This window comes from Hyla sarda, chromosome 1 (assembly GCF_029499605.1).
Source record: "Hyla sarda isolate aHylSar1 chromosome 1, aHylSar1.hap1, whole genome shotgun sequence".
Classification (NCBI taxonomy): domain Eukaryota; kingdom Metazoa; phylum Chordata; class Amphibia; order Anura; family Hylidae; genus Hyla; species Hyla sarda.
In genome coordinates this window covers 213250427-213389438 of record NC_079189.1, presented here as the reverse complement: position 1 = coordinate 213389438, position 139012 = coordinate 213250427, and the positions used below count along the sequence as shown (strand labels likewise).

Genomic DNA, 139012 nt, shown 5'->3' with positions numbered 1-139012 from the left:
TTTTAACACCTAAAACAATATCTATCATAAAAACATGGATTGTATTGGTAGGGATAAAAATAAAAATAAACTGTGTTTACATTACAAGTGAAATATGCCATAAGATCTGTTCACATTATTAGTATCCACCTTCCTTCGTAAGTTTCCAGTATTTTTAATGGTAAGAATAGTATAGTCAGCACTTTTCTTGCCATCAAAAGTACTAGATCAATCCAGATTCGTTGAGATTCATTCCAAAAGGCTATAAAAGAATGGAGGACATGAAGCTAGTATAAAAAGAGCCTTAAATCACTAACAATAAATATTATGTGAAACTATAAAGTAATGTAAAACTTCACAAGATATTGATACATTCTTATAGATACAAACAGAAATTTCAGGTGCATCTGTAGAATATACTGGAATGGATGCAGGATGAATAAATATGTTTCTTGACATAACGTTGCACAATAGATATTTTAATAAGTGATTTTAATTAGTAGCCAAGGGAACTGTGGAAATATGTAATAAAGGTCAGTAATGTATGGTCAGGCATTATTTATATGAATGATGGATTTCAATTACAAAGGAAATTCTAAACTGTGTATAGAGTTTTCGCACCATATTTTATCAGGAATCCATGGAAGTTAAATACAGATTTGGCTGCACATTTATAATTGATAAAATCAGCAGAGAGTAGTGGATGCATGGAATAGCCTTCCTGCAGAAGTGGTCAATGCAAATACAGTGAAGGAGTTTAAACATGCATGGGATAAGCATAAGGCTATCCTTCATATAAGATAGGGCCAGGGTCTATTGATAGGATTCAGATTATTGGGCAGACTAGATGGGCCAAATGGTTCTTATCTGCCGACACATTCTACGTTTTCTATGTTCTTCTATGTTCTAAAACATACCTCATTTACCAGTATTGTACTGTAATTTCTTTTATCGAATTTTCGAGCGAAACCTGCACTGAACATCTATTAGTTATCTCCTATGTCTAAACCTAAACTTATTGGTTTGACTTTTTATATCACTTATTCTCTCAGATGTTTTACTTGATAGCAAATACACATAGCACATGAGCCTACTCTTACTCCGCTCCCACAGAAATCCTGCCAGTTAATGGGCTGGGAAATCCAGCCAAGTCTACTGAGTCAGGAGATTATAATGTGTTGTTTTGGGAGAAAAGGAGGAGCGGGGGGGGGGGGCTTGTCAGTTGTTATATTAGAATGGATTATTAAACGTATTGATGAAGGAAATTAAACAGGGAGTGTGGCAAAAGATGTTGGTTGTTTCCTACAAATATATTATAGTGCAAAGATTATAAAAGGAAAACATACCGGTAGACCATGGAAGACAGCATCAAGATCAAAAGCACAAAGTAAAATGCCTTGAAAATTGAAATGGTACAGCAAATCAAATAAAAACAAAAAGGCAGATATAGGGGTTAATACTTGCGACAAACTTTTGTCCGGTGGCATTTTAATAAACCCTAAAAAGCCAATGCCTGAAGAAGACGATAACAGTTCCTCAGCCATTAATGATATGGGGTTACATATCTGGTAAAGGACCAGGGGAGATGGCAGTCATCAGCTCAATACTCAATGCATAGGTAGACAAACACTTTTTTCATTCCATACATAGAAAATAGGTTTGATTATGATGTAGCTATTTTTCATAATAATTATTAATCTAATTGTACATTATGGTGTAAATAAATTGCTCATGACAAAAAGATAGTGCCAAAAGTTAGTAAAGTCCATGCCTTAAAGTATTCAGATTGCCTCCAAAGACCAATAAAGTAAAAAATTCATAATTGGGATATATATATATATTTTTTTTTGGTTGATTAAGAATTTTTTCTCTGAACACTAAGTGATTCCATAACGTATTCCTCTACTTGATCTATAAAACATATACTAACACTGTTTACTTATATTGGCTTGAGGTATGTTTCTCAAAGCCAGATTTTTCATCTAATAAATATTGCTTTTTGTCATATTTGTCATTTGTGTATTTGCTATGAAGTAAATAAGCTGGATGACTATCCTCTATGTGTGGTGATTGATTCTACAATTTTTGCCAGGGGTTGTATATACATTTTAAAACTAATGTATATATAAAAATTAAATAAAAACATTATTTCAATTTTTTCTGTAACTGATGCTTAGATCAAAGAGCGGCTGAGCTGCAGACATCATTGGATAGCTGTAAAAAAGCAAACAGTACCTTTCCTGAAGCTGAGAGTGGTTGCCAAACTTATAAAATCGCCTTTTTTAATTCTCAACCAAGTATAAAGGGGGTGGGGCAGAGCGGCTAAAGTGCTAAAGCATGGCATGCATCCATGTTTACATCACATCCCAGTCTTAGTTACCGTATATACTCAAGTATAAGCCAACCCGAATATAAGCCCCCTATTTTCACCCCAAAAACCAAGGAAAAGTTATTGACTCGAGTATAAGCCTAGGGTGGGAAATACATCATCATCACCTGTCATCATTCCCCCCTTCATCATTACCCTGTCATCATCCCACATTCATCATTACCCTGTCATCATCCCCCCTTCATCATTACCCTGTCATCATCCCCCCTTCATCATTACCCCTTGATGGAACGACTATCCCTCCCCACCGGACGGTCCTGCAGCTCAGATGGCCCAGACCAGCTCACCCGAACGTCCTGCCGAGCGGAGGTGAGTACAAAACCAAAGGGGGGGAAGGGGGGCTGGATGATGACGAAGGCCCGGGCAGTGGTCTTCAACCTGCAGACCTCCAGATGTTTCAAAACTACAACTCCCAGAATGCCTGGACAGCCGATGGCTGTCCGGGCTTGCTGGGAGTTGTAGTTTTGAAACAGCTGGAGGTCCGCAGGTTGAAGACCACTGAGGGCAGAGAGTTCACTCGAGTATAAGCCGAGGGGGGTGTTTTCAGCATGAAAAATCGTATATACTAATTATACTCGAGTATATACGGTAGTTGGATGAGAAATAAAAAAGGCAATTTTATCAGTTTAGCAACCACCATTATCTCCAGGAAAGGTACCAATTGCTTTTATTGCCTAATAGCTATCCAATGGTGTCTTAGCAGCAAATAGAGCCCAAAAATATGCTTTAAGCCTAGTCTAATTTATTGACATATGGTGTGACAGGTTTATGCATGTGCCCTAATTGATAAATCTGTCCCAACATACATCATATAAAAGCACAAATTCCTCCACTGTAGTGACGGGATTGAGAGGCGCTGGACACACAGATTGAAAGGGATCTTAAGTTTATTCACCCATGATGCAATGCGTTTCACAGTAAGACTGCTTCAGCATGCCTGATGAAGCAATCTTACTGTGAAACACGTTGCATCATGGGTGAATAGGGTGAATAAACTTAAGATCCCTTTCAATCTGTGTGTCCAGCGCCTCTCAATCCCGTCACTACGGTGGAGGAATTTGTAATTTTATATTTGAAGTTGACGTGGAGCGGCTGCAGGCACCTTTAACATCACTCTTTACCATAGTTACACTTGGTTGAGTGTAACTCCATGTGGTAATCGCCACTTGTATTTTATCTATTCTGGTCTCCTAAACGGTATCACACTACGGAGCGCTGACTGTGTCTTGTTTTAACATACATCATAAGCATTGACTTTGCAGTGGCTAACATCACAGCACGTCTGTGACAGGGTCTATGGGGAGGATTCATTAAAGCGGTACTCCAGTGGAAAAAACAAGTTATACAGATTTGTAAATTACTTCTATTTAAAAATCTTTATCCTTCCAGTACTTATCAGCTGCTGTATGCCCAACAGGAAGTTATTTTCTATTTTGATTTCTTTTCAGTCTGACCACAGTGCTCTCTTCTGACACCTCTGTCCATTTCTGGAACTGTCCAGAACAGGACAAAAACTCCATAGCAAACCTATCCTGCTCTGGACAGTTGTTAAATTGAACAGAGGTGTCAGCAGAGAGCACTGTGGTCAGACAGAAAAGAAGTCCAAAAAGAAAAGAACTTCCTGTGGAGCATACAGCAGCTGAATAGAAGTAATTTAAAAATCTGTTTAACTTTCTGGCAGCAGTTGATAAAAAAAAAAATTCCACTGGAATACCCCTTTAAGACTAAAACTTCATATACCAGTGTATACTTGCAATTTTTAGATGCTGAAGTTTTATGATAGAAAATACTTTGTAGGTACACCCCTACATAATTGTGACATCTATTGTCACATCATGGCTACTAGCCCCAATCTTCAAAACATTTATACTGTAGATAAAAATGGAGGCTGCAAAAAATAAAAATGGAAAAGTTGGTTGTAGGCTTCATTTTTTGTTGTATATAAGTTTGTAGGTGTACAATACACCAAATTTAAAAATATATTCATGATAAATTTAGCATACCTTGGATTGTTCTACAGAAAGAAAATAACACAGCTATGGTTTTCTATCCTTAGAAATGATACATTTGTGGGGAAATGCTCCAATTCCACCATGGTAATCCCACGTGCACCATAATTAGTGAATTTTTTGCACCAAAATATTGGCACAAATAAATTTATACATTCTCCCAATGTATACTATAGAAACAACTTTTGTTTCTCAATTTTGACTTTTTTTAAATTACTTTTTAAAAAGCTGAATTTAATTCTTATGTCTAAACTAGTGGCCAAGCAGCAAGACATGCCAAATTTTTATTCCCCTGGTACTACAAAAAAGCGTCCCCACCCCCAAACTATTTTATTTTTTGCTTAAACCGTCTTACTACCTGTGCTTTGATTGTAGATACTCTGCTGGATGACAGTATGAAAGAAGGAACATTGACCATGTGTGTCTGCTATAATCTTACTGTAAACAAAATGTTGGTGGAATATGGACAGTTCATATATATTGGACAAATATAGCCCCGTTAATGCAGTTAAGAATTAAATATCTATCACAACAAAATTCTTTAAGTTAAAAGGCACAGTTAAGATATTTGACTATTCTTGAAAAGAAAGCTCTTCCAGTGCTTTGTGGGTTCTTTCTAATAGAAATTAGACTGTTTTGAGGTATAATTATGGATACACCAATGCATACCTAGCTTATATTTCTTCCACTGTCTTGTCTTGCAGGGAAAGATTCATAACGTTAATCTGACTGTACTATACTCTACAATATTGTGATGTAACAGAACGTCTAGATCTTAAAGACAACTTATATATATCAGAGGGTGGCATTTTATCTTCCAGTTCCATTTACCAGACACATCCTTTTTAAGCAGAAACTGGTTATATGTTAAATAAGCTAGGTTTCAACTGGTTATGTTCCTGGGTCTAATATCCATCTTGGCAGTCATTATCATTCCCAATGGCTTTCCGTTGATAGACACCAAACATTAACCTTCTGCTATAAAATTCAGAACTTGAAGAATCTTTACTGACATCTTCAGACTCACTGGACTCACTATTCGGCCTCACCTCAATGGATTCTTTAGTTTCTCTAGATGAGCTTTCATTGTCTTCTGCTGATATGCTCTCTTGGTCGTCATTGTCCGATGAGTCATGATCTTCTACAGTGCTCTCTTTGGAAACTGTGTTGACCTCTGCTGACTTACTGGAAGATTTGCTGTCATCTAAAGAACTATTTCCTAACACAACGGACATCAGTCTGAAGGAATTATTGACTTCTGTTGACTCACTGCTTCTGTCTTGCTCTATTTTGGTGGCAATGCCATCTAATTTCCTATCATTTTCTGCTGAGTCTGTATCTTCAGAATCTTCTTTGGAGATTTCTTTACCATCAACATCTTCTATGGATTCACTTTTATCTTGTGTAGACCTGAACTTATCCTGATCTTCCACAGATGAACTTTTACTCTTGTTTTCCATTGCTTTTTCTTTTTGTTTTATTTGCAGCATATCTTTGGTATTACTATGGCTGCCATGCTCTTTTGACTTATTTTCAACGTCTTCTGATTGACTATCTTCTTGCGATTGAATTATTTCTTCAGGCGATTCCTTAGACTTGGTTGTATCCTCATTTGCAGCATTGTAATGTTTGCTGCTAGTTAAATGTGTATCTTCACGTGAATGAGTATACTCCCTTGACTGTACGTCTTTGGGAGAGCTTTCTATTGAGTCCTCTTGTGACTGACTATCTTCTTGTGAATGGATATCTTCTGGGGATTGAATGTCTTCTGCAGGGGGAACATCCTCTTTTGAGTGACTATCTTCTTGTGAATGGATATCTTCTGGGGATTGAATGTCTTCTGCAGAGGGAACATCCTCTTTTGAGTGACTGTCTTCTTGGGAATCAGTATCTTCTGGGGATTGCTTGTCTTTTGCAGGGGAAACATCCTCTTTTGAGTGACTGTCTTCTTGTGAATCAGTATCTTCTGGGGATTGAATGTCTTCTGCTGAGGGAACATCCTCTTTTGAGTGACTGTCTTCTTGTGAATGAGTATCTTCTGGGGATTGAATGTCTTCTGCAGGGGGAACATCCTCTTTTGAGTGACTGTCTTCTTGGGAATTAGTATCTTCTGGGGATTGAATGTCTTCTGCAGAGGGAACATCCTCTTTTAAGTGAATGTCTTCCTTTGAATGGCTATTTTCTTTTGAGACAGGTTCTTCTTTAGAATTAATATCTTCAGTTGATTCACTATCCAATATTTTTGATTCATCATGTTTGCTATCCAATACATTTCCAGCAGTATCCAATACTTCAGAATTTGGTGTTTTGGCAGTTTTATAACCACTTAACATTAGGTTTTGCCCGTTGTATTTATTGTTTCTGCTGTTATTTTTTGTTGAAACATCTCCTTTTCTGACAGTAATCTGCTTGTCTGTCTTCACTTTTTTGCTTCTTTCGGAGATCACACTTATGGTAATATCCCTGTTTACACTGGATTCACTGTTATGATTTAATGATACATTTGAATCATCATTTTGCATTTCTTCACTGTCTGTTTCCAAGCTATGCTCCTGACTTTTTTTTTGTTTGCTTTTGATATCATAATTATTTTCTTTACTGTTTCCACAGTCCTGATTATCCTCCTTACTGTTTCCAGCTTTGATGGTTACATTGTCTTCATAGTCACCATCCTCATCTTTGTCATCATCATCATCATCATCAGTGTCTACATGATCATTGTCATTGAATTCATTAACATCATTTCCTATGTTATCTTCATGAGATGACTCCCTTTGAATCTTTCCATCTTGGTCATTTTCAGCATCTTCTCTGCTTTTCTTTATTGCCTCATTTGAGAGTTTCCATGATCCTCTATGTTTTTCAGGGGCAGTATCTGAGTGATCCTCACTTTTTGGAACTTCCTGTATGAGATAACAGAATAAAGTTATCTAAAGCCATCCGCATTCATTTGTTTTAAAGTTATTTCAACACAGAATTTATGTAATTGTTCCAGTTTGCCAATAATGGCGTATCTGGCTATAACTCAAAGTTCCTTAACCAAATAACCACTTCTCAAAAAAAAAAATACATTAAAGTACCCCAAGTCTACTAATAGGACAGTACCTGTCAGAGTTTTAGTGTGTACTCCCTAGAGTAAATGTTCCTAGGCTGTAGATCAGTGTTCCTCAATGTTAATCAGCTAAGAACCTTCACTTAAATTTTTTTTATAAAAATACCCCAAGGCTATCACTAGAGATGAGTGAAGTTACAGTACTTCGATTCTGCCCGAACCTCGCGGCTCGGCGGTTGCTGACTTTAGCCTGCATAAATTAGTTCAGCTTTCAAGTGGGCTGGAAAAGGTGGATACAGTCCTAGGACACTCTATCCACCTATCTATCCTAGACTGTATCCACCTTTTCCAGCCCACCAAAGCACCTGAAAGCTGAACTAATTTATGCAGGCTAAAGTCAGCAACTGCCGAGCCGCGAGGTTTGTGCAGAATCGAAGTACTGTAACTTTGCTCATCTCTAGCTATCACCACACCCTATGCTGCTAACTGCTACAAACATGTCATGGCACAGTGTAAGAGTGTAAGTACCAATTTAGAGACATGGTTTGCAAAAAAGTTGGGAAAAGTTGAAAAGGATAAGGCATCTTGTCTCATCTTGAAACCTAACATACCCAATCCCTCTTTCTTTCATCAGGGACAATCAAAACACTCCCATACACCTATGATTGCCTTTTCTCTCACGTGTAACATTATGAGTTTAAAGTTGTTTACTACATTTCTTCCCCATACAAATTTAATCAATAAACCACCCAAAATACATTGACAAAATTATTTTGTATATCTTTAGCAAAATTAATTAAAAATAAAATCTTTAGAAATTCTGTGAATCATTGTCACGATTCGGCTAGCTGGATTTGGATCCTCTGTGTCAGCGAGGGATTGGCGTGGACCGTGTCGGTGGACCGGTTCTAAGATGCTACTGGTATTCACCAGAGCCCGCCGCAAAGTGGGATGGTCTTGCTGCGGCAGTAGCAACCAGGTCGTATCCACCGGCAACAGCTCAACCTCGCTGACTGCTGAGAAGGCGTGGGACAGAAGGACTAGGCAGAGGCAAGGTCAGACGTAGCAGAAGGTCGGGGCAGGCGGCAAGGTTCGTAGTCAATATGGATAGCAGAAGATCTGGAAACACATGCTTTGGACAACACTAAACGCTTTCACTGGCACAAGGCAACAAGATCCGGCAAGGAAGTGCAGGGGAAGTGAGGTAATATAGCCAGGGAGCAGGTGGAAGCTAATTAGGCTAATTGGGCCAGGCACCAATCATTGGTGCACTGGCCCTTTAAATCTTAGAGAGCTGGCGCGCGCGCGCCCTAAGGAGCGGAGCCGCGCGTGCCAGGGCATGACAGCCGGGGGCCGGGACAGGTAAGTGACTTGGGATGCAATTCGCGAGCGGGCGCGTCCCGCTATGCGAATCGCATCCCCGCCGGCAATGTCAGTGCAGCGCTCCCGGTCAGCGGGTCTGACCGGGGCGCTGCAGAGAGAGGAACGCCGCAAGCGCTCCGGGGAGGAGCAGGGACCCGGAGCGCTCGGCGTAACAGTACCCCCCCTTAGGTCTCCCCCTTTTTTTGTCCGGCAATTGCTTCACATGGGACGAGGACACTGGGAGCGATTGTAAGGTTTCCTCAAAGGCAGGCAGTTCAGCAGGAGTGGGAATGGGGAGGGAGGGCAGAGGGTGAAGCTTGGCACGGGGCAGGGTGTCATCAGGACGGGGGCTATGAGGAGGCACGGCACAGTCCTGATAGGCCTTGGGGAGACTAGGCACAGGAGGAGAAACTGAGGCCCGACAGACGGGACTGGGAGCAGAGGTGAGGCATCTCTTATGGCAAGCAGGGCCCCAATTCTTGATCTCCCCGGTGGTCCAGTCAAGGGTGGGAGAATGATGCTGGAGCCATGGCAGACCGAGGAGGACTTCAGAGGTACAGTTGGGAAGGACGAACAATTCGATCTTTTCGTGATGGGGTCCAATGCACATTAAGAGAGGTTCTGTGCGGTAATGCACAGTACAGTCCAACTTCACTCCGTTGACGGAAGAAATGTAGAGCGGCTTGACGAGACGGGTCACTGGGATGCAGAACTTATTCACCAAAGAGTCCAGAATAAAATTTCCAGAAGCACCAGAGTCCAAGCAGGCCACGGCTGAGAGGGAGGAGTTGGCAGAAAAAGAAATCCGCACGGGCACAGAGAGACGTGGAGAAGCAGATTTCGTACCAAGAGACGCCACACCCACGTGAGCTGGGTGTGTGCGTGCGTTTCCCAGACGTGGAGGACGAATAGGGCAATCCACCAAGAAGTGTTCGGTACTGGCGCAGCACAGACATAAATTGTTATCCCTACGGCGAGTCCTTTCTTCGTGGGTCAGACGAGACCAATCCACTTGCATAGCCTCCTCGGCGGGAGGCACAGGGGTAGATTGCAGAGGATACTGTGAGAGAGGTGCCCAGAGATCAAGGTCTTTTTCCTGGCGGAGCTCCTGGTGTCTCTCAGAAAAACGCATGTCAATGCGGGTGGCCAAATGGATAAGTTCTTGCAGGTTGGCAGGAATCTCTCGTGCGGCCAGCACATCCTTGTGGTTACTGGATAGGCCTTTTTTAAAGGTCGCGCAGAGAGCCTCGTTATTCCAAGATAATTCGGAAGCGAGAGTACGAAATCGGATGGCGTACTCGCCTACTGAAAAATTACCCTGGACCAGGTTCAGCAGGGCAGTCTCGGCAGAAGAAGCTCGGGCTGGTTCCTTGAAGACACTACGGACTTCAGCGAAGAAGGACTGGACTGTGGCAGGATCATTGCGGTCCCAGAGCGGTGTGGCCCAAGACAAGGCCTTTCCAGAAAGAAGGCTCACTACGAACGCCACCTTAGACCGTTCTGTAGGAAATTGGTCCGACAACATCTCCATATGCAGGGAACATTGAGATAAGAATCCACGGCAGAGTCTAGAGTCCCCATCAAATTTGTCCGGCAGGGACAAGCGGAGGCTAGGAGCGGCCACTTGCTGCGGAGGAGGTGCAGGAGCTGGCGGAGGAGATGGTTGCTGCTGTAGCAGTGGCAGAAGTTGCTGTAACGTGGCGGTCAACTGCGACAGCTGCTGTCCTTGTTGGGAAATTTGCTGCGATTGCTGAGCGACCACCGTGGTGAGGTCAGCGAGACTCGGCAGCGACACCTCAGCGGGATCCATGGCCGGATCTACTGTCACGATTCGGCTAGCTGGATGTGGATCCTCTGTGTCAGCGAGGGATTGGCGTGGACCGTGTCGGTGGACCGGTTCTAAGATGCTACTGGTATTCACCAGAGCCCGCCGCAAAGCGGGACGGCCTTGCTGCGGCGGTAGCAACCAGGTCGTATCCACCAGCAACAGCTCAACCTCGCTGACTGCTGAGAAGGCGTGGGACAGAAGGACTAGGCAGAGGCAAGGTCAGACGTAGCAGAAGATCGGGGCAGGCGGCAAGGTTCGTAGTCAATATGGATAGCAGAAGATCTGGAAACACAGGCTTTGGACAACACTAAACGCTTTCACTGGCACAAGGCAACAAGATCCGGCAAGGAAGTGCAGGGGAAGTGAGGTAATATAGCCAGGGAGCAGGTGGAAGCTAATTAGGCTAATTGGGCCAGGCACCAATCATTGGTGCACTGGCCCTTTAAATCTTAGAGAGCTGGCGCGCGCGCGCCCTAAGGAGCGGAGCCGCGTGCGCCAGGACATGACAGCCGGGGGCCGGGACAGGTAAGTGACTTGGGATGCGATTCGCGAGCGGGCGCGTCCCGCTATGCGAATCGCATCCCCACCGGCAATGTCAGTGCAGCGCTCCCGGTCAGCGGGTCTGACCGGGGCGCTGCAGAGAGAGGAACGCCGCAAGCGCTCCGGGGAGGAGCAGGGACCCGGAGCGGTCGGCGTAACAATCATTTAGCTCAGTGGGGATAAAAATAGCTAGTAGGTATATGCTCTAGTCTATAGAGCAGGAATATGCAAAGTATCTCATCACATTCCCTGGACATCAACTTTAGCTCCAGTTACGGAATCTCAGAAACGGATCCGGATTTAATGCCAAGCCAGACTTCTCCCCAGAAGGGAAGAGGACCCATCTGAAGACCCATTCTGGCCTGGCTGGTGAGAGGACTGTTGACTAGACAAAAGGGATAAGTATTCCTCATAGAGAGAGGCAAATCTTGGAGTCACTGGAGTATCCAGAGGTTAAAACGGGCAAAAAACGGGTTTTCCAAGGGGCATGCACCACACTGGTAACCGGGACAAACCGCGGACAACGTGATTAAAATAAAAAAGGTTTTATTAAGACGCTTACAACACGTTTCAGGAGCATGTGCCCCCTTTTTCAAGTCTATATGAATACAAGTCTTAGAGAGGCACCACTTGGATGGGACCTGTCCGATAATAGGAATAGGTCCCACTGACTGTATGGACACTGGGGGGTTAACATGTGCCGAACAAGGTTGGGGCCCTCCCACAGGTCGGGGTGGGAACTGGGTGTATAGTTACGCCCATAAGGGATATAGGAGACTCTCCTGCTTCCTCCCCTCCTCTTACCTCACCAGCAACGAGAGACGTCCCGCCCTCCCTCCCCTTTTGGTTTGTTATGATTTGTAATGTTTTCTTGTATTTATGTCTATTTAGGCCCGCGCTCCGATTGTTCGGCGTGTGGGCTTGCTTGTTCACCCCTTTTATATAAAAAAAAAAAAAAAAATTGGAAATATTAAAAAAAAAAAAAAAAAAGGTGATTTACGTTTTAGTGGCCGTAATGAAGGCTTGTCTACTCCCGTGGTGTTTACGATTTTTCTGCTTCTTGTACTTATTTCTGTATTGTGTTTTTCTTGTTCTGTTTGTCTTCCTTTTAGTCACAGCTGGCATGGAATGGTATGACCTTAGAAGATGGAAGATGCCGTGGGCAGTCATGCCCGTCGGGGATCCAACGGTTGGCATTCCTCTACGGCTGTGGAACAGGTCAATATCACCGTTTTTTGTTATATGGTTGCTGCTATGCAGTGTTGATTTAGAGTTGCACGCTATAGTGCTGTTTATCACTTAATAAATTGGAGCTGTGACCACCACCTCAGCCCACTAAAAGAGAAAATACGGTGTCTGTTGTTATTTACTGAGCGGGGGGAGGGCAAAAGGTTTTGTAGAGGGAAGGTGTGTTCAATGCAGTCTCTGTTGTATGGAGATTCAAAAAAGGCCATTAGCACTCCACAGGCTTTCTGAGAAAGGGAAGATGCAAAGAATCTGAGATTCCGTAACTGGAGCTAAAGCTGATGACCAGGGAATGTGATGACCTGCTTTGCATATTCCCTTTCCCAGAAAGCCTGTGGAGTGCTAATGGCCTTTTTTGAATCTCCATACACCAGAAGTGGTGCCTCTCTCTAAGAGAAATACTTATTCATTTTCTCTATAGAGAACACATTTTTGGTAATTGAAAAATAATAAATAGGAACTTAATGTGCAACTTCCTGGCTTTTAACCGTATTTGGACCTTACTTCAAGTTAGAAGTTTTAAACATTAGTTTTAGAAAACTTTTTTTTACATGTTTAGCAAATAGGCATGAAGGCCATTTTCAGTTGTGAGCTTTAAAAAAATATATGCAAGTCGGGATGTAGATTGCTATTACCGTAAATGCTTGCTAATTTCTATTATATCAAGAGCCGAATGATTATAAAGTATAAATGAATAAATCACCAGTAAGTGAAATATCAAATACTTTGTTTATCTGAGCCTTAATAAGTAAGGTTCCTGAGGATTCACTTAAAGGGGTACTACGGTGGTCAACATGTTTTTCCGTTTTTGACTTACCCTATTTGTTTTGTTTCATTTCTATTCTTGTTGTTTAGCCTTCTCTATTTCCGCTCTTTGTTGTCTTTTTATTCTCAGCTTTGTTTTCCTATCTTTGCTTCCATTTCCTGTTTCTTGCTGTGCTGAAAACTACAAATCCCAGCATGCCACATGCCTTGCTGCTTTGGGACGGCTCCTTTTTTTTTTGTTCCGCCCTTTACCCACCCTACTTTTTTCCCGGGTCGGCCCCCTTTATACACAGCACACTAATATAATCAGCCTTGGTTGGGATACACTGGCATACACACACAAAAGGGACTATAACTCCCAGCATGTGTCATTCAGAAGTCTTCAGTCTGTGGTATAACACCAGCATGCTGCCTCTGTAGTCTCCTGGGGGTTGTAGTTCACCACACCTCTACAGGACATACACCAGTGTTTCCCAACCAGGGTGCCTCCAGGTGTTGCAAAACTACTACTACCAGCATGCCCGAACAGCCAAAAGCTGTCCGGGCATGCTGGGAGTTGTAGTTTTGATACAGCTGAAGACACCCTGGTTGGGAAACAATGCACTTTGTTTGTAATATACTGAATAGGCTAGGCCAGTGTTTCCCAATCAGTGTGCCTCCAGCTGTTGCAAAACTACAACTCCCAGCATGCCCAAAGTCTGTCCAGGCATGCCGGGAGTTGTAGTTTTGATACAGCTGGAGGCAGACTGGTTTGTAAACACTAGCATACACACACATAACAGGGACTACAACTCCCAGCATGTGTCATTCAGGAGTCCCGTCCCCCCTTCACACACAGAAATCATCCCCAGTCCGAGATTTATTCCCCTGCAGTCCATACATCCCCAGCCCGTGCACCTTGTTATCCCTTCACATACATCTTCTCTGTCTTCTTTCAGTGCAGACCTGCGTCCTCAGAAGACAAAGCAGGGGGAGGGGAGATGAGGCGCTGTGTAGGAGCTTCTTGCTCTCATGCACACCTGTGACCACCTGGAGGGGGAGATGAGGGGGCGGGGCTTATCTTTCATGCAGTTTTGAAAGAACAGAGAAAAAAAAAAAACATGACATCTTGTCCACAGCCTAATCCTAACCTGTGGACAACAGTCAGAGATCCAACACAAAACTACAGAACTTCCTGGCCCACAAACAGGTAAGAAAAAAGACACATGCTACACAAATATATAATACATGTCAATTGCAAAAAACATGAACAGTAAAAGAAGATGCAATATAGCCAAAAATCTTAACCCCCGGAGTACCCTTTAATGTTTACTTACAGGAGACTTGTCAAACTTGTTCTCATGGCTTCCAGATTCATCATCATCATGTTCATCATCTTCTTCACTACCATTAGGATGTTCCCTGCTTTCCTTTAATACCTCTTCCACGTTTTCCTCCTCTAGGACAGCAGATACAGCACTGTCATCTTCATGCTTATCTCCATCATCCACACTTAGTAGTTGCTCCTCAACATCTATGCTATCAATAGCACCTAGAAGGGGATGTTGATCACCATTATCTTCATGTTGTCCTCCGCTAACCTCTTCATTGTGATGATGAGCAACTTCTTCGCTTGAATCATGCTAAAAAATGCAATAAAACATTTTAGGAACACAAACATTATAGCTCTGCACAACATAAAGAGTAGAGATGAGCGAATTTTTGAAAAATTTTTTTTTGCAAATCGCAAATTTATAGCAAATCGCTATTAAAAATGGCTATTTCCGGGCTTCAGAGAGCCTCAATAGGGGTATATAACACTTTGTCTCATCATAACACGCATATGGAGTGTGCTGTGTTAGTGAAATAATACTGTCATTCAGTATGACATGCAGATTACAGGCATCTCTATTAGAATCACTGCTGCAGAGCGTCTGGCTGTGGCAGCAGGGAGACCATATAGCGTCACAATTGAAGAGATTAAAGAGATTTTATAATGTAATTTTTTTTATTTAATTTGAATTTATTTGAATTTTTTGAGTACCCATTCTGGAGAGCATCGAGCAGTCCACCACGAGGCGAGCTACCACCTCTTCCAGCCCCTGCCTGCCAGCTACTGTCTTACTCACTCACCCCGACTGTGTGGAACAGCAAATGTTTCATTTAATCAGTTATGGTTCATTGTTATCGCTCCAACCTATTTTATTGGATTCTTGTGGTAATTCCAGAGGTAATATATGACAACGACTAGAGAGGAGTGAACTTTAAAAAAATGTGATTTGTCCGATTTGATTCGCTCATCTCTATTGAGGCTTCCGTTTCTACGCAGTGCATTTTTTGGTAAAAATTACATCTTTTCTTTATTTTATAGGTGCATACTATTAAAATGATACTCTGATTATATAGGTTTGATTTTGTCTTCTGGAAAAAATCTGAACTACATGCATGAAAATGAATATGTTTAAAATTGTCATCTTTGGACCCTATAACTTTTTATTTTTCCATGTACGGGGCGATATGAGGGTTTATTTTTTGCACATTTTTTTTTTACTGATCGGACTTTTTGATCGGTTTTTATTCATTTTTTCATGATATAAAAAGTGACCAAAAATACGCTATTTTATAATTTTTTTGTGCATACGACATTGACTGTGCAGTTTAATTAATGATAAATCTTTATAGTTTGGACATTTCTGCACGCCGCGATACCCCATATGTTTATTTTTATTTACATCGGTTTTTTTTTAAATGGGAAAAAGGGGAATGATTTTTACTTTTATTAGAGTAGGGGTTATATGATCTTCATTAACTTTTTTTCACACTTTTTTTTTTGCAATGTTATAGCCCCCTCTAGTGGCTATAACACTGCACACACTGATCTTCTACACAGATCACTGCCATGCATTAACATGGCAATGATCAGTGTTATCAGTGGTCGATTGCTCAAGCCTGGATTTCAGGCTTGGAGCAATCAATTGCCGATCGGACACATCGGAGGTAGGTAACGGACCTTCCGCTTGCATTCTAGCTGATCGGGACATCGCAATTTCACCGCAATGGTCCCGATCAGCCCGACTGAGCTGCCGGGAGTGTATTTTTGTTACTTTAGACTAAAGGTTTAATAGTGGAGGCACAACGATCGATGCCACATGCTATTAGCCCAGGGTCCCGGCTTTCACTAGCCACCAGGACCGACCCACTCTGAAGCGGGGTCAGGACATGACCCCGCGTTATAGACCGGGACCGGGCGCAAGGTGTACAGGTATGCCCTGCATCCTTAAGAGGTTAATGTCCTGGGTGCTCAAAGCGTTTACTTTGAACTAATACTGTATGACCACAAAATCCAATATAACAAGGAGTCACATGGTAGCTCAATGACAGAACCTAGAGGTGGCAGCAGCCCAACGATACCATAAGGCCTCACAATAGAAAAGATTAAAGATATTTTTGAAAATTTAAATTGAAGATTTTAGATGGATTAACATTTAATTTAAGGTGCCAACCGCATAAGGAGACCATGTGGCGGCACAACGACACAGCCTGGAGGTGGCAGCAGCATGAGGAGACCATAATCTGGCAGAATGACACAGCCTGGAATTGGCAGTAGCAAGAGGTGACCATATAGTGGAAGAACAACCCAGCCTGGAGGTGGCAATAGCCTGACGAGACCATAAGGCCTCACAATTGAAAGGATTAAAGATATTTTGGAAAATTTGAATTTAAGCTTTTAAAAAGATTAAGATTAGGTTTCATTTAATGTGCCAGTAGCATGAGGAGATCACATGGCCACAGTGTGTCTGGGTCCTCTGTCTCGTCTTCCTCATCATCCTGTAACTCCACAGCTTGCTCCTGCTCCTCCTCTCCTGTCAGATGACTATAAAAACCACCCATTTCGCAAAACTTTGCCTGTGCTCCACTGTTCCCTTCCCTCCAGTTCAGCCCCACAGGGCTCATGTGGCCGTGAGATGTAGGCGCCATGTCTTCAGTGCCCTGACCAGCCATCGTTTCCAACACGTGTTGAGGATATGAAGCAGTGGAATGACGTACTTCATCATGTAATCCTGGCAACTGACTAATAATGCAGCTTCATCAAAGGGCCTGAGCAAACGGAAGGTGTCAAGTATGAGCTGACACTGGTTGACATTGAAGTTACACAGGGGAGTCCCTCCTATCCGCTTGGATCATCAAGAAATCGGTGATGGCTTTTCTCTGTTCGTATAGTCGGCCCAACATTTGGAGGGTGGAATTCCAACGTGTGGAAATGTCACAAATCAGACTATGTTGGGGGATGCCGTTCTGATGCTGCAGCTCAAGGAGGGTGTGCATTGCGGTGTATGAGTGGCTGAAGTGCATGCTAAGTTTTCTTCCCATTGTTAGGATGTCTTAAAGATGGGGGTAACACTTCAGGAATTGCTTGACAACCAGATTGAACACATGTGCCATGCAGGGCGCATGGCTCAGGCTTCCTTGAAACAGTGCAGACAAGATGTTCTTCCCATTGTCGGTCACTATGGTTCCCATTTCCAGTTTTTGTGGAGTAAGCCATAATTCGATTTCTTGATGAATTACTTTTAGCAGTTCCTCCCCTGTGTGACTCTGTTCGCCAAGGCAAACCATGGGAAGAACAGCGTGACACCGCCGTGCCCTGCACACATGGTATGCTGGAGGGGCATTTTTATCAAAATTCTTAATTAAAATGAATTCAAATGAAAATTAATTCATTAAACTTAATTAAAATTATTTATTATTTAAACTTTTTATGTAATGTGCCAACAGCATGAGCAGACCACATGGTAGCACAATGACACAGCCTGGAGGTGGCAGGAGCATAAGGAGATCATATAGTGGTAGAATAACCAAGCCTGGAGGTGGCGGCAGCAAGAGGAGGCCATAGGGCTTCACAATTGAAAAGATTAAAGATATATTTTCAAATTTAAATTGTAGATTTTAAATAGATTACCATAAATTTTTTTAGGTAATGTCCCAGCAGCATGAGGAGACCACATGGCAGCACAATGACACAGCCTGGAGGTGGCAGCAGCAAGAGGAGACATATGGTGACAGAATGACACAGCCTGGAGGTGGCAGCAGCCTGACCAGACCAAAGGGCCTCACAATTGAAAAGATTAAAGATATTTTTTTAAATTGCATGTGGCCATGTTAACATACTCTGGATACCTACCGGGCAGGCTGCCGCGAAGCAGATGGTCTACCCCAGGCATGTTTGGCTCCAGACTTCCCACTGCTGCCACCATGCTGACTTACAACCATGCTACCACCTTGCTGGCTACCACCTTGCTGGCTCAACTGCTGCCTCACATGCAACTTGCCACCCTCTTTTCTTTCTGCACCGGCTCCCAAGTGCGATCGGCTTTATCATCATCGAGTCATGTCAGCATGTCACTGATGTCCTCCTCAGGTTCCTCAACAGTGTCTGCTTCAGAACACTCCCAACTCCACCTACCATGCCACTCTCCTCATCACTACTTGCCCACCTAGCAAAGGAAGCGGGGGATGTCTCCTCCACTTCTTGGCTGGGCAGTAGCTGCTGACTGTCCTCTAGTCGATTGTCCTGACTAAAAAGTGGAGCTGATCCCACAGCATTGGATAATTCTATGGGGGAGGGAACAGCATAGGACAGAGGCAATTGGAGGACAGGGACTGCTCCTGGGCAATGCCAACTGATGGTTGTTTCTGAGGAACCCACCAACTGTTGAAGGGGGTGTCAGATGTCACTTGTGATGAAGTGGATGAGTGAGTTAACCAGTCAATGACAGCAGATGGGTTGCTGGTTGAGACACGACCACTTGCTGATACCGGGAGCTCAGGCCTATCGCTGCGACTCCTGCTGCCACTCACCCCTAGTCTGCTGTGACCTCTGCCTGCGCCTGATGAATTTAGGCCTTTGACACTCCGCTGTGCATGTCCTAGCACTTCTCTGCCTGACATGCTTACTGTGTATATAAGGGGAGTACAATACACGCCACTGCGCTTAAAACAGTATTTGTCTAGAACAGCAGCAGGTGAGTACTTTTGCCTGGACTTTCACAGTAACTAGGCCCTTAAGACTTTAACAGGAACAAAATCGTACACCACTTAGATGTACGTATGTGGTATGCACTCATGAGGGGTGTACAATGCACTCCAGTACACTTAAAACAGTATTTGTCTACAACAGCAGCAGGTGTGTACTTTTGGCTGGCCTTTCACATTAACTAGGCCCTTGAGACTTTACCAGGAAGAAAATGGTACACCACTTAGATGTACGTATGTGGTATGCACTTATGAGGGAGTACAATGCACTCCAGTACGCTTAAAACAGTATTTGTCTACAACACCAGCCGGTGTGTACTTTTGCCTTGCCTTTCACAGTAATTAGGCCCTTAAGACTTTAACAGGAACAAAATGGTACACTATGTAGATGTACGTAAATACGATACCGCATGTATCACATATAACACTATAACCGTATGAACTGCATATAACACTATGAGTGTATGTACTGTATACAACACTGTAACTGTAAGCACTGCATATAACACTATGAGCGTATGTACTGTATACCACACTACAACTGTACGCGCTGCATATAACACTATGAGCGTATGTACTGTATACAACACTATAACTGTAGGCACTGCATATAACACTGAGCATATGTACTGTATACAATGCTATAACTGTACGCACTGCATATAACACTATGAGCATATGTACTGTATACAACGCTATAACTGTACACACTGCATATAACAATCTGCATATAACAATCGTATGTACTGTATACAACACTAACTGTATGCACTGCATAGAACACTGAGTGTATGAACTGTATACAACAATATAACTATACGCGCTGCACATAACACGATGAGCGTATGTACTGTATACAACACTAACTGTACGCACTGCATATAACATGATGAGTGTATGTACTGTATACAACACCATAACTGTATGTACTGCATGTAACACTATAAGCATATGTACTGTATACAACACTATAACTGTACATACTGCATATAACACTATGAGCGTATGTACTGTATACAACACTAACTGTATGCACTGCATAGAACACTATGATTGTATGAACTGTATACAACACTATAACTGTTCGCGCTGCATATAAAACTATGAGCGTATGTACTGTATATAACACTATAACTGTACGCACTGCATATAACAGTATGAGTGTATGTACAGTATACAACACTAACTGTACGTACTGCATATAACACTATGAGCGTATGTACTGTATACAGCACTATAACTGTACGCACTGCATATAACACCAGGAGTGTATGTACTGTATACAACACTATAACTGTACCCACTGCATATAACATTATGAGAGTATGAACTGTATACAACACTATAACTGTACGCACGTCATATAACACTGAGTGTATGTACTGTATACACTATAACTGTACGCACTGCATAAAAAACTGAGCATATTTACTGTATAAAATACTATAACTGTACACACTGCATATAACACTATGAGTGTATGAACTGCAAACAACACTATGACTATAACACTATGAGAGTATGAACTGTATACAACACTATAACTGTATGCACTTCATATAACACTATGAGTGTATGTACTGTATACAACACTATAACTGTATGCACTGTATGTAACACTGTAAGCATATGTACTGTGTACAACACTATAACTGTACATACTGCATATAACACTATGAGCGTATGTACTGTATACAACACTAACTGTACGCACTGCATAGAACACTATGAGTGTATGAACTGTATACAACACTATAACTGTACGCGCTGCATATAAAACTATGAGCGTATGTGCTCTATACAACACTATAACGGTGTGTACTGCATATAACACTATGAGCGTATGTATTGTATGCAACACTATAACTGTATGCACTGCATATAACACTTTGATTGTATGTACTGTATACAACACTATAACTGTACACACTGCATTTAGCACTATGAACATATGTACTGTATACAACACTATACCTGTATGCACTGCATATAACACTATGAGTGTATCTACTGTTTACAACACTATAACTGTACACACTGCATTTAACACTATGAATGTATGTACTGTAAACAACACTATAAAACTGTGACCGTATGCACCATATCTAAATACTATGAGTGTTCACTGTGTAAATACTATGACCATATGTAACGAAAACACACTAAAACCACATGCACCTTGCCAAACTACAAGCCCCAACAGACATAGCCGCAGCCACGCCCATACCCCCCTGCCTCAGCTTCCCACGATACCCGAGAGCCAGGCAGCCACGCAGAGCCCCAGGGAAGCTGGCGGGGACACAGACACAATCAGGCATTGTACCCAAACACCTTTTACCGTACTGCGGCCCTTACCACCACAGGTGGCAGCAGCAGAGCATTCCGCCCAGAGACGGCCCCTGATCGCTGACTACACCACCCGTTCTCTGCATGAAATCGAAACTCCGGCTTGAAAAAACTGGCGGGAAATTCAAACTCCAGACCATAACACATCCGCAAAAACATCACGTACGCCCCACCAGTAAGAGCGTTATATACGCCTACCCCCACCCACAACACCTATATGCCCCGCCTAGTAGTTTAGGGGCGGAAATCCTCCAGCCCCTTGCACAAATACAGCCTGATAGGCTTAACACTTAATCGAGGACAATGCACTTTTAGTGCTCTTCTCACCCTAACTGGCTGGCTACTATTAGCTTTTCAATTATTGTACACACCAGTGTTGTAGCACTCAGTCGCTGTGTACTACACCCAAAATGGCACTTTCTCTCTCAATCTCACTCCCTTCTCTCAGTGCTTCTAGGCTGGATCTGGGCTTGAGGGGAATCGCTTCTGTGAAAAAGCTTTTCTGTGCAACACATACTGCTCTCTGTCCCTCTCTCTCTGCAATAGAATGCAAGATGGCTGCCGATTATATAGGGCTGTGACATCACAGGGGTGGCTGCTGATAGGCTGCATGCTGCATGTAATTCAGGGTCATCTCATCTACCCTTGTTCCTGACTTCCCAGGATTCCTTGCCCCATATCCTCACATGTGGATCCGCCCTTTTAGATGCCCTGGAGCCTGGACCGCACTAAATGGAGTTTAATGAAGCGATTTGCGCAATAGAATTGCGGCGATATTCGCATTTGTTGGATTTGTTTGGATTCGTCAGATTCGATTCGCTCATCCCTAATAAAGAGGTATTCTGATTTTAATAGAGACTGCAGTATGCAGCTCTGGTAACACATGAAAGTTACATAAACATCTGAACTCATCGGCTTCCTATAACTCCCATATACTTTAATAGAAAGAGTACTACACAAGCCTTAACCTTTTCTCATCATTTTGAATGATACAGTTGTGTGTGAAGAAACACCGAAGGTTGGAAGCCATCTATCAGATATAAATGCTCGTGCATGGGGCATTGATTTAGTGCTATGTGACTATTGGAATAAACGTTTTTGGAGACTCAGAAAGTTGAAATTCCCTACCATACAAAATGTAGCTGTGTCTTTTTGCTTTGAATGAATGCCTTCCAAGTGAATGTATGTCAGTGCACAGACAGTATGGGGGTCGATGAAAATATTACCACGTCACCGCGGACACAGCACTAGTGACACCGAGCCTCCCGAGTACTGTATATTCTAATGCAGAGCTGTGGGCAAATCAGCAATTGAACAGAGCAAGCAAGTGGGGACCAGGGCATGCACAGCCCTGCAGTTCCCAATATAAATTGGTCGCAGTAGAGAACCCCATGTCAGCTGTTACGTTGTCTACCATACAACAGCCCCGATTTTTACAACCTGTAAAAATAAATTTCATTTTTTTCCCCATTAACCACGTCTGGGTCTCCGGTGTCCCAGAAAATAAGGGGGATCTGGGCTGTCCAAGACACCCCCGATCCACCTGAAGGGATAGGAGTGAAGTGGCAGGGGTGCCACCCCTCCTATCCCTGCTATTGGTCAGTCAGAAGTGGCCGACCAATAGCAGATCGGGGGGCGGGGGGGGGGGTTAAAGTTCGGTTTCCCCCACTCTGCCCATGCACGGTAGTCCGGGCAGAGTGGGGGAACTGTCCTGCAACCGGTGCCGTCGTAGGTCGCTTACCATCAGCGATGGGAGGTCCCAGGTGCGGCGGCAGGTCCCTGGTGGTGCGGCGCCAATGAGATGCGGCGACTATACAGTGGTCTCTAAACTGTAGACCTCCAGATGTTGCAAAACTACAACTCCCACCATGCTCAGACATCTGTTTTCTGTTTGGGCATGCCGCACCACCACGTGTGACCCCATTTTGGAAACTACATCCCTTACGTAATGTAACAAGGGGTATAGTGAGCCTTAACACCCTACAGGCATTTGACAAATTTTCATTGAAATTGGATGGGAAAATGAAAAAAGTGTGTTACCCCAAATTTTTCATTTTCACAAGGGAAAATTGAAAAAAAGCCCCCCGCCCAATAACCCTATTTGTTCTGAGTAAGAACATACCCCATATGTGAATGTAAAGTGCTCAGCGGGCTAACTACAATGCGCCATCAGGTTTTTATGAGAGAAAATTTGTTGAAAGGCAATGTGTGTTTACAAAGCCCCCATGGTGCCAGAACAGAGAAAGCCCCCCCCCCCAAATGTTACCCCATTTTGGAAACTACACCCCTCACGGAATGTAATAAGGGGGGGCAGTGAGCATTCAAATCTCACAGGTGTCTGACAGATTTTTGGAACAGTGGTCCGTGAAAATGAAAAATGTAATTTTTCATTTGCACAGCCCACAGTTCCAAAGATCTGTCAAACGCCAGTGGGGTGTAAATGCTCACTGCACCCCTTATTAAATTCTGTGAGGGGTGTAGTTTTCAAAATGGGATCACATGTGGTGTGGTCCACTGTTCTGGCACCATGGGGGCTTTGTAAACGCACAAGGCCCCCGACTTCTATTCCAACCAAATTCTCTCCCCAAAAGCTCAATGGCGCTCCTCCTCTTCTGAGCATTGTAGTTCGCCAGCAGAGCACTTTGCATCCACATATGGGGTATTTCCATACTCCATACCACAAGAATTGTGGTTACAAGTTTTGGGGGCTTTTTCTCCTATTACCCCTTGTAAAAATGTCGAATTTGGTTGTTAAGGCTCACTGTACCCCTTGTTACGTTTCTTGAGGGGTGTAGTTTCCAAAATAGTATGCCAGGTGTTTTTTTTTTTTTTTTTTTTTCTGTTCTGGCACCATAGGGGCTTCCTAAATGTGACATGCACCCCCAAAAAACATTTCAGCAAAATTTGTTTTCCAAAAGTAAAAATGTGACTCCTTCTCTTCTGATGCTTGTAGTGTGCCAGGAGAGCACTTGATGTCCACATATGGGGAAATTGGAAAATTGCTGCAATAATTTGAAGCCCTCTAATGTCTTCAAAAAGTAAAAAACATCTGCATTGCCCATAGCAATGGACCACAAGTGTAGGATCTGCCCCCCATTAAAAATGCATATCGACATTTGGGGTTAGCATCTCCTAACATGTGAGGCCACACCTTTGTAATTGTTTAAAAATTACTTACTAATGCGCCTCTATCATCACTATAGGTAGCATTAAGGTGCTACTTGGTTGAGGCTTATCGCCTGTCTCCCTCCTCCCATTGTATGTGTATAACCACACTGGAGTTGACCTGGGAGTAGTCTATGAGACGGATCTAATGCTGCTGTAATTGCCCACTGGCCCCTGGTTTTGCTTATCACGCACAGGTAGGTAAGTGTGAGGTCCCGTGCCACTTGAGAAACCTTGGCGTTGGTGTGCGGGCTCAGGTATGTCCTTCATTTAAGGAAATACTGGCTAATGTATAAATTTTTCATCAGTTTTGAGGGATAGCCAATGTCATTGTACATCTACCACAGTTATGCACCTACATTCCGATTTATATTAAAAGTAAAATCATGTCAACTTTATGATGCAAACATTAAGTAGACATATTGTTTATGTATCAATATAGAATTTATTTGGAATTTCTATTTTCCTTACAAGCAGAGACCTTCAAAGTAAAAAAAAAAATGTTAAATTTTCAAATTTTCATCAAATTTGGGAATTTTTCACCAAGAAATGATTCAAGTATCGCCAAAAATGTACCACTAACATAAAGTAGAATATGTCACGAAAAAACAATCTCGGAATCAGAATGAAAAGTAAAAGCATCCCAGAGTTATTAATGCATAAATTGAAAGTGGTCAGAATTGCAAAAAAGGGCTGAGTCCTTACAGGGGTATTCCAGGGGCTGTTAATTTAGTGTAGTTCATAATATAGTGTCTGCAGCTGTGTGTGACGGTTTTCTCACAATTCTTCTGTGATTTTCACTCCAACATTTATTTTTAATAGCATACAAAATGGCTGTTGTCTCAGATTTTTCCCAGGTTGCAATGCGGCCAAGACCTGACTCACTAGTCAGCTGATGACAGGGAGCCTGTCTGCTTCAATGGTTGGAGGGATCGCTTGGTGGGAGAGAGATCAATCTGCAACTAATGTAACAGCTGTAGGCACCCTGATTGAAAGCCACAGGTCTTTTCAAAGGATGCAGCTCATTTATGTTTCAATGGGTGGGATGGCTGATGTGTGGGAGGGAGGAAAATTGAATTGTGGGATTTGTAGTCAAAAAAAGAAAACTGAAACAGGAAATACCAGTTCACAAAAAGCTAGCCACAGTATTATGGTAATCTCACAACATAGCCATTTAGCCCCAAGTCAAGCGGAGATCCTTCCTAAGCATGTCCATTACTGCCTGCCAGGTACGTGCTAAAATCCCCTTATGGTGGAAAACCCCTTTAAGGTGAAAATGGGCTGAGTTCCTAATGAGTTAAGTTTTATTACATGGGTATATAACTTTGTTTCAAATATGTATTAAAGAAAATAAATTCTCCAGAATATTCATTTTTAATCAATTTCATAAATGGCAGAAAGGGCACTAGAACACACAGGTCCAGATGTATCAATCTATCTGAGATTTTAAAAAAAAGGTCTGATTTTGTCCATAGCAACCAATTGCAACTCCGCTTTCATTTTACCAAAGCAATTTAAAAAAATTAAAGCTGAGCTGTGATTGGTCGCTATGGGCTAAGTATGACCCCACTGTTAAGTATTGTTTACATACCTGTTGTTCTGAGCTTTGTAGGCTGGATTCTGATGACTTGCTGTTCCCCTGTAATAGATAGGTGAACATAATAGATTATACTATTATTTTTTACTGTAAAGGAAAGATACATTGGAGACTGATATCAGACAGATGACTTGTAGACAGAAAGATACTGCAATAACATGTAAAATAGTAGAAGAAACATGACTATAAATCGGACAAACTTACTAAGAAAAACATGTCAGAATTGTAATACAAAATAAATGGCATGTACTGCGCCACACATGGTATTTATTTTAGACAATGTTTACACCTCCCTAGACAGTTTTGAAATGAAATCTAGATAAACTTTACTTTTTGGATTCAGATTTTGAAATCTTCTGCACATACATGCCAATTATTCTCACAGCTATAGTTTGAAAAAGTTCTGGCTGCCTCTATTCACCACTAGGGGGAGCTGAGCAGCTTACTTCATACTATTTTATCATTGAGTTGAAAGTAAACAGTGTGTACAGGCACCTCTTTGTGTATGGAGCTTTGAGCTCTGTATCAGAAAAAACAAAGCTCTGAACCTCTTTAGGTGTCTATGTTTATAGTTGGACATTTACCTTAAGAATTGATTATTAAATGAAATATTAATAGAAAATACTAAGAATTTTAAATACTGTTTTGTAACTTTGTTTTTAAAGGAAATTACTCACCTCAACATCTTCTGAGGTATTCGAATCTGAATCTGAAATCTGTTTGGAAAATTTGTGTTTTAATGTTAGTTTATTTTTTTTTTTTTTTGAGAGTTATGCATTGCTTTGTGATTTTTTCAGTATATTTCTACATACCGGATACCCAATGGCCAGACTGAAGAGGCAAACAAATAAAATGATTTTCTTCATTGATGCTGTGTGAACCCGTGTGCACCTACAAAAACATTTTTTAATAATTCAATGTTCTGCTACTAATAATGAATAACAAGGTTGATAACAAAATAAGTACATAAGGCAGAATAATTTTTTTGCCAGTGTTAATCAACTGGTTCTGACTTTGTAGGACTTATAGTGTGATGATTTTGTACAATGATATATGTGTTCGCTATATTGAACCACCATTTAAACATAAACATATTTCTAACTTTTACAAGCCTTATTTTATTGTCTAAATTGCCCTTATGATACCCACAAAATTGTAAAACATTGTAAAATGTTAGATTTTACATTGGGATTCAACTGCAACCAATACTGTAGGGAGGACATTCCAGTTACAATGTCATTTGCTGATAGAATCTGTCCAATAGGATAGTAACTTAAGAGATAATCAATGTATGTAGGAATCCCCTAGCCAAGGCAGATGATCCCCCAAGGGTGAGAAAAACTAAATCTAGTTTATTAAAAAAATCCCTTAGTAAAAAAAATCCCTGTTAGGCTAAGTTCACACTGCACTGACCCGTTCTGAGTTTACCCAAGAAAAAAAACGGGATATGCACTAATTTTTGTCTCAGCTTAACTCCTGTCCTTTCAAAGGACTGGCCGACAGACAATCTTCTCCAGAGCACAACAGCAGTGAGGACAAGCCCTTAGGAAGAGACAGTTTTCAATGGTAATTAGATTTTTTTTAATTTTCCATTTTTTCTTTCTTTAAGGTTTCTGATTGCTCATGCTGAGTAATTAATATACAGTCCCTTCTTATTTGGTTGTCTCTTATAAAATACAAGCTGCGTTTGAAAGCCGGGAAGATATCATTTACCACACCATTCACCATCTAACATACATTTAAAGTAAGAACCTGGTTGTTAAGATTTGGGAGCAATTGTCTTTCATCCTCTCTTTGTGGCACCCACCTAATTGCACAAACACTATCATTAGTGGTTTAAGCTGAATTCTTTTTTTAGGACTGTTTATGTATCTTTATTTATGCAGGACAAAAAGAGCTATGAAGCTATGAAAACTATGCTTTTGTAAAGAACATTCACAGAAGAAGGTAACATTCTCAGTACATTGCGTATCTTCAGATTTATTGGGTGTCTAAAGAAACCAAAAAGTTGTCTGGTATAGAGCAGGGGGAGATCCCGTTAAGGATCATCATATATTTACTACAGCGTCTTTTATTTTGGATCACTGACCTATGTCCTTATTTTACAGACACAACCTATTGATTTCAGCGAGGACTTTGTAATGCTACATTCCGCTGTGGTGGTGTTTCTGGGAATTAAGACTTAAAGGGGTATTCCAGGAAAAAACTTTTTTATATATATCAACTGGCTCGAGAAAGTTAAACCGATTTGTAAATTACTTCTATTAAAAAATCTTAATCCTTTCAGTACTTATGAGCTTCTGAAGTTAGGGTTGTTCTTTTCTGTCTAAGTAATCTCTGATGACACCTGTCTCGGGAACCGCCCAGTTTAGAAGCAAATTCCCATAGCAAACCTCTTCTAAACTGGGCGTTTCCCGAGACAGGTGTCATCAGAGAGCACTTAGACAGAAAAGAACAACCTTAACTTCAGAAGCTCATAAGTACTGAAAGGATTAAGATTTTTTTAATAGAAGTAATTTACAAATCTGTTTAACTTTCTTTAGCCAGTTGATATATAAAAAAAAGTTTTTCCCTGGATAATCCCTTTAAAGCATAACCGTCATTTATAAAAACATTTCATACGTCATGCAGACATGTCTAAATTTTAGGTCAGGGCCTCAATGCTGGAGTCTGTTTCCTACATTGTGTCAGATATAGTGGCGAGCTGGGGGAAAAAATGCAGAGCTGCACGCTTCACCCAGCTGCCACTAGAAATTGGACAGGGTCTAAGCACAGTGACCTTGACAGGGCTAAAGTTTGCACGACATGTCAAATGCCATGTCAAATGCTTTTATACTAGGGCTCCTATCAAAGTCAGGATTTTCTGCCATGTTGCCAGAGCAGTCTTTGCAAATCAATGATATTGAACCTAACATTGAGTCAATTGACTTTAATAGCAGTTAAACATTTAAAAGCACCTGATAGATACTGTGAGGTAGATAAAACACGGAAATAATCTTTAGATATCGTCGGGAGATGCATGCTGTAGGGTGCTTCACTCCCTAGACTGTAAGTATTTGGAGCCCATCCAGTGCTGCTGGGTGGAGATCGCGGATAGCTGGGAAGTGAAGCACACTACCACATGCTACTCCCAATGATATCTAGAGATCAGTCAGGGCCTGCACACTCAGACCCCAAGCAATCAAAACATTTGTCTGACATGTAAAAAAAAATTCTAATTGACATGGGCACTTTAAATTTCTGCTCTATATTTTGAAATATATTACAAACAGGAACATCTATTATATACAGGAACAAAACAGAACATTATTTTTCAAGAGAAAATGAGGCTGTAGGCAACTGTTCTTTAGTTTTTTTTAATATTATTTTTTTTCCTTTACTTTTTATAGATTTTTTCATCATATACAAATAAGCATGCATATTCCATGTACATAAATTCATCACATACTTATATATACTTATACTATACCGTTCCACCCCAATTATATCTATCTCCCACTCCATGGTGCCCCCCTCTGTATCCTTCTCTCTTCTGTTTATTTACATATGTAATCTTTGTAAAAAGTTCAGAACATTAGAGAAATGTTATATTGCACTGTGTCTAAATAATTTTTCTCTTGATCTGTAGTTGTAGCTGAAATTATATTCCAGTTGGAACTTCTAATAGGTTTTGTAATGTTAGAGGTCATCTATTATACAAAGCTCTGCTTTGGGATATATTCTTAGATCTATTGTTGTACAGTACAGTGCTGTAAACACTTTTCATACTAGAAGTCAGTTGACCAGGTTATGGCCTTCACTGACACTGAACAGAGAACAAACTGAGGCATGCCCTAAGTCACCATGTAAGCCAACCTACCTACAAGTTTAATAAACTTTCATCTAGATTCTATATGCAGGACTTATCTATTTAAGAGTTAAAGTTTATATGTTCTTCTGGTATAGAGGGTATACAAAACACCTGCTTTAAAGCCTACACATCAAAGAAATGTTGTTTTTTTTAATTGTTACAAATATACTGAATAAACGGACAGATACTACAAACACAAAGCAGAATGAATGCAGTAATTTTTGGGGAGCCATTTTAATTTTAAGACAAGCCTAGTTTTAGCTGAGCCCAGTTATAATGTAAAAAGGATTACCCAGGATTAGAAATAACAGGCATAGCGCCGCTCTTGTGGTGACTGGCATTGCAGCTCATCACCATTTATAGAGCTGATATCAGCCATTGACTATTGTGGCACTCTAATCCTGGACAACAAGGTAGGACAAAGATTGATCAAATCCTGATAAGATTTTTGATTATATTAGAACAGTATAATTTCTATTTTGATTCAAATTGCTTTGAAGTAATAACATAAATTCTGCTATAGAAAAAGTTTAATAAAAATAATTACCTGATATATATGTTCCAAGAGCTGTGGAATAAGGCGACAATGAGCTGTTGCTGTGATCCCAGTTACGTATGTCTTTGTTATTGTGATTAGAAACATTTCTGAGGGATTTAAACAGTGTATGAAAAATTCCCTAGCCAATCATCTGTCAGAAAAATGTGATCTCACAAGGTGTCTCCGACACTACACCCACACTTCCACCATTCTAAGAGGTGAATATCCGCTATGAAAGCTGTGGTTACAAAATAACTGTTCTGACTTCCTCCTAATTAGATGACCATTGCCAGATCGAGCCTTATTTTGAGTATCTCTGTCCTCTGCACATATTCTCTATGAGAGGAAGAACATTAAACCCCCACATACAGACTACATAACACAGCTGTTTGATACGTAAAATATATATGCTGTGGGTCATGTCTGGGTATCATTTAAATGTCAAGTTACTGAAAAATATAGGTCTAGAAAAAACAACCTTGTCCATTTCCTGCAAATAAGTTCATGTAATATTTTACACAACCATGGGAAATGAAAGTTATGATTAAAACCAAAACTACAAAGGACAAAATTGTTATGAAAATCGAATAGCAAGACTAAAAGCAAAATGATGTACGTAAGTAATGTCTAAATCTCCATCAGAAAAAAAGAAACAAAAAATAGAATATGTGCAGCTCACAACTATATCAACCGAAGCCTCTCTTGATGTTCACCAATACCCGGTGGTGCAAAAAAAGGCAAAAATAGTAAATAGCATAAATCCAGACCTCAAGGTTTTACCAAAACTAACAGTTAAGGTACACAATGAATAAAATATATATGGGAGACCGTGCTTCCTATACAAATGCTATTTATTAAAATAAACATAAAAACATATATAATCATGTCCCATCACAGGGCCCTTGTGAATGGGATAAAAAACATAAAAATTTAAGAGCATATAGCCACACTGTAATAGTACTAATATTAAAATATAGTATAATTTCAATAATGTAATATATTTACTAATAGTAAACAGTTGCCTGCAGATAAACCAAACTCCGCTACTTGTAGATAGAATTTTGTGACTGCACCATCCGGCATCCAGTAATCCGATGAAGCTCTTGCAGATATTGTGCTCTCACAGTTATTAGATGGCCTGTACCAGCGAGACTGTAGGTGAGAGGTACAGTGTACTGTCTGCTGCAATACAGCAAACTATTTGCTGCAACATCTATGCTATCACACATGGAATATTTACTGTTTGTGTTTTCTCTGATACTTTGAACTAGTCAGAGCATCTAATAACTGTGAGAGCACAATATCTGCAAGAGCTTCATCGGATTACTGGATGCCGGATGGTGCAGTCACAAAATTCTATCTACAAGTAGCGGAGTTTGGTTTATCTGCGGGGAACTGTTTATTATTAGTATATATATATATATATATATATATATATATAACATTATTGAACTTATACTATATTTTAATATTAGTACTATTACAGTGTGGCTATCTGCTCTTAAATTTTTATGTATTTTATCCCATTCACAAGGGCTCTGTGATGGGACATGATTACATATGTTTTTATGTTTATTTTAATAAATAACATTTGTATATGAAGCACGGACTCCCATATATATTTTAATAATTGCGTACCTTAACTGTTAGTTTTGGTACAACCTTGAGGTCAAGATTTATTCTATTTACTATTTTCATCTGTAGATTAGCTTTGTAGAACCAGTCAAATAGCAGCAAAATAGCAGTCAGAGACAGGGACACAGAAGGATCTGGGCCCTAAAAGTTCTGTAGGGTGAGAAACCATCTTATGACTCTCGTATTTCACACTAGCTACACAAAATCTTTCCTCTCTATACAGGGGGCTTACTACCCAGCCACCCAACAAAATAGTCCCCAGAAAATGTGTAAGGCTGGGTTCACACTACGTTTTAGCGCATACAGCATGGGGGAGCTAAAACCCTTGCGCTCCCGTATGCCTTCGTATGCGCTCCCGTATGTCATTAATTTCAATGAGCCGGCCGGAGTGAAACGTTCGGTCCGGTCGGCTCATTTTTGCGCCGTATGCGCTTTTACGACCGGACCTCAAACCGTGGTTGACCACAGTTTTAGGTCCGGGGGAAAAGCGCGTACGGCGCAAAAATGAGCCGACCGGACCGAACGTTTCACTCCGGCCGGCTCATTGAAATGAATGACATACGGGAGTGCATACAAAGGCATACGGGAGTGCGAGGTTTTAGCTCCCCCCTGCCGTATGCGCTCCCGTATGGGAGAAAACGTAGTGTGAACCCACCCTAACTCACACAAGGTAAATGGCTGCTTTGAAACTGTATGCTTCAGGACTTCAACTCTCATTAGAGGTACCTCACAGCATCATTTATATACTTACTCTCACCTAGTTTTAAGACCTAGTGAAGAGCTGTCTTCATCATCTGTGCTGATTTGGGCTTGCCTGAAAACCTGGAGTAGCCCAGGAAGGAGATGAAAGACCCCACTACCAAGCCTGCCTTTCATCCCATTAAAATCCAGGCTTGAAAACAGGACTGACCAAAAGTCCTTAGAAAGCTATTTTAACTATTTCCTGGATTCTCCATATATTACCCAGCTTTTTCTGGATGGGATATGGTCTTTCTGTAACCCGGTATTCACATATAATAGGTACCTTCGGTAAATATAGGGGTGTCTGTTTTACAATATTTTTGTATATAATTTACCAGCACATTATCTTTATGTACTGAAGTAACAATATATTTGTCCCTTTTCATTACACAACTGTAACATATCTAATGAATGGATAAGTTATTGTCTTTCAAATATTCTGAGGAAAAGTTCTGATTGGGCAGAGCCTCACCTGACAGGACCTGACCTGATGCAGTAATTGCAGGCACAGTAATGCATTCAATTTCTTTTCAGATGGTACCAGGAGGCTTTTATAATAGTTTGTTTTCCTGAAACAGAGCCATCAATCCCTTATACTGACAAATTAAAAACAACTCTGTATCAAGTAAACTACATTGACTGGAGCACCACAGCCCAAGAAGCTGATTATGAGGGGTGTCTGATGTGGGACCCCTCTGATTAGATATCACAGCATATCCTAAGGAAATTTCTTTACACAGTAACTAATGTTATGATGGTTATACCTTACCAAACTATCAAAGACTAGAGAATGAAATTAGAAAGACCAAAAAATTACTTTATTGAAAATTCATTATAAAAACATATAAAATACATATAAACAATGGCAAAAAAATGGAGGCACAGGAAAGAAATGGGAGGATAAGAGGAACTGTGGGGTGGAGGTGAGAGGTATCCAGGCTAGGTGCATGTTCATTGCTCTTTTAGCTCATCTTATATGCTTGTATGGTGTACCTGTGCATTTATAGCTGCCTTGTATTTTTGGAGTTCCCCATGTGGCTTATTATCCCTTATACCTGGCCCAGTCTAATTGTATTTAATTTGTATGCCTGATTTAATCTGCACGTTTTCTGGATATACAGTTCCTCTTATCCTCCCATTTCTTTCCTGTGCCTCCATATTTTTGCCATTCTTTATATGTATTTTATATGTTTTTATAATGAATTTTCAATAAAGTAATTTTTTTGTCTTTCTAATTTCATTCTCTGGTCTTTGATAGTTTGGTGTGGATATTAGTAAGCGACCAGGGTATTGGTATACTCGTAGTTTACTTTCTTGGTAACCGATGGTTATACCTTGTAATAGTAAAGTGTAATCGGACAAGTGAACGTACAAGTGTTGGATAGAGCAGAAAATAAAGGCAATGAATCAAAAGTAAAAATGGTACATAAAATATGTATAATAAAAAATGTATCTTAGTCTCTCCATAAGAGAGTACTAAAAATGTTTGCTGTATGTAGCTTTTGTATTTCAGGTGCTGAGGGCCTATATCTTTCAGATGTTAAAAGCCTACAATGCATGGCAAAATATCTTACTGTACAGCTGAACAAGAATTTAGTCACATAAGACTCCTAGCCAATAGATGCAGGAGCAAGTTTAAACTCCACCCCCTAGACCTTAGTCTAGTTCTAGTTTGTTACAACTGGCTAATGTCTTGTCCCTCAGGAGGGCCAAAGTTTAGTGAGCCTAGTTACAGCTAATGTCAGGCATACCTCCTATGAATAAGCCACATACCAGTCACTAGTCAAAATTCTGCAACAGTTGTTCCTGAACCCAGTCCCAGTCTCATGGCAAGGTTATAGTATAAATTTCTACTGCAAGAGGGATTAGCAAGGATACAGCTTAACAGTGGCCTTGTTACAGAGCTGGATGTGAATCCTCTAACCTGTGTGACTGATGATTCGGACCATATCAGCGAGCGGAGTCTAAGGTGCTGCTGGTCTTCACCAGAGCCCACGCAAGGCAGGATGGGCTTGCTGTGGAAGGTGACACCCAGTTCGCTACCCCCGACACTGCTCGACCATACAGGTAGCTGGGCAAGACGAGGTACCAAAGGATAGGATAGGAAGGATAAGGCAGTAGCGTAGTCAGAAGTAGCAGAAGGTCAAGGCAGGCGGCAAAGGAGCAAAGTCAAATAATGTAGCGGGAAGGTCTGGATACATGGATAAGGCAATGTGGGATGCTTAATCTCAGGCTAGGGGCACTGGAGATCCAGCAGGGAAGTGGGGGAGGTGCAGGAACTTTATAACGTAGAGACAGGTGTGACAGTAATTATGGGCGTACTAGCCCTTTAAATTTCAGAGCTCTGGCTTCGCCATAGGAGATGGGGATGTTCACGTGCCGGAGCTGAGACACGGAGGAGTAGGCGTCAGCGGAGCATGGTGAGTGACAGGATGGGATTCGCATGCTGGCACGTCCCCCGATGCGAATACCAGCCCCGCCGGCAGACGGGGACACGGGGACTCTGTGCTTATGGTCAGTTCTCGCGGCCGGAGTGCAGAGTGTAACAGCCTTGTTGTGTTTCATCTTATCATTTTATGGCCTCTGTGCCAGCCTGTTTGCCAAGTAAGGGTGGATTTCCCCTAAATACACTTCTCCAAGTGTCGTGTCTCAGATAGCCACAAAAAGTGTGAGTAGAGTCCTTAGGCCCCTTTCACACTATAAAGTTGTTCCGTTAAAAGATCTGTTATAAACATCCATTAGAAAACCCTTAAAAACGGATGTTAAATGTCTGTTACAAAATCCCATTCAAGTCTATGGGATATTTTGATTATCCATTATGACCCGTTGTGGCCTGTCATGAATAGCGGACATTATTTGTGACAGAAGAAAAAACGGCACATGCACCAATTTTTCATCTGTCACAATAAACATGTAAATTAACGGCCGTTATTTTTAACATTGAAGTCTTTGGCAAACGGATGAGCCTTTATGTCATCCGTTTGCACCTGGTTTATAATATCTGTTATTACTTTTGAGCATGCTAAGAAGAGGTGACATCAGCAGATTCCTGCAGTGCTGAGGGACTACTACTACTTCCATCATGGAACAGACTTGTTTTCATGATGGGAGTAGTAATTCCCTGGCTGCGGGAGTCTGCTGGTGGCTGGGAAGGCTAAATTAGTGTTTATACTACTACCCCCATCATGTAACAGAATATGTTCCATGATGGGGGTTGTAGTACAGTGGCTGAGGGATTGATCGCACTGGCTCTCACTTCTGAGACCCCATGCGATCAGAAGTTATTAATCAGGGAGCGGGCGGCATGGTCCTCAATCCTTCGATGTATCGTGTGTTTTTACTTTAATTTTTAAATCCCCCACCGGGAGCCCTGAATGTCCGGCACTGAGGAGCCATTCAGGGCTCCAGCAGGGTTTTTAAAATGAACATTGTGAGTGGAAGTGGGGGCCATATGTATATTAAAAGCACTGTGGGGGGGGGCAAGATATATAGGGCTGCTGGGGGGCAGACATATAGCCTATATATCTATCCCCCCAGTGCATTTATAATATGCCCCCCCGCAGCGCATTAATAAATATATGAACCCCCACTGGCGCATTTATAAATATATACCCCCCGCCGACGCATTTATAATATTATGCCACCTCAGCGCTATATGTGAAAAGTATTTCTATCAGCAGCGCATTGGGCCAGCAGCCGTCCGGGCCAATGATGCTGATACAATACTTTTCATACATTGCGCTGCAGTGGCATATATATTTAGAAGCGCTGGGGAGGCAGACATGTATGAAAAGTATTGTATCAGCATCATCGTGCTGGCCGGCTGCTGGCCCAATATGCTGCTGATAGAAGAACTTTTCACATATAGCACTACAGTGGCAAATATGACAAATGTCATGTGAGGGGCACATTTTAAATGCGCTGGCGGGGTGCGTTTATATTTATAATTGCGCCGCGTCATATCTTTATTTTTGGCTGCGGGGGGCCCATTATAAATGCACCGGCGAGGGGTATATATTTATAAATACGCCGGCGAGGGGTATATATATTTAATAATGCGCTGCTGGGGGCATATTATAAATGCGCTGGGGGACTAGATATATAGGCTATATATGTCTTTCCCCCCCCCTGCAGCACTATATATCTTGCCCCCCACAGCTTTTTTTAATATACATATGGCCCCCGCTGCCACTTCATTTAGAAAACCCCGCCGGGAGCCCTGAATGACTCCTTGGTGTTGGCCATTCAGGGCTCCCTGCGGGGGATTTAAAAATGAAAGTAAAAACACACGATACATCGCAGGGTTGAGACTCTGTGCGATCAATCCCTCAGCCCCTGTACTACAACTCCCATCATGGAACAGACTCTGTTCCATGATGGGGGTAGTAGTACAAACACTAATGTAGCCTCCTCAGCTGTCTGCAGACTTCCGCAGCCAGGGAATTACTACTCTCATCATGGAAACAAGTCTGTTCCATGATGGGAGTAGTAGTAGTCCTGGCTGTGGGAGTCTGTAGGCAGCAGTGTTACGGCCGTACATGACCGATGTTATAACGGGTCTTAACAGATGAATATGCCCGTTATTTTGATTGACATTATTCAGCCGCTAGCACCTGTTATTTCATCCTTTATTAAACATCCTTTTTTACACAGAAAACAGATGTTTAATAACGAGTGAATACTCATTGTGAAAGTAGCCTTAGTTGACACTACACCTCGATCACCTCCCATAAATTACTTGTCCTGTAGTTTCTGTAATTTGATCTGCAAGACTATGTCAAGCTATACTTTGTACTGAATTGCATCAGGAGTTAAGTAAAGTTTCAAGATGTTTACCGGAACGCAGTCCCGTCGCTACCGGACCGGCAAACCAAGCAATTGTTTGGGGCCCCAAGCTGGCTGGGGGGGCCCCGAGCAGAGCTGGTGCTTGTCCATCCTGTAGTTACGGGGCACTTCGGGGGGCCCACACATTTCAAGTAAATTACCTTTTTGTAGGGCGCGGGCCCCTTAAGAAACAAAGCAGGGCCGGCACCGGACAGGTCAGGGGCTGATGGGAGTAGAGACGTCACGTGCCCCGCGCAGGCACGCACGTCTACTCCAATCACCCGACCTGTCCCTGCCTATGTCCCCACGCAAACCTCCAGCATCCTCCCCATGCAGTGACAGGAGCAGCAGCAGACACATGCCGCTGCAACGATCCCCGGCAGGGTAAGTAAACTGGCGCGGGGGGCCGGGGGAATTGTATGGTGGTTAGGGGACTACAATGGTGATGAGAGGTGTGTGTGTGTGGGGGGGAGGGGGGGGTGTTATGGGGGTCATGAGAGGTGCAGGGGTGCTATGGGGGTGATAAGAGGTGCAGGGGGTGTTATGGGGGTGATAAGAGGTGCAGGGGGGTTATGGGGAATGTCATGGGGGTGTTATGGGGGTGATGAGAGGTGCAGGGGTGTTATGGGGGTGCTAAGAGGTGCAGGGGTGTTATGGGGTGATAAGAGGTGCAGGGGTGTTATGGGGGTGATAAGAGGTGCAGGGGGTGTGTGTTATGGGGGTGATAAGAGGTGCAGGGGGTTATGGGGAATGTTATGGGGGTTTTATGGGGGTGATGAGAGGTGCAGGGGTGTTATGGGGGTGATAAGAGGTGCAGGGGGGTGTTATGGGGGTGATAAGAAGTGCAGGGGGGTTATGGGAAATGTTATGGGGTATTATGGGGGTGATGAGAGGTGCAGGGGTGTTATGGGGATGATAAGAGGTGCAGGGGTGTTATGGGGATGATAAGAGGTGCAGGGGTGTTATGGGGTGATAAGCGGTGTAGGGGTGTTATGGGGGTGATAAGAGGTGCATTGGGGTTATGGGGAATGTTATGGGGGTGTCATGGGGGTGATGAGAGGTGCAGGGGTGTTATGGGGGTGATAAGAGGTGTAGGGGTGTTATGGGGAATGTTATGGGGGTGATGAGAGGTGCAGGGGCGAGTGTTATGGGGGTCATGAGAGGTGCAGGGGGGTGTTATGGGGGTGATGAGAGATGCAGGAGGGAGTGTTATGGGGGTTATGAGAGGTGCAAGGGGGTGTTATGGGGGTGATGAGAGGTGCAGGGGGTGTTATGGGGGTGATGAGAGGTGCAGGGGGTGTTATAGGGGTGATAAGAGGTGCAGGGGGGTGTTATGGGGGTGATAAGAGGTGCAGGGGGTGTTATGGGGGTGATGAGAGGTGCAGGGGGGTTATGGGGGTGATAAGAGGTGCAGGGGGGTGTTATGGGGGTGATGAGAGGTGCAGAGGGGTGTTATGGGGGTGATGAGAGGTGCATGGGGGTGTTATGGGGGGTGATGAGAGGTGCAGGGAGGGGGTGTTATGGGGATGATGAGAGGTGCAAGGAGGTGTTATGGGGTGATGAGAGACGCGGGGGGGGGGGGGGGTGTTATGGGGGGTGATAAGAGGTGCAGGGGGGGGTGTTATGGGGTGATGAGAGGTGCCCCCCCTGCACCTCTCCTCATCACCCCCCCATAACCCCCCCTGGTTATAGTAGTGATGAGGAGAGGTGGGGGGGGGAGTTATAGTAATGATGAGGAGAGGTTTGGCAGGGGGTTATGGGCGTGATGAGGACACAGAGGATAAGAGGGGGTGTATATGTATATATGATTTGTATGCATGTGTGGCAGTATTGTATTCAGTGGATACAGTGTGGAGCAGCATTATATTCAGGGTACAGTGTGTGGCAGCATTATATTCAGGGTATAGTGTGTGGCAGAATTATATTTAGTGGGTACAGTGTGTGGCAGAATTATATTTAGTGGGTACAGCATGTGGCAATATTCAGGTTACAATGTGTGGCAGTATTATATTCAGTGGGTACAGTGTGTGGCAGTATTATATTTAGTGGGTACAGTGTGTGGCAGCATTATATTCAGAGGGTACAGTTTGTGGCAGTATGATATTTAGTGGGTACAGTGTGTGGCAGCATTATATTCAGAGGGTACAGTGTGTGGCAGTATTATATTTAGTGGGTACAGTGTATGGCAGTATTATATTTAGTGGGTAGAGTGTGTGGCAGTATTGTATTCAGGGTACAGTGTGGGGCAGTATTATATTTAGTGGGTACAGTGTATAGCAGTATTATATTTAGTGGGTAGAGTGTGTGGCAGTATTATATTCAGGGTACAGTGTGGGGAAGTATTATATTTAGTGGGTACAGTGTGTGGCAGTATTATATTCAGGTTACAGTGTGTGGCAGTATTATATTCAGTGGATACAGTGTGGGGCAGTATTCAGGGGTACAGTGAGTGGCAGTATTATATTTAGTGGATACAGTGTGTGGCAGGATTATATTTAGTGGGTACAGTGTGTGGCAGGATTATATTTAGTGGGTACAGCATGTGGCAGTATTCAGGTTACAGTGTGTGGCAGTATTATATTCAGTGGATACAGTGTGTGGCAGTATTATATTCTGGGTACAGTGTATGGCAGTATTATATTTTGTGGGTACAGTGTATGGCAGTATTATATTTAGTGGGTAGAGTGTGGCAGTAATATATTCCGGGTACAGTGTGTGGCAGTATTATATTTAGTAGGTACAGTGTATGGCAGTATTATATTTAGTGGGTAGAGTGTGTGGCAGTATTATATTCAGGGTACAGTGTGGGGCAGTATTATATTTAGTGGGTACAGTGTATAGCAGTATTTTATTCACGGTACAGTGTATGGCAGTAATATATTCAGGGTACAGTGTGGGGCAGTATTTTATTTAGGGTACAGTGTGGGGCAGTATTTTATTTAGGGTACAGTGTGGGGCAGTATTATATTTAGTGGGTACACTGAATTGCAGTATTATATTTAGTGGGTACAGTGTATAGCAGTATTATATTCAGGGTACAATGTGGGGCAGTATTATATTTAGGGTACAGTGTGGGGCAGTATTTTATTTAGGGTACACTTTCTGGCAGGTTTATAATGATTACTGTCTTCATGCAGAGGATGAGGATCTGCTGACAAAGTGAGGAGCCAATGATGTCTGGATGTCAGACTCTGCAGAGAAGATGGAGCTGGAGGAAGACCTGGTCTCTGGACCAGATGAAGAAGAAAAGATAACAGAGAAGACGTCACTCAGGTCATTGATATAATTGTGTGTTCTCCTGACTGTCCCATCAGAGCTGTAGTCACTTGTAAGTTCTGCAGTGATGATGGGTAAAACTGTGTCCAATCTGTGTCTCTTCAGCTGTTACAAAACTACAACTCCCTTTGCAAGAGGCTCTTCAGACATGATGGGAGTTTTAGCTTTCCAACAGCTGGAGAACCACTTTAACCGAGTTGATCGGTGGGTGTCTCAACAGTCAGACCCTCACCAAAATAAATGGCCTGTGGGGGGGGGGGTTGTCTGGACAGGGGGTATGGGTAGGGAACACTGCTGCACCTAATGTGGGGAGAACTGTGCTGTACATAATGTGGGGGGGGGGTACACTGCCAACCTAATGTGGGGAGAACTATGCTGCACCTAATGTGGGGGGAACACTGCCTACCTAATGGGGGGGGAACTCTGCTGCACCTAATGTGGGGGGAACACTGCTGCACCTAATGTGCGTCGTATCGACGTTCGCTCACGTTGTGCTCCCAGAATTCAAGGACCGGCGTTACTATGTCCTGACGCCGGCCCTAGAGCGTGACGTGTGTGAACATCAAAGGGGAGGGGGGGGGTCCATGTCCATTTTGCTTGGGGCCCCCAAATTCCTTCAAACGGCCCTGCCGGAACGCTGGCTTCAGAGACCCCATTTCTGGGCTTTTGTGCAGGAACAGCTTAATTTAAAGGTGTATGGGAAACAAAGGGACATTGGGTTGATACCACTCAGTTATGAGGACTACTACCCTCATCATCACGTCATTGTTCCCAATGTTCGCCACAAGGGCAGAGCTGATCTACTTTAGTTCCAGAGCCTGGCACACCTCCTCGCTTGCCCTCACCTTCCAGCCCCTCCTTAATTGATTTGCAGGGCCCTGTATGTCAGCCAAAGGCGGGCTAGGAGGTGAGGACAAGCAAAGATATAAGCCAGGCTGTGGCACTTGAGCAGCTCAGCTCCATCTCTTTAACACTTGACTGAGAAACTAAATATTGATTTAAAAAAATTGGAAACCAGCTTCAGGTTAGGTGAAGTTTTATTTTATAACAACTATCCAATGGAGTCTGCAGCTCATAGCAGTGAATAGAACAGATTCCTTTTATCAATCATCAAATAAAATCATTTTTTTCCCCTCCATAACCTATTCTGTCAGCTTGCATACTTTATATGGCAATGTGAATTCAGCTAAGGCTACATTCACACTGCAGGCTGTCTCCGGCATTGTAAAGTCCATTATTTTAGGATCAAGAAAAGCCGGAGAAAAAATAGTGCTTGCACCGTCTTTTTCTCCATCTTTTCTCTCCGAAAATAACGGCGGCTATTGTATACAATGGGGTCCATCAGGATCCGTTGTTTGCCGGTATGCTCCGGCAAAATTACGGACGGCAAACTGAAAAAAAAAAAAGGGGGAGTTTGATGGCCGAATTTGCCGGAGCATACCAGCAGTGTGAAAGGGGCCTAACTGGGACTAGTTATTTGGGGACATCTGGAAAGCAGTAAATGGTAATACTGAGCACATGGCAATTATATGTTTTCCTTACCTACATATAGAAAAAAAATGCATTATTTGCTGTAGCTGCCTATTTTCTGTGTTTTAACACAGGAGTCCCCAGCCAGTGGCTTGAAAACTGAATGCAGTGGCACACCCAAGGAGGGGTCCCAACCAACCCAAAAGCTTAGCAGAATTTTTTATTTTATTTCTTCTATATGCATTTAACCCTTTAAGGACCAAGTATTTTTCTGTTTTTACACTTTCGTTTTTTCCTCCTTACGTTTTAAAAATCATAACCCTTTCAATTTTGGACCTAAAAATCCATATTTTTTGCGCAACCAATTCTAATTTGTAATGACATCAGTCATTTTACACAAACATTTACGGCGAAACGGGAAAAAAAATCATTGTGCGACAAAATTTAAGAAAAAACACCATTTTGTAAATTTTGGGGGCTTCTGTTTCTACATTGTACATTTTTCAGTGGAAATGACACCTTATCTTTATTCTGTTGGTCCATACGATTAAAATGATACCCTACTTATATAGGTTTGTTTTCGTCGTCCCTCTTGAAAAAAATCATAACTACATGCACGAAAATTTATACATTTAAAATTGTCCTCTTCTGACCCCTATAACTTTTTTATTTTTCCGCGTACAGGTTGGTTTCAGGGCTAATTTTTTGTTCCTTAATCTGAAGTTTTAATCGGTACCATTTTTATTTTGATGGGACTTCTTGATCGCTTTTTAATCCTTTTATATGGTATGAAAAGTGACCAAAAATACGCTATTTTGGACTTTGGAATTTTTTTGCGTGTATGCCATTGACCGTGCGGTTTAATTAATGATATATTTGTATTGTTCGGACATTTACACACGTGGCGATACCACATATGTGTATTTTTATTATGATTACATATTTTTAATATGGAATTTGTGAAAAGGGGGGTGATTAAACTTTTAATAAGGAAGGGGTTAATGTGTGTGTTTTTAAACTTTTTTTAAACTTTTTTTTTTTACATTTTTAGTCCCCTTAGGGGACTTTTAGGAGGAATCATTAGATTCCTTATACAGATCATTGTGGTTTCATAAAACCACAATGATCTGTGTGCTCTGCGCTCGATTGATAAAGCCTGGCCCTGCCAGGCTGTATCATTCAGAGCCCCAGAGCCGCCGCAGCAGGAGAGGTAAGCCCTCAGGCTACATCAGTAATGTTTCGCCCCCCCGCGATCGCGCTGCGGGGGGGGCGATCCACCCCACTGGACCACCAGTGATGGGATACAGGCACCTTTAGACACCTCTGTCAACTTTGACAGCGGCGATCTAAAGGGTTAATAGCCGGCCGCGGCCGCATGTCGGCTATTAACGCCGGCCCCCAGCTACAAGAATCAGCTGGTGGCAAGCCGTTATGACACGGGCTCGGGTCGGGAGCCCGCGTCATACCTCGGTAATGGCCATTGGACGAGCATAGACGTCCATGGTCGTTATCGGGTTAAAGGAGTACTTTGCCCCTGGACATGTTATCTCCTATCCAAAGGTGGCTTTTATCAGCATTTTATCAGTATTTTTGTTTTGATGAGACTTTCAGATCACTTTTATAAAAAAAAAATTCTGGTATATAAAGTGACAAAAACATATGCATTTCTGGACTTTAGGATTTATGATATTTTAATAGTTCAGACATTTAAGCACCCGGGGATACCCCAAATGCATATGTATACTTTTGTTCACATTATTTAATTTAAAAAAATGGGTAAAGTGGAGTGATTGAAACTTTTATTAGAGAAAGGGTTTTTCACATTTATTAACTTTTATTTACATTTTATTCACTATTTTTAGGGGACAATTTAGCAATTTTGTTTTTTCCTCCCTACCTTTTAAAAATCATAACCCTTTCAACTTTGCACCTAAAAATCCATATGATGGCTTATTTTTTGTGCCACCAATTCTACTTTGTAATGACATCAGTCATTTTACCCAAAAATCTACGGCAAAGCGAAAAAAAATCATTGTGCGACAAAATTTAAGAAAAAACTAAATTTTGTAACTTTTGGGGGCTTCCGTTTCTACGCAGTACATTTTTCGGTAGAAATTACACCTTATCTTTATTCTGTAGGTCTATACGGTTAAAATGATACCCTACTTATATAGGTTTGATTTTGTTGTACTTCTGGAAAAAATCATAACTACATGCAGGAAAATTAATACGTTTAAAATTGTCATCTTCTCACCCCTATAACTTTTTAAATTTTTCCACGTACGGGGCGGTATGAGGGCTCATTTTTTTGTGCCGTGATCCGAAGTTTGTAGCGGTACCATTTATGTATTGATCAGACTTTTTGATTGCTTTTTATTCATGTTTTCATGGTATTAACCACTTGGGGACCAAGCCCATTTTGACCCTAAGGACCAGAGCATTTTTTGCAATTGTGACCACTGTCACTTTAAGCATTAATAACTCTGGGATGCTTTTACTTATGAATTTGATTCAGAGATAGTTTTTTCGCGACATATTCTACTCTATGTAAGTGGTACATTTTTGTCGATACTTGCATCATTTCTTGGTGAAAAATTCCAAGATTTCATGAAAATTTTTAAAATTTTGCATTTTTATAACTTTGAAGCTCTCTGCTTGTAAGGAAAATAGACATAACCAAATAAATTATATAGTGATTCACATATACAATATGTCTACTTTATGTTTGCATCATAAAGTTGACATGTTTTTACTTTTTGAAGACATAAGAGGGCTTTAATGCTCAGCAGCAATTTTCCAATTTTTCAAGTCAATTTCAAAATCTGAATTTTTCAGGGACCAGTTCAGTTTTGAAGTGAATTTGAGGGTCTTTATGTTAGAAATACCCCATAATGGACCCCATTATGAAAACTGCACCTCTCAACGTATTGAAAATGACATTCAGAAAGTTTTTTTTTAACCCTTTAGGTGTTTCACAGGAATAGCAGTAAAGTGGAGGCAAAAATTCTAAATTCTAAAAAGAGAAAAAGCCCCTAAAATATGTAACCCAATTTCTCTCGAGTAAGGAAATACCTCATATGTGGATCTAAAGTGCTTCGTGGGTGCACTAGAGGGCTCAGAAGAGAAGGAGCGACAATGGGATTTTGGAGAGCAAATTTTGCTGAAATGGTTTTTGGGGGGCATGTCGCATTTAGGAAGCCCCTACGGTGCCAGAACAGCAAAAAACACCCGACATGGCATACTATTTGGGAAACTACACCCTTCAAGAAACGTAACAAGTGGTATTGTGAGCCTTAAAGAGTAGCTCCCACCATCTTTTTTTTTGCCCATCTATCACTAACCCCCTTCCTGCCTTTAATTTTTTTTTTTTACTATATTAAAAATGGCTTTTTGTTTGCCTGGTAGTGTGCTCAATTACCAGGAAGACTTCCCCAGCAGGTGCTACATCACTGATGCCTGCTGGCAGGGCCGAATTTCGCCCTTAGTTCACCTATACAGGGTGCCTCCAGCTGTTTCACCACTACAACTCTCAGCTTGCCCTGACATCTATTGGCTATCAGGGCATGCTGAGAGTTGCAGTGGTGAAACAGCTGGAGGCACCCTGTGTTGAAAACAATAAGTTAGGGCCATGGCTGCGGTGCTACCCCATTCCCCCTCCCTCTGTCTGTGTTGAAAACCCCGAACCCCGCTCCCCCCCCCCGTGTTGAAAACCCCGAATCTTGCTCTCCCCCAACCCTCATGTTGAAAATCCCAAACCCTGCTCTCCCCAAGACATATCCTAGTGAAGAGTAGGGCAGCAGCAGCGGTGTGTAAATGCCGGAAGGTGCAGCCGGCGTGTGAGGACAGGGAGCCAATGCGCTCTCAGCGCTCGCTCCCGCCTGTCTGATTGACAGGCAGGGAGCGAGCGCAGGCTGAATGAATTAGGACCGATTGCCCGGCCGGCATCGGTCCGAATTCAAGTGTAACGTCACGCCAGCCTGCAGCCGGCCACTAGGAGGGAGATCCCTAGTAGCCAGTTTTTAAAATTAAAATAAACTATTTTAATTTAAAAAAAATTTATGGATATATGGATACACCTTAATAAAATGGGAATGGTTGGTGATATTAACTTCCTGTTTGTGGTACATTAGTATATGTGAGGGGGGAAATTTTTCAAGTTGGGTGGTGACCATGGCGGCCATTTTGAAATCGGACATTTTGAATCCAACTTTTGTTTTTTCAATAGGAAGAGGGTCATGTGACACATCAAAATTATTGGGAATTTCACAAGAAAAACAATGATGTGCTTGGTTTTAACTTTATTATTTCATGAGTTATCTACAAGTTTCTGACCCCTCATAAAATGTGTTCAATGTGCTGCCCATTGTGTTGGATTGTCAATGCAACCCTCTTCTCCCTCTCTTCACACACTGATAGCAACACCGCAGGAGAAATGCTAGCACAAGCTTCCAGTATCCGTAGTTTCAGGTGCTGCACATCTCGTATCTTCACAGCATAGACAATTGCCTTCAAATGACCCCAAAGATAAAAGTCTAAGGGGGTCAGATCGGAAGACCTTGGGGGCCATTCAACTGGACCACGACGACCAATCCACTTTCCAGGAAACTGTTCACCTAGGCCTCAAATGTACATGGCGCTCTCTCACTCCTGGGCCATGTTGTGCGCCTCGCAAAGCATTTTACGTACACATATGGGGTATTTCCTTACTTGGCAATAATTGTGCTCAAAATTTTGGGGGTCTTTTTCTTCTTTTACCGTTTATGAAACTAAAATGTATGGGGCAACATCAGCATGTTAGTGTAAAATTTTTAATTTTTTTACACTAACATGCTGGTGTAGACCCCAACTTCACCTTTTCATAAATGGTAAAAGGTGAAAAGGCCCACCAAAATTTGTAGCGCAATTTCTCCCGAGTACAGAGATACCCCATGTGTGGCCCTAAACTGTTGCCTTAAAGGGGTACTCCGGTGCTTAGACATCTTATCCCCTATCCAAAGGATAGGGGATAAGATGCCTGATTGCGGGAGTCCCGCTGCTGGGGACCCCCATGATCTTGCACGCGGCACCCTGTTTGTAATCAGTCCTCGGAGGGTGTTCGCTCCGGCTCTGATTACCGGCGACCACAGGGCCGACGGCGTGTGACATCACGCCTTTGCCCCTGTTTGACGTCACGCTCCGCCCCTCAATGCAAGCCTAGTCCGCCCCTCAATGCAAGTGATAGCTGTCACACCCCCTCCCATAGACTTGCATTGAGGGGCGGAGCGTGAGGTGACACGGGGGCGGAGGCGTGACGTCACACGCCACCGGCCCCGTGATCGACAGTAATCAGACCCAGAGCGAACACGCTCCGGGGACTGATTACAAACAGGATGCTGCGTGCAAGATCACGGGGGACCCCAGCGGCGGGACTCCCGCGATCAGGCATCTTATCCCCTATCCTTTGGATAGGGGATAAGATGTCTAAGCACCGGAGAACCCCTTTAAAATAAGACAGGGCTTTGAAGTGAGAGAGAGCCATGTGCATTTGAAGCCTGAATTAGGGATTTTCATAGCGGTGTACCCATATGCAAACGTTACACTTGCCTCCTCCACCAAAAATACTGTACGTCAGTTTTCCCCAAACAGGGTGCCTTCAGCTGTTGCAAAACTCCCAACATGCCTGGACAGTCAATGGCTGTCCGGCAATACTGGGAGTTGTTATTTTGCAACAGCTGGAAAAACTTATGTACAAGCCGTTTTTTTTTTTATTTGGGGGGGGGGGGCAGTGTAAGGGTGTAGTGTATATGTACTCTTTATTTAGGGTTAGTGTAGTGTTTTTAGGGTATATTCACATGGGCGGAGATTTACAGTCAGTTTCCCGCTGCAGCAGGAAAATTTGACGCATCTCAAACTTGAAGAGGGAAATTTGCTGTAAACCCCCGCCCGTGTGAATGTATCCTGGAGGCACACTTGTTGGGATTGGAAAACACTGAGTTAGGTAACAGACTACCGCAGTGTTTCGGCACCACTGTCTGTTCCCTAACTCAGTGTTTCCCAACCCATGTGCCTCCCGCTGTGGCAAGACTACAACTCCCAGCATTGTAACAGCAGGAGGCACATGGGTTGGGAAACATTGACTTAGGAAACAATGTTTCCCAACCAGTGTGCTTCCAGTTGTTGCAAAACTACATCTCCCAGCATGCTCAGACAGCCGAAGGGCATGTTGGGAGTTGTAGTTATGCAACAACTGGAGGAGAACAATTTGGAGACCACTGTGTAGTGGTCTCCAAACTGTAGCCCTTCAGATTTTGCAAGACTTCAACTCCAAGCATGCCCAGACTGCCCAGGCATGCTGGGAGTTGTAGTTCTTCAACATCTGAAGGGCCAGATGTTGCTGGACTACAACTCCCAGCATGCCTTAACAGTCTCGGCATGCTTTGAATTGACATCTGGAGCACTACAGTTTGGACACCACTGTATAGTGGTCTCCAAACTGTGCCCTTCCAAATGTTGCAAAACTACAACTCCCAGCATGCCGAGACTGTGCAAGCATGCTGGGAGTTGTAGTTCTGCAACATTTGAAGGGCCAGATGTTGCAGAACTACAACTCCCAGTATGCCTGGACAGTCTGGGCATGCTGAGAGTTGTAGTTTTGCAACATCTGGAAGGACAGTGGTCTCCAAACTGTGGCCCTCCAGATGTTGCAATACTACAACTCCCAGCATCTGGGCATACTGGGAGTTGTAGTTTTGAAACTCCTAGATACAGCAGTGAAGATCACTTTACGGAGATCTTCACAGCTGTATCTGGGATTCTGGACTTTGGAATTTTTTGCGCGTACGTCATTGACCGTGTGGTTTAATTAACAATATATTTTTATAATTCGGACATTTCCGCACACGGCGATATCACATATGTTTATTTTTATGTACACTGTTTTTTTATTTTTAAATGGGTAAAGGGGGGTGATTCAAACTTATATTAGGGAAGGGGTTAAATGAGCTTCATTCGCTTTTTTTTCACTTTTTTTTGCAGTGTTATAGCTCCCATAGGAGGCTATAACACTGCACACACTGATTTGTTACATTGATCTTTATTATCCCATAGGATAACATAGATCAATGATTCTGCCACTTGACTGCTCATGCCTTGATCTCAGGTACTGAGCAGTCATTCGACGATCGGACACCAGGAGGCAGGTAAGGGGACCCTCCTCGTGTTCTACAACTTTGAACACCGCGTCTAAAGGGTTAATAGCGCGGCACCGCGATCAGTGCCTTGCGCTATTAGCCACGGGTCCCGGACGTTGCTAGGTGCCTGGCCCGAATCCGCTATGACATGGGGCCATGCCGTGGCCCCTGCGTCATAGTAAGGGAGAGGACTCAGGACGTACCGGTACGTCCTTGGTCCTTAAGGGGTTAAAAAGAAGGTTTACTTACATTTATATACATAGGTACTTGCTGAGTTAGGATTTTTTGCTTTGTTCCTTCCTATTAGAATATCCTATTCTCTGTGTGCTTGCTCATTAATGCCTCATCAATATTCCCTGCATGGTCCACCCACTTGCTTAATATGCAAATGCCTTCATTTTCACATCACTAGGACGTGAGAGCCTGTGTGGAGTGAGCTTTCTGCTCTCTGAGTAGAGCACAGGTGCCTCTTCCAAGCTAGACCCAGTAGACAGTGGCGCCTCAGAGAGCACTCACTCCTTCTGGCAGGCTAGTGACATTTGTATATTCATTAGGGTGGTGGGCCGGGCAGTGAATATTGAGGTGGCAGGGGAGATAGGCGAGCAGGGTCCCTGCCTCCATTGCACAGAGCAGTGCAGTAGGAAGAAGTATAGCAATGACCATAACACAGCAAGTACTTCACCAATAAATGTAACCCCTCTTTTTTAAGCCATTCACCAACTATTATCTAGTATATTGGGATTAATGTAGGTGAACTAGCTGTCAGTTTCTCTTTAAGAGGTCAAAGGGAATATGAGGTAATTGGTGGGATTATACAGTGCCCCTAATACAGGGGGTGTATTAGGCTCACTTGCCTCTCAATATACAACATACACACCCCTTAACTGTATAATTCCACCCATCACCTGATATTCACTCACAATATTAAAATAAGTATGATTCCTTGTATTGTCAGATAAATGGAATGGAATTGAATATCAAGAAATGTTTAAAAGGTGTGTGATATGGGCATCCTAAACTATTTAATTGTAAGATCTGACCTCTAGTGACTGGTAGAAGAAGCTGGGAGGAGAAGGATGACTGATGACTGAGAGGGGTTAAGAGAAGGTATTTTTTTTCAGGATGAGTGGGTCCTATCTAGGGCAGGAAGGGGGGGGGAACTATTTACAGGGGTGTCATACTTACATTGGTAAACTACCTACAAGTGGGCAAACTATCTACTAGGGCAAACTACCTACAAGGGTCCTATCTACAGGGGAGTCCTACCTAAAGGGGACAAATTACTTACATAGGGGCAAACTATATACAAGGGGGAAAACAACCTATACAGGGTTGTACCTAAAAGGGGCAAACTACTTACATGGGGCAAACTACCTATAGGAGATCCTATCTACATGGAGAAAACTACGTATACGCAGAGTGAAAACTACCTACTAGGGCTTCTTTCTATCTACAGTGTTTCCTATCTACAGTGGACATAATTAGAGATGAGTGAATTTTTTTAAAATTCGATTTGGCCGATTCGCAGAATTTTCAGAAAAAATTTGTTCGGTCTCAATTTATTCCCGGCAAATCTGTATTAAAAACTGATATTTCTGGCCTACAGAGAGCCATAAAACAGCAGGTGGCCCTTCTAGACAGTGCCCCCGTCAGATGCAACAAAAAAACATTTTTTTTAAATATATCACTCAGTACCTAATCCTGACCATGTACAACTAATTTCTATGTGTCTAGCACCTTTATTTATTTTTTTCTTACACTTTTAATTTAGCTCACTAGTCTGAATTCCTCTCAAAGGGAGGGGGCGTGGCCTCACTGTGCAGGTCTCAGCCCCCTCCCTCAGTATGCTGTCTGCTCACATCTCCCCTAGCATTAGTAAAACTACAACTCCCAGCTTGTCCTCACTGACAGTAGCGGGACACAAGCTGACAGAGGGAGGATTTTTCCTCCAGCTGTGAGCCCTGCGCTCACAGCTGTCAATCAAGGAAGTGTGTCCATGACATAGGTGATGATGCATGAACACAGCAAGACTAGTATGTATACAAGCAGGCAGGGGGGGCAGTTGTTTGACTGGCTTTTTCAGTATGAAATAGTAAACATTTTCTGATGAAAGCAATTGCAGAACTTATTGGTTTTGCATGCTTTACAACATATCAAAAGTATTTGTATCTGACAGTGCCCAATTAAGATGCTACACATAAAAGAAGTGGCATGGATCATTCAGACTGGATCTATTGGTGAACTTGTCCGGAACAATTGGAACAAACTTAAAGGGGTTGTCCCATTAAAGGGGTATTCCGCCCCTGGCATCTTATCCCCTATCCAAAGGATAGGGGATAAGATGTTAGATCTCCGCGGTTCCGCTGCTGGGGACCCCGGGGATCGCCGCTGCGGCACCCCACCATCATTACTGCATAGAGCGAGTTCGCTATGTGCTTAATGACGGGCGATACAGGGGCCGGAACAGCATGATGTCATGGCTCCGCCCCTCATGACATCACGGCCCGTCCCCTTAATGCAAGTCTATGGCAGGGGGCGTGACGACCGCCACGCCCCCTTCCCATAGACTTGTATTGATGGGGGCGGGCCGTGACATCACGAGGGGTGGAGCCGTGACGTAGCGATGCTCCGGCCCCTGTATTGCCTGTCATTACGTGCAGAGCGATCTCACTCTGCGCAGTAATGATAGCAGGGTGCTGCAGCAGCGATCCCCGGGGTCCCCAGCAGCGGGACCCCGGCGATCTGACATCTTATCCCCTATCCTTTGGATAGGGGATAAGATGTCTGGGGGCGGAGTACCCCTTTAAGAAAAATAGGTCTAAACTGATGCATTATGAGAAAGTAAACATTTCAAATGTACAAGCATTATTGAAAATGTACTGTTTGATAGATATTAGCTCCTAATACTCTATGTGCCTGCATTGTTTTAAAAACGGTTGCCTATGGTTATGCCCACTAAGATTGGGCACACATGCTCAACTGTAGTCTCCTGAAGGAATTGGCATTTGGTCTCCACTGTGCATGGAAGTAAGAAGATTGTGGAAAAGTGTGTGCTCTGTTGCCTGGCAACAACAAGGTCACAGTTCAGAGAGGAAAGTTCCGAGAGTTCAGTTCAGAGAGGAACGTGATCAGATCCATGGGGGAGAAGAACCATGTAGAGGGTTTTGTTTTACTTAAAAACAGTTATTGCCTGTGTGTATCTTCAAGGAGACCAAATACAGAGGAATGTGGGTGGACAAGCAGGGCTCTGTGCATTGAGGGCAAGCAGGGCTCTGTGCACTGAGGACAAGCGGGGCTCTGTGCAGTGAGGACAAGCAGGGCTCTGTGCACTGAAGACAAGCAGGGTTCTATGCACTGAGGACAAGCAGGGATCTGTACACTGAGGACAAGCAGGGCTCTGTACACTGAGGACAGGCAGGGCTATGTGCACTGAGGACCAGCAGGGCTCTGTGCACTGAGGACAAGCAGGGCTCTGTGCAGTGAGGACAAGCAGGGCTCTGTGTACGTAGGACAAGCAGGGCTCTGTGCACTGAGGAGAAGCAGGGCTCTGTATACTGAGGACAAGCAGGGCTCTGGGCACTGAGGACAGGCAGGGCTCTGTGCAGTGAGGACAAGCAAAGCTCTGTACACTTAGGACAAGCAGGGCTCTGTACACTTAGGACAAGAAGGGCTCTGTGCAGTGAGAATAAGCAGGGCTCTATGCAGTGAGGCTCTGTAACATGCCCACGGCTCACGCATCATGTTGATTGACGAACCAATTTACCTGACAGACGCAGATTCAGCAGATACAAGGAAAACTCTTCTGATATCACAGTAGGTTACCTAGGGCTTGAAGCTACAATAACTACATGGTACTTTTTGGGCAAGAACTTCTGTATAGTATATGGCACTAGTTCTTGTGTTCAGAGCAAAATAACACTGGGGGGGGGGGGGGGGGGGAGGGGGCTAGAGACCATCTGCCAGGAGTTCTTCTAAAATTCCTCGTACGTGCTTATTGTACGTGTGCACATGTGGTAATTTTGCTGTGCATACGTGTATGTAATGAGCACATATGTCTGCTTATATGTAGCCCATGTGTGTACAGTAAGTAATAAATGTGTGTTTAGAAATGCTTGCATTGTACAAGTATATGTAAGTACAAGGGAAGGCTGTCCTTTCTGCTGTCATTAGTCAGGCATCAGGGATTTTATTCCAGACCTGGATGAGCCATATTTACAAATGACTACCACAGTGCTTGTGCTCCACATATAATGCATCCATGCTGTGGCTAGTTATTGGCTGCAGTGGCCTCTGCATTATGACCACTTGCCCAGGCTCGATCAGGGCTTGAATGACCTGAACCATCATGGTGATCTATAATGTCTAAAGCACATCATTCTTGAAGCAGTGTAAACAGAAAATATCTGGACTATGAAAAAGGACTATGAAACCAGTTGTGCAAGAGAGATGGAAATTTAAGATGTGAGCGTTGGGGTATTTACTGTATCTGTTAGTTTAGCAAATAAGCAGCTTCTAGAAGAAAAATGTGATCCCCCAAAAAAGCTTTTTAAGCAAACAATTACATATTTACTGAAGGTGAAACGGTTAATAAATATGCCCACCTACAAACCAAGAGAGACTCAGGAGCAAACACAACCAATGCATATACAAAAAACACTTTTTGATACATTTATAGCTTTGCTTTTTTAATACGTCAGCTTACGGGCATTGGGAAAACTGGAAGGATGTCCTTATTTGGTATTTGTGTCAAACTTCCACGTAAGAATTTCCATGAACACAACTGTTATTTCTTCATGTTTTGTAAGGCAAAAAACCACAACGTGCGAGTATCAATTATCTCTGGAATCAAAGCAGACAGTAGTATTTGTATGGATATTATACATATGAAGGGAGTCCATATTTCTGAGAATTCTGATTATAACATAGCTGTATAGCTTCTGTAGATTAATGTTTTTATGTTGAGCGAGGATGACAAGCTTTTATTTGAGGTTCCTGGTGGAGGAGCTGCGTGTACATGTTGGCTCATAATTGCTGTATTTTCCACTGCATCGTGTAATTGAGAATGCCAAAAACGGTAATAGGTGTTTACCACTGGTGGGGCAATGGGACAAAGGAAATGGAACATTAGAAGACAGAATGTATTGTTACTTTATAAACACATTAACCAGTAAATGATTTACACACAGTAAAGCAGCAAGTCTCTCCCTCAAATACTATATGGAAAGTATGGAAATTGGTATATCTGGTTATCTAGAACACAATATTGGGATTTGAACCAGATTTGAACTACAATTTAGACCTGTGAACCTACTGTTTGGTTAATAAGAGAAAATGTGCCTTGTTATTTCCATGAGTGCCAGAGAGGACAGTGGAAGCAACTACACCTCCTGGAGTAAAATAAGGTAGCATGAGAGAAAACTGAGATCACAATGTTCCTAGAGCAGGAGATGGACAAATGTGACATTTAGTACCACCATTGACATTATATAATACCTGATTAGGTGGTGCTGAGGTGGCAATGAGACTAATAAATTGTTAAGCCTAAAGTGAGGCCTTCTGTGACTATGTAACATGACCCAATGGCACTAGATCTCCTATTTAACTTAAACATTAAACCAATATTAAATTATTATTAAAACCATTAAAGGGGTATTCCAGCATTTTTGCTACTGTGACAGAAAACCCTTATACTTACTTAGCCCTGGTCCTCCTGAGTTCTCATTTGGCTCCTTCGACTACCTCGATCTCCTGTCTTCTTCCTGCTTCTGAGATGAGAGATCGGTGCAGGAATATTACACTCAATCATTGGCTGCAGCTGTGCCCTGTTTTGGCAAATGATTGGCTGAGTGGGCTGGTCCTAACAGCATAGGACTTTTTCAAAATTCATGGAATTCCCCTTTAAGATTAAAGTGCTGCTGTTGAGTAAAGGGTTCCACTATGAATTTATCTGTTCAATGATGGTCTTGCTATGACACTGGTGAAGCAGCCTCCTTGCCATATTACCAACAGTCTGCAAAAATTCTTATCACACAGAAGGTTCAACATCTAGGCCACTACTAGGTAAGTTTTGATTGATACCCCAAGACAAGTCCCCACATTATAGAGGCAATGGCTTCTTAAATGGCTTTCAGTCTGCGTCACCAGCCCCTTGGCTTGTCTGAACTTGGTACTCAGCACCACATGCAATAGGGTCCTCCATGGGGCTTCTTCCACACACACTGACTCATTTCTAATTACCTCTACCTAATATGCCTTTCCTTTGTGCCCTCTCTATGCAGCATCACCACAGACTCTACACTTTCTTACAGCTTCCAATATTTTTTCTATAGTTGTGTACTATAGAATCATAATTATAAATTTACAGCATATGCTTGAGAAAGACATTCCATATGTTCCAACAGGTCTGTTAAAAAAAAAAAAGCATTATATGACATTAAAATTCCTTTTGATGAAGAAATAAATATAGATTTTTCAGCTTAAAATTTGAGTGCTGTTTTCTACTATACTGGTTATTGTATTTGATATCACTCTCCTGTCTTCTCCTTCCCCCTATGATACACTGAGCAGCAGTGTGATGTAATGGGCCCTGGCACCAGAAAGAAGGCTGGGCCCAGGCCCGTTACTAGACACTGATTTTCAATGTATCACTGGCCAAGGTGGATCATCGCTGCGGCTGCAACTTGCTCAGTGCAGTGTGACGTGTTTAGCCCCAGAATGCTGAAGTAGAATGGGGACCAGAAGACCGCCAGGCAGAATGAAAAAAGGAAAAAAAAAATCTGTAAAATACCCCTTTAAGCAAAGGAATGCTCATCCAACCTCATTATGGTTTGGTGCAGGTGTCCATGAACACACAAGTGTAGTTGACTCAAACATAAAATCATAGAAAAACTGTTTAATTCTTGGTTGGTTCTTTACAAACAACATATTTTCTTTAATGACAATTAAAATGTACACAGCAGTTCTTACATTAAGAGACTGATGTGTTTTTAGAAAGACATAATTAGAGATAAGCGAATTTTAGAAAAATTTGATTCGGACGATTTGCCGAGTTTCCCCCCAAAAATTGTTTCGGTTTGAATTTATTTGCACCAAATCGCTATTAAATATGGCTATCTTTGGCCTACAGAGAGCCTCAACAGGGGTGTTCAACACTTTGCCTTGCTGTAGCACGCATAGGGAGTGTGCTGGGTTAGTGAAATAATACTGTTATTCAGTATAACATGCAGATTACAGGCATCGCTATTAGAATCACTGTCACAGAGCAGCACAATGACAGAGCTTGGAGGTGCATCAGTATGAGGAGACCATATAGTTGCTGAATGACACAGCGTGGACATGGCGGCAGCATGAGGAGACCATATAGTGGCTGAATGACACAGCCTGGAGGTGGCAACAGCCTAATGAGTTCATAAGGCCTCACAATTGAAAAGATTAAAGATATTTTTTAACATTTAAATTGAAGATTTCAAATAGATGAACCTAAAACGTTTTATTTAATGTGCCAGCAGCATGGGGAGACCACATGGCAGTACAGTGACACAGCCTGGAGGTGGCAGCGGCAAGCAGAGACCATATAGTGGCTGAATGACAGCCTGGAGCTGGCATCAGCATGAGGAGAACATATGGTTGCCAGTATGAGACAGCCTGGAGCTGGCATCAGCATGAGGAGAACATATGGTGGCAGAATGAGACAGCCTGGAGCTGGTATCAGCATGAGGTTCCACATAAAAGGTTGGTGCATAAAATGAGAAGGATTGGGCTGGGGAAGAATGTGTGTAAGTGGGTAAGTAACTGGCTCAGTGATATGAAACAGAGGGTGGTTATTAATGGTACTTATTTTGATTGGGTGACTGTTACTAGTGGGGTACCACAGGGGTCCGTCTTGGGTCCTGTACTATTTAATATATTCATTAATGACCATGTAGAGGGGTTGAATAGTAAAGTAGCAATCTTTGCAGATGATACTAAACTCTGTAAAGCGGTGAACACAATAGAGGACAGTGAACTGTTACAAGTGGATCTGGATAGGTTGGAGGTTTGGGCTGAGAAGTGGCAGATGAGGTTCAACACTGATAAATGTAAGGTAATGCATATGGGGAGGAAAAATATGGGCTGGGATTATGTATTAAATGGGAGAACACTGGAAAAGGACTTAGGAGTCATAGTTAACAGTAAATTTAGCTGTAGTGACCAGTGTCGGGCAGCTGCTGCCAAGGCAAATAAAATCATGGGGTGCATCAATAGGGGCAGAGATGCCCATGACAAGGAAATAATTCTACCGCTGTACAAAGCCCTAGTCAGAACACACATAGAATACTGTGTACAGTACTGGGCACCAGTGTACAAGAAAGATATAGTGGAGCTGGAGAGGGTTCAAAGACGGGCAACTAGGGTAATACGGGGAATGGGAGGACTACAGTATGCAGAAAGGTTATCAGTATTGGGGTTATTTAGCTTAGAAAAAAGAAGGCTTAGGGGAGACTTAATAACTATGTATAAATATATTAGGGGACAGTACAGAGATCTCTCCCATGATCTATTTATACCCAGGACTGTATCTATAACAAGGGGGAATCCTCTACGTCTAGAGGAAAGAAGGTTTCTATACCAGCACAGACGGGGGTTCTTTACTGTAAGAGCAGTGAGACTGTGGAATTCTCTGCCTGAGTAGGTGGTCATGGTGAACTCTGTAAAACAGTTCAAAAAGGGTCTGGATGCATTTTTGGAGAATAATAGCATTGCTGGTTATGTATACTAGATTTATTGGGACAGAATGTTGATCCAGGGATTTATTCTGATTGCCATATTTGGAGCCGGGGAGGAATTGTTACCTTGAGTATTAGTTTTTTTTTTTTTGCCTTCCCCTGGATCAACTCAGTAGGGACTCATTAGGGATATAGGTTGAACTTGATGGACTCTTGTCTTTTTTCAACCTTATGAACTATGTTACTACATGGTGTCAGTATGACAGACTGGAGCTGGCATCAGCATGAGGAGAACATATGGTGGCAGTATTAGACAGCCTGGAGCTGGCATCAGCATGGGAAAAACATATTGTGGCAGTATGAGACAGCCTGGAGGTGGCATCAGAATGAGGAGAACATATGGTGGCAGTATGAGACAGTCTGGAGCTGGCATCATCATGAGAAGAACATATAATGGCAGTATGAGACAGCCTAGAGCTGGCATCAGCATGAGGAGAACATATAGTGGCAGTATGAGACAGTCTGAAGCTGGCATCAGCATGAGGAGAACATATGGTGGCAGAATGAGACAGCCTGGAGCTGGCATCGGCATGAGGAGAACATATGGTGGCAGAATGAGACAGCCTGGAGCTGGCATCAGCATGAGGAGAACATATAGTGGCAGTATGAGACAGCCTGGAGCTGGCATCAGCATGAGGAGAACATATAGTGGCAGTATGAGACAGCCTGGAGCTGGCATCAGCATGAGAACATATGGTGACAGAATGAGACAGCCTGGAACTGGCATCAGCATGAGGAAAACATATAGTGGCAGTATGAGACAGCCTCGAGATGGCATCAGCATAAGGAGAATATATGGTGGCAGAATGAGACAGCCTGGAGGTGGCATCAGCAGTATCAGGGGTCCTGAAAGTGACTCTATGACAGAGTGGGGTGGTGGGTGGCAATACCAGTACCCATTGATGAAGGTGGGTGAAAAAAGGATAACTTGGCATCAAAGGTGTGGCATCAGGTGGGTGGCAGGATCAGAATAATAGCTGAGGCAGGTAGGCAGAAGAAAACGGTCTCTTTTGTAAAAGTGTTAGTGTGCACAAGTATTGAGGATATGCATTATGTAAAACTTAACTTTAAATAATATTCTTAGGATAAAATATATGTACCCATTTTTTTTAATTATTTAACAAAAGGAAAGGTGTGCAAAAACCACCATGTGTCACTTACACCATCAAGTATTGATATGATGCAAAGACCTCTAAAAAGTGAAAAGGAACAACGTATGGTCCATTGTAACAGGTGGGGGTAAAACTTCCCCTGTAAGGCCCTACTCGCACTATTAATTCCCTTCTTGGCAAGTATTACTCGCCCTAAAAAGGGTGGCCCCACACAGGAAACTCTCCCTGTTTCCACTTAAAAACCCTGGGAAATGGCAGTGTTTGTAGGGGGAAATAGGGTGAGTAAACTTGCCAAGAAGAAAATTAATAATGCGAGAGTCGGGCCTTACAGGGGAAGTTTTTACCCCCAGCGGTTACAATGCACCATACGTTTTTCCCTTCAACCTTTTAGAGATCTTTGCATCACATCAATACTTGGGGGTGTAGGGGGCACATGGTGTTTTTTGCACACCTTTCCTTCTCTTAGGTATAAAAAAAAATAGGGGTCCATATATTTTATCCAAAGAAAAGTTAGGTTTTAGCAAATGCATATCCTCAATACTTACTTGTGGTCTGATGTGGAGAGATGTTTGTAACTGGGGAGCAGCACCTTAGATATGTTTTGCACTATCCATATTTGTGAAGTGTTGGTGTGGCACCATGGTCAATCTACTCTGATGCATCTGGCATTGGTGGGTGGAAATCCTGGCTGATCCATGCCTGATTCATCTTCACAAAGAACAGTCTCTCCACATTTTTCGTGGACAGACGAGTTCTCCTTGGGGTGACTCTGGCCCCCGCCGCACTAAACACCCGCTCTGATGGCACACTACTGGCCGGGCAAGACAGCTTTTTCATGGCAAACTCTGCTAGTTGTGGCCACAAATCATGTTTGGCTGCCCAGAAGTCCAGCGGATCTTTAAGGTGTGTTGGCAGGGTCATGTTAAGGTATGCCATCACCTGCTGGTACAGGTCCTGCTCCAGGTCTACCTGCTGCTGATGAGTTGCTTCACTGCGGGTGAAGAAAGCTACTCATCAGCGACTGTACACTCAGGCTGCTGCTGGAGCTGGTACTGCTCCTGCCACCCAATCCCCTCCCCAGCAGTCATGGCAGTGGAAGGTGAGCGCAGGGGGCCCCCCGATTCAGACCTGTGAGAGGATGGACGATGGCGCAGATAGTCATTGGCCAACTGACTTCGTAAGATGTACTGTATTTGTAGTAGGTCAGTTGATCCTCCCTTTCAGTGGGTGTAAAAAAAAGGCCCCCATTTTGTGCCTGTAGCGAGGGTCCAAAAAGGTGGAGAGCCAGAAGTCATCCCGCTGCTTAATGGGACAATTCGGCGGTCACTAAGCAAGCAAGTGAGCATGCATCGTGCCATTTGTGCAAGTGGCTCGGAGGGACTCCTTGCCTCCATCTCCACTGCATACTGCCACGGTGTGTCTGGGTTCTCTGTCTCGTCTTCCACATGACCCTCTAGCTCCTATGGCTGTTCCTCCTCTCCTGTCAGATGTCCAGAAAAACCGCCCATTTTACCAAACCTAAATTGTGCTCCACTGTGCCCCTCCACCTTCTCCTCTTCCAGTTCAGCCCCCAAAGGGCTCATGTGGCCGTGAGATGTAGACGCCACGTCTCCAGTGCCCCGACCAGCCATTGTTTCCAACACGTTTTTGTAGTAAATGAAGCAGTGAAATGACATTGTTCATCCCGTAATCCTGGCGACTGACTAATAATGTGGCTTCCTCAAAGGGCCTGAGCAAACGGCAGGTGTCACATATGAAATGCCCCTGATTGACATTGAAGTTACACAGGGGATTCCCCCTATCCGCTTGGATCATCAAAAAATCGGTGATGGAATTTCTCTGTTCATATGGTCAGTCCAACATTTGGAGGGTGAAATTCCAACATCTGCAAATCAGACTATGTTGGGGGATACCGTTCTGATGCTGCAGCTCAAGGGGGATGTGCTTTGCGGTGTACAAGTGGCTGAAGTGCATGCAAAGTTTCCTTCCCATTGTTAGGATGTCTTGCAGATGGGGGGAACACTTCAGGAACCACTTGAGAACCAGATTGAACATGTGTGCCATGCAGGGCTCATGGCTCAGGCTTCCTTGTCACAGCGCAGACAAGATGTTCTTCCCGTTGTCGATCACCATGGTTCCCATTTCCAGTTTTTGTGAAGTAAGCCATGATTCGATTTCTTGATGGATGACTTTTAGCAGTTCCTCCCCTGTGTGACTCCGTTCGCCAAGGCAAACTATGTGAAGAACAGCGTGACACCGTCGTGCTCTGCACACATTGTATGCTGGAGAGGAACTGAGACTTGTCTGTGCAGTGGAGGCTGAGGACATGGTGAGGGATGAGGAGGCACACTGTCACAGGACCAATGGCCTGAGATCGTGGAGGCGGCGTGACCTGTCCAAGTTGCTGTTGCGACTGTGCAGGAACCACATTTACCCAGCTGTAAAGGACATGTATTGTCCCTGACCGTAGTTACAGTTCCACACGTCGGCGCTGCCGTGCACTTTGGTACACACTGATAGGCTCAAGGACTGGCCCACCTTCTGTTCCACAAAATTGTGCAGGGCTGGTACTGCCTTTTTTTCGCAAAGAAATTTCGGCTTGGGACTCTCCACCTCGGCTCGGCACAAGCCATCAGTTCTCTGAAAGGTGCAGAGTCCACCACTTGAAAAGGGAGGGACTGCAGCACCAGCAACTTGGACAGGAGCACACTCAGCTTCTGTGCCGTTGGATGAGTGGGCGCATACTGTTGTCTCTTGGACATGGCTTCGCCGATGGATTGCTGGCAGAATGACTGACTGGAAGTAGGAGGAGCAGGAGCATCTGGAACGACAGAAGATGGGTATGATAGACAGCTCCCTTCGGCTGAGGTGGTGGAGCCTTGGCTGGCTGAAACAGGGAGTGGCTGGCCACTGGGTGATGCAGCAGGCTGGACCACTGCATCACCGTGGATGTCTCCTCCACTTCTTGGCTGGGCAGTAGCTACTGACTGACTGTCCTGTAGTAGATCGTCCTCACTAAATAGTGGAGCTGAACCCACAGCATACGATACTTCTGTGGGGGAGGGAACAGCATAGAACAGGGACTGCTCCCGGGCCATGCCAACTGAGGGTTGTGTCTGAGGAACCCACCGACTGTTGACTGGAGGTATCAGATGTCACTTGTGATGAGGTGGATGACCGCGTTAACCAATCCATGATGGCAGATGGGTTCGCTGGTCGAGACACGACCGCTAGCTGATACTGGGAGCTCAGGCCTCTAGCTGCGAATCCTGCTGCCACTTGCCCCTAGTCTGCTGCGACCTCACCTGCACCTGATGAATTTAGGCCTCTGCCACTACTCTGTGCACGTCCTGGCACTTCTCTGCCTGACATACTTGTGCATATATGATGGGAGGACAACACGCTCCACTATGCTTTAAACAGTATTTGTCTACAACAGCAGCAGGTGTGTACTTTTGGCTGGCCTTTCACAGTAACTAGGCCCTTAGGACTAGAACAAGAACAAAATGGTACACCACGTAGATGTACGCACGTGGTATGCACTTATGAGGGGAGTACAATATGCTCCACTACACTTAAAACAGTATTTGTCTAGAACAGCAGCAGGTGTGTACTTTTGGCTGGCCTTTCAAAGTAACTAGGCCCTTAGGACTATAACAGGAACAAAATGGTACACCACGTAGATGTGCGTACGTGGTATGCACCTATGAGGCGAGTACAATACGCTCCACTACGCTTAAAACAGTATTTGTCTACAACACCAGCAGGTGTGAACTTGTTTTAAATGTTGTAAAAATTATTTTCTGTGCAACACACACTGCTCTATGTCCCTCTCTCTCTGCAATAGGACGATGTAGTTACTGGTCGCAAGATGGCTGCAGATTATATAGGGCTGTGACATCACAGGGGGTGGCTGGCTGCTGATAGGCTACATGCTGCATGTGATTCAGGGTTATCCCCCTCACCCATGCTCCTGCCTTTCCAGCATTATTTGCCCCATGTCCTGACATGGGGAGCCGCCATCTTAGATGTCCTTGAGCCTGGACCGCACTAAATGGAGTTTAATGAAGCGATTTGTGCGATCAAATCACGGCGATATTCGGATTCATTGAAAAGCTAATTTTTCCTGAAATTTGTAACGAATTAGGATTCGTCAGATTCGATTCGCTCATCCCTAGTAAAAATCTTAATCATAGTCTAACAAAATCTAAATAACCCAGTCTGTAGAAAAGAAAGGGGCAACTCACTATTTGTCACACTTATACTTTTTGTCGTATAGATTTGTTGTACAGATGTGGTAAAACACAGACTTTCTTCTGGATGCCATGAGCTGGGACGGCCCAGCCCATAGTATGTGGAATTATTTTATTTATTAGCTGAGCACCACCAAAAGTCTTTTATTCTGGCTATAACTCCACTGTTGTTTGCAATCTGCTCAGCTGCTCCTGCACTTTAACATGATGCTGGTAGACTGGACTGTGTTTTCAATTTGATGGGCTACTTTAAATTCACTTAAACATGGAAGATTCACTATGCAAATACATCTAAATTCGAATAGAAAGAGTGACCAAAGAGTGTAGCACATGGTATGTGTTACATCTATTAGATACTTTTTTTTATCTTCATTGATAGTTTTGAACATGGCTCAGTTATTAGTTCTTAACATTGGGGTCCTGGATTAAATCCAAACAAGGACAACATGTGAATACAGTTTGTATGTTATAATATATACTGACATGTTAGCAGAAGAAGGTCTATGTTAGTGTAAGTGAGTGTGCAAATCCTTGTTTGTGAATCTTAATGAGGAAAGTGGAATGTGACAAATATTAAGCTACATGCATCACTTAATTTAATGTGGTTAAAGGAGAACTCTGGAATAGGAAAATTATCGTCCATACTGCCGACAGTAAAAAAATAAACAGGTGCATACCTTCCTTCGCTCCCCCGATGCCTCCGGTAACCGGCTCCGGCCTCCACCGCGATCCTCTTCCTGGTTGCCGGTGTTCGGGGAGTCATACTTCACTCAGCCAATCACCGGCCGCAGCGAAGTCCCAACTGGGCCGGCGATAGGCTGAGCGGCAGTGTGAGAACGCTTCAAGACACAAAATTCTTCACTACACCGGCACCTGCTGCCGGGGCCGAAAACATCACACTGCCGCTCAGCCTATCGCCAGCCGAGTCGGGACTTCACTGCGGCCCGTGATTGGCTGAGTGCAGTATGACTCGCCGACCACCGGCAACCAGGAAGAGGATCGCGGCGGAGGCCGGAGCCGGTTACCGGAGGCACCGGGGGAGCGAAGGAAGGTATGTACCTGTTTAATTTTTTTAATGCCGGCAGTATGGATGATAATTTTCCTATTCCGGAGTTTTCCTTTAAGTTTTTATTATGTTTGCAAATTTGTTCATATACCCTGTGGCAGAGCAACAGAGTAGCAATAGTCACACTTACGACTAAACCCCTTAGCTGGGGGTGGGAAGCCTATAGCTCCCAACCGTCCCAGATCCAAAGTAACATTCCTGCTTTTGGGATGATGTCCTGCTGTCTTGGGAACGGCCCGCACATGTCCTGCAATTAACTGTAAATGCCTCCTTCTGAGGCATCAACAGTTGAATGTGGTGTTCAGTGGGTGTTTGACAGGATGAGGAGCCAATGGCTCTTTTAATCACTCTTGTGCCTGTGGCTGCATTAAGCCAGCAGTCACAAGAGACCGAACCCTTCCTCTGTTCTCCGACAGCGCACGAGTGACATCATCAGACACATAAGTGCAGAGGAAGAAGAAAAACCGGAAGAGGCAGTGCTGAGCCATGGGAGCTACAGAGAAAAAAGGCAAGAGCCACAGTAGCTGACCGGGAAGAATACCAGCAGAAGGTAAGTATGCCAGAGGGAGCGAAGGGGGGAATTTTGCTGCCTACTATGGGGGAAGGAGAAACTGCTGCTAATATGGGGGAACTGCTGCCTACTATGGGGAAACTGCTGCTACCATTGAGGAACTGCTTCCTACTATGGTTGAACTGCCACACTGTGTGAGAATCTGCTGCCTACTATGCGGAAACTGCTTCTGTCTACTATGAGGGAACTGCTGCTACTATAGGGGAACTGCTGCCTACTATGGGGGAACTGCTGCCTACTATGGGGGGGGGACTGCTCCTACTATGGGGGAACTGCTGTCTACTATGGGGGAAACTGCCACCTAATATGTGGGGAATCTGCTTCCTACTATGGGGGGAATCTGCTGCCTACCATGGCCTACCTAATGTGGGGGACATCTGTTACCTACCTAATATGCTATCTACTACATTCCTGCCTAGCTAATTTGGGAGGCTACTACCTGCAAGCTATTTTAAAGACTAACTACCAAGCTAATAGGGGGATACCTACTTCCTACATCACTTATATGGGGGTTTTCATACAGGAGACAACTATCTGGGGGATTTACCTACAAGGACAACTTTCTCTGGGGGGCTTTACCTACTCGGGGCACCTATGTGATGGGGGAAACTACCTGAAGGGACCTGTCTACATTCTGGAGCGACCTAACTATGCAATGGGAGGTATCTACTTACTGTTATCCAACCCACTTATCTATCCATTCTAGCCTAAAATGTTTTTCTCCCCACCATGTTTTTCAGAGATGAGTCGTGAATCATGAATCATCATGACAGTCTGAACTGGATGGAGAAGAAAAAGGAATGTGCACGACTCCGACCAGAGAAGATGTCAGCAGATGTAACTGTATGTCAATCACTTAAAAGGTCTGTAGTGGTAATGATGGTGGTTGTTGTCATTCTGTTCAGATCCTCCTAAGTTTAGACGACAGGCTGACAACATTTTTCCTGTTAAAGAGGTATTCCCATTATGCAGGTGCGGTTACGGCGTGACTGAGGGTGTGGTTAGGGGGTGTGGCTGTGGGTGCAGCTAGGGGGCATGGCTTATCTCTCTTTGCTCTCAACAAAAGTGAGGAGGTATGGGGAAGCTGTAAGATCTTACTGGATCTTCAATCCAATCCCACTATTGAATTGTGACTGTCTTTAACCCCTTCCCGCAGATGGACGTATATATACGTCCACTGCAGGCTCCCATTGTCCCATGGACCCATGGCTAATGGCGGACATCGCAATCGGGCTGATGTCCAGCATTAACCCGTTAGATGCCACGATGAAAGTTGATCGCGGCATCTAAAAGGAGTAAATCCCATTCCCGGCTAGCTCAGTGAGCTGATCAGGACTGCCGTGAGGACAGCTGGAGGTCTCTTACCTTCCTCCCTGCCATCCAAAAGATGCTCCATGTGTTGGAATCAACTTCTTAGTCCTTAGCCAACCTGCATTGATATCTCTAACCGTTTGAAACTGAGAGGTTATACAGAAACTGACATCCAAAGAGCCATCAATATTGTTAATTCCAAACCACAGGGGCATTATCTCAAGAATAAATCATATCCATCTCAACAAAAAAATAAATCATTTTCCGATCCTCTCACTTTCAGTACAGCATCTAGTACGGACTTTGATTGCATAAAACAGATTGTTTTAAAACACCTACCTATTCTTCATCACGTTGAAGCTTTATCTAAAATATTGCAGGCAGGGATCAGAGTGGAGGGAAAAACATTGTACAATCAATTATCTCCCAGTGACCTCCTCAAAGAACCGAATAAAAAACAAAATTGGCTCAAGTGTACTTGATTGTATAGATGTGGCCACACACGATGCAATTTATGTAAATTTATAAGCATTTCTAAACAATTCATATCTTCTTCTACTGGCATTAGCTATAACATCAAATCACTTATTAATTGCCACACTACACACGTTATCTACCTGGCCACCTGTACCCTGTGCAACTTACAATATATCGGCTGTACAACCAGAAAACTGAAAACAAGAATCGCCGAACATCTTGCCTTCCGAAATCAAACATTAACCCCTCAACGCTCTGTATCGGGACTTACAAAGCATTTCTTGGAACAACATGCTGGAGATGTATCTACCCTAAAGGTCCAAGGAATTGAGAGGGTTAAACCGCCTAGACGCGGCAACGACTGGAGCAAACTGATGTTCAGACGGGAGGCGTTTTGGATCCTCCGTCTGGACAACAGGTTCCCACGAGGACTGAATTATAGAAATGACCTCTCTTACATTTATCGAGTCATTTTTTAAGAATATCTATCATATTTTGCACTTTTCTATAATTTTTTTAATTAATGTCTATTTTTGGCAAATGCTATTAATATGCCTTTCTGTACACCTGCTTGCATCCTTGCAATTCCCCAACACAATGTACGTAGTTGAGTCACGTCCACTAATAGGCGGACCTTATTTACTCTTACCTTTCCTTGAGCAGGTATATATAGCAGCATTCTCCTCTCTTGAATATCGCTATGATTAAGGTTTTTCTGTAAACTGAAACGCGTCAGCGTTTCATTTGGCTTTTAGTTTGCACTTTTTCTTTATTTTAAATGGATTAAATAAAACATTGAAGTTTTAAGAAGCTGGACTACACCATTTTTCAGCTAAAATTAAAACCTAAATTTGTGTGGTAGCGCCGCATACTTAATTGTCCAAACTATTAAAATATAATGTTAATTAAAGCGCACTGTCAAAGGTGCAAGCATTACAAAATTCCATAGTCCAGAATTGCTTATTTTTATTCACATCATATTCTAGAAAAAAAATGAATAAAACGCGACCAAAAGGTGCCTGATTAAAACTACAGATCATGGCGCAAAAAAATTAGCCCTCATAAATCCCTATATGTGGAAAAATATAAAAAATTATAGGGGTCAGAAATGGACGATTTTTTCGTACAAAAAGTTAGAAACGGAAGCCCCCAAAAGTTGCAAAATAGTTTTTAGTTTTTTTTTCCCCTACAAATAACTTTTTTTGTTTGTTTCACTGTACATATGGAGGTAAAATGAGGGATGTCATTACAAAGTACAATTGCTGATGCAAAAAACAAGCCCTCATACTGGTCTTTAGATGGAAAAATAAAAGAGTTATGTCTATTAGAAGGCGAGGAGGAAAAAACAAAACCTAAAATAAAGGCTCGTTCCTGAAAGGGTTAAGCTACCAATACAATTGAAAAGTTGAGAGCCAGTAGCAACAAGCGCTCAGCTCCCTGTCCTGCAGTTCAGGTCTGACAGCCATAAATGCAGGGAGGGCTAATCGCACCTGCATCGCACAGCAGTCAGACCTAACTAGAGATCTCCAGAGCAGTGGAGAAGTGGGAAAAGGTGATTATTAGCAGGGGGAAAGTAAATTTAGGGTAATTGTTTTCCAATTGGCTGCTCTCCAGATGGCAGGGCATTAACCTGTTAAGGACCCAGGATGTACCGGTACGTCCTGAGTCCGCTGCCGTTCTATAAAAAACAAAAAACTGTGTAAATAAAAATAAACATATGTGGTATCGCCGCGTGCGGAAATGTCCGAATTATAAAAATATATTGTTAATTAAACCGCACGGTCAATGGCGTACCCGCAAATAATTTCCAAAGTCCAAAATAGTGCATTTTTGGTCACTTTTATATCATGAAAAAATGAATAAAAAGCGATCAATAAGTCCTATCAATGCAAAAATGGTACAGCTAAAAACTTCAGATCACATCGCAAAAAATTAGCCTTCATACTGCCCCATATGTGGAAAAATAAAAAAGTTATAGGGGTCAGAAAATGACAATTTAAACATAAAATTTTTACTGCATGTAGTTATGATTTTTTCCAGAAGTACGACAAAATCAAACCTATATAAGTAGCGTATCATTTTAATCATATGGATTACAGAATAAAGATAAGGTGTCATAACGGAATCCCCCAAAAGTTACAAAATGGCTTTTTTTTTTCAATTTTGTCTCACAATGTTTTTTTTTTTCTAATTTGCCGTCGATTTTTGGGTAAAATGACTGATATAATCATTACAAAGTAGAATTGGTGGTGCAAAAAAATAATCATATGGATTTTTAGGTGCAAAATTGAAAGAGTTATGATTTTTTAAAGGTAAGGAGGAAAAACGAAAATGCAAAAACCCTGGGTCCTTAAGGGGTTAAAGGAATTGTAGTTTTGCAACATCTGGAGAGCCACAGATTAGGAAAAATGACAGCATTGGGGGCACAGTGGCCTTGTTCATTGCGGCTTGCTGGCAAACCCACCAAGAATAAAAATGTATATAATAAAATAAATAAGAAAATATGAATCTGATGAATCAAATAAACATCAAGTTAATAAATCTAGTTTTATTTTACAAAAAATAGATATATCATACACAAGCGAAAAAAATATTGATAATAATATATAGCTATATAACATACATAAAAATAATAATAATCAATAGCGCAATTTGATAATGTGTATAATTATTTAATAAAAAAATATATATATATGTAAATATATAAAATGAGCTTAAAAAAAATGCAAAAGATGGCAGGGACGGGAAAAGGATGTAAACAAGAAAGGAGTAAATGCGGGAGTCAATTGATCACCAATGGATCATAAAAACACCTGTCGCTATAAAGTACGTACAATGTGACACTGTTTAAAAAGGTTAAATACACTTTTTATGTTTTAAACAGAGTGTCACATTGCACGTACTTTATAGCAGATCATTAGGTCATGGTGGCACAGTTTAATAGGGAGACATACTCCCAGTGGCATCATTAAATAACTTAAGAAGGGCACAGTGGCACAAGGAATTGAGTTAGGAGAGAATGGTGGCACAATTATTTACTTAAATATGCTATGCTAACCTGTGTGAAAACATGCCATATACTGCTGAGGCCAGTGATTGGCTGCAGGGTGTACAGGCATGCCATCTCTGCAGGGAAGTAAACAAAGGTGACAGGGAGAACAAGTGGCACCACTGGGGGGGGATCACAGTGGCAAAATGATTCAGGTTAGGGGGTCAAACGTGGCAATGTATGATGATAGTAGGAGCTAGAAGATGTCACTTGTGAGTCACTGAATGTAAATGTCAATTCTGCCTCTGATCTGCATCTGATCAGAGCTATAGATACTCAAGGTCCACAAAAAGATAGCTCACTCCTACTTTCCTAATGGACATTCATCTGGTCATGCTGGGAGCAGTAGTATCACAAACTTTACACTTTATTTTACCATGACTTGAAAATAAGGAAGTCATTTCCAGAGCTGTAATATATTTCCACTACACTACTGTGCATCCATTACATTAAAGGGGTACTCCAATGGAAAACATTTTTTTAAAGGTCTTTTTAAGTCAACTGGCTCCAGAAAGTTAAACAGTTAAAATTTGTATATTAGCACAGTAGACGAATGTAGCCAGCACATAAAATCCGGAGTTTATTGATATCTCATTAAAAGTTCCATAGAAATGCAGGTAGGGAAGTACATCAGGCAAAATCACATACAGTTACCAGCTTGGAGATGGGTCCCTTCACGCCAACGCATTTCGGGTCAAGGACCCATGGTCATGGCATACCAAAGGGTCCCTGAACCGAAACGCGTTGGAGTGAAGGGACCCATCTCCAAGCTGGTAACTGTACGTGATTTGCCTGATGTACTCCCCTACCTGCCTTTCTATGGAACTTTTAATGAGATATCAATAAACTCCGGATTTTATGTGCTGGCTACATTCGTGTATTGTGCTGCTTGTCTTGAGGATTGCCGTGCACTGGAGGCTCAGGTGAGCTGATCAACTCCTTTTCTACTTCAGATTTGTATATTACTTCTATTCATTTTTTTTGATCCTTTCAGTACTTATTAGCAGCTGTATACTACAGAGGAAATTATTTTCTTTTTGGATTTCTTTTCTGTCTGACCACAGTGCTCTCTGCTGACACCTCTGTCCATGTCAGGAACTGTCCAGAGCAGGAGAAAATCCCCATAGCAAACCTATCCTACTCTAGACAGTTCCTGACATGGACAGAGGTGTCAGTAGAGGGCACTGTGGACAGACAGAAAAGAAATTCAAAAAGGAAAGAATTTCCTCTGTAGTATACAGCTGCTAATAAGTACTGGATTAAGATTTTTTTAATAGAAGTTATTTACAAATCTGTTTAACTGTTTGACACCAGATCATTTAAAAAAAATGTTTTCCACCGGAGTATCCCTTTAATATCTACTTGATAAGGTTCTGTACTGTCCACTTACTCGGTCACTCGCTACAAAGGCTTTCATACAACATTGCCATCATTATAGCTGGAAATGACGGCAGGCCATGCTCATAGCTGTAAATATAAAATGCCGGGGTGGGTTAAGCTGGACTTTTCCACCATGGCCCATGAGCCCTTGGTACGCCCCTGACAATATTAATAAATCTACAATATTTGCATAAGCTTGCTTAAAAAAAGACCCATTGTGGTATATTAGCCATGTATCGCAGGATAAATGTTTGATGTGATTGAACTTGAGTTTGTTTTCTATCTGGCTGCACAAGAGATTGTTGGCCTACGGGTTAACTGCTTCCCACTTAATATTGATAAATATAGAGTATAGCAGAAGTGGAAAAAAGCTAAAGATCATGTGGAACCTTTCACCAAGCCAAACCATAACCCAAAAATATAGTCACAAGTCTGTCTAGTACAGATATAAATATAGGCCAGTAGGCCACCCTCAGTCTGACATTAAATATAACTTCTTCATGTACTTTACCACTCTTGTTTAGACTTTTAATTTTGTTGTTTTCTACTTGAAATAATACTAATAATCCTTAAGGTTCATGCAGAGTGCTGTACACAAAGCTTGTACCAAGGGGTCAATGTGGAACAGGACGAAATACACTCTATAGATACAGTAACAGAGTGAAGCTTACTGCATAGATACAATAAAAGAACTAAGCGCATTGTATACTTACAAAAATAGGACCAAGTTTACTGCATAGGTATGATAACTAGAGATGAGCGAATCGAAGTTCACGAACCCGAATTCGTTACGAATTTCATGAAAATTAGATTTGCAACTAATACGAATATCGCCGTGATTCTATTGCGCGAATCGCTTCTTTAAACTCCATTTTACAGCGTTCCAGGCTATTGGAGACCTAAGATGGCAGATCCACATGTGAGTACATGGGGCAGGGGATTATGGGAGGGCGGGAAACAGCGGCGGGAATGAAGGTAGGCGGGCTGACCCTGAATCACATGTGAGATGCAGCCTATCAGTGTTCACTGACCCCTGTGATGTAACAGCCCTATATAATCGGCGGCCATCTTCCCTCTGGTCATTTCTCCTATGCACGAGATAGGGAAAGGAAGTGACTGCACGTCTGTGCATAAAACGGCGTTATACAGCATATATGCAGCGGTGACATCAGCATTAGGGAAAGACACAGGGCACAGTGTTGCTGCAGTTCTGACAGAGAACGATTCTAGCAAAACCTCGTATTCTCCTTACTCCATATAGCAGGCATAGAGGTGCTGCATAGCAGTCCCCTGCGTCATCGATCTCACAGCTGTATTACCTGTATGTAGCATCTAATCTCCTCTTTTTTCAGCCCAATTGAGTTTTTTCTGTTGCTCCACAAATCTGATTCTCACAATTGTGTGACAGAGTGCAATTTAGGGCTTAATCCTTGTAAAAAAAAAATTCTGTGGTGCTGCCCAGTTGGGTTCTGCTGTTGTTCAGAAATAAGTCATATTAGTGTGGACTTTAGTGCCTTTTTACCATTTTTCACCTGTTACTGTTACTCTGTCTCTGTGCTAAATTCAGTGTTATACCACACGTTATACACCTGCCGGTGTATGAAAGAAAAAAGTTTTTCCTGCGTACAAATACGCTTTTTCAGTGGCATTATCATTGCAAAGGGCCTACATACAAGCAAATAGCGTACCATATACCACCTTTTTTCTGTCTCTGTGCTAAATTAAGTGTTATACCACATGTTATACACCTGCCGGTGTATGAAAGAAAGAAAAAAGTATTTCCTGCATACAAATACGCTTAACAGTGGCCTTATCATTGCAAAGGGCCTAAATACAAGCAAATAGTGTACCATATACCACCTTTTTTTCTGTCTCTGTGCTAAATTCAGTGTTATACCACACGTTATACACCTGCCGGTGTATTAAAGAAAAAATAAAGTTTTTCCTGCGTACAAATATGCTTTTTCAGTGGCCTTATCATTGCAAAGGGCCTACATACAAGCAAATAGCGTACCATATACCACCTTTTTTTCTGTCTCTGTGCTAAATTCAGTGTTATACCACATGTTATACACCTGCCGGTGTATGAAAGAAAAAAGTTTTTCCTGCGTACAAATACGCTTTTTCAGTGGCCTTATCATTGCAAAGGGCCTACATACAAGCAAATAGCGTACCATATACTCCCTTTTTTACTGTCTCTGTGCTAAATTCAGTGCTATTCCACACATTAGTATACACCGGCTGGTGTATACAACAAAAAAAATAGTTTTTTTCTGCGTATAAATACGCTTAACAGTGCACTCATCATTGCAAAGGGCATACATAGAACCAAGTAGTGTACTATTTACTACCTGTTATTCTGTCTCTGTGCTAAATTCAGTGCTATTCCACACATTAGTATACACCTGCTGGTGTATTTAAAAAAAAAAAAGTGTTTTTTCTGCGTAGAAATACGCATACCAGTGCGCTCATCATTGCAAAGGGCATACATACAACAAAGGAGTGTACTATTTAGTAACTGTTATTCTGTCTAGGGCCTATATACTTTGAAAGGACAGCCGTAAGTAATCGCCTGCTGCTGTTCTATACCCTCATAACAGCACTAAGTATGTCAGGCAGGGAAGTGCCAGGATGTGCACAGAGAAGGGGCAGAGGCCTACATACGTCAGGCAGAGTTGGCAGCAGACTTGGGGCGAGTGGCAGCAGGAGTCGCAGCAATAGGCCTGAGCTCCCGTTAACACCCAGCGGTCGTTTCGTTGACCCATCTCTCCTCGTCAATTGGTTTGCACACTCATCCCCATCATCACAAGCGACATCTGACAACCCCAGTCAAGAGTCGGTGGGTTCCTCAGACACAACCCTCAGTTGGCATGGCCTGGGAGCAGTCCCCGTAATCCCATTGCCTTTGTCCTTTGCTGTTCCCTCTCCAAAAGAAGTATCTCATGCTTTGGGTTCAGCTCCGCTATTTAGTGAGGATGATGTAATAGAGGACAGTCAGCAGCTAATGGACAGCCAAGAATGTGAGGAGACATGCGTCGCTTGCTCTGTAAGGCGGGCAAGTAGTGATGTGGAGAGTGACGTGGGAGGCGGTGTTTCAATTGTTCAGGGTCCTGAGGCAGACACTGTTGTGGAACACTAGGAGGACATCAGTGACGTGCACACATCTTTTGATGATGAGGAAGCCGGTCACAATTGGGAGCCGGGTGCAGAAGCCGGGGCTTCATCATCATCAGGAGAAGAGATTTGCTCTTTGTCTATGAGGCAGCGGTAGCACGGTTGGCAATCAGCGTGGTGGTGGCAGTAGTGGAAATTCAGGAGCCAAACGTGCCAGGGGGAGACCACCTGCTTCGTGGCAAGCTACCATTCAGGGAGGTAGTGGAACAGCCTGCCGCATCACCCAGTGGCCATCCGCTCCCTCCGTCATCCAGCCAAGGCTCCACCACCTCTATCCTTGAAAGATAGAGACACACTAATCCGTTCAGTGGAGCGCTAGTGCAGCCCAGGACATCTGAGGCCATAACACACCTGTTATTGCTCGATCTCGCAATTGATCGGGCAAGGTAAGGGGTTATTAAAGCCTCTTGGGTACTGCTGAGGCCTACTCCTGACTGCTCCTGGTGCAATGTATGGGGTAATTAAACACTCTTGGGTAGTGTTATTGTTAAATTTACTGATAATTTTATCAGTAATAAAATTGAATTTTGCAGAATGCTAACCGTTACACAACGGAACGCTTGTTGCGTGTGATTTTTTAATGAAAAAAAAAATATATGGAGAGGGATCAACTCTGCTTAATCATTTTTGGCGATTAGAATCCTTTTGTGATCTGATCTTTTGGAGACAGATGCGCTTGCACACATGTAGAATTTTTTTAACCAAATTTCAAACATTGTGTGGTTTATTATTTTTGAGAAGAATGTCTTTTGGTGGTCCACCGTCCTGCATTATAGAGTCTTCTGAACTGCTGTATATGCGCTTGTTTTTAAAAAAACAGGTATTTTGTCAGACAATTTCAATAAAATTTTGCGTTTTTTTGGGGTGAATTGTGAAGCCCGGGTGTGTACTCGTGCATCAGCCAACTCCAGGCTGTGTCTTTCAGGCAATCTATGGGTTCCTGATGCCGCAGAGGTGGGGCCTTGGTCTGGGAATTGAAAATTTTTGGATTGCGGGTGCTACCAAAAAAGATGGACAGACCCTAATCCGTTCAGTGGAGCGCGCCTGCGGCCCCGGACATCTAAGGGCATAACACACCTGTTATTGCACGATCTCAGGAGAAGGGGGGTTCATCATCGGGAGAAGAGAGTTGCAGGTTCCCCTTGAGTCAGCAAGGCGATAGCACGGTTGGCAGTCAGCGTGGTGTGGCAGTAGTGGAAATTCTGGAGCCAAACGTGCCCAGGGGAGACCACCTGCTTCGCGGCAGCTTACCTTTCTGGGAATTAGCGGGTTACTAGCACCAGTCGATGAAAGATAGAGACACGCTAATCCGTTCAGTGGAGCGCGCCTGCGGCCCCGGAAATCTGAGGGCATAACATACCTGGTATTGCTCGATCTCGCAATTGATCATGCAAAGGTAGGGGGTTATTAAAGCCTCTTGGGTACTGCTGAGGCCTACTCTTGACTGCTCCTGGTGCAATGTATGGGGTAATTAAACACTCTTGGGTAGTGGTTTTTTTTTCATTTACTGATAATTTTATCGGTAATAAAATTGAATTTTCCAGAATGCTAATCGTTACACAACGGAACGCTTGTTGCATGTGATTTTTTCATGAAAATTAAAAAAATGTAAAAAATACGGACAGGGATTTACTCTGCTTCATCATTTTGGGCGAAAAAAGGCCTTTGGTGATCTGATCTTTTGTAGACAGATGCACTTACACACATAATGAATTAGTTTTTGTAAAAAAAATGTCAAAAATTGTGTGGTTTATTATTTTTGAGAAGAATGTCTTTGGGTGGTCCACCGTCCTGCATTATAGAGTCTTGTGAACTGTTGGATATGCGCTTGTTCTTACACAAAGGTATTACTTTAAAACATTTCTAAAATGTTGTTGTTTTTGGAGGGGATTGTGAAGCCCGGGTGTGTACTGGTGCATCAGCCAACTCCAGTCTGTGTTCTTCAGGCAATATATGGGTTCCTGATGCCGCAGAGGTGGGGCCTGGGTCTGGAAATTTCTAATTTTTGGATAGCGGGTGCTACCTATGAGAAATCTTTGTCAAAAATTTCATATGTTGTGTTGTTTTTTTGGGGGGGATTGTGAAGCCCTGGTGTGTAGTGTACTAGTGCATCAGCCAACTCCACGCTGTGCCATTCAGCCACTAAATGGTCTCCTCTTGCTGCCAATATGTCCACGCTGTGTCATTCAGCCACTATATGGTGTCCTCATGCTGCCAACACCTCCACGCTGTGCCATTCAGCCACTATATGGTGTCCTCATGCTGCCAACACCTCCACGCTATGTCATTCAGCCACTATATGGTCTCCTGACACTGATGCCACCACCAGGCTCTGTCATTGTGCTGCTGTGCGGCAGTGATTCTAAGAGCGATGCCGGTAATCTGCATGCTATTCTGAATAACAGTATTATTTCATTACCCCAGCACACTTCATATGCGTTTTAGGACACAGCAAAGTGTTCTATACCCCTATAGAGGCTGTATGTAGGCTAGAAATAGCCTTTTTTAATATTGATTCGCCGCGAACAAATTCATATAAAAATAAACTCGGCGAATCGGCCGAACCGAATTTTTGAAAAGTTTGCTCATCTCTAATGATAACCGAACTAAGCTTACTGTATAAATACAATAATAGGTTTAAGCTTACTGTATAGATATGATAACAGAACTAAGCTTACTGTAAACATAGAGCAAAAGGACCAAGCTTACTGCATAAGTATGATAACAGAACTAAGCTGTCATGAGTGAGTGTCTTGATCACATCACATATGGACCGGAAAGGGGTGATGCCCTAATCTCACCCACATCCCTTGTCCCTTCCTATTGCATATCCGCCCTATGCGATGGATCTACAACCATGAAGATGGTCCAAACATCTAGCTAAAATATTAAATGAAACTGTACAAAGTTGAGGTACACGTCAAGAACATTAGGGGTTAACACAATGACCAACAAACAGGACTAAATACAGCAGGAATACTAAATTGCAACAAACAAAAATATCAAGGCAAGATATAGCAAGCTAGCAATCAGTTCAGGAACCAGAGACAAGATAAACGGTAGATATGATAATATAAACAAGGCTGATAACAGGATAATTATATCAACTAAATAGGACCAGGATATGAAGGGGAAGAACATGTTAATTGATGATCAGACACCATACAGGAAAGGATACTATAACACAATTCACACTAGACAGCTACAAGAAAACATAAAAAAAAAAAATTTTTGTTAAAATCCATAACATGGTGGAATTTGGGTCAAGATTCTAAACAGGAATACTAAATAACGAACACTGGACTTAAATCAAGATACACGAATACAGGATACATGTGCAGACACAGACTGAAGTGCTATGTGAAACATTGTGCAATAAGCAGCAAGGAATACCAGCAGAGCTGGGGTCTAAATGACCCCACCCAGGAGCTTATTGGCTGGAAACATTAACACTATCCTGACCAAAGCACACATTATGCAAAAACTGGTCTGGCATCAAAAGCAGGTGTGAATACACAACAAAACAGAAAGACACGACATACAGACATTACATAAGCTTACTGTATACATACCATAACAGGACCAAGCTAACTATATAGATATGATGACAGAACTAATCTTACTGTATATATATTGTAGGATAACAGGACCATGAACAGAAGTTACATGTGCTATCATTTCATCAATATCATATTAAGGATAAACAACAGCTTTATGGTTTATTACTGTGTCCTTAAGGTGTTAAAGGAGTAGTCCAGTGGTGACTCAGTGGTTTACAACTTATCCCCTATCCCCCTATAAGTTGCAGATCGCGGGGGGTCCGACCGCTGGGGCCCCCCGCGATCTCCTGTACGGAGCCCCGACAGCCCGTGGGAAGGGGGCGTGTCGACCTCCGCACGAAGCGGCGGCCGACACGCCCCCTCAATACAACTCTATGGCAGAGCTGAAGCGCTGCCTTCGGCAATCTCCGGCTCTGCCATTGAGATGTATTGAGGGGGCGTGTCGGCCGCCGCTTCGTGCGGGGGTCGACACCCGCTATCTCGGCGGAGAGCCGGGGCCCCGTACAGAGAGATCGCGGGGGGCCCCAGCGGTCGGACCCCCGCGATCTCAAACTTATCCCCTATCCTTAGGTACCGAACAGACAGCGCGGGACCAGCGGAGGCAGCGGCGGGACCAGCGGAGGCAGCGGCGGACAGAGCTGTGAAGATCAGCGGTAAGTGATCTTCACTGCTGCGTTCCAGGAGTTGCCAAACTACAACTCCCAGCATGCCCAGACAGCCAAAGGCTGTCTGGGCATGCTGGGAGTTGTAGTTTTGCAACATCTGGAGGCCCACAGTTTGCTGTGCAGTGGTGTCCAAACTGTGCTCTTACAGATGTTGCAAAACTACAACTCCCAGCATGCCCAGACAGTCTGGGCATGCTTGGGGTTGAAGTTTTGCAACATTTGGAGGGCTACAGCTTGGACACCACTGCACAGTGGTCACCAAACTGTGACCCTCCAGATGTTGCAAAACTAACTCCCAACATGTCTTTCGGCAGTCTGGGCATGCTGGGAGTTGTAGTTTTGCAACAGCTGGATGCACACTTTTTGGGAGACACTGAGTTAAGTAACAAACTCAGTGTTTTGCAACCAGTGTGCCTCCAGCTGTTGCATAACTACAACCCCCAGCATGCATGGACAGCCAGAGGGCATGCTGGGAGTGTTAGTAGTATGCCTCCAGCTGTTGCACAACTACAAGTCCCAGCATGCCCTCAGTTGTCACTGCATGCTGAGAGTTGTAGTTTTTGCAACGGCGGAAGGATCACTGGTTGCGAAGTTTGTTACCTAACTCAGTGTTTCGCAACCAGTGTGTCTCCAGCTGTTTCAAACCACAACTCCCAGCATGCACTGATAGACTGTACATGCAGGGAGTTGTAGTTCTGCAACAGCTTGAGGCACACTGGTTGCGAAACACTGAGTTAAGTAACAAACTGTGTTTTGCAACCAGTGTGGCTTCAGCTGTTGCATAACTTCAACCCCCAGCATGCACGGACAGCCAAAGGGCATGCTGGTTGTGGTAGTTTTGCAACAGCTGGAGGTTTGACACCCCCCCCCCCCAAATGAATGTATAGGGTACATTCACACAAGCGGGGGTCTACAGCGAACTTCATGATACAAGTTTGAGATGCAGCAAGTTTTCCGCCGCAGCTCAAACTCCCAGCGGAAAGCTCGCTGTAGACCCCGGCCGTGTGAGTGTACCCTAAAAACACTACACTATACTACATTACACAAAACAAAAAGTAAAACACTACATATACACATACCCCTATACAGCCCACAGTTCGCCCACAGAGCACTTTACATCCACATATGGGGTATTTCCATACACAGAAGAAACGGGGTTACAAATTTTGGGGGGCATTGTCTCCTATTACCTCTTGTAAAAATGGTAAGTTTGGGGGAAAAATTTTTTTTCATTTACACATCCGACTTTAACGAAAAGTCATCAAACACCTGTGGGGTGTTAAGGCTCACTGGACCCCTTGTTATGTTCCTTAAGGGGTGTAGTTTCCAAAATAGTTGCCATGTGAGTTTTTTTTTTTGCTGTTCTGGCTCCATAGGGGCTTCCTAAATGTGACATGCCCCCCAAAAACCATTTCAGAAAAATTCACTCTCCAAAATCCCATAGTCGCTCCTTCCCTTCAGAGCCCTCTACTGCGCCCGCCGAACACTTGACATACACATATGAGGTATTTCCTTACTCGAGAGAAATTGGGTTACACATTTTGGAGGGATTTCTCTACTTTTACCCCTTATAAAGATTCAAAAACTGGGTCTACAAGAACATACGAGTGTAAAAAAATGCAGATTTTGAATCTTCTCCTTCACTTTGCTGCTATTCCTGTGAAATACCTAAAGGGTTAACTTCCTTACTGATTGTCATTTTGAATACGTTGAGGGGTGCAATTTTTATAATGGTGTAATTTATGGGGTATTTCTAATAGGAAGGCCCTTCAAATCCACTTCAAAACTGAACTGGTCCCTGAAAAATTCAGATTTAGAAATTTTTTTGAAAAATTAGAAAATTGCTGCTATACTTTGAAGCCCTCTAATGTCTTCCAAAAGTAAAAACATGTCAACTTTATGATGCAAGCATAAAGTAGACATATTGTATATGTGAATCAAAATATCATTTATTTGGAATGCCTATTTTCCTTACAAGCAGAGAGCTTCAAAGTTTGAAAATTGCTAAATGTTCAAATTTTTCATGAAATTTGGGAATTTTTTACCAAGAAAGGATGCAAGTATTGACGAAATTTTACCGATATGTTAAAGTAGAATATGTCACGAAAAATACAATCTCGTAATCAAATTCATGAGTAAAAGCATTCCAGAGTTATTAATGCTTAAAGTGACACTGGTCAGATGTGCAAAAAACGCTCTGGTCCTTAAGGTGAAAATGGGCTTGGTCCTTAAGGGGTTAAATTACTAAAATGGCAACAATCAAGAGTATGCTGCATTTTTAAGAAGACACCACTGACTCAAAAGATTCTTATAATATGTCAACAAAAGTTAGATTTTATTTCCATCATTTAAACTTTGAAAATAGCAGAAAACAAAAAAATGGCGTCTGCAAAAGTTTGGGCACCCTGCAGAGTTAATATCTTGTACTGCCCCCTTTGGCAAGTATCACAGCTTGTAAACGCTTTTTGTAGCCAGCCAAGAGTCTTTCAATTCTTGTTTGAGGTATCTTTGCCCATTCTTCCTTACAAAAGTCTTCCAGTTCTTTGAGATTTCTGGGCTGTCTGTCACGCACTGCTCTTTTAAGGTCTATCCATAGATTTTTAATTGTGTTGTGGTCAGGAGATTGTGAAGGCCATGACAAAACCTTCAGTTTACGCCTCTTGATGTAATCCCCGTGGTTTTGAGGTGTGTTTAGGATCATTATCCATTTGTAGAAGCCATCCTCTCTTTAACTTCAGCTTTTTCACAGATGGCATCAAGTTAGCATCCAAAATTTGCTGAAATTTTATTGAATCCATTTTTCCTTCTACTCGTGAGATGTTCCCTGTGCCACTGGCTGCAATACAACCTCAAAGCATGATTGATCCACCCCAATGCTTAATAGTTGGACAGAGGTTCTTTTCATTAAATTCTGTTCCCTTTCTTCTCCAAACGTACCTTTGCTCATTCCGGCCAAAAAGTTCAATTTTAACCTCATTGGTCCACAGAACTTGTTTCCAAAATGCATCAGGCTTGTCTATATGTTCATTTGCAAAGTTCAAATGCTGATTTTTGTGGTGAGGACGTAGAAGAGGTTTTCTTCTGATGACTCTTCCATGAAGACCATATTTGTACAAGTATCTCTTTATAGTGGAATAGTGTTCCACAACTCCAGTGTCTGCCAGATCTTTCTGGGGTGCCCAAACTTTTGATCCCCACTGTAGTGAGTTTTACATTTGCCTGTTGACTTTCAGCTAATATCTGGGTATTTGTGAAACAGAAAAATTTCCCATAAAACAAGGAGTTTTTATAGACCTGACTGTGTGACAGTGTAGAAAGCAGCACTTACCAGGACGTTGAGGATAAAATGTTCAATGCTTTATTAATAAATCCACTAGTCGTCATCATCAGTGGACAGCAGGACAGAAGTGGGATGGAGAGGATAGCTGCAGCCACTTTGCGCAAGGTCACGCGCTTCTTCAGGCCATAGCCTGAAAGTCCTGTACCTCTTTCATGTCTTTGGTTTAAACAAATACAGATCCAAAATATATGAACCTAAGTCATTCTTCATATACACTTTTTGTGCAACTTTTTGTCTTTAAACCTTCAGCTTTCGTTTTATTACACTTCACTAAAAGTTAAAATAGAGGGGTTTAAAAATAATTACTCTGCGATACCTGAATCATTTGCTTCCTCACCAAAGCTGCCAACTCAGTAATTTTTACTTTTACATGCTAAAATACACCTGGAAATGTCCCATTTCCAGGTGACCCATTCATCTGGGCCCCTGGTGGTTTATCATACATGCACACTTTTTGCTGTATTTTAGCATGTACAAATAAAAGAATTTTTGAATTTTTGTTAAACTATGTATTGTTATTCAGAGATAAAGAAATTAGAAAGTGTACCTGGCATTAACAAACACTTGTGATGTAATGTAGATAATACTATTATAAGTATATTTCTAATATACATTGATTGAATTTTTTTTTATATTTTTGGGTGGAAAAAAATGCTGTCACTGAAGCTATTGCCTGTGTGTCTCTATGAGGATTCCAAATACAGGTAGACAGGGTTGGCTTGTCAATCATCCTACTGAGTGCGCCAAGCATGTCACAGAGCTTCAGTGCCCAGAGCCCTGCTTGTCCTCAGTGCACAGAGCCCTGTTTGTCCTCAGTGCACAGAGCCCTGCTTGTCCTCAGTGCACAGAGCCCTGCTTGTCCTCATTGTACAGAGCCCTGCTTGTCCTCAGTGCACAGAGCCCTGCTTGTCCTCAGTGTACAGAGCCCTGCTTCTCCTCAGTGCACAGACTCCTGCTTGTCCTCAGTGCACAGAGCCCTGCTTGTCCTCGGTGTACAGAGCCCTGCTTGTCCTCAGTGCACAGAGCCCTGCTTGTCCTCATTGTACAGAGCCCTGCTTGTCCTCAGTGCACAGAGCCCTGCTTGTCCTCAGTGTACAGAGCCCTGCTTCTCCTCAGTGCACAGAGCCCTGCTTGTCCTCAGTCTACAGACTCCTGCTTGTCCTCAGTGCACAGAGCCCTGCTTGTCCTCGGTGTACAGAGCCCTGCTTGTCCTCAGTGCACAGAGCCCTGCTTGTCCTCATTGTACAGAGCCCTGCTTGTCCTCAGTGCACAGAGCCCTGCTTGTCCTCAGTGTACAGAGCCCTGCTTCTCCTCAGTGCACAGAGCCCTGCTTGTCCTCAGTCTACAGACTCCTGCTTGTCCTCAGTGTACAGAGCCCTGCTTGTCCTCAGTGTACAGAGCCCTGCTTGTCCTCACTGCACAAATCCCTGCTTGTCCACAGTGTACAGAGCCCTGCTTGTCCTCAGTGTACAGAGCCCTGCTTGTCCTCAGTACACAGAGCCCTGTTTGTCCTCAGTGTACAGAGCCCTGCTTGTCCTCAGTCTACAGACTCCTGCTTGTCCTCAGTGTACAGAGCCCTGCTTGTCCTCAGTGAACAGAGCCCTGCTTGTCCTCAGTGTACAGAGCCCTGCTTGTCCTCCGTGTACAGAGCCCTGCTTGTCCCCAGTGTACAGAGCCGTGCTTGTCCTCACTGCACAGAGCCCGGCTTGTCCTCAGTGCACAGAGCTCTGCTTGTCCTCAGTGTACAGAGCCCTGCTTGTCCTCACTGCACAGAGCCCTGCTTGTCCTCGGTGTACAGAGCCCTGCTTGTCCTCAGTGTACAGAGCCCTGCTTGTCCTCAGTGCACAGAGCCCTGCTTGTCCTCAGTGCACAGAGCCCTGCTTGTCCTCAGTGCACAGAGCCCTGCTTGTCCTCAGTGCACAGAACCCTGCTTGTCCTCAGTGCCCAGAGCCCTGCTTGACCTCACTGTACAGAGCCCTGCTTGTCCTCAGTGTACAGAGCCCTGCTTGTCCTCACTGCACAGAGCCCTGCTTGTCCACTCACACTTCCTGTATTTGAACTCCTCACAGAGACACACAGGCAATAGCTGCAGGGACAAAAATTTTAAAAATGTTTTAACCAATGTATATTACAGATATACATATAATGGTATTATCTACCCTAAAAAGGAAATCAGACTTGCCTACAGGGAGGTCAAATGTCTGCATACTGCTTCAAGCATAATGTAATTTGTTACTGATAAAGAGTGAAATGTTTTATATGTTTTAATAAAAGTATTGTCCCACTTCCACCTATAAAGTGGTACCCCAACTACTTACTGCATGTATTTTTTACACAAATGACCAAGATTGCAGTAACAACCATTTTAACATACTTGATGGAAAGAACAGCACAGAATGCAAGAGAATACATCCCCCAGAACATGACTGTACCCATAATGAATCAGTGGGGACTAGTGGGTGCCATTGGTCTTGATCATGTGACAGATCTCATTTATGTTTCTTTGCTTCTCTGATGGAACAGATAAAAAGAGAACAGATGGATAAAATGTGAACGCAGCTTAGTACATATATTAGCTTTCCTTTCTTATAAAACAGAGGAATGTGAGTTCACCTGTAGATTAGTGTTTTTCGCGAATATTCATGAATATCGCGTATTTTTCCGAATTCGAAAATATTCGCGAATGTAGCACTATATATTCGCAATTACAAATATTCGTTTATTTTTTTTTTCACAGTACACATCACAGTGATCATCCCTCTCTGCTTCTAGCTTGTGTGGTGTAAAGAAGGCTTTAATACTACTGTGTGAGACTGGCGTACGAATTTTTGCATATGCGTAAATTTGCATATGCAAATTTTCGCATATGTGAATCTTCGCTTATGCTAATTTTTGCATATGCTCATTTTCGTATACACGAATTTGCGCATATGCTCATTTTCGCTTATGCGAATTTTCGCATATGCGAAAATAAAACGCGAATATTACGAATATGCGAATTTGGCGAATATATGACGAATATTTGTCAATATATTCGCGAAATATCACAAATTCGAATATGCCCTATGCCGCTCAACACTACTGAAGATACAGTATTAATGCATGGATATGTTAGGCTACTTTCACACTATACTGTTGCTCCATTACAAAGACCTGTTACAATGTCCCGTTAAGAAAACCCTTAAAAATGGCCGTTAAGAAATCCCATTCATATCTATGGGATTTTTTCATTATCCGTTCTCACCCGTTATAGCCCGTTATGAATAACGGATGTTATTTGTGATGTAAGAAAAAATGACACATGCACTAATTTTTCTCCCGTCACAAATAACGTCCGTTATTCATAACGGGCTATAACGGGTGAGAATGGATAATCAAAAAATCCCATAGACAGCAATGGGATGTTTTTAACGGACATTTTAATTGTTTTCTTAACGGGACATTGTAACTGGTCTTTGTAACGGAGCAACAGTATAGTGTGAAAGGAGCCTTAGTCGTTAGCAGTTTCCCTAACTCCCATTTGCTTCATGTTTTATTAATAGTGCACCATCTACTGGCTGCCCATTGTGAACCAGTGTGTTTTACCAGAAAATGTTTTGCAATGGTCTACATAAAGAAACAGTTTCTGCAATATCATAGGATTTGTGAAATGATACTTTGCTTAAACGGGGAATAAAAATAAGTAAATGAAGATAACCTGAGAATTAGTACACATTTTGTCATATTAGTTTTAACCCCTTAAGGACCACGGGCGTAATTCAGATCGTCGATTTGCAGCAATTCTGGGTCAATCAGGTACCCGGTGACCCGAAAAAAAAAGGGTGATAGGTGCCTGGAGTGGGGGCCCTTAATCCCTGGCATCTGGATCGAGGCCCACGGAGTGGAAACAGTGGCGGCGGTGGCAGGCAGGATCTAGCAGAGCAGCAGCAGGAGGTAAGGCTGGCCTCCTGCTGTGGCTTAGCAACAACCCCCAGCATGCACAAAGGGGCATGCTGGGAGTTGTTGTTTTGCAACAGGAGAAGGCAATACTACAACTCCCAGCATGCCCTTTGGTAGTTTTTGCATGCTGGGGGTTGTAGTTATGCAACAGCTAGAGTCACATTTTTTTAATGAAAAAGTGTGCCTCCAGCAATTGCATAACTACAACTCCCAGCATGCGCAAACAACCAAAGGGCATGCTGGAAGTTGCAGTAGTGTGCCTCCAGCTGTTGCATAACTACAAGTCCCAGCATGCCCTTCAGCTATGAGTGCACGCTGAGAGTTGTAGTTTCGCAACAGCTGTAGGCAAACTGGTTGCGAAACACTGAGTTTGTTACCTTACTCAGTGTTTCGCAACCAGTGTGCCTCACGCTGTTGCAAACTACAACTCCCAGCATGCATTGATAGACCATACATGCTGGGAGTTGTAGTACAGGGTACATTCACATGGGCGGGGGTGAGTTACAGTGAGTTTCTAGCTGCAAGTTTGAGATGAAAAACGTCTGGTACGGCACTGTTTCCATGAAAATTAAAAATTAAAATTTTAATTTGCACATCCCACTGTTCCAAAGATCTGTCAAATGCCAGTGGGGTTTAAGTGCTCACTGCACCCCTTATTACATTCCACGAGAGGTATAGTTTCCGAAATAGGGTCACAAGTGTGTGTGTGTGTGTGGGGGGGGGGGGGGGCACTGTTTTGGTACCATGGTGGCTTTGTAAACGCACATGGCCCCCGTGTTCCATTCCAAACAGATTCTCTCTCAAAAAGTCCAATGGCGCTCCTCCTCTCCTGAGCATTGTAGTTCACCAGCAGAGCACTTTACATCCACATATGGGGTATTTCCATACTCAGAAGAAATGGGGTTATAAATTTTGGGAGGCTTTTTCTCCTATTACCCCTTGTGAAAATGACAAATTTGGGGTAACACCAGCATTTTAGTGAAAAAAATCAAATTTTTCATTTTCACGTCCAATTTTGTGGAAATTTGTCAAACACCTGTGGGGTGTAAAGGCTCACTGTACCCCTTGTTACGTTCCTTGAGAGGTGTTGTTTCCCAAATATTGTGCCATGTGGGGCTTTTTTTGATGTTCTGGCACCAAATGCGGCATGCCCCCCAAAAACCATTTCAACAAAATTTGCTTTCAAAAAGCCAAATGTAGCTCCTTCTCTTCTGAGCATTGTAGTGCACCCACAGAGCACTTTACGTCCACACATGGGGTATTTCCATACCCAGAAGAAATGGGGTTACAAATTTTGAGGGGCATTTTCTTCCATGGTAAATTTGGGGAAAAAACTGCATTTTAGGGAAAAAAATTACATTTACACATCCGAATTTAACAAATAGTCGTCAAACACCTGTGGGGTGTTAAGGCTCACTGTTCACCTTGTTACGTGCCTTGGGAGGTGTAGTTTCCAAAATAATATGCCTTTTTTTATTTATTTTTTATTTATTTTGCTGTTATGGCACCATAGGGGTTTCCTAAATGTGACATGTCCCCCAAAAAAACATTTCAGCAAAATTCACTCTCCAAAATCCTTCATTTCTGAGCCTACTAGTGCATCCACAGAGCACTTTATGTTTACATATGAGGTATTTCCTTACTCGAGAGAAATTGGGTTACACTTTTTGGGGGGCTTTTTTTTCTTTTACCCCTTTAAAAATAAAAAAAACTGGGTCTACAAGAACATATTAGTGTAAAAAATTTTGATTTTGAATTTTCTCCTTCATTATGCTGCTATTCCTGTGAAACACCTAAAAGGTTAAAGAGGTACTCCGGTGAAAACCTTTTTCCTTTTAAATCAACTGGTGCCAGAAAGTTAAACAGATTTGTAAATTACTTCTATTAAAAAATCTTAATCCTTCCTGTACTTATTAGCTGCTGAATACTACAGAGGAAATTCTTTTCTTTTTGGAATTCTCTCTGCTGACATCACGAGCACAGTACTCTTTGCTGACGTCATAATAATAATAATAATAATAATTCTTTATTATTGTTGTCCTTAGTGGGATTTGAACCCAAGGCCCCAAGGCTGCAGTGCTAACCACTGAGCCACCATGCTGCCCTTAGCATACATTTGCTATGCACAGTTGCTAAAATGGACAGAGATGTCAGCAGAGAGCACTGTGCTTGTGATGTCATCAGTGTTCCAAAAAGAAAGGAATTTCCTCTGTAGCATTCAGCAGCTAATAAGTACTGGAAGGATTAAGATTTTTTAATAGAAGTAATTTACAAATATGTTTAACTTTCTGCCACCAGTTGATTTAAAAGAAAAAAGGTTTTCACCGGAGTACCCCTTTAAACTTTTAGAATGTCATTTTGTTTACTTTGAGGGGTGCAGTTTTATAATCATTAATGGGGTATTTCTTATATGAAGGCCCTTCAAATCCACTTCAAAACTGAAAAATTCAGATTTTGAAAATGTTTTGAAAAATTAGAAAATTGCTTCTGAACTTTTAAGCCCCCTGATGGCTTCCAAAAGTAAAAACATGTCAACTGTATGATGGAAACATAAAGTAGACATATTGAATATGTGAATCAATATATAATTTATTTGGTTATATCTATTTTCCTTACAAACAGAGAGCTTAAAAGTTTGAAAAATGCTAAAATTTTAACCTCTTAAGGACGCAGGGCGTATGGATACGCCCTGCATCCCGAGTCCTTAAGGACGCAGGGCGTATCCATACGCCCGTGGGAATTCCGGTCCCCACCGCTAGCCGGTTGGGGACCGGAGCCGGATGCCTGCTGAAATCTTTCAGCAGGCATCCCGGCATATCGCCCAGGGGGGTCATTATGCCCCCCCATGTCGGCGATCGCCGCAGATCGCTGGACAATTCAGTCCAGCGATCTGCGGCGATTCCGGGTCAATCGGGTCTCCACTGACCCGGTGACCCGGAATTACTGGCTGTTCGGGGCCGTCTCTGACGGCCCCGAACAGCCAGAGCCTGCAGGGGTGAGGTGGCACTGGTGCCACCTCACGATCGCCCTGATTCGTCGGCCGGATTACCGGCCGACCAATCAGGGCGCCTGCTGCGGGTGTCACTCCCGCACCCGCTCCGCCCCTCTTCCGGAGGGCGTGAGCGGGTGCGGGAAGACGACCCCGGGTGCTGGGGACCCCGATCCCCGGCGTTAATGTTGGGATCGGGGCCCCAGGAGCGACGGCGGCGGCGTGGGACAGCCTGCGATGGAGCAGCAGCAGGAGGTGAGTTACAGCCTCCTGCTGTTGCTTAGCAACAGCTCCCAGCATGCAAAAAGGGCATGCTGGGAGCTGTAGTTATGCAACAGCAGGAGGCAGACCACCACAACTCCCAGCATTCCCTTATGGGCATGCTGGGACTTATTGTTTTGCAACAGCTGGAGGCACATTCTTTCTATGGAAAAGTGTACCTTCAGCTGTTGTATAACTACAACTCCCAGCTTGCACAAACAGCTAAAGTGCATGCTGGGAGTTGTAGTGGTGCATCTGCTGGTTGCATAACTACAACTCCCAGCATGCCCGTTGGCTGTCGGTGACTGCTGAGAGTTGTAGTTTTGCAACAGCTGAAGGCACACTGGTTGTGAAACTTAGTTTTTTTTTTACCTAACTCATTGTTTCACGACCGGTGTGCCTCCAGCTGTTGCAAACTACAACTCCCAGCAGTCACCTTACACGATGCACCGTACATGCTGGGAGTTGTAGTTTTGCAACAGCTGGTCGCACACTGGTTTTGAAACACTGAGTAAGGTCACAAACTCCGTGATACATAACCAGTGTGCCTACAGCTGTTGCAAAACTAAAACTCTCAGCATGTACAGTCTCTCAGCGCATGCTGGGAGTTGTAGTTTTGCAACAGCTGGATGTCCCCCCCAATGTGAATGTACAGGGTACACTCACATGGGCGGAGGCTTACAGTAGGTATCGGGCTGCAAGTTTGAGCTGCAGCAAATTTTCTGCAACAGCTCAAACTGCCAGCGAGAAACTACTGTGAACCCCCGCCCGTGCGACTGTACCCTAAAAACACTACACTACACTAACAAAACATAAAATAAAAAGTAAAAAAACACTACATATACACATACCTCTATACAGCCCCCCTCCCCTCCCCAATAAAAATGAAAAACGTCTGGTACGCCACGGTTTCCAAAACGGAGCCTCCAGCTGTTGCAAAACAACAACTCCCAGTATTGTCGGACAGCCGTTAACTGTCCAGGAATGCTGGGAGTTTTGCAACAGCTGGAGGCACCCTGTTTGGGAATCACTGGCGTAGAATACCCCTATGTCCACCCCTATGCAATCCCTAATTTAGGCCTCAAATGCGCATGGCGCTCTCACTTTGGAGCCCTGTCGTATTTCAAGGCAACAGTTAAGGGTCACATATGGGGTATCGCCGTACTCGGGAGAAATTGGGCTTCAAATTTTGGGGGGTATTTTCTGCTTTAACCCTTTGTATAAATGTAAATTTTTTGGGAAACCAAGCATTTTAGGTAAATTTTTTTATTTTTTTTTACATATGCAAAAGTCGTGAAACACCTGTAGGGTATTAAGGTTCACTTAACCCCTTGTTACATTCCCCGAGGGCTCTAGTTTCCAAAATGGTATGCCATGTGGGGTTTTTTTGCGGTCCTGGCACCATAGGGGCTTCCTAAATGCGGCATGCCCCCAGAGCAAAATTTGCTTTCAAAAAGCCAAATGTGACTCCTTCTATTCTGAGACCTATAGTGCACCAACAGAGCACTTTTCACCCCCATATGGGGTGTTTTCTGAATCGGGAGAAATTGGGCTTCAAATTTTGGGGGGTATTTTCTGCTTTAACCCTTTGTATAAATGTAAATTTTTTGGGAAATCAAGCATTTTAGGTAAATTTTTTTATTTTTTTTTACATATGCAAAAGTCGTGAAACACCTGTAGGGTATTAAGGTTCACTTTACCCCTTGTTACGTTCCCCGAGGGGTCTAGTTTCCAAAATGGTATGCCATGTGTTTTTTTTTGCTGTCCTGGCACCATAGGGGCTTCCTAAATGCGGCATGCCCCCAGAGCAAAATTTCCTTCAAAAAAGCCAAATGTGACTCCTTCTCTTCTGAGACCTGTAGTGCGCCAACAGAGCACTTTTTACCCCCATATGGGGTGTTTTCTGAATCGGGAGAAATTGGGCTTCAAATTTTGGGGGGTATTTTCTGCTATTACCCTTTTTAAAAATGTAAAACTTTAGAGAAACCAAGCATTTTAGGTAAAAAAAATATATATTTTTTTTACATATGCAAAAGTCGTGAATCACCTGTGGGGTATTAAGGTTCACATTACCCCTTGTTACGTTCCCCGAGGGGTCTAGTTTCCAAAATGGTATGCCATGTGTTTTTTTTTGCTGTTCTGGCACCATAGGGGCTTCCTAAAGGTGACATGCCCCCCAAAAACCATTTGACGCTCCTTCCCTTCTGAGCCCTCTACTGCGCCCGCCGAACAATTAACATAGACATATGAGGTATGTGCTTACTCGAGAGAAATTGGGTTTCAAATACAAGTAAAAATTTTCTCCTTTTTACCCCTTGCAAAAATTCAAAAATTGGGTCTACAAGAACATGCGAGTGTAAAAAATGAAGATTGTGAATTTTCTCCTTCACTTTGCTGCTATTCCTGTGAAACCCGTAAAGGGTTAAAACGCTTACTGAATGTCATTTTGAATACTTTCGGGGGGTGCAGTTTTTATAATGGGGTAATTTATGGGGTATTTCTAATATGAAGACCCTTCAAATCCACTTCAAACCTGAACTGGTCCCTGAAAAAAAGCGAGTTTCAAAATTTTGTGAAAAATTGGAAAATTGCTGCGGAACTTTGAAGCCCTCTGGTGTCTTCCAAAAGTAAAAACTCATCAATTTTATGATGCAAATATAAAGTAGACATATTGTATATGTGAATAAAAAAAAATTATTTGGAATATCCATTTTCCTTACAAGCAGAGAGCTTCAAAGTTAGAAAAATGCAAAATTTTCAAATTTTTCATCAAATTTGGGGATTTTTCACCAAGAAAGGGTGCAAGTTACCAAAAAATTTTACCACTACGTTAAAGTAGAATATGTCACGAAAAAACAATCTCGAAATCAGAATGATAACTAAAAGCATTCCAGAGTTATTAATGTTTAAAGTGACAGTGGTCAGATTTGCAAAAAATGGCCGAGTCCTTAAGGTGAAAAAGGGCTCAGTCCTTAAGGGGTTAAAATTTTTCCTGAAATTTGTGAATTTTTCACCAAAAAATTATGCAAATTTATCACTAACATAAATTTGAATATGTCACAAAAAAACAATCTAGGAATCAAATTCATAAGTAAAAGCATCCCAGAGTTATCAATGCTTAAATTGACAGTGGTCAGATGTGCAAAAAATGCTCTGGTCCTTAAGGTGAAAATGAGCTTGGTCCTTAAGGGGTTAAGGTTGAATTCATGAAAACAAAAATATATATATATATATATTTTTTATGTATGTAAAAATTAAGAACAGGTTGAATTTTTATTGTTACTCTCTGTACTTTATTGCTACAACAGTGACCTCTTCTGGGCATTTGTCTGAAGTAGATGAGAATTCATCTAGTTGAGTGAATCTTGGAAATCTTTAATGTTCATATGTATAATAATATGCGAAATGTACATTAAAGTTACAGTATACTTTCCTTCTGTAGAAGTGATAACATAGTCACTGCTTATCCTTAAAGGGGCATTCCGGCCTTATACATCTTATCACCTATCCAAAGGATAGGTGATAAGATGTCTGATCGCAGAGTCCCGCCGCTGGGACCCCCGGATCTTCATGTGGCACCCTGCATTCTGTGCCGGGTTCTGCTCCCGAGACAGAGACGGGACATCACGCCCCCCCCCCCCCCTTTGATTTTGTATCACTTCAGAAAAAAATCATGAATACATGCAGGAAAACGTATACGTTTAAAATTGTCATTTTCTGAGCCCTGTAACTTTTTTATTTTTCTGTGTTCAGGGCGCTATGAGGGCTCATTTTTTGCACAGTGATCTGAAGTTTTCAGCTGTACCATTTTTGTTCTGATCAGACTTTCTGATCACTTTTTATTCACTTTTTTGTGGTATAAAAAGTGATCAAAAATGCGCTATTTTGTACTTTGGAATTTATTTGCGCGTACGCCATTCAACGTGCGGTTTAAAAAGCGGTATATTTTTTTATAATTCGGACATTTCCACACGCGGTGATACCACATATGTTTATTTTTATTTACACTGTTTTTTTTTTTTTATTCTTGGAAATGCCGGTTGATTTAAACTTTTATTAGAGGAAGGGATAATTGAAAGGGTTAATGACTTTTTTACACTTTTCTTATGCAATATTATAGCTCCCATAAGGGGCTATAACATTGCATTTACTGATCTTTAACATTGATTGATGCATCCCCATAGGAATGGATCAATCAGTGTTTTCGGCGATTGATTGCTCAAGCCTGGATCTCAGGCTTGTAGCATTCATTCGGCGATCGGACTGCAGGAAGGAAGGTAAGAGACCTTCCTCCTGTGCTACAGCTGTTTGGGATACCGCGGCGATCCCGAACAGCTCCCTGAGCTAGCCGGGCACTTTTACTTTTGTTTTTAGCCACGCGGCTCAGCTTTGAGCGCACCGCTAAAGGGTTAATAGCGCGCGGCACCGCGATCAGTGCCGCGCACTATTAGTGGCTGGTCCCGGCTTCACTATGATGCCGGGCCCGCCGCAATATGATGCAAGGTCACCGTGTGACCCCGCGTTATATCGCAGGACCGGGACTCAGGGCGTAAGTTTACGCCCTGGGTCCTTAACAGGTTAAGAGTCTCCTCTGTCATCCACTCGTTACCTGTATTAATGGCACCTGTTTGAACTTGTTATCAGTATGAAAGACACCTTAACACAACTTCAAACAGTCACACTCCAAACTCCACTATGGCCAAGACCAAAGAGCTGTCGCCAGAAACAAAATTGTAGACCTGCACCAGGCTGGGAAGTCTGAATGTGCAATAGGCAAGCAGCTTGGTGTGAAGAAATCAGCTGTGGGAGCAATTATTAGAAAATGGAAGACATACACTGATAATCTCTCTCGATCTGGGTCTCCATGCAAGATCACACCCTGTGGTGTCAAAATGATCACAAAAACGATGAGCAAAAATCCCAGAACCACACGGGGGACCTAGTGAATGACCTGCAGAGAGCTGGGACTAAAGTAACAAAGGAAACCACCCTTAACAAACTACGCCGCCAGGGACTCAAATCATGTAGTGCATGACGTGTCCCCCTGCTTAAGCCAGTACATCCGGGCCCGTCTGATGTTTGCTAGAGAGTATTTGGATGATCCAGAAGAGTATTGGCAAAATGTCATATGGTCAGATAAAACCAAAGTAGAACTTTTTGGTAAAAACTCAACTCGTCGTGTTTGGAGGAGAAAGAATGCTGAGTTACATCCAAAGAACACTATACCTACTGTGAAGCATGGGGTGGAAACATCATGCTTTGGGACTGTTTTTCAGCAAAGGGACCAGGATGACTGATCTGTGCAAAGGAAAGAATGAATGGGGCCATGTATCTTGAGATTTTGAGTGAAAACCTCCGTTCATCAGAACCTCCGTTCATCAGCATTGAAAATGAAATGTGGTTGGGTCTTTCAGCATGACAATGATCCCAAACGCACCACCCGGGCAACGAGGGAGTGGCTTCGTAAGAACCATTTCAAGGTCCTGGAGTGGCCTCACCAGTCTCCAGATCTCAACCCCTTAGAAAACCTTTGGAGGGAGTTGAAAGTCTGTGTTGTCCAGCGACAGCCCCAAAACATCACTGCTCTAGAGGAGATCTACATGGAGGAATGGGCCAAAATACCAGCAAGTGTGTGGAAACCTTGTGAAGACGTTTGACCTCTGTCAATGCCAACAAAGGGTATATAACAAAGTATTGAGATGAACCTTTTTATTGACCAAATACTTATTTTCCACCATAATTTGCAAATAAATTCTTTAAAAATCAGACAATGGGATTTTATGGATTTCTTTTTTCTCATTATGTCTCTCATAGTGTAAGTATACCTATGATGAAAATTACAGGCCTCTCTCTTCTATTTAAGTGGGAGAACTTGCACAATTGGTGGCTGACAAAATGTTTTCTTGCCCCACTGTAGGTAGCTTGGCCTCGGTTTCACCCCTTTTACAGGTGTAGAGGAGTACTGGGGTGTGTAGGTGCAAAGGGATGACAGGTGGGTGTACAGTGGTGTACATGAGTGACAGTGGAATGTACACGAGTGACAGAGGAGTGTACGTGGGTGGCAGAGGGTGTATATGTGTGACAGAGGGTTAGAGAGGGATAACAGAGGGGCGTACATGGGTGACTGAGGGGAGCTGCAGCATCCCCGTCCTGACATTGCTCAAACTTCTCTTCTGCCTGGCCTGTATTCCTGTGACTTACGAATGGCGCTGCAGGTCCTGGCTCGCCGTGAGTGAGTCACAGATGCACCAGCCAGGGTGGGAAAATCTAAAATTTTTGGCATCATCATTCCCACCGTATGTCCCGGCACTCCTGTAATGTGTGCCAGACTCCCTGTACAAGCAGGTGCAGTGGCCAGGGCCAGTCCAGTAATGGCCGATGCGCCCCCTTGCCTCACTCGCCCCGTGGAAAGCTATGGCCCTGCCTTGGGCATGGTTTATTTGTGATGTACTACTGGGCCCAATTACATGTTGGAATGCTTAAAATGTTCATATGGTAACAGGTCCATATGCTCTGACATAAGCCAAAAGGGTGCCCTTTTGGCATCTGTTAAAGATGTTTCCCTGTCGAAAATCACCAATGGCCTATTCTCTGGATAGGCCACCAATTGCTGAGTAATTAGGGGCCGACACCCAATCCCAACAATCAGTGAATAGGATTACCTGAAAAACTCCTTTAGGGTAGGGTCACACATACCGCATCCACAGAGTATTTGCCACTCGCAAACTCGCATCAGACCTCTTGATGAAATTCTGAAATACACAGCGGCAAATACGGATGTGGAGCATGTTACCCTACCCTAAAGGTCAGGAATTACCAAAGCGCACCATTTGTGTGGACACTATTTTAAGATGAAACAATAAAGAAATAGGTTTTATGGGACCTATCCATCTGGAATCTTGGTGTTTGTTGTATCCTCTGAATACATTCACCCTTTTGACTTTGGCTACTAGTCCATGGTGCACTGATTTTCATTCATTGACTCTGGTTATTCATAATTATTGTATACAGTATATACTCTATTTGGGAGTTGTATATTTTTGTTCCCCATGAATCAGGTCCCTACAGCACATGAATGAGGGGACTTTGTCTGGGAATATGGTATCGCTCTATAAACAGTTGTGTGTGACAGGCCAGCATAATTTCAACTTCACTGGGCTTCAATTGCTTTCCAGCCAAAGAGACAATTATAAAAAGAATAGGATTGACATGTTTGTTCATGTGTTGCTGTGATTGTGTGATAACCGGCTGGGCATATGAGTAGCTGAGTTTCTATCTGCAGCATCCTGGTTAAAACAGTGGGTCTTGGCAACTAAGGTAATATTTTGAAGACTTTAAAATTTTTCATACCACATCAGAAATCAAGCTTTACGGTGTATTCACACACACCGAATCCTTTGCAGATTTGAAGCTGTGGATCTGCAGTTGTAAAATTTGCAGTTGCAGATTTTACTAGACATACACAAAATACACAAGAATTGCCCTTTAAAATGCACAGTTGTGAATTTGCTGCTGGGGATTTTACAAGTTCTGATCTGCAGCAGATCAGGTGTGTGTGAATGCACCCTAATGGTATAGACATGACATTAAGACTTGCCTATGTTTGAGCTGTTTGTATTTCTTAAATATACATATATAAAAACTATGTACTGTATCTGACTAATGCACATAGTAGAAGTGATTGATTAGTAAAATGTTATGTTACTAAATAGATATGATGGTGACAATCCTCAGTTGGGTGCAGTTGTTGTTTGTTGGGTGCTAGGGCTGTACTGGTTTCCCCCCATGACCATATGTAGTGTACCTGTCGTTAACAAAACCTTTTATATAATGTAGATAATACTATTATATGTATATTCGTTATATACTTTGGTTAAAACATTTGTATATTTTTGTTCCTACAGCTATTGTCTGTGTGTCTCTTTGAGGAGAACAAATACAGGAAGGGTGGGTGGACCAGCAGAGCTCTGAGCACTGAGGACAAGCAGGGCTCTGTACACTGAGGACAAGCAGGGCTCTGTACACTGAGGACAAGCAGGGCTCTGTACACTGAGGACAAGCAGGGCTCTGTACACTGAGGACAAGCAGGGCTCTGTACACTGAGGACAAGCAGGGCTCTGTACACTGAGGACAAGCAGGGCTATGTGCACTGAGGACAAGCAGGGCTCTGTACACTGAGGACAAGCAGGGTTCTGTACACTGAGGACAAGCAGGGCTCTGTGCAGTGAGGACAAGCAGGCCTCTGTGCACTGAGGACAAGCAGGGCTCTGTGCAGTAAGGACAAGCAGGGCTCTGTGCAGTGAGGACAAGCCGGGCTCTGTATACTGAGGACAAGCAGGGCTCTGTGCAGTAAGGACAAGCAGGGCTCTGTGCAATGAGGACAAGCAGAGCTCTGTGCACTGAGGACAAGCAGGGCTCTGTGTACTGAGGACAAGCAGGGCTCTGTGTACTGAGGACAAGCAGGGCTCTGTGTACTGAGGACAAGCAGGGCTCTGTGCACTGAGGACAAGCAGGGCTCTGTGCACTGAGGACAAGTAGGGCTCTGTACACTGAGGACAAGCAGGGCTCTGTGCAGTTAGGACAAACAGGGCTCTGTATACTGAGGACAAGCTGGGCTCTGTGAAGTGAGGACAAGCAGGGTTCTGTGCACTGAGGACAAGCAGGGCTATGTGCACTGAGGACAAGAAGGGCTCTTTGCACTGAGGACAAGCAGGGCTCTGTACACTGAGGACAAGCAGGGCTCTGTACACTGAGGACAAGCAGGGATCCGTGCACTGAGGACAAGCAGGGCTCTGCACTGAGGACAAGCAGGGCTCTGTGCACTGAGGACAAGCAAGGCTCTGGGCACTAAGGGCAAGCAGGGCTCTGTGCACTGAGGACAAGCAGGGCTCTGTGCACTGAGGACAAGCAGGGCTCTGTGCTCTGAGGACAAGCAGGGCTCTGTGCAGTAAGGACAAGCAGGGCTCTGTGCAGTGAGGACAAGCAGGGCTCTGTGCAGTGAGGACAAGCAGGGCTCTGTGCAGTGAGGACAAGCAGGGCTCTGTGCAGTGAGGACAAGCAGGACTTTGTGCAGTGAGGACAAGCAGGGCTCTGTGCACTGAATGCAAGCAGGGCTCTGTAAATTGAGGACCAGCAGGGCTCTGTGCACTGAATGCAAGCAGGGCTCTGTAAATTGAGGACCAGCAGGGCTCTGTGCACTGAGGCTCTTTGACATGCTCCCGGCTCATATAGCAGGATAATTGACAAGCCAGGAGCCTGCACAGATCCCTACATGTCCTGCCCTCACTTCCTGTATTTGGACTCCTCACAGAGACACACAGGCAATAGCTGCAGGGGCAGCATTTTCTCACCCAAAAAGATTTTTAAACCATTTTACAAGTATACATATAATTGTATTATCTACATTATATAAAAAATTTTGTTAATGAGAGGTACACTTTAAAGGGAAATGCAGGAAAATGCAGTCCAATCTATGTTAAAGAGCAGAAGGAGCAGATTGATGTGTAATTTTATGCTAAAAGACTAAGTATAACTTGTAACTTACTGACAGTAATTCCTGTAAATTTTTAGCTTAGGAGTCCAGTGGGTGGTCCTACTCAGTGATTGACAGCTTCCTCCTTATAAGTAAGCACAACTGTCAATTACTGATTGTGACCACTCACTGAACTCCAAAAAAAGCAGAACATGACTAGACTTTGTTTAACTATTTCAGCCTTGGGGATTTTGTAATTTCTACAATATATATATATATATATATATATATATATATATATATATATATGTAATTAAATATAATGTATTTTATGTTTTTAAGGTGCACAAAAATGTATTATTTTGGCACAGTGGCTTGTCTTATTGGGATCTATTTTACATCATCAGTAAGTATCTTGATAATTTTTTTTCTATTCCTCATATTATTCACCACTCAGAATGAATGACATGGAAATGTTAGCTGTATTATGATTAATTAGCAATAGTTCATAGAAACAAGAGAGGCTATATCATATGTTATAGGGCAGGGGTACTCAACCTTCTGGTAGTGCTGTGCCCAAATTTTTTTTGAAGTCGCTTGGTGTGCCGGCAATATGGGTGTGGCTTGCTGTTGATGTGGCTTGTCACCGTTTTTTTTTTTTTTTCCAGAATTGTCCCTATATATTGTTCTCGCTGTAAGGACCTTACAGTGAGAACAACCATTTTAACTCAGACCTAATACAGACCCCAGAATCAATCCGCACCACAATACAGACCCCAGAATCACCACCCACCATAATACAGACCCCAAAATCACCACCCACCATAATACAGACCCCAGAATCACCACCCACCATAATACAGACCCCAGAATCACCACCCACCATAATATAGATCCCAGAATCACCACTTACCATAATACAGACCCCAGAATCAGTTCCCACCATAATACAGACCCCAGAATCAGTTCCCACCATAATACAGACCCCCAAATCAGTCCCCACCAAAATACAGACCCCAGAATTAATCCCCACTATAATACAGACCGCAGAATCAGTCTCCGCCATAATACAGACCCCAGAATCAGTTTCCACTATAATACAGACCCGAGAATCAGTTCCCACCATAACACAGACCCCAGAATCAGACCCCACCATAATACAGACCCCAGAATCACCACCCACCATAATACGGACCCCAGAATCAGACTCCACCATAATACAGACCCCAGAATCACCACCCACCATAATACAGACCCCAGAATCACCACTCACCATAATACAGACCCCAGAATCACCGCCCACCATAATACAGACCTCAGAATCATTCCACACCATAATACAGAATCAGACCCCACCATAATACAGACCCCAGAATCACCACCCACCATAATACAGACCCAAGAATCAGACCCCACAATCAGTCCCTACTATAATACAGACTTCAGAATCAGACCCCACCATAATACAGACCCCAGAATCAGACATCTCTGCATAATACAGACTTCAGAATCAGACCCCACCCTAATACAGACCCCAGGATCAGACTCCAGTTGTGTTGCACAATGATATACATACAGTTACATTAACTGACTCACAGTTCACGTCTTTTCTGATCAGTGTTGTCCTCTTTCCTTCTGTTCTCCTGGCTCAGACCACCATGACAACTTCTTCCAGCCAAAACACATCACTGCAACATCTGCAAGACAAACATCTTAGTTTCTGCATTTGTAAGTAGGTAATTGTGTAGGTAGCCAGGTAGGGAAGTACCGTATTTATCGGGGTATACCACGCACCGGCCTATAACACGCACCCTCATTTTACCAAGGATATTTGGGTAAAAAAAGTTTTTTACCCAAATATCCATGATAAAATGAGGGTGCGTGTGTGCGCGTGTATACCCCGATATACCCCCAGGAAAGGCAGGGGGAGAGAGGCCATCGCTGCCCGCTTCTCTCCCCCTGCCTTTCCTGGGGTCTAGAGCGCTGCTGTCGGCCCTTTTCACCCCCTGGTTATCGGCACCGCTGCCCGTTCTGTCCCCCTGACTATCGGTTCCGGCGCCGATAGCCAGGGGGAGAGAAGCGGCGCAGACAGCCAGGGGGAGAGAAGGGGCAGCGGCACCCATTGCCGGCGCCGCTGCCCCGTTGCCTCCCCCCATCCCCGGTGGCATAATTACCTGAGTCGGGTCCGCGCTGCTCCAGGCCTCCGTCGTGCGTCCCCAGCGTCGTTGCTATGCACGGCGCTCTGACGCCATTCAGCGCATAGCAACGACGCCGGGGACGCACGACAGAGGCCTGGAGCAGCGCGGACCCGACTCAGGTAATTATGCCACCGGGGATGGGGGGAGGCAACGGGGCAGTGGCGCCGGCAATGGGTGCCGCTGCCCCTTCTCTCCCCCTGGCTGTCGGTGCCGCTTCTCTCTCCCTGGCTATCGGCGCCGGCACCGATAGTCAGCGGGACAGAACGGGCAGCGGCGCCGATAACCAGGGGGTGAAAAGGGCCGACAGCAGCGCTCTAGACACCAGGAAAGGCAGGGGGAGAGAAGCGGGCAGCAACGGCCTCTCTCCCCCTGCCTTTCCTGGGGGTGTATCGGCGTATAACACGCACACAGACTTTAGGCTAAAAATTTTAGCCTAAAAAGTGCGTGTTATACGCCGATAAATACGGTAGCTAATGCTCTTCCCCATCCAAATCATTACTCCCCTCCCTGTCACCTGCACTTCCCTCCCTGTCACCGGCACCCCCTCTCCTGCACTCTCTCCTCCCCATAACCTGCACCCCCGTCCCCCCTACCTGTCACCTGGACCCCCTTCCTGTCACCTGCACCCCCCTCCAGCACCTCTCCCCCCTCTCTGTCATCTGCAGCCCCCCTCCCCATAACCTACATCTCCACTCCCTCCCTCTCACTTGAACCCCCCTCCTCGTCACCCACACCCCCCTTCCCCGTCACCTGCACCCCCCTCCCCTCCTCCCTGTCACCTGGATCCTTATTAGCAGAGTGAGCGCTTGTCTGCCCCCGGAGCCCCGCATGCCCCTCAAAAGCACCCCACGTGCCAGGGATGGCCGACTCCTCTTATAGAGTATGTTATGTGTATGCGGTTGATTGTTTCCAAATGTAGTTATACATTTTTGTGGATCCTGCTCTTATTCAGACTATAAGAACTGTTTAGGAAGATGAAGATATTAATGTAGATTTAAGTCTACATTTAATAGCAGAAAAAGTGGAAGTTCACAGTATACAGATACCTTACTTTAGTTTCACCCATGTTTTCTCACAGTGTTTTTTTCAGCATTTTTTTCTTGATGCTATGTAAAAGTCTATAGTGAAATATAAAATGTGTTTTAAATTGTTTTTAGGGCCTTTCCCTCAAAATGCAGCATGCTCCAGATATGCAATTTTCCAGCATTTTTCTGGAAAAATATATAAGGAAAAAAAAAATTATATATAAAATAATGTCACTTGGAAACTCCCTCTGTTACATGTGACTCTTTCCTTTCTAAGCTTACCAGTACCATATGAGATGTTGATCTCAATAAGCAATGAACATATCCCCAGACTGAAGCTATAACTACATATATTAGTCTGTGGTCCTCATGCTCAGCTCGAGGCCCTATTAACAAAAAAAATAAATGACCAAATAAATAAAAATTATTGAGGTCTGTGGGAAAAATGATATGAAATGAAGCATAACAAAAATGAGAAATACATTGTTCATTTAAGGTTTTGTAGGCTAAACTAAGAACAGCACATAGACCCCATAATATTAACAACGGTATCATATGTGACGCCTCTATTGAAGTTCTTCCAAGTCCTAGAAGCACTTACATTATGTTTCTATTGATTTAAATCAAAAATTTAGTCGAAAAGTGTTATAGAAAAAAAATGTAAATGTTCTGTTTTCCATTTTAGGATTCATTAACAGTGGAGCGAGAATTGATGCCTGGAGTAAAGGTACTGAACAAGTCAAGGAACATAATTTTGAAAGATATTTGCAAAATGTGTATGTGTGTATATATATATATATATATATATATATATATATATATATATGTAAAAATAAAGGGAACACTTAAACAACACAATGTAACTCCAAGTCAATCACACTTCTGTGAAATCACACTGTCCACTCAGGAAGCAACACCGATTGACAATCAATTTCACATGCTGTTGTGCAAATGGAACAGACAACAGGTGGAAATTATAGGCAATTAGCAAGACACCCCCAATAAAGGAGTGGTTCTGCAGGTGGTGACCACAGACCACTTTTCAGTTCCTTTGCTTCCTGGCTTATGTTTTGGTCACTTTTTAATGCTGGTGGTGCTTTCACTCTACTGGTAGCATGCAACGGAGTCTACGACTCACACAAGTGGCTCAGGTAGTGCAGCTCATCCAGGATGGCACATCAATGCGAGCTGTGGCAAGAAGGTTTGCTGTGTCTGTCAGCATAGTGTCCAGAGCATGGAGGCACTACCAGGAGACAGGCCAGTACATCAGGAGACATGGAGGACCCTGTAGGAGGGCAACAACCCAGCAGCAGGACCGCTACCTCTGCCTTTGTGTAAGGAGCAGGAGGAGCACTGCCAGAACCCTGCAAAATGACATCCAGCTGGCCCCAAATGTGCATGTGTCCACTCAAACGGTCAGAAACAGACTCCATGAGGGTGGTATGAGGGCCCGACGTCCACAGATGGGGGTTGTGCTTTTTAGCCCAACACCGTGCAGAACGTTTGGCATTTGCCAGAGAACACCAAGATTGGCAAATTCGCCACTGGCACCCTGTGCTCTTCACAGTTTAACCCCTTAAGGACTCAGCCCATTTTAGCCTTAAGGACTCAGACAATTAAATTTTTACGTTTTCATTTTTTCCTCCTCGCCTTCTAAAAATCATAACTCTTTTATATTTTCATCCACAGACTAGTATGAGGGCTTGTTTTTTGCGCGACCAGTTGTCCTTTGTAATGACATAACTCATTATATCATAAAATGTATGGCGCAACAAAAAAACACTATTTTTGTGGGGAAATTAAAAAGAAAAACACAATTTTGCTAATTTTGGAAGGTTTCGTTTTCACGCCGTACAATTTATGGTAAAAATGACGTGTGTTCTTTATTCTGAGGGTCAATACGATTAAAATGATACCCATTATTACATACTTTTCTATTATTGTTGTGCTTAAAAAAAATCACAAACTTTTTAACCAAATTAGTACGTTTATAATCCCTTTATTTTGATGACCTATAACTTTTTTATTTTTCCGTATAAGCGGTGGTATTTTTGCGTCATGATCTGTAATTTTTTTTATACCACATTTGCATATAGAAAACTTTTAATACATTTTTTATAATTTTTTTTAAATAAAATGTATTAAAAAAGTAGCAATTTTGGACTTTTTTTTTTTTTCGTTCACGCCGTTCACCGTACGGGATCATTAACATTTTATTTTAATAGTTCGGACATTTACACACGCGGCGATACCAAATATGTCTATAAAATTTATTTTTTACGCTTTTTGGGGGTAAAATAGGAAAAAACGGGCGTTTTACTTTTTTATTGGGGGAGGGGATTTTTCACTTTTGTTTACTTTTACTTTTACATTTTTTACATTTTTTTTTTACACTTGAATAGTCCCCATAGGGGACTATTCATAGCAATACCATGATTGCTAATACTGATCTGTTCTATGTATAGGACATAGAACAGATCAGTGTTATCGGTCATCTCCTGCTCTGGTCTGCTCGATCTCAGACCAGAGCAGGAGACGCCGGGAGCCGGAAGGAGGAAGGTGAGGGGACCTCCAAGCGGCGTTCTGAATGATCGGATCCCTGCAGCAGCGCTGCAGGCGATCCGATCATTCATTGAAATCGCGCACTGCCGCAGATGCCAGGATCTGTATTGATCCCGGCACCTGAGGGGTTAATGGCGGACGCCCGCGAGATCGCGGGCGTCGGCCATTGCCGGCGGGTCCCTGGCGCTCCGATGCCCGCGGTTATGCACAGGACGTAAATGTACGTCCTGGTGCGTTAAGTACCACCGCACCAGGACGTACATTTACATCCTGCGTCCTTAAGGGGTTAAAGCAGGTTCGCACTGAGCACATGTGACAGACGTGACAGATTCTGGAGACGCCGTGGAGAACGTTCTGCTGCTTACAACATTCTTTAGATTAGATAGAATGTATATAGTAAGGGGCTATACATGAACCTTAGTTAGGTATTACCTCACGGCAATTAAAGGTAGAAAAAAGTGGTCCCTGTGAAGGATTGAGGTGCCTTATTAAAATGTAACTTTTAATAGTTATACGCTTAAAAATCTTAACCAAATAATAGTGCTCTAATGGTGCAACCAAAAAATAATAATATAAGAAAAAAGCGAATCAACGCTAGAGAGCTAGTTGGCTAGCGTATGGCGCTCATATATCAGCCTCGTGTCACGATAAGGGCTGATTAATACTTGTCAACATGCTAATTAGTACTTGTCAACATGTCACCATATCAAAACTAATACTGAAAGAACAGAATAATTGTATTTTAGAAAAACTGTTTTAGAGTCCCTTGTCCCAAAACTGTTTTAGAGTCCCTTGTCCCAACGCGTTTCCATGGGTGGAACTGATAAGTAGATTTGTTCCCACCACTTCATCAGGGGACTAGAAATCAACTTATTGTATTATATGTATCCAAGTAATAGAATGGAGACCAGATACATTGTACTCCAAATGGTATACAGAAAAATGGTCTATCACTGCCCGTGTCTCTCTAGTAGCTTAAAGCGATCAGTAATCCACCATTCATTCCCCTCAGGGTCCTGGGTGCAATGATTAAGCGTGGATACTGGGCTAGTTTGAGAGACCACCGGGTGAGTTTGTTGATCGAGATGCACGCATGAAACGCTGCAATGGCAGCGAGTGCCGGAGCGGTGTCCGGAGCTGGTGCGTGTATGGTGAACACCATGTGCTTGCCAGATGTAGCCTGACTACCATTAGGTAGTGAGATGATATCCTCAGATACCTTGTGAGACCATATGCTTGTGCGGTTGGCCCTGGGTTCCTCCTAATGCAAGAAAATGCTAGACCTCATGTGGCTGGAGTGTGTCAGCAGTTCATGTAAGAGGAAGGCATTGATGCTATGGACTGGCCCACCCATTCCCCAGACCTGAATCCAATTGAGCACATCTGGGACATCATGTCTCGCTCCATCCACCAACACCACGTTGCACCACAAACTGTCCAAGAGTTGGCGGATGCTTTAGTCAAGGTCTGGGAGGAAATCCCTCAGGAGACCATGCACCACCTCATCAGGAACATGCCCAGGTGTTGTAGGGAGGCCATACGGGCACGTGGAGGCCATACACACTACTGAGCCTCATTTTTTAGTACAATGGTACATCTCCAGAAAGATCTAAAGTCTGAAGACTTTCCAAATGCATTATACATATACACTGCTCCAAAATAAAGGGAACACTTAAACAACACAATGTAACTCCAAGTCAATCACACTTCTGTGAATTCTATGCTGCAGGTGCATGCAAAGTTTACAGCTAACAGCATAAGGTGACCTGACAGGCACCATAATAAGATGTACTCATATACAATGGAGTGAATTCACACCAGATTTTTTATCTGTTTGTTTTTAATTAGGATTTATGATAAAGTATTAGTTTTAGTATATGGGAAATAGGGTATTTTTAGATCGCCTCTGGTGATCTATAAGTTTACATTGTTGATATTACCCGCCATATATTGGTCTTTAGTGTAACTATGCTGTGCTGTGCACACAGTAAAATTTCCGGCTGAATTTTTCTGGCATGGAAATTCCGATTTCCGTGTCCGCAGAAAGAATGAACCTGTCCAATTTTTTTTTTGCAGACTCCGCACGTAATGCATAGCCGTCTATGAGACGGCACATTATCATGTGGTCCTAGGTCCGGCATAATGTGCCGGCGCCCGCAGTCTGTGGAATGTCCACACATAGATTTTCCATGTGGATATTCTGTGGTGTGAACATAGCCTTATATAAATCAGATAGAAGTAGAAAAAAATCCTGGCACTCAGGAATGCTGAAGAAGCATTTCTTTTATTCAGGTATACACTGCATATTATATGGCAGCATGCGTTCTGGCTAACAAAAGCCTTTATCAACTCCATCAGATGCAGTTGATAAAGGCTTTTGTTAGCCGGAACGCGTGCTGCGATATAATATGCAGTGTATACCTGAATAAAAAAAATACTTCTTCAGCATTCCTGAGTGCCGGGTTTTCTTCTACTTCTATTGGATACTATTGATCCTCGGGCACCGACTCCTACAGTGCCGACCTACCTATACCCTGGACTTTATATAAATAAGATGCTGCATGACCCAGACCCTCCATAGAATTTGTAGAACGCATGATGGTCACTATGTTGATGACATAGCCTAACAAGTTTCCCCCTTCTCCCATAGCTTATGTGTAAAATCACATCTCTATCTGCCAAACCATTTTTAAAATAAGTCATCATATAGCTCTCAAAAAGTGAAGACGTTAAGGGTCAAAATATGGGGATTTGAAGCATTTTTACTAGAGATGAGCGAACTTAGCCGAGCCAACAAGTTCGTGAGGAATCGAATTTACTGTAAGTTCGCTCATCTCTAATTTTTACATGGTAGGTTAAATGTTTTTGTTTACTATTAAATCCTTGCTGAATCTATTGTTCTCTTAACATAATTTCATTTAGTTAAATGAAAGCATGAAGGAGCAGAGACACAAAGAAAATGTAATTGATCAATATGCCATCACTGATGTGGATTCTGATATTGAAAGCACCATACAAAGCAAACATAAAATGGCTTCTGGTAGGCAAGAAGAAGATTCTAAAGCTAAACCAGGCACATTTTCAATAGAATCGTTTTTGAATCTTTTCAGTGTGGACATTGGTAACAATGGACAATCTCCTTTGGATAGTAAAGAAAACCAAACCAATATCTCAAAATATAAAAATGAAGGAGACAGTGTGATAGATAAAGTGGATAGTAAAATGCAAAAAGAAAATAAATCAAACAATGAAGAGCATGAAAGTAATGATCAACAAAGTCATGGGCTTTCTACTGGTGGACTTTCCGAACAATCTGAAAATTTCCCATTAAAAACCAACACTGATAATGTACAATTTGGTGTAGAAGGCAGCACGGGGTATGCACATTTTCTAGAGGAAACACATGATGCAAATGTGTTAAATATTTTAAACATCACTCACAATCTGGATACCATGAAGCAAAGAATCAACAATGATACCCATAATAATCTCTATGTAAAAGAGCCATCTTCTGGAGATGCAAGTGTTATCAAGGACTTGGAGAGTGTAAGAAACATTAAGGAAGAGGATATCCTTCACATTGATTCAAATGTGTCTAGAGATGACATTGAGGTTAAGAAGGAAATAATGCAGAATGAATCGGCTATAGAAGAGCAGCAGAGGCAGCACTCAGATAGCACTGGATATTATAATAGAATTAGAGTTGACAACATCAGTGAATTGACTGCTACTGACCAACATGATGGAAACACAGATAAGCCTAGTAGTGTTCTTCTCGAGAACCCTAGTGAACTCCTTGTAAGCCACCATGACCATGTAAGTAATTTAAAAAAATATTATTTTAGTCTGTAATACAGAAAATATTTTAAACATTTTCAGATAAACTTTTTTTTATGTGACTAGGGAGTTGATGGTGCAATTCAGAAAAATGGAGAAGGTTTAGAGATAAATAATAAGAACCTCTCTGTTGGTGAGTAGCTAATATATCCATTTAATTCAGCAATGGTTCATATAGTCCTGTACTGAAAAAAAGATTTTTTTTCTACCTACAGATCCATATGAGGGCTTTTTTTTTTGTACTTTGTAGTGACACCTTTAATTTTAAAATGTATGGTGCAACAAAAAAACATTATTTGTGGCGGGATATTGAAAAGAAAGTTGCAATTTTACAGATTTTGGGAGGTTTTGCTTTTACACAGTGCATTTTATTGTAAAACTGATATGTAATATTTATTCTGTGGGTCATTACAAATAAAATGTTACACATGGTTACATGCTTCTCTAATAGTGTACTGGTTAAGGCAAACAAAGCATTTATTAAAATTATTTTAATTTTTTAAACCAATTATGAAATTGTTAATACTGTTCAGCGCTATGCATAAGCATAATGGGGGAGATTTATCAAAACCTGTGCAGAGGAAAACTTGCCCAGTTGCCCATAGCAACCAATCAGATTGCTTCTTTCGTTTTTAACAGGCCTTCATAAAAATGAATGCAGCAAGCTGATTGGTTGCTATGGGCAAGTTTCCTCTACACAGGTTTTGATAAATCTCCCCCAATGTCATCATTGATAATGTCATGTAGGGCACGGAAGAACGTCTTTTCCTGCCTACTTGCATAGCCACCCTAAAACAGTAGCTCTACAACTGGGCAACAGGTCATATACCTCTCACTAAACTGCAGGGACATCATGGTCAAAACGGTAAACGGGAACTATACAAGATTGGGGGACACAAGTCAGGAAACCAGAATACTGAATAACAGCAGGAAGGCAAAGTAGTAAACAGATATCAGATGAACATGACAACAGGTATATAGCATACAGGCAACAGCCTAGAACCCAGTGCAAGATAAATTACAGATATAATAAAATGAACAAGACAGGATAATTAGAAATATGTAAAGGCGAGACTAGACCAGAAATGCAGGAAACGGACAGGTAAACTGAAGACACTATATAAATTAAGGATGCATAAGAACATATTCACATTAGACAAAATGCAAAAAGACCCACAGGTCTGAACACGGACCAAGATTAGGATACACAGATCTAGAACTCAGGAAACGGATCTAACCAAAGGACCAAATCCAAATAGACTCCAAGTTAGGGGCACACAACTATGTGGGACAGGACCTATCCTTGGGGAGGGGGGGGATATGCTAAATACAAACACATCTAAACTCAAGTAAAGATTTAGGATTCACAGAAACAGGTGTGAACACTAACCAAGACCCAGGACTGGTTATAGGACTAAACTAAGATTCACATAACATATACAGAGATGAAAACACCAACCATAGTACAGACAGAACACTGGTATAAGCCAAACAAGACTAAACTAATAAGCCTTGGCTACACACAGTACATGTGCACAGGCACAGAAAACAGTGCAAGATGAATTAAAATTAGCAGCTAAACCACAAAGGTTGGAGGCCATGAAATACAACCCACTAGCTGCAGATTGGTCAAGAACTTTAACTCTTACCTGACCAAAAAAGCAGCATGCACATTCTGGTCAGGTGCACTCATTCTACATAAAACTGATCAGTGATATCGGGGAGCTACTTGTATGGTTTGCCATGGTGTATGAAGGGAGCACAGCTCTTGCACTGAATTTTTTATCCATCATTCTCATCTAGCATGATTCCCCAAAGCAAAGGAAATTGATCTGTAGCATAAAAGGTTGGTCATTATTTAACATGATTTGTACTTTTAGATCCATGTATTCATTTCCACTGTAAAAGAGGGAAGATGTGTAAGACTGATGGGCATGGGAACCCTTTCTGTGTTTGTCAAGACCCAGACTTATGCCTATCTGGTAACAGAAATGATCTTGTAAGTTAAATATACCTTTGGTTTTATTTAGAACATGTCTATTAATACATCCAGCAGAAACAGCATTTTACATTGGAACATCCACACCATCACTTTCCTGCAGTTTAGCCTCCTGTATGCTTCTGATCAAAGAACATGGTAAAATTTCTCTTTCAAGGAGCTATCCCATGCAGCTTCACTATATCATTATTTAGGCAGCTAGAGCTTGTTTTTGGCCCCTGTCAAGAGTCTGTGTAGTACTGCCAGTGTAATACCATTATACCAGGTAGTTCTGGTGCCTGTATAGATTCCCATAGACTCAAGTCATTACCGTATGTCTAGCCTGATTCACTCTACTGCTATACAAAACCCTCAGTCTAATGGATAGAGTTAGAATCAGGAAAAAAAACATAAGTAATTGAAACTTTCCTTAATGGATATTGACTTTTATCTTTATGTCTTCAGGTCTGTGGGACAGATAACAAAACTTACCCAAGTGCCTGCCACCTTTTTGGCACAAAATGCTTTCTTGAAGGCAGCAAGGAAAGAAATCATCTTCATCTGGACTATCAAGGTCCATGCAAATGTAAGATGTCTGACAATGTTCTTTGAGAAATACAATGTATGTCAATACCTACATGGTAAAGAACATTTACCAACTGTAGAAATATATTGAGTAGATTAGTTTGATGGTAAACACATCCCTTAGTACAAATGACTCAGCCAACATTATTGGTTCATGAACAAGCAGAACAGGAAGCCAGAGGATATGGTGAAATCCAAATCTGGATTTGAACTCTTAAATGGATTGCTAGAAATACATACTACTGTAGACTTGTTTGGGCCATATACCGTATATACTCAGGTATAAGCCGACCCGAATATAAGCCGAGGCCCCTAATTTCACCCCAAAAACCCAAGAAAAGTTATTGACTCGACTATAAGCCTAGGGTGGGAAATACATCATCCCCCATGTCATCATCCCCCCTGTCATCATCCAGACCCCCGTCATTAACACCCCCATCATCATCACCCCCGTCATCATCACCCTGTCATTTTCACCCCATCATCATCTCCCCCCCTTCATCATCACACCGTCATCATCATCCCATCATCATCACCCTGTTATCATCCCCCCCCCCTTAATCATCACGTCTTCAACCTGCGAACCTCCAGTTGTTGCAAAACTACAACTCTGGGAGTTGTAGTTTTGAAACATCTGGAGGTCCGCAGGTTGAAGACCACTGCGCGGGCCTTCGTCATCATCCAGACCCTGCGCATGAAAGTCCCTGTGCGTCAAGGCAACGTCACTAGTTCGGGGCCGGCCCGGAGTGAGCAGAGAAGAGGGCCTCCCAGTGAAAATGTACAGCCCGGAACGACTAACCCTCCCCACCGGATGGTGCCTGCAGCATTGATGGCCCGGACCAGCTCACCCTTCCTTCCCACCGAGGGGAGGTGAGTAGAAAACTAAAGGGGGGGTCTGGATGATGATGAAGGCCCGCAAAGTGATCTTCAACCTGTGGACCTACAGGTGTTTCAAAACTACAACTCCCAGCATGACCAGACAGCCGATGGCTGTCCGGGCATGCTGGGAGTTGTAGTTTTTTAACATCTGGAGGTCCGCAGGTTGAAGACCACTGATGAAGGGATTGACAGGCGGAGAGTGCACTCGAGTATAAGCCGAGGGGGGCGTTTTCAGCACGAAAAATCGTGCTGAAAAACTCAGCTTATGCTCGAGTATATATGGTAACTAGTACTTCATTAGTATATGGCGGCATACCCACTACCAGTCTACTGGCCTTTTGAGTCCTGCAAAGACAAAAGAATATATTGACTAAACTTGGAACAGAAAAGTCAATGTGCCCACTGTGGGTATACCATGAGATACTATATGTCAGCATATCTTTTTGTGGGTATCCTGTATTTTTCTAATATGATTATAGTATTCAAGAGAATCGGATAATATAATAAACTGTTTCCTATGAGTATTATAATACAATACACTTCCAATATACTGAGATATTAAGTACTGAGTTTAGTTTTTTATTGTACTGATTGCAAAACGTTGAGAGAATGTTGACTTTTGACAGGGCAAATGTAAACCATTTCAATCTTTTAAAAGCTCAATAATAGTTGTATATCATTTTATTCTGCATTTTCTGCAGACATCCCTCCTTGCACAGAATATGAACTTGCACATTTTCCATTCAGAATGAGAGACTGGTTAAAAAATGTTCTCATGCAGCTCTATGAAAGGGATCAGGAAAACACTGGTCTTCTCTCGGAAAAGCAGAAAAGCAAGGTAAGACCATATAATAACACTTTTTTTCTAGCAATATTTTTTTTAGAGCATTATTAATAATTGCACATCAAGTACTAGATAGAGAGACAACAACTTCCATTCGAGTGTAAGTGGACTTTGGGTTTATAATATAGCTAATTATATGTAACCAAGACATACTTATTGAAATAATGTGAATGCCCATAGTTTTTCAGGATTGTAGTGTATGGCAGCCAACGATCCAGGGGCATGCCGGAAAAACATTCCCCAGACCATGACACCACCATCACCAGCCTGGTGAACCTCTACTGTGCACACACGGGGTACAGATTTATTTTGTGGAAACCAGATGCAGACCTGTCTATGCATATATTTTAGCAGGAAACGGGACTCATCACTCCAGATAGCCACATAAGTTGTTCTGTGGGGGTCACTTAAAAACTTATCTCCTCTCCACAGGATCAGACTGTGGATAGGGGATACATTTTTAAATGCTGGAATATCCCTTCAACCTCTGTGGCCAATGTAACTTTAACCCTATCTTTAATTAGATGAGAAAAATCTATGAGAATGAGAAAAGGCTGCAAGAAGGCGATCATAACATTGAGCTGTTAGTAAAAGATTTTCAAAAAAACTACAACATGTATATCTATCCGGTTCACTGGCAGTTTCACCAACTAGACCAGCACTCAATGGACAGGTAAGTTAGGTCTTCATTATTGTTTGATAAAATTACTTGTAGTGTATAAATGAACTAGACTGAACCTGACACGAGCAGACTGAGCATCAAGAACGCAAAAGTTTTTGGGTGGTTGGTGGCAGAAAAAGAAGGCAGTATAATGTATGGTTATGACTAGTGTTGAGCGGCATAGGCCATATTCGAATTCGCGAATATTCGCGAATATATGGACGAATATTCGTCATATATTCGCGAATATTCGCATATTCGTAATATTGTCGTTTTATTTTCGCGTATGCGAAAATACGCGCATGTGAAAATTAGCATATGTGGAAATTCGCATATGCGAAAACTATCATATGCTAATTTTCGCATATGCGAATTTTCGCACGCCAGTCTCACACAGTAGTATTACAGCCTTCTTTACACCACACAAGCTGGAGGCAGAGAGGGGTGATCACTGTGATGTGTACTGTGAAGGAAAAAAAAACAAAAAAAAAAAAAAAAAAACGAATATTCGTAATTACGAATATATAGCGCTATATTCGCGAAATTCGCGAATTCGCGAATATGCGATATTCGCGAATAATATTCGAATTGCGAATATTCGCGAGCAACACTAGTTATGACAGGACCTCAAAAGGTTTGTCCTGAACCCTTAACGATAAAATACAGGAATTCGCATCATAAAAAGAGTTGATAAAATTTGGTGTACACATTATAGTACATGATCCAGGAATTTCCATATGTATAAAAAAAAAGGGGGATCCAGGCAGCACTCCAAACAAAACCTTCATTATTCTGTGCAATGTTTCAGGTCACAACGTTTACTCTTTCTTTCAGGGCTGATGTAATACTTGTGGACTTATGGATCAGTAGATGGCAAAACAAACTCAAAATCATTAAACACCACTTGGGATGGGGAAGTCTAAAGGTGGCCATATATTTTCAATAACTGTATAGGAAGGTCAATAGAGATAGCTGTTGGCATTGGCAAACCTTCATGTAATCTCCATGAGGAGAGCATATCTCTATCTCCCTCCCAGGAAAAAAGAGTCGAGCATTAAAAATCCAACATGCCCAGATTATGTTGGTGGAGTTGTATGAGCACCTTTAGCCTTCCCCTAGAAATTCACCAAAGCCTGCTGAAAAACAGAATGGACTTGACTGCAAGGAACTCAGGTGTTAAATCAACACAAAACATGCACAAAGATATGTATATTTCTGCCTATATACAAAGGGGGCTAACCCTGCAAAAAATTGAAAATAACCCCTAAAGTGGGAATGGTGATATTAATTTTCCGCAGAGAAAATCCCTCTGATAAATATGGCATTAGCCACCGTGATAATCTATATAGACTCAATTATACAGAGAACACAAAGAAACCAGGAGCTATTGACATTAGTAATTAAATATTTAATCTTTATTGAAGTACATCATTGAAATACATAAAACCAATTAAAAAAGGAGAAATCGGCAGCGAAAGGCGGCAATACCTGGGACATACAATAATAGAATGCTGAGTATAAATGAATAAAGGTTATATTGTAAACACAGGGTAACGTAGCAGCTTTATATGATCAAATACTATTGAGGCAGATAGCTCGGGCTAACAAGCCCTAAAGTGCAAGTGCAGACTATGCTAATGCCACATATGAGTAACAGAGAAAACAACAACCGCAGTGTGTACATACCAAAGATAGTGAAAAGTAGTACTAGAAGTCCCAGGATGCCACCACCCCTACACGTGTTTCGGTCCGATGACCTTCGTCCCACCTTAGCAGTTGATTGGATGGCCGACTTAAGCCATTGGTTGGTAGAGTAATCCCAGGTAGAGTTTGCCTAATGGAGGAATAAGCAAGAAAAGGGAAATATGGAGGCACCTGACAACAATATACCTTAATGCATAACCATAAAAAACATGAGGAGTCCTGTAAGCCACAGTCTATGTCAAATCTAATGGTAACACGGTGGTGCTTGGAAAAGGAACAGTTACAAAATAAACAATAATGAAGAAGTCCAGCAAACTCTCCGCGTCCTAAGACCATATCATATAGAGACCGACGGATGGTGGTGGGAGGAAGACGGGAGGCTCAGATGAATTCTGTCTTCCTCCCAGCACCCCCCGTCAGTCTCTATACGAGGTGGTCTCAGGACGTGGTGAGTTTGCTGGACTTCTTCATTATTGTTTATTAGAGTTTGCCTAATAACTACTGCAACCCAAGCACAATCGCTCTTAGCACTACAGCACAGGATGTGGGGAATACTGCTGGGTGACACTGTAACAGTCAGACAAGTTCCTAACAGCTGATATGTTGAGTGAATAAATGATCTTTATTTGGAGAGCTGCCTCAATATTTACTTTTAATGTCCTAAATCCAATTAAATATTAAATTAAGTACAACATAAGTCAGCAGGGTTAAAAAAGGAATAGAACAGTGCAGCCAGAAAAAGAACAGTGATGCCTACTATTGTGCCTGTCAAAATTGTCTCCCCTGCTGCTCCTCATCAACCACTAGGGGGTTCCACTAGCGAGACCCACCTTACAGCTTATGAAGAACTTTGTACTCGAAGCCTTTAAAGGGTAGCTCCCACCATCCTATTTATTATTTTTTTTGCTAGCCCGTTCCCAACCCCCCCCCCCTACGGCACTAGCCCGTTCACTCCTACCCCCCAACCCCCCCCCCTGCCCCGCATACCCCGTTCCCTCATTACACTTGCAGTTACTGCAGAGTCCGGCAGCGGGCGTGCAGGGACAGCGGCGGCAACGAGACGGCAGCGGCGATGTGTGGGAGGAGTGGCCTCCCAGCCAGTGGCCGGGGAGCCAATGCGCTCGCTCCCGCCTGTCTGATTGACAGGCAGGGAGCGAGTGCAGCCTAACTGAAAAAGGACTGATTGCCACTCCAAAATCAGTCCTTTTTCAGTGGCCGGTTTTTAAATGTAAATTAAACCTTTTTAATGAAAAAATAATAATAAAAGGATATTAGAGATATGTTGTAGTACATAAGTACTACAACATATCAAAAAATAAAGTTGGTGACAGTGCCCATTTAAGTTGTAGTCATTTGTGAAGCATTGGACATATTACAGTTAGAAATATAAGGACTATTAACATCCTTATTTGTTTATTTTGTTTGATACTCCTCTATGCATTATATTGTAGGCTGCTTACACATTCAGAGCTGGCTGCCCTTCGTGCACCTCTCATCCCAATAGAACATTGTGTGAATAAGTTTTTACAAGAGTGTAACACCAACAATGACAGACACATCTCTCTCTGGGAATGGTGTTGCTGTTTTGGAATCAAAGAAGGTATGAGTTATATGCACAGAAAAGTCAAAACTTGCTACTTAAGGCATTGTCGACTTATGGAACCATTTTTTTTTTTATTGTGTAGATACATCTTAAAAATCATATTTGAACATACTTTTCATTAGAAATATCTTACTGTTTTGTGACTACAGATCCTATGCAGTTGTATGTGTCTCCATGTTAACAGACTACAAACTCTATGTAGTCTAAACCTGTGGTCATATTCTCTTCCATTCATCCTCTACTTCCTGCTGACATACATTCAACAAGAAGAAGGGGGCAGATGAAAAGATCTATGACTGCATATGCAAACTACATAGAATGTTATTTTCATTCTGTAATCATTGATGTAAAAAGATTTGCAAATTAACTGTAGGCATAAGATGCTGTATTGTTTTATTTAATTTTTTTTACATTAAAATGTACATGAATAAATTCTTATATCTTTACATAATAATGCACCTATCCTTTCCTTGCTTCCCATTTTGTTATAAAGAATACAATCTGAATTAATTGTTGCAAATAATACTGCATGATATTCCATTAGAAAATGTTCATTGGTTTTATTTGAAGAAAATAACATGTTTATCATCCATTTATTTTACAGATGACATTGATGAAGACTTGTTATTCTAAATCTTCAATGAAACACTGAAGCTCATGACATCAATACATTTAATTGTTGACATGAATGCAATTTCACGCAAGTAGCAGCTTGAGAGACATGTTTATAGGGGGATTCTTAATTCAGTGAATAGATGTTATTTTTAGTATGATGAATAGCTACATATATTACCAATATATTTTCAATATTAATTCATCTTGTTTTTTAAGATTCCTACTTGCAGTTATTCAAAAGGAATCTGTCAGCTATATATCATGCTTAGAGCTGCAGACATGGGCAGATAACTGGTATGGAGATAAAACGAATGACACCTGTCTCTGTTAGCTGATGGCTGTTTGCAAAGTTCACGCATTATAATGGCAGTGCTGAGCTGCAGGATGCATGCCTTCTTCCTCCTCCCCCACCCTTGCCATGAATGAGTGATATAGAGTGTTTGGCATCCAGCACTTAGCTTTTGCACTGACACGTTAACACATCTGTAGACATGAAAGCTCCTTCAGAATGACATCAGAGATCTTGAAAACTGCAAAGAATTAATACATGACATATCTTGGAAATATGGGCAGCTTTTAGTTATACAAAGCAGAACTTTATATACTGAAAACAGAGTACCCCATCAAATGCCACAGGAAACATTTCCCTGTAAGAAGTGATTTATAATGGATTTGTTAAATACTAATACAATGTTTTGTGATGCCAACGTTTGTGTTAATGTGCATTGATGAATAAAGTTATTTTGGGATTTGAATTTAGTAGTACATATTGAAATACTTTGGGGCATAATTTTCAGCTGTAGCCAATTGGAGTAAATGACTACAAAAGAGGTATAGGCTTCTTTGGCCATCTTTGCCTGCTATGAGCTATGGACAATCAATTCTTATAGTTTAAGATTTCAGCTACAATTTACACCAGTTTCTGGAGTAAATAATAGTAAATGTGCAGGCTTGTAGGAGACCAAGCCACCTTCCCAGTAAGTCCTATCCACATTCTAAAAAAAGCAGAGCACAGCGTAAAACTAACAACAATTTTCATATTTTTGTACGAATGATCTTTTAAATCTGTAGATGTTTTCTGCGGCTTTTTGTTCACTTCTTAAGAACTCCTTAATAACCCTTAGATTCAGTTGTACTGGGAAGAAATTTACAGCATAATGTAGTAATCAGGGATCTAAACATTAAAGGAGTACTCCAGGGAAGTATATATATTAACAAAGACTCTAAAGCCATTACACTACCTGGATATGTTCCCTGTAAACTACCCTGCCTGATATGCATGGCTCCTGTGGCCCCTGTTGTAAAGAATTTTAAAGGGGTCTGGATGCATTTTTGGAGAGTAATAACATTATTGGTTATGTATACTAGATTTATAGGGACAGAAGGTTGATCCAGGGATTTATTCTGACTGCCATATTTGGAGTCAGGAAGGAATTTTTACCTCTATTATGAGGGTTTTTTCCTCTGGATCAACTCAGTAGGGACTCATTTGGGGTATAGATTGAAATTGATGGACTCTGGTCTTTTTTCAACCTTATGAACTATGTTACTATGTTACTATGTCTTCTCTGGCTGCTTGATATTCTTTGCCCTCCTTTCCTCTCCTTGCCTACATCTCCCATGAATCATTGCAGCTCTGCTTTGCCAGCCAGTTTATTCTCTGAGAGAAGCCCCCACCCTCCTGCTCTGAGCAGCAGAGAAAAATTCAGTGTGTCATTGGCTGAGGCTGCACACATCTCCCAGTTCTCATCACCAAAGAGAGCAAACTCATCAGTGCAGGGCACATGTTTGTGCCTTTCAGGTAGGTGGGGTTGCTTTCAGTGAGGGATTTGCAGAGAGACAGGGTGGATGGCTGGATGATGTCATTCCCTCACTTCATGCATGTAAGTGACAACCAAAGGGGAAACTGCTCTATACAGCTAATAATTTATAGGCAGTTAAATAGGTTAATGAAAGGGAAAGGATGGGCTATTGGTTTAGTTTGCCATAGTACCCCTTAAATAAATGCCAGGGATATAATGCCTAATGAGTCAAACTGGTCATACATGAAGTTTAATTTAGCTGAAAGCTCTCTCCTATTTCCTTTAGCAGAATGTGAAATGCAACATACCCAGCTGTTCTCTTCCCAGACATCTGCCACTGGTTGAAAAAATATGACCAGCAGATCTCACTGAAATCGACAGGCCTTTAATCTAAATATATAGCAAGTTTTAGTACGCAGAGGATTCTAGCTTGTGTAATATTTGTAGATATTGTCATGTAAATTCAGGGAAATGTTATACAAATAGGGATTATACTAAAGTATCAGATCATTGACATCATTCCTGAGCTGTATGTGCATGCAAAAAATGTTACAGAAATGGAGGTGCCTGAGTCAGACTCAATATGGCCATCACAAAGGTCTTTAGAAGGCTTTATTAGGTGATTGTCGCCACATCTAAACCCCATCCCCCCACTCGTGTGCGGTCGCACTGTGGATGGGGCAATAAGATTCCTCAATCCACTGACATCATCACTGATCACTGCATCTTAAAGAGTACTTGTCATCAAACCATATTTTCTAAACTAACTCAACCCAAACTTTAGAAAGCTCTGTATCATACTTTTCCCCTTGCTCACATTGTGCGAGCTCCCGGCAGGAGAACGTGGGTGTTCCCCAGCAGGGGCGACATCACTGAAGCCTGCATAAGCTGTGGTTTGCCATGCCCGGCATGCACTTCCTGAGTTTGGACTTCTGTAAGTCCGGGTGGAGACCAAATTAACTGTTTGGGAACAGAACAGAGCCACCCAGTGGCCGTTTTTTTCAATCACATTAAAACCATATAAGGGTTTAGAATTTTAACAGCAAGTAAATAGCAAAGTGTCTTATAATGAAGGAACAATATATTAAAAGTTTAATTTGGTGACAGGTACTCTTTTAGAATTACAAGAAATGACAGACTTCAGAGTGATTGCTGAGTAAATAACTGTGAATGCCAGCTGCTTATAGCAGTCACAGCTAGGAAGTGAGCTAAGCGCCTGTGTTCGCTTCATAGTAACTGTGCATGCACATTACGTATATATATATATATATATGCTACAAAACGTAGGATAATCGGTCAAAATATTGAAATAAAAAAAACAATATTCCTATTATACAGCTAATAGTCTACTCAGCATCTTGTCTTTCCTTGTCTTCTTCATTCCATCTGATTGACTTACATGCTGTTCCCTATTGTTATTGTAATAAATCTTATCAACAATGTCTGAAGTCTGCAGACGTGGTTAATCCATGCTATACATTTCACCTCTCCCTTAATTATAATAGAGGATTGTGCCAGACACAAAAAGCGTTCATTATTCTTTTATCCTGCAACCAGACTATTGTTACTCAAGTCTTCATGACATCATCAAATACTAAGGTTATCTCAGGTCACAGGACACATAGAATAAGGGTCCCTGCACATTGATATGCGTCCATTCTTTCTGCGGACTCTGCACGGAATACATTGCCGTTTATGAGACAGAGCATTTCTGAGTGGTCCTAGCGCTGGCATGTTCTGCTGGCACCTGCAGTCTCAAAAGCTGTGCTCCTAATGCTTGTTCAGCTGACAGCTATTCCTCCTTATCCCATAAATATAAGGATATATATATATGTACATACATACACATGGCTCAGCTTGGCTAAACATGCGTTGTTTTCAACAGGGAAAGGAGAACAAAAACAATACAGCTAGATGCCTCTGGCAGCAGTTTACCAAGCGTGAGAGAAAAGTATCTGGAATGTTGAAATCAAAAATACCTGATGCTTATGTTACCAGTACCACCATACAGTGATCATATATTGGTAGATACCAGCTCTAAACAGGCTCTGCAAACCATATACAGTAAATGATGACAGTACAGTTACATTCAGTGATGTCTTCTCTTATTGAAGTTACTCACTTTCCCTTCTCTTTTCCATTTGACCCAACAGCTTCTTGCTTTCTCAGCACATGTCCATCCTTTTGCCTTTTCTTCTATGCAAACTAATTCCCTCATTGGTGCCCCACACAGTAACAGCACCCCCATAATATTATTTGTGCAACCCTTTTGGCCTCACAGAGTGATATTGCTCTACTGAGCACCTCATATAGTAAAAGTGCCCCAAGACAGTAATAGGGTCCCTTTGTGCCCTTACACACTAATAATATCCCTTCTTGTGCTCTGTATGATTAAAATTTCCTTTTGTGTCCACACAGTAGTTTTGGCACCTTTGTGTCTCGATATTGTAACAATATTCCCCTTTTGTGTCCCCCTGTTAGGCCACACTTTGTGCTTCCCACACAGTAGTCATGGATCACATTCAGTAATAAGGTCCCCTTTTGTTTAGTACAGTTTTGTGTATGATAGATATGTCCTCTCTCAATAAAAGTGGCGGCATTGTACATAAAAGAAAAACAAGAAAAAAACAATGATAACAAAAAACTAAAATTAAACTCTCCTCATTCCCACACTAAGCATCCCATGTAGCCCACAGGCCTAAAGCACCCTGTGATATAGAATAGTGTGGCAGAGCGTTAAGCTTCAAAGAAGATGAGGCGGAGTGACGGCGCTGGAAGGAACAGATCAGGTAAGATGAACAGAGTAATCTTTAATGGGCCAGCATGCAACGCGTTTCCCGGCTCGTAGGCCACTTCATCAGGCTTATATAAATTACATAGACAGCCTGTTTGGCTAGAAATGGCTGGTTTGGTCAACATTAATATCTAAAATATATGGCCAGTTTTACTTTGTAAGGTTAATAGATCTATACATTACATTATTTGTATACGACATTATCTGTATACGAAGCTACTAAATCTTCTCCTGCCACAAAAAATTAAGTACGTTAATTACATGTATAATAAATGGCTTTAGCAACAAAAAAAAAAAAATACCAAATGACGACAGAAAAAGTGGTTTCAGTAATGATAATGTACCTTCCAGTGAGTCATGATAGTTGTACTGCCATTGGTCCATTTGTATCTGAGTACAGTTTAAGAGGAACCATGTTATCTTGGCTAGACATTTTATGTCGCTACCTGGGACCACTGTGCTGTGAAAAGGAGCCTAAAAGTAAGTTGACTTTCTTAGTGTTTATTGCTGATAGAAAATACTGGTGTCTTATTAGCTATGTTACTTGCACTGTTTTGTTTTAATTAATGTCCTATTGTCATTGACAACATTTGTGTAGATTATGTTCAATAAAATATCTTTTATTTTACTTTTATTTTACTAATTTATTTCTAGCTTTTTAGCTTTATTTGATCAGTCACCTAATGCTTGTCCACAAATACATTAGGCCATTACCTTTGTGATCTAGCTGGTTCAGCTCCAGGGTATTTTTTGCCATCAGGACTAGACATAGTTTAGTTGTTGCCAGGATACCTTAGATTAATGGTTATAACTTTTCTATATATAGTATGTTAGGCTACTGATAATTGAGATGCTTTTTCGTGAGTGTTTAATGTTCTTTTTCATAATTTTTATGAACATAATTGTAGCCTTTTTAGAAATGTTAGGCTTTCTTTACAGCACGGCTTGCACATTCTAATAGGGTGCCGGCTACTTGATAATGTATAGTGCTTTACTTTACAAGTTGGCAGCTTGAAAACCTAATTCAAACCAGATATTTAGACATTTTATTTAAAATGAATATATTCACATTTCAAACTTTTGATACTGTTTGAGCAAGAGAAACATGGTACCTTTCATATATCTGTCTGTACTTCCATAATGTAGAAAAATGTAAGATTTTATTCTCTAGTGCCAAGTGTCAAAGAGGTGTTCTCAAGCCCCCTAAAGTGCCGAGGACTGGAAAACCTCTTTGCTCCCCCTCCTATCAATGATCCTACTTGATTGACAGTCAATTTCCACTGCTGAGCCCTGTTTCCAAATCTCATTCCTGCGCTGGGTATACAAATTGAGTGCAGGCGTGATGTTTAGAAGTGCAAAGTTTGTGTGTTCCCAAAGACCAAAAAATGTCTGGTTCTTCAGAGATCAAAGGAAAGGTAATTCACATTTTAAACTGCTGACACAGTTAGATAGATGTCACGACAAGGAGACACATGGTACCTGTGATATATCTGTCTGTGCTTCCATAACTTAAAATAATGAATTCCCAAGCCCCTCAATTGATGCAGGCAAGCACGCCTCCTTTCCACGCTACCTTGCTTTTCCAGGCTTGACTAACAGTCAACTTGAGCTAAGCCAAATTTGCACAGCATAGGAACAAGATTTGGTAACAGGGATTATCTTCCAGCTGACTGTTAATCAAGTAGAGAGAGGGATGAGAGGGTAAACATGGAGGCATTCCAACCCTTAGGTACTTGGCACAAGAGAATAAAGGCATTTCTCTACATTATGGAATCACAGATAGATATATGAAAATGACCATTTGTCACACAGCAGGCACCTGAACATAAGAAAGCTGAGTCAAAAAAATATTTTTTATAGGGACATGTTATGGGTCAACTTGATATCAATCGCAGATCCTGTGTTATCTTTTTCTAGTTGTATAACAGAGGTATTGAATTGGTTTTGAACTGTCCCTACCTATTGCCTATTCACTCTAGGTGACGGATCGACAACCACAATGACAAACCCTCCCTGCTAAGTGCTGGGGCAGTGTTGTCAAAATAATAAACTACTAAACAGTCAGAGTCGAGTAACAGCTGGAGGCACACAAACTAACAGAGATACACATGGTCAAATATTAATAAGTCTAGCCAAGGTTGGTAACAAGAGATAGCGAAGTAACAAAGCAAAAACCAGAAGAAAAGTCAAGAACCATGCCAAAAAATCTGAGTACCAAAATAGACAATAGATATAAAAGGAGTGCTAGCTTCATTCAACTAGTAACTTTCACAAGCAAAGCACAATTGAAAGTGACTTCCTTATATATGATAGTGTAGGTTAAAGGAGAATCCTGAGTGATAGAAGAAACCAGAGTACAGATAGGCTGGAAAGAAATTTCAACCCCACCCGAGCAGCTCAGGGAGTTGTCCAGTAACAAACATAAACAACAGAGCTATGCAGAATTAACCCTACCGATGCGGACAGAACCAGTCATTACAATTTTATCTCTGTTGTAAACTGTTGTATAAATCCTATAATTAGGCAAGATATCAATGTGCCTGACAAACATTGTAACTAACTAATAACCACATTGTCTCTTTCAGGTTTTATTGGAAATGAAAATTTTAGCCATCATTTTTTCCCTTTTTGGGGCATCCCATGCTATTCCAGTAAGTGCACACACCAATGTATTTTTGAATTTCCTGTTTATGCTGGTTGCCTTTGCTTTGTATAAATTTTCTTGAAAATGTGAAACATGCATAACATAATTTATACTAAAAATATAACTATAGAAAATGGCAAATACCTGTAGATGTTGATGTCTATATGAAAAAATTAGTTGTACAACTTTACTAAATATGTCATTTTTGTTTCTGCAGTTGGTGGCACAGCGTCTTCTCTCAGCAAGCAATAGTAATGAGGTTTGTCTGTTTCGTACACATGGATTTATTTAGGATTTTACTTTAGTTAACATGTAAGGCTAAAGAATAAAATCATGACTAATATTCTTAATTATTTTTAGGTGCTACTTGGGGTGGTGAATCCTAACATTCCCCAGGTATTGTAAAATACTATCAATATAGCTATTTTTTTTTTACATAAAAATGCAAATATGCTATTACCAGTAATTCTGTTGACTGGGTGTGTTTCAAGAATCAGCTTCTTTATATTATCTATAAACATAGTCATTTTACATAAACAGCACCCTTTGACAGCTCATAAATGGAATTAAAGGGGAAGTTCAGTGTCTAAAAACATATTCCCTCACAGGATAGGGGTTACATTTCTGATTGCAGTGCCCTTTGATTTCAGAAACGGGGACCTCACGAATGCAGATGATCTCAAAAATAGGGACCCGACTCTCCCCACTAACTAGAGCTCCATTGCCTTCCTTGGACTGCTCCAGCAGGGGGGAGTCTGATCCCAATTTTTGAGATCGTGGGAGTTGCAGAGATTAGACCTCCTTGACCAGACACAAGATTCTCCGCTGTACTTTGAGGTTTAGTAGGTTATTTCTAGCAAAGAAGCTGTGGGTGCTGAAGTGCTCACCAGAAAGGTTGACATTTATCATAGGACCACCAAATATGTCAGATAGTCCAAGGCAGTGTGCCACCTTCAACATATGTTGTTTGCCGTCAAACCATGGTGAAAAAGGAAATCAGGTATCCTATACCATCTGGGAAGAACCAGAGTTTTTAGAGTGAGTGAGACATAATGAAGTGGGATTACTCAGGGGTGAAGTGTCTAGCTCTTTTTCCCATGCCAGGAGGTTCTTGGGTTTGTTGTGACCATCAGGAATCAGAAGGACTTAATATAGTCTAGAAAATAGTTTCCGGGGAATCACAAGAGTCTTAAGTATGCAATCTAGCCAATGGAGATATCTACTATATGTGAACTTATGCACAAATCCCTGGCTGCTGAAATTACAGTTATTTAGATGCATCACACAGGATGACATGGCCTTTTTCAAAGGGAGGGGGCATTTTGGGTCCTCCTGCGCAGGGGGGGTGTAAAGGTCCTGTACAGTGACAATGGAGAGAGAGGATGAGAGATAATGAGGGTTTATTCACTAAGAAATCAAATGCAGTGGGGGCCATTGAGGACATTTTTAGGGACTGTCAGGGTACCTCTAAGAATTTGCCATTGAGACAGAACAGATGGGGCATGAGGTTTGGTCTCCACAGACAGACATGGCTATTATCAGACTGGAGTTTAAGATTAATTTGTACATGAGGAGTGGAGGATGTAATGCTAGTGTTTACCATGGATAGCAAATGACTTAAGTGAGTGACTCTATGATATGTATGTATATCTGGGAAGGCAAATCGTCCATTGCTCCTCTTCATGGTTAGCTTACAAAAAGCTGTTTGTGGTTTCCTCCTATTCCACAGAAAGCAAACATATTTTCTTGATATGATTGGAATACCTAGAATGGGCAAATAGATTTTTTCCTACTTATCCAAGAAACAGAGGGTAGGAATAGGAAAGATAAATGTGCTTTCATTTTCAGCATCAGGGGAAGGAAGATTTCTGTATAAAGCTAGCTGGATCTGGCTTATAGTATGACTGGGCTGTGCAAAGGGTGAGTTCCTCTTCAGTTTCTTCAGAATGTGGGCAGGAGCTGAGATATTCAGCACCTCTTATTTGCTAACGTTGATTTTAAAGTAAAAAAATAGTACTAAATGCAAGGGATAGTAAGGGACCGGACTCATAGTTCCTTTACAGCCTGATCTAGAATTAAGAATAAAGAGAGAAGCGGAGATGGGGCACTCCTGTCTGGTCCATTGCTGGAAATATAGAGAAGACACAGGAGGGTTATTTTTCATGTAGAATACTTTTCATTAGAAATATATATGGCATCTCCACATGATTTTCTTCATTTACTTTTACGGGGGTAATAGAAAAAGATAAACAAATGGAGAGATCAAGAAACAAGCATATACTTCTCTAATATATTCTTAGTTTGGCTGAGACAAGTGGTCGCCACCTCAGAAGGCAGGTTGGGGGATCTCCCCTTGTGAAGCTAGGTGCAGGTTCTAGAGGTTGAGGCGTGAGGGAATACCCCTTTCATTTCCATTATATTATACTTGTACTATTTGGCAATGAAATTATTAGTAAACTTGATCTTATTCCTCTCCGTAGGGCGGTGCCATGAATCTATTTGTGCCTGGTATGTATCAGCCTCAGCTACAGCAAAAGATGGTAGGATTACCACAGATCCCATTTAATGCACGCAGTGGGATGAATACTCAACTTCCAAATCAGGTACTGTACCTTACATGGGACCACATCCTTCACTGTATATTCATTGCAATGTTTTATAGTGATACTTAGGGAATGGTTTATGATTTCTGTTCTACTTTCGCTAACCCCTTAAGGATGTGCACTATGTTTGTATTTGGATTTACCTTTTCATCCTTGCCGCCTAAGAGCAATAACTTTTTGAATTTTCCATTGACAGAGCCGTATGAGGGCTTGTTTTTTTTTTTTTTTTTTTTGGGGGGGGGGGGGGGGGGGGGGATCAAATGTACTTTCTATTGGAATCCTTTATTTTACCTTAAAATGTAATAGCAAACCAAAAAAATTGTGTGGTGGAATAAAAAAAAACAAAAAACTATCACACAATTGGGGTTGTCTCTTTTTTTATTAGTTCACTATGTGGTAAAAAAAAATGATCATGTTAACTAAATAAATTGGGTAATCATGCTGACCCACAAAATACATTTTTTTGTTTTGTTTAATTCTTTTTCTGATTGCTTTGCATCACCATATTCTTCCCCTTTTATTTTTTTTTATTTTTTTTTATTTTTTTTATGGAGCTGTGTGATGGCTCTTCTTTTATGCTATGAGCTGTGGTTTTTAAGAAACTGAAAAAAAATCAAATTTGATTATTGTGATAAAATTCTACTTTTATTTTTTTTATTTCTGAAGATAGTAGTTAATATGGCTTTGGAAAGTGTGGCCTAGAAAGGTCATCTCTGGTATTCAGAGAGGTTGAAGTATGATTGTGTCTTACATAAAATTGTAAGAATTATAAAAATATATATTTATCTTGTGTCTGCAGGTGATGTCCTATGTGGTTCCCTATGGAATACCTCAAAAGCAGGGACAGGTAACAAGCACAGCTTATCAAATAAATACTTGTCCAGCATTAACTGGATGCATTGTGGCCCATCCAGCTGTTAAGAAAAGCTTTGGGCGGGCCGCAATGCGTTAAGTTTTACCAGTGAGTGCTGGGTATTTTTTCTTCATTGCATTATACTCACTGGCTGCACTGCATGCTTGGAGTGCTGATCGATTTTTCTATACTGAAACAGGGCTGTGTCTGCTACTGAGCAAGCACACTAGGTGTCCCAGGGGAGTATTGTGGCTGTCAATGGAGGTCTGAGACTAAATGTAGAGTGACATTGGACACTGAAGTCCAAAACAGAATAAAGATTTGTGTGCCATTTTTATATGCTAAAAAAAATGGCCTAGTTAAGATTTGGAGCCAGAGGAGGTGCATAGGTAGCACTCTCACCTGTGTAACAGTGTTTACTAGGGCTCTTAGGTTCTTATGCCATATGTCAACAGTATCATAAACCCTAAATCAAGAACATTCCAAAGGGCAAATATACAATCATAGATTTCTCACCTAAAGTGTACCTGTTGCTCAAATAAACTTTTGACATGTTCTAGAGACATGTCAAAAGTTTGGATCGGTCGGGGTCTGAGTATTCAGACCACAATCAATCAGTAGACTTGCATTATGAGACCATCTCCTGGTGTATATATATATATATATATATATATATATAGCCAGGAGAGAACACACTTAGCGTGCACTTTTCTCTGCTCTATCTAGCAATCAAACCCTAATCGCTAGACTGATCAAAACTTTTGACGTGTCTCTAAGACATATAAATTTTATTTTAACAACAGTGCCCATTTACATAAAGATTAAAAAACTAATGCTAATAAAGATGTACTAAATTCTATATTTCACTGTGTGCTTTCTATGCAGATGCAGGTCTTTCCACTATATCCAGCACAGCAGCAACCTGCCCAAGCCTCCCCAAAACAATTAGGCAATGAGCCTCCTATGGAGCAGGTAACCTAGGCCATGCTTTATAATACTTGAATACTACAGAATGTTAGGTTTCATTATAAGGACAGGGCCACTGCGGATGCGTCAACAACAGTCACAGAGGAGAATGCAGAACGAGCTCACAGTTGTGGCCAGGTAGCTCTGTGTGTCCGCTCGTAGCAGCAGATTTCACGCTGTAGAAATCCGCTGATATGAGTAGACATACAGAGCTACCCGACCTCAGTTGGGAGCTCGCTCTGCAGTCCCTCTTGTGACTGCCGTCGGCGCATCCGCAGCGTGAAATATGCTGCGGATGCGCCCCATGTGACCCTACCCTAAATAAGAGTTTAATCATATAGAAGCTGTTTTTAAAACAGTAATGATAACAATGTGTCTGTCGGCATCTGATAGATTTGACGGGTAAATGTTTATTTCAGCAGTCATGTATGATAGGGATCGACCGATATCGTTTTTTTAGGGCCGATACCGATAATCGGTGCAGGTTAGGGCCGATAGCCGATAACTTATACCGATATTCCGGTATAAGTTATCGGCTATTTAACCCCCTGCGACACCGCTGCAGATCATTAATTTAAAGCGGGCGCTTTAAATCAATGATCTGCAGTGGCTTTTTCGGGGCCATAGGCCGCCGCTGCCACCACCCGCTTCTCTCTCCTACCTGTCAGGGTGGTCCGGGCCATCCATCCATCGTTCCTGTAGCGTCCGGGGGTGTTCCGGGTGGAGGGTGGTCCGGTCCGGGCTGTCCTTCTTCTCCGGCGGTCATCTTCTCCACTCCGAGAAGGCTCCTGCCTAGTACGCTGCATAGACGTCGCTGCGCAGTGACGCCCGTGCGCAGCGACGCACCTGACGTCACGGCGTAGCGGCGTCTATGCAGCGTAATAGGCCGGAGCCTGCCCGGAGTGGAGAAGAAGACCGTGGGAGAAGAAGGACAGCCCGGACCGGACCACCCTCCACCCGGAACGCCCCCAAACACCCCCATTACGGGTAAGTTTAATTTTTTTATTGACTGGGAGGGTGGGGGAGGGGCCCGACCGGTATAGCGGTATGGGAAAAAATCCATACCGGTATACCGCCTAGCATCACGGTGGGGGTGCGGTGGGTCGGCGGTGCGGCGGGTCGAGGGGGTGGCGGTCGCAGTGCAGTGGGGGCGGTGCGGGGGACGGGGCATTATCGGCTTATCGGCAAGATAATTGCCGATACCAATAATGCCCAAAATCGTGATTATCGGCCGATAATATCGGCCATACCGATAATCGGTCGATCCCTAATGTATGACCCCTCATGCCCTCCTTAAGAAGCATATTTGTATGTAACAATTTAAGGAGGGAGAATGTGAGTTCTTTTTCTTACCAAATAAAAATCAAATATCTTGGCCATCTCTCTTGGAAGTTAGATCATTGGCTGTTACTAATGTTTTTGTGCAAATTTATTGCTGTAACATGAGATCAAAAGGCTTTCTGTGTTCAGAAGATATAATAGCTTAAATAAAGTGCTAATGCCTTAGGCCATCAACAGTGATTAGAAGATATGAAAAACATTCTACATAAATATTGGAGATGTTTTTATCCTTTAGGTCTTTGGATGTATTGTTCCTCAGGTGAATGGAGAAGTGATCATGCCTTCAAGTGGTCTTCAGCTCCCAACAAAGAATCCAGATGACACTTTAATTGTGGATGTAAATCCCACACCATTACCAAACCAGGAATATAGGGTAAATACCATAGGCATGTTCAGGGGTCAAGTCCTAGGGTAAAAAATTGAGAAGCCACCCAAGACTTCCATTCAAGGGCTGATCCTGCTAATGGGAACAGTGTTCCTGCTGTGTAAAAAGCGCAGGAACAGAATGAGCTAACAGAAACCTAATCCGAATAAAGGAAACTGATATTTTTTCATAAAAGGAACAAAATACAGAAGTGGACAGTATAATCTCACCTTTTACTTCTTGGGCCTTCTAGTTTACTCATTATTAAGCATGTAGTGAATTGTGAGCCATCTAACATTACACATGTTGCATTTGTGCAGCATGGCCCATTGTTTATGTGGGGTTTTGTACCTCAGGTTTTTTTGTGAGACAAATATGTGTCCACAGGCTTATTAGTGAGACTGATATTTTGTCTACATTCATTGTGAGCCACATATGTGACTACAATAAATATATGCCTACACATTTTTGTCGTCCATGCACTGGATGAAGCAAGATCAGCTCATACAACTATAAACACAGTTGTATAAAAACATTAATTCATTTAAAATATTATTCAAGCATTACAAATGACAGTTATCTGTATTTCTACTTGTTACTGTATGTGTGCAGACTGATAAAGGATAAATCCAGCACAAGTAATCTTAATCCCAATCCATAGGATAAGAGATAAGTAGCTGATTGCGGGGGGTACGAGCGCTCGGACCCCCCGCGTTCACCAGGGCAGGACCCGGCGCTCAGTGAGGAGTAGTGTTGAGCGGCATAGGCCATATTCGAATTCGCGAATATTCGCGAATATATGGATGAATATTCGTCATATATTCGCAAATATTCGCATATTCGTAATATTCGCGTTTTATTTCCGCATATGCGACAATTCGCGTATGCGAAAATAACATATGCGAACATTAGCATATACAAAATTTACATAAACAAAAAATTTGCATATGCGAAAATTCGCACACCAGTCTCACACAGTAGTATTAGAGCCTTTTTTACACCACACAAGCTGGAAGCAGAGAGGGATGATTACTGTGGGGAAAAAAAACCCAATATTCGTAATTACGAATATATAGCGCTATATTCGCGAATATTTGCGAATTTGCGAATATGAGATATTCGCGAATAAAATTTGTATTGCGAATATTCACGAGCAACACTAGTGAGGAGTGCATGCTGCAGGTGGCATGCGCTGTATTCATTTCTACAGTATGAGTACAGCACTGGGGCATTATTAACACTCTCATAGAAATGAATGGAGAATATGCCGTCTATCAGTAGACAACACACACTCCTCACCGAGAGAGCCAGGGTCCCGTCCCGATGATCGCTCGGGGGGTCCCAGTGGTCAGACCCCCCCTTAATCAGCTACTTATCCCAACTCCTGTGGATAAGGGATAAGTTTACTTTTGCCAGAGTTCTCCATTAAAGCCCCCTAAATAAATTAGGTGACAAACTTGAATTTTGATCTAAACACACCCACTTGTTGGGTTTTTAAGGCGCAACTGTCATACATTTTGAGCCATGTAACCTAACTACAGTATGTTAAAATGGTTTAGAATGCTAATGCTGCATTCATTACCTTTGTCTTCTTTACAGCAGCATTGATGGTCATAAAAAACACTTTGGTAGTCACCAACAGTCGGGTAGGCATGGCCAGGGGTTCGCACTGCCGTGGGGCTGACATGTCTACCTCCTTTACTACAGCACTGGGACCGCTGTGTGATTGGCATAAAGGTCCCCAGCACGTGCACCATCCATCCAGCCTCTGTGCAGCCTCTAAACAAGCCCTCCCGGCAAAGGGCTGGCTACTGCATTCACAAGAGGCTGAAAGTTCTCTCACTCTCTGCTTCTTGCAATACAAAGGGGCGCTGAGCCAGTAGTCTTTAGGTATGAGGGAGACCACCTCGCGCACAGAGGCTTGATGGAGGGCGCATGCGCCGAAGACCTGTGTGACAATTACACAGCAGTCCCTGCTGCTATAAAGAAGGCAAAGGTAATGCTGCATTGAAATTCTAAACCCCTATGACATACTGGAGTTTGTTTATATGGCTCAACATTCATGACAGTTGCACTTTAAGGTTTTAGGTTGGTCTCATTTAAATCTGCCCTCATTATTGGTGCAAATAAGATAAGGAATCCACCAAAATTGTGGCACGAAACACATAAAAAAAACACACAATTCCATTATAATAACTCAAGGTCATTGTGTTCTCTTGTTAGGTTACCACTGATGTTATGAGAGCCCCTTAACAAGCATCTAACTAGAAGCTGCTATACCTTTGGTAAGTTAAAACACTTTACAACAACAGCCATATATTGGGATAACATATATAAAATGTGTGTTATAAAAACTTAAGCATGTTATAAGGCTAGGAGTGTTATAAAAAAATAAAGGTATGTTAAATCTGCAACAAATTTGGATTACGTGCAGATTTTGATTTCCCCATTGAAATCTATGTGGAAAATTTTCAACAAAATCTGCAACATATCCGCAACATAAATTGACATACTTTACATTTAAATATCAACTGCAGGCCATGGATTCTGTGTGGATTATTTTGTATGAAAGATATTTCATGATTTTTACTGCTAAATACTGCATGCAAATCTGATGCAGAAAATCTGCAGTGTATCTGACCCATGTGAAAGCACCCTTTAAGGCTTAGAATATAATTCTGTTTCCCTTACATCCTGTCCGCAGCACAGTCATGGAGAATTCTTTCCCCTGTGATCTGTTAGAATAGATCAAATCTTTTATTTAGAGATAAACTATGAATTAACAACCTAGACTGCACCCCCTTATGACTTTATTACCACTGCACTGACTTTAGGACTGACCTCATAAGAGAAGTCTTCCCTGAAGATCTTTCATAGAGTCCTACAGTGTGCTACTGTATAAATGTATAGTGATTAACCCATCTTCAGATTTGTTCCATAACAGTATTTAGCAACAGTGGCGTTGCTAGGGCTGGTGTCACAATACTGTCTCCTCATCATCCATCACCCCCTCCCACAATACTGTCTCCTCATAATCCATCACCCCCTCCCACAATACTGTCTCCTCATAATCCATCCCCCCCCACAATACTGTCTCCTCATAATCCATTACCCCCCACAATTCTGTCTCCTCATCATCCATCACCCCCCCCACAATACTGTCTCCTCATCATCTATCACCCCCTTTACAATAATGTCTCCTTATCATCCATCACCCCCCTTACAATACTGTCCCCTCATCATCCATCACCCCCACAATACTGTCTCCTCATAATCCATCACCCCCCACAATACTGTCTCCTCATCATCCATCACCCCCCCTCAATGCTGTCTCCTCATCATCCATCACCCCCCCTCAATACTGTCTCCTCATCATCCATCACCCCCCCCTTACAATACTGTCTCCTCATCATCCCTATCACCCCTCCCACAATTCTGTCTCCTCATCATCCATCACCCCCCCCCCCCCACAATACTGTCTCCTCATCATCTATCACCCCCTTTACAATAATGTCTCCTTATCATCCATCACCCCCTTACAATACTGTCTCCTCATAATCCATCACCCCCCACAATACTGTCTCCTCATCATCCATCACCCCCCCTCAATACTGTCTCCTCATCATCCATCACCCCCTCAAAATACTGTCTCCTCATCATCCATCACCCCCTCAAAATACTGTCTCCTCATCATCCATCACCCCCTCCCACAATACTGTCTCCTCATCATCCATCACCCCCCCAATACTGTCTCCTCATCATCCATCACCCCCCTTACAATACTGTCTCTTCATCATCCCTATCACCCCTCCCTGACAATACTGACTCCTCATAATCCATCACTCCCCACAATACTGTCTCCTCATCATCCATCACCCCCCTCAAAATACTGTCTCCTCATCATCCATCACCCCTCCCACAATAATGTCTCCTCATCATCCATCACCCCCCTTACAATACTGTCTCCTCATCATCCATCACCCCCCACAATACTGTCTACTCATAATCCATCACCCCCAGAATACTGTCTCCTCATCATCCATCACCCCCCTTACAATACTGTCTCCTCATCATCCATCACCCCCTTACAATACTGTCTCCTCATCATCCCTATCACCCCTCCCTGACAATACTGTCTCCTCATCATCCATCACCCCCTCCCACAATACTGTCTCCTCATCATCCATCACCCCCTCTCTCACAATACTGTCTGCCCCCCTCTGGCAGTAGCTCACTAAAGCAGAGTGTTTCGGGCACCTCTCACTGTTAAAATTGTCCTGTGAAACTGCTTTATGGTCTTGCCCACCGTGCTGCAGCTCAGTTTCAGGGTCCTTGCAATCTTCTTATATGCCTATGTCTATGCCATCTATATTCAGATCACCAATTCTTTTTGATCTTCCTATTGATCTTCATATAGATCTTCCAGTGACCAGTATTAGAGAGTGTGAGAGCAATAACACTAAATTTAAGACACCTGCTCCCAATTTACACCTGAGATCTTGTAACACTAACAAATAACATGACACTGGGGAGAGAAGAGGCTAATTGGGCTCAATTTGGACATTTCCACATAGGGATGTACTCCCTTTTGTTGCATTAATTAAATTAAAAAGACATTAATGGATGTGTGTTGTGTTATTTTGAGAGGACACAAAATTAAACACTGTTAGGCAGCATTCACAGCACGTTTTCAGCCTACGGTTGCCGGATCTGGCTGGTGGAGGGGAAAACTGGGCGCTCCTGTACCCCAGCTTGACCGGCGCTGAAATCCATTTACTTTAATGAGCCGACCGGAGTCACGGTTTGACTCCTGTCGGCTCATTAAAGTAAATGGATTTCAGCGCCAGTCAGGCAACCGTAGGCTGAAAGCAAGCTGTGAATGCAGCCTTATACAGCCTGTGCATTCACCTCTTTACATTGTTATGAAGTTAAAAAGGAGGAGAAAAAACAGCGGGGCACTCCCTGTGTAGTATTACTTAGAAAATGGATGATGTAAATACCCGCCACCAACACCCAAGGTGACGTACTGACCTTGAGTCGATATGCACAGAGGTGGGTGGGGCCCCTGTGGTATGGTGGGGGGTAACAAAATAGAGATAGCAACAGTCTGCTGCTCTCACCCCTTATTTTCCCGTATTCCCGAGGGAGACGGACAACAATGCCAGTGTAAAGAGTGAAAAAATTGTTTTTTTTTGAGAGCGCTACTGTGTTGCGACAGGGGTCAAATGAAACAGAGATATGAGCCAGCACTTACGCAGGACTAACTTTTATTAGAAAAAGAAGTCAGAGGTAAAACAAGACAACACGTTTCGGCGCAGGCCAGGACTACACAGATTTGTGATTGTGGACCTGAGGAAGGTGCGAGTGTGCGCCGAAACGCGTTGTCCTGTTTTACCTTTGACTTCTTTTTCTAATAAAAGTTAGTTATGCGTAAGTGCTGGCTCATACCTCTGTTTCATTTGACCCCTGTCGCAACACAATAGCGCTCTCAAAAAAAAAACTATTTTTTTTTTTTTACACTCTCTTTACATTGTGTCATTTCTTCAGTGTTGTTACTTTAAAAGATATAATAAAATATTTACAAAAATGTAAGGGTTTATTTTACTTATGTGACATACTATATGTCTGGATAAAATGTGGTAGAATTTGTAGAAATAATGACAATTTGATCCGTAAATAATCTGGTAATTTAAAAATATACTTTTTTACAGGAAAGAAGAGATGCAGTTTCCACACGAGGTTTCATGTATCATCACCAAGCAAGAATATATTTAGCAAATATACCTATATCTTACTTTAGAAAAAAAAAACATTAAAGGAGTAATTCTATGAAGCACATTCATCCCCTATCCACCAAAGTACAGTCTTCAACTGTTTCCATCAGCCCCATTGAATAAAGTGGCAGTGCCCAGGCATGACCATGGCTCCATCCAATCTCCTCCTTACTCCAGTAATACAGTGAGAAGAAATATGGAGTTCTTTCTATTCATTGGTGGGGGTTCTAGTGCTAGACCCCCAGCATTTAGACTCTTATCTGTGGATAGGTGATACACGTCCTTCGTGGTATAACTCATAAATATGGTGTTATTTCTCTGATCATATCTTATTCATTTACATATTTCTTTTACCAAGTATTTTTCCCTTTTGCTTTTGTTTAATGTTGTTTATTAAAATAATGTTTCAGCAATTAGACTACTGTGGTTATCATTTATTTAGGTTATAGGTAATACATTATCAGTGACATAGACATGTAGTAATTTTGAGCAGTAAATATGGAGCATGTAAAAATGGTGTTAACAACAACCTACAGGTGTGGAAGACCACACAACAAAATGGTGAATATACCCCAATTAGAAGTAACTTATGACAAGTATGATCATGTATAAAAATGATTTTATTGAAATATATAGTTTAAAAAAATACATATATGTATATCTGAAATCACAGAATCAATTCATAAAGGGTAATATAAAAATAAAGAATATATATATATATATATATATATATATATATATATATATATATATGAATAAAATATAAGGTGGATACTGGGGTGAGAAAGCCTGTATGCCAATAGAATAGGTGAAGAGATAAAAAAAGTTCCTTGGGAAGTCACGGTGCTAATAGTGAGCTGCAATTAATGGTTATAAATAAGTAAATTGATGATTATAAATAAATTAATATCTACAGGGGTTGCATGCACAAGGTGAGGGAAAAAAAGGGGGGGAAGGGCATCGTGCAGGATATGCGCAAACAAAATGTGCAATACTTGTGGAATTAAATACCACGCAACGGCCGGTGAGGACAAACAAATATATGTGATAAAATGTATTAATTAATAACCAAGGCAGAAAAAAAAAAATAAGTAAAGCACAACACTCAAGTGAGTTACAACAAGTGCAAACAAATTACCGTGCAAATAAAGTGGGCAAGGACCTGAACATGCAACCCAAAAAAAGAATATTACCTGGGTCACCCAGTATGGTGCTAACAATAAGCAATAACAACCAACAGGCAAATAGCAGCAATAATATGGATAGCAGCAGATAGATAGCAGCAAGTTTGAGTTATGACTAGCAGCAAAGAATGATATACAAAGAAAGACCGTTTGGTATAGGCTGGCACAGGACTCACCCCAGTACACCTCCACAGCTCCGACGCGTTTTGCCTTGACAAAGCCGCTTCTGGCGAAACGCGTCGGCCCTGACCTTCTGTTACGTCTGACCTCGCCTCTGTCTAGTCCTTCTGTCCCACGCCTTCTCAGCAGTCAGCGAGGTTGAGCCGTTACCGGTGGATACGACCTGGTTGCTACCGCCGCAGCAAGACCATCCCGCTTTGCGGCGGACTCTGGTGAATACCAGTAGTAACTTAGAACCGGTCCACCGGTACGGTCCACGCCAATCCCTCGCTGACACAGAGGATCCACATCCAGCCTGCCGAATCCTAACAGTAGATCCGGCCATGGATCCCGCTGAGGTGCCACTGCCAAGTCTCGCTGACCTCGCCACCATGGTTGCCCAACAAGGACAGCAGCTGTCACAGTTGTCCGCCATACTACAGCAGCTTCTGCCTCTTCAGCAGCAACCATCTCCTCCGCCAGCTCCTGCACCTCCTCTGCAGGGAGTGGCCACTCCTAGCCTCCGCTTGTCTCTGCCGGACAAATTTGATGGGGACTCTAAACTCTGCCGTGGTTTCTTGTCCCAATGCTCACTACACTTGGAGATGTTGTCGGACCAATTTCCCACAGAACGGTCAAAGGTGGCTTTCGTGGTTAGTCTCCTGTCTGGGAAGGCCTTGTCATGGGCCACACCGCTCTGGGACCGCAATGATCCTGTCACTGCCACTGTCCAGTCCTTCTTCACTGAAGTCCGTAGTGTCTTCGAGGAGCCAGCCCGAGCCTCTTCTGCCGAAACTGCCTTGTTGAACCTTGTCCAAGATAATTCTTCTGTGGGCGAATACGCCATCCAATTTCGTACCC

The 139012-nt window shown here is 42.5% G+C and overlaps 3 protein-coding genes across 4 annotated transcripts; 2 read left to right on the top strand and 1 right to left on the bottom strand.

Moving 5' to 3' along the window:
* Window positions 1–4676: 4676 nt before the first annotated feature.
* On the bottom strand, window positions 4677–27166 carry DSPP (dentin sialophosphoprotein). The gene is made up of 5 exons (XM_056558178.1): window positions 27102–27166; window positions 26967–27005; window positions 26284–26331; window positions 14486–14791; window positions 4677–7280 (listed from the first exon to the last, which is right to left on the bottom strand). The coding sequence occupies exons 1-5, from the start codon at window positions 27153–27155 to the stop codon at window positions 5283–5285; spliced, it is 2445 nt and encodes an 814-aa protein (XP_056414153.1). The 5' UTR covers window positions 27156–27166; the 3' UTR covers window positions 4677–5282.
* A 39149-nt stretch (window positions 27167–66315) lies between these two features.
* SPARCL1 (SPARC like 1) lies at window positions 66316–118409 on the top strand. The gene is made up of 11 exons (XM_056558042.1): window positions 66316–66422; window positions 99519–99582; window positions 103085–103126; window positions 107884–108777; window positions 108865–108931; window positions 110679–110797; window positions 111242–111362; window positions 112942–113078; window positions 113609–113757; window positions 116901–117049; window positions 117657–118409. The coding sequence occupies exons 1-11, from the start codon at window positions 66316–66318 to the stop codon at window positions 117683–117685; spliced, it is 1878 nt and encodes a 625-aa protein (XP_056414017.1). The 3' UTR covers window positions 117686–118409.
* A 1099-nt stretch (window positions 118410–119508) lies between these two features.
* On the top strand, window positions 119509–137180 carry ODAM (odontogenic, ameloblast associated). 2 transcript variants are annotated; one of them, XM_056551863.1, is made up of 10 exons: window positions 119509–119550; window positions 124849–124914; window positions 125125–125166; window positions 125268–125303; window positions 127388–127510; window positions 128310–128357; window positions 129249–129335; window positions 130906–131043; window positions 133258–133319; window positions 136746–137180. In XM_056551863.1, exons 1-9 carry the CDS (start codon window positions 119524–119526, stop codon window positions 133285–133287), a joined length of 597 nt encoding a protein of 198 aa, XP_056407838.1. In that variant the 5' UTR covers window positions 119509–119523; the 3' UTR covers window positions 133288–133319; window positions 136746–137180. The 2 variants fall into 2 exon arrangements, with proteins under 2 accessions (XP_056407838.1, XP_056407839.1); XM_056551864.1 differs by lacking the exon at window positions 119509–119550 and adding an exon at window positions 121443–122258.
* The last annotated feature ends 1832 nt before the right edge of the window (window positions 137181–139012 follow it).

Coding starts and splice junctions, on each gene's coding strand:
- DSPP (XM_056558178.1), bottom strand. CDS start 27,155: ATGAAGAAAATCATTTTATTTGTTTGCCTCTTCAGTCTGGCCATTGGG. Junction 27,006..27,101: donor GTCTGGCCATTGGGTATCCG/GTATGTAGAAAT, acceptor TTTTCCAAACAG/ATTTCAGATTCAGATTCGAA. Junction 26,332..26,966: donor ATACCTCAGAAGATGTTGAG/GTGAGTAATTTC, acceptor TATCTATTACAG/GGGAACAGCAAGTCATCAGA.
- SPARCL1 (XM_056558042.1), top strand. CDS start 66,316: ATGAATCATCATGACAGTCTGAACTGGATGGAGAAGAAAAAGGAATGT. Junction 108,932..110,678: donor TAATAAGAACCTCTCTGTTG/GTGAGTAGCTAA, acceptor TTGTACTTTTAG/ATCCATGTATTCATTTCCAC. Junction 111,363..112,941: donor CTATCAAGGTCCATGCAAAT/GTAAGATGTCTG, acceptor CATTTTCTGCAG/ACATCCCTCCTTGCACAGAA.
- ODAM (XM_056551863.1), top strand. CDS start 119,524: ATGATGTCATTCCCTCACTTCATGCAT. Junction 124,915..125,124: donor GGGCATCCCATGCTATTCCA/GTAAGTGCACAC, acceptor TTGTTTCTGCAG/TTGGTGGCACAGCGTCTTCT. Junction 128,358..129,248: donor TACCTCAAAAGCAGGGACAG/GTAACAAGCACA, acceptor CTTTCTATGCAG/ATGCAGGTCTTTCCACTATA.